Source organism: Populus alba, chromosome 6 (genome assembly GCF_005239225.2).
Source record: "Populus alba chromosome 6, ASM523922v2, whole genome shotgun sequence".
In the NCBI taxonomy this organism is placed as follows: domain Eukaryota; kingdom Viridiplantae; phylum Streptophyta; class Magnoliopsida; order Malpighiales; family Salicaceae; genus Populus; species Populus alba.
Window position 1 is genome coordinate 11268393 of NC_133289.1, and position 131110 is coordinate 11399502.

At 31.9% G+C, this 131110-nt stretch overlaps 11 protein-coding genes across 24 annotated transcripts; 5 read left to right on the forward strand and 6 right to left on the reverse strand.

The window, feature by feature from the left end:
• Positions 1–4856: 4856 nt before the first annotated feature.
• LOC118048545 (L-ascorbate peroxidase, cytosolic) lies at positions 4857–8528 on the reverse strand. The gene is made up of 9 exons (XM_035058297.2): positions 8250–8528; positions 7946–8120; positions 7769–7834; positions 6112–6160; positions 5940–6022; positions 5770–5849; positions 5480–5582; positions 5276–5334; positions 4857–5160 (listed from the first exon to the last, which is right to left on the reverse strand). Exons 1-9 carry the CDS (start codon positions 8366–8368, stop codon positions 5145–5147), a joined length of 750 nt encoding a protein of 249 aa, XP_034914188.1. The 5' UTR covers positions 8369–8528; the 3' UTR covers positions 4857–5144.
• A 3718-nt stretch (positions 8529–12246) lies between these two features.
• LOC118048543 (uncharacterized) lies at positions 12247–20045 on the forward strand. The gene is made up of 14 exons (XM_035058296.2): positions 12247–12449; positions 13131–13230; positions 13345–13472; positions 13572–13725; positions 13866–13975; positions 14122–14205; positions 14276–14324; positions 14419–14510; positions 14657–14795; positions 15046–15128; positions 15251–16533; positions 18499–18606; positions 18690–19638; positions 19766–20045. The coding sequence occupies exons 2-13, from the start codon at positions 13138–13140 to the stop codon at positions 19238–19240; spliced, it is 2874 nt and encodes a 957-aa protein (XP_034914187.1). The 5' UTR covers positions 12247–12449; positions 13131–13137; the 3' UTR covers positions 19241–19638; positions 19766–20045.
• Positions 20046–29193: 9148 nt separating this feature from the next.
• Positions 29194–32707, reverse strand: LOC118048542 (AP2-like ethylene-responsive transcription factor TOE3). 4 transcript variants are annotated; one of them, XM_035058293.2, is made up of 10 exons: positions 31919–32707; positions 31798–31823; positions 31662–31692; positions 31492–31579; positions 31242–31387; positions 30967–31011; positions 30751–30854; positions 30576–30640; positions 30229–30363; positions 29194–29814 (listed from the first exon to the last, which is right to left on the reverse strand). In XM_035058293.2, exons 1-10 carry the CDS (start codon positions 32455–32457, stop codon positions 29560–29562), a joined length of 1434 nt encoding a protein of 477 aa, XP_034914184.1. In that variant the 5' UTR covers positions 32458–32707; the 3' UTR covers positions 29194–29559. The 4 variants fall into 4 exon arrangements, with proteins under 4 accessions (XP_034914184.1, XP_034914182.1, XP_034914185.1 ...); XM_035058291.2 differs by having other exon boundaries at positions 30229–30345; positions 30504–30640; positions 31919–32703; XM_035058294.2 differs by having other exon boundaries at positions 30229–30345; positions 31919–32700.
• An 8619-nt stretch (positions 32708–41326) lies between these two features.
• On the reverse strand, positions 41327–43285 carry LOC118048540 (large ribosomal subunit protein uL4). Its single transcript, XM_035058289.2, has 2 exons — positions 42029–43285; positions 41327–41631 (listed from the first exon to the last, which is right to left on the reverse strand). The coding sequence occupies exons 1-2, from the start codon at positions 43139–43141 to the stop codon at positions 41518–41520; spliced, it is 1227 nt and encodes a 408-aa protein (XP_034914180.1). The 5' UTR covers positions 43142–43285; the 3' UTR covers positions 41327–41517.
• A 6216-nt stretch (positions 43286–49501) lies between these two features.
• On the reverse strand, positions 49502–51412 carry LOC118048541 (large ribosomal subunit protein uL4). The gene is made up of 2 exons (XM_035058290.2): positions 50212–51412; positions 49502–49805 (listed from the first exon to the last, which is right to left on the reverse strand). Exons 1-2 carry the CDS (start codon positions 51322–51324, stop codon positions 49692–49694), a joined length of 1227 nt encoding a protein of 408 aa, XP_034914181.1. The 5' UTR covers positions 51325–51412; the 3' UTR covers positions 49502–49691.
• Positions 51413–59357: 7945 nt separating this feature from the next.
• On the forward strand, positions 59358–60848 carry LOC118048539 (DNA topoisomerase 6 subunit A). The gene has a single exon (XM_035058287.2). The coding sequence runs from the start codon at positions 59425–59427 to the stop codon at positions 60694–60696; it is 1272 nt and encodes a 423-aa protein (XP_034914178.1). The 5' UTR covers positions 59358–59424; the 3' UTR covers positions 60697–60848.
• Positions 60849–61301: 453 nt separating this feature from the next.
• On the reverse strand, positions 61302–67482 carry LOC118048538 (pentatricopeptide repeat-containing protein At5g02830, chloroplastic). Its single transcript, XM_035058286.2, has 12 exons — positions 66834–67482; positions 66607–66694; positions 66246–66453; positions 65448–65555; positions 64760–64924; positions 64014–64595; positions 63441–63506; positions 63228–63308; positions 62826–62923; positions 62279–62489; positions 61970–62030; positions 61302–61819 (listed from the first exon to the last, which is right to left on the reverse strand). The coding sequence occupies exons 1-12, from the start codon at positions 67381–67383 to the stop codon at positions 61482–61484; spliced, it is 2556 nt and encodes an 851-aa protein (XP_034914177.1). The 5' UTR covers positions 67384–67482; the 3' UTR covers positions 61302–61481.
• A 10016-nt stretch (positions 67483–77498) lies between these two features.
• On the forward strand, positions 77499–81129 carry LOC118048536 (zinc finger CCCH domain-containing protein 11). Of its 2 annotated transcripts, none has more exons than XM_035058284.2 (8): positions 77499–77857; positions 78003–78087; positions 78196–78336; positions 78451–78539; positions 79484–79672; positions 79798–79928; positions 80034–80136; positions 80693–81129. In XM_035058284.2, exons 1-8 carry the CDS (start codon positions 77687–77689, stop codon positions 80879–80881), a joined length of 1098 nt encoding a protein of 365 aa, XP_034914175.1. In that variant the 5' UTR covers positions 77499–77686; the 3' UTR covers positions 80882–81129. The 2 variants fall into 2 exon arrangements, with proteins under 2 accessions (XP_034914175.1, XP_034914176.1); XM_035058285.2 differs by having other exon boundaries at positions 77501–77857; positions 80711–81129.
• Positions 81130–98999: 17870 nt separating this feature from the next.
• LOC118048535 (protein REVEILLE 8) lies at positions 99000–103188 on the forward strand. 4 transcript variants are annotated; one of them, XR_012170050.1, is made up of 9 exons: positions 99000–99506; positions 99896–99953; positions 100030–100153; positions 100240–100398; positions 100511–100636; positions 100749–100858; positions 101375–101654; positions 101862–101921; positions 102690–103188. XR_012170050.1 is itself a non-coding variant. In XM_035058280.2 (9 exons), the coding sequence occupies exons 1-8, from the start codon at positions 99235–99237 to the stop codon at positions 102583–102585; spliced, it is 993 nt and encodes a 330-aa protein (XP_034914171.1). In that variant the 5' UTR covers positions 99001–99234; the 3' UTR covers positions 102586–102607; positions 102690–103188. The 4 variants fall into 4 exon arrangements, 2 of the variants coding, with proteins under 2 accessions (XP_034914171.1, XP_034914172.1); XR_004687485.2 differs by lacking the exon at positions 101375–101654 and adding an exon at positions 102480–102607; XM_035058280.2 differs by lacking the exon at positions 101375–101654 and adding an exon at positions 102502–102607 and having other exon boundaries at positions 99001–99506.
• Positions 103189–109013: 5825 nt separating this feature from the next.
• On the reverse strand, positions 109014–112158 carry LOC118048534 (thioredoxin-like protein AAED1, chloroplastic). Its single transcript, XM_035058279.2, has 9 exons — positions 111896–112158; positions 111646–111793; positions 111519–111564; positions 111380–111439; positions 111148–111184; positions 110916–110995; positions 110634–110725; positions 110367–110427; positions 109014–109275 (listed from the first exon to the last, which is right to left on the reverse strand). Exons 1-9 carry the CDS (start codon positions 112095–112097, stop codon positions 109219–109221), a joined length of 783 nt encoding a protein of 260 aa, XP_034914170.1. The 5' UTR covers positions 112098–112158; the 3' UTR covers positions 109014–109218.
• A 13231-nt stretch (positions 112159–125389) lies between these two features.
• LOC118048533 (WRKY transcription factor 44) lies at positions 125390–130081 on the forward strand. Of its 7 annotated transcripts, XM_035058278.2 has the most exons (9): positions 125390–125698; positions 125790–125887; positions 126292–126417; positions 127452–127546; positions 127646–127877; positions 127958–128089; positions 128200–128930; positions 129303–129461; positions 129794–130081. In XM_035058278.2, exons 5-9 carry the CDS (start codon positions 127659–127661, stop codon positions 129978–129980), a joined length of 1428 nt encoding a protein of 475 aa, XP_034914169.1. In that variant the 5' UTR covers positions 125390–125698; positions 125790–125887; positions 126292–126417; positions 127452–127546; positions 127646–127658; the 3' UTR covers positions 129981–130081. The 7 variants fall into 7 exon arrangements, with proteins under 7 accessions (XP_034914169.1, XP_034914168.1, XP_073266078.1 ...); XM_035058277.2 differs by lacking the exon at positions 126292–126417; XM_035058272.2 differs by having other exon boundaries at positions 125391–125698; positions 127452–127877.
• Positions 130082–131110: the final 1029 nt, after the last annotated feature.

The window sequence follows — 131110 nt, forward strand, 5'->3', positions numbered from 1 at the left end:
TGTTGAATATTTTTTTAGGCTAAGTTGATTTGGGTAATTTTGACCAACTCACTTAATCTATGACTTAGGACTTGTTCGGTGTTGACCTCTAAATCGGGTTTATAAATCATTATTGAAAAAATAAGGATTAAATTTAATATGAAAATAAAAAAAATAATGGATGAATCTAAAAAAAATCAATTAAGAAAATAAAAGAAACCGAAAGAAATTATAATGAAAAGAATGGTGACCAAATTATTAAAAAAAATATCAGATATGAAATTGAAAAAGAAAATTAATTAGAAGAAGGGTGAAAAAAAATATCAATTAAAAGAAAGATGACTGAATTTGACATAAAAATAAAATAAAATGATAAAGGATGGAATTGAAAAAAATATATAAATTTTTTTTTAAAGCAAATATAAAACAATAAGAAAAACAAGGACCACAATTGAAATAATACAAAAGATTAGAATATTTTTGAACTTTGGATGGGTGAAGGAAAGAAAAAAAAGGATGGAAAAAAAATAATACAGTCATCGCTTAACTATGAAGACACTGACAATACACACTAGTTAAGAAGAAGCGCCACCCTAAAACTCTTATCATGAGACAACAATTAGGTATTTTTAGAGACCAAAAAAGGTATCACACCTCACCAAAATGATGCGGACATCCTTTACATGTTCATTACGTAGTAGTAATTTTTAAATTTTTTTTTATAAATACCAAAACATCCTCGATTCCACACAAAATTTACAAAAAAATCCAAAGTGCAAAAGATACAAATACTCCTAAAGACAAAAGCATTAGTTTTAAAATATAAGAATATTTTAATAATTTCACTGTACTAAAAAAAACCGAAAAAGCCTCTTTCTCAAAGCAAACTAAAATTCTGCTTCCAAGTATATTTTAGATTTTACATAGTGCAATCAAGAAGAAAAAAAACATACATACCCCTTATCACTTCTACAAAACCAAATATATTTAATGAGAAAGTCCAAAAATACCTCTAAAGCAGGCTTTTATGTTTCTCTCTTCAAAGAACAATTTGGTAAATTTACCACGAGAATCCAAAGTAGTGAATTATGAGGGAACTCTGATTTTTTTTTTCGTTTTTTTTTTTTTTTGTGTGATGAGTTCGTTATTAAAGGCAGGTCCTGAAATGATATTCCATGCAGGAAATTTACTGGTGTTGTTAATGATTTATCATTAACATGACTTTGTGTTTTTACGGAAATGTGATATTTCCAAATTAATTTTCGTAACTAAAATTAAATAACCTCTCCGATCTAATCAAATGCTGGCAATGCTAAGTGACTTGTGACATATTATTAACATTAATAAACTAACATATTAATAAATAAATAAATAAGTTATTTTTACCTGTTTAGGAGTGCGTTTCAAAAGCACTTCTGAAAAAATTTGAAATTTTTTTATTTTTTTTAGTTTTAAATTAATATGTTTTTGATGTTTTCAAATCATTTTGATGTGCTGATCTCAAAAATGATTTTTAAAAAATAAAAAAACATTATTGACATGTTTTTCTAAGTGAAAAGCACTTTGAAAAATAATAGCAACCATACCAAACATCCTTGTCATTTATTTACCGTGTATTTTCTTCCAAAATTTTACATTTTGGTCCATAATTTGTATAGTTTATAGTTTGGTCATTATAATTTGTTTGTTTTTTTAATTTTATCATTTGCAGTTATATTTTCATGGTTCTGTACATTAAAATATGTTTAGAGTTGTTTTTTTTTCTCGTTGCCTTATGTGTTGTTTAGTTGTTATGGAATTAAATTAATGATCAATTCTATGAAATATAGTTTTAGCCTTTTGTTTTTTCTTAAAAAATATTAAGAGCTAAATTTGACATAAAAGAAGAAACAAAGCCCTTTTTCATAATAGAAGTTCAAAAGTTTCATTTAACCCCTTAAGTTTAATTTTTGCATATTTCATCTGTATTCTTTTAACTTATTATGTTTTTATCATATATTTTATTTTTATCACTTTTCAATTTCTAGAGGCTGAGAGACGAGGAGTAGTTGAAAATTTTTAAGAGAAAGAAAGTACATGGGTGGTCGAATTCTTACCACTAAAATTTTTAATTTTGGTGTTTATGAATTTAATTTTTTTTTTTTTTTTAAAAAAAAAAAAAAAAAAAAAAAAAAACCATAGGCAAACGCTTTTTTCCGTGAAGAATCAGCCAGTGAAACCATACTAGACTTGGACTTCTCCCCAAAACATGACTTTCAGGCCCAAGAACGCCAGGGGTTGTATTTTTGGGCCATGCACATGGCCCATTATTTCAACTAGGCAAGTCCAGTCCTTATTTTTATAATGATTCTTTATTTTTTATTTATTTAATTGTTTTTTATAATAAAGCTTATATTTAAATAAATCTATTGAAAGGATATTCAAATAATTATCTCATTATGTCTCTTTTTTTTCAAATAATATTAGCAATTACTTTTTGAATCATTTTTGAATAATTATATATTAAACTTAATATGTATAATTCTCTAAACTATTTTAAAATATTTAATAAGAATAAAAAAAATTAAAAAAAAATATTTGGTAATATCGCGCAGCCAAATCGCCAGTAACCATCTAAATTAACAGGCAAAATTGTTATTCATTAGTCAGGAATTACCTGTTTAAGAGTGTGATTGTGAATACTTTTTAAAATGTTTTTCGTGTTAAAATGATATATTTTTTATTTTTTAAAAATTATTTTTGAGATTAACACAACAAAATGATCAAAATTATTTTTTCTCAAAAAAATTAAAATTTATTAAAAACACAAGTTAACTGTGTTTCCCAACGCAGCCGAAGCAGCTATCTCGATGTGTGATAAAGTGAGAGGCCATTTGTTTACGCGGCTGCGGCTGTGTTTTAATTACAAAGCGGTTTGCAGCCGTTTGATAATTGAAAAAAAGTGATTTTATTGTTCATGGGTCCCACATGTTTTTTGCATTGAAAATGCAGTTAAAGAAAAGCAACGAATTCTTGCTTTTCTTGCACTGTTTATGTTAATTGTACTATTCATTAAACAGTGTACATTGATACACTGTTCACTTAAAAAACAATGAACAGTGCAATTCACTTGCACTGTTCAAGAGGGAATTGCATTGTGTGATTTTTTTTTTAATGTGTTAATTTTTTTAAAAAAATTTATTTAAAAAAAAACTAGTTTAGAGTGAATTAAATTCACTTGCAATGTGACGTGAGCAATATTTTTTTTCCCGAAAAACTAGTATAGAGTGAATTAAATTCACCCGCATTGTAATATCAATTTTATACTTGATAATATTTTATATAATTTTACCACACGCTCAAAAAATTATGGAAACTGTAGTTCTTATTGGATGTATTTTGTACGTAATAGAATTGTAGATGGTTTCATGAAATAATAAAAAATATTTTATATGAAGTATGATTTATTTTATGACGTAATAGCAATAATTAAATCCACAATATTTAAATTAAAAAACATCAATATTAATATATATTTTTTAAAATTATTTTATAACCTCAATTTCAAAAGCATTCTTAACCTAACACATTAAACAATTTTTTCTTCAACCTTAATTCCAACCACAGTTTTAACCAAACACCTATTTTTTCAAACCAACCTCAACTAAAAGTATTCTTTATAAAACAATTTTTTTCAAATCACAACCACAACAATTACCATAATACCGAACACACTTTGTATCTGTACCAGTCTTCTTGAAAATTTGCGAGACATGTCGTTCCTACCAAGCCGTAGAAGAAACAACCTCTAAACTGAGAGAATCTAGCGATCACGAGCTACCAGAATATATGCACGAATTTTTAAAGTTGAGATCATGAATTCTCAGGACAGCAAACAAAAATAATAGATGAAACAACCTATGCATACCACTGACAAGAATCCTTATGATCAGGTAATAAATCCACTAATCACTATGTCTTTTTATTATTTTTTTATTTATCTTCCCTGCCATGGCTAAAAAATTAGGCTTTTCCCGCAAGTGAGCCCGGATGCTCTCTGACCTCCTGTTTGCAAGTGCGGTATAATTATTTTTTTATTTAAAATTATTTTTTTATATTATTTTAATGTTTCAAAGTTAAAAAAAAAAAATATATATATATATATAACTAGATAAAAAATAATTTTAAAAATTATCAGTCACACTCTCGAACAATACTCGGTAAAAAATCTTTTTTATATTTATTTTTTTGTCGAGCAGGAAGGTACCTAACAAGTGATGATATCACGCCAGAGCCAAACCATCCATTCATGCTTATTATTAATATCTTATTTATTTTTTATTTAAAATTTTTTTTTTCTTTATTTCAAATTAATAATATATTTTAATGTTTTCAAATCATTTTAATAAACTAATATTAAAAATAATTTTTAAAAAATAAAAAAATATTATCTTAATATATTTACTTTGAAAAACAACTACAAAATTCATAACCACTCTCAAACAGGTACTAAAACACTCTAACATGAACCCATTTTTAACCTGATTTAATTTTAATCAGAAGAGAACGTAGATGGTAACGTCACAACCACTTTACCAGTTAAAGAAGCTCCAGTACCATATACATACACGGCACGCGCACACACACACACATATATATATATATATATACATACACACACACACACACACACAGAGATATATGTACACACACACAACATATATGTGTATGCTATACACACACACATATATGTTTTAAAAGTTCAGGATGCTAGATGAGGAAGGAAATGGTTTCCGGTGAGCAGAAAAACCAACCCTGCCCATGCCTAGAACCCTATAATTATCATTTCAGCTGCCGAACACCAAGCATAAGTCTGGCTAGTATGAAAACCATCTGTGTAAGCAATTGCAAATTTATAATCCATGGATGGAAACTACCACCATTATTGGCCGCACCATAAGACTGGCTAGTATGACAACCCTTACAATTCCATCTCCAAGCACTACATAAAAGGTAGCTTGCTTACGTTTATATTACAACACACTGAAACATACAAATATGGACCACCATAGCCATTTTCATATATTCTTGTCTTATCAGATCTAAGAACATAACCATGATAACAGACCAGCCTCCGGCAATTAAATAAGCAGCAGCAGCTTCATGAGCCTAGTCCCAGTTCCTCACTAAGAATCAGCATATCTTAAATGCAATTGCAGCAGTGGACAAATTTAGGAGAAGATCAGAGACAACAAAAGTACATGGACAAGGTAACTGGTTAAAGAGAGACAGAATTGAAAGTTTTTTTTTTGCTTACCCAAGCTCCGACAGCTTCAAATGAGCTTCTGAATAATCTGCAAAGAAGGCATCCTCATCCTGAAACAATGCCACCACCGTGTCAAAGCTTGATGATTACACTTTAGGACCAGATTATTGTCAACTTGATAGGATGAAATTTCCATCTAATGCAACTTTTTAAAATTTATGAGCTATTATCTAGAAGAAATAACCAGTCACTCACTTCAGCATATTTTTCAACAAGGGGACGGAAGACTGGATCCTTCAGAAGAGTTTTGTCTGATGGAAGCTGGATAAGACCTTCTTTCTCTCCACTGAGGAGTTCCCTGTTCAACAGAATCAAAACTTGCATTAGTTACTTGATTGCATCCTGTTTTCTGAACGACAGATTTGGTATTAGATTGTGGGAATAACAGCGAGACAATCACATAATGGCAAAATCAAGCATTAAGATCTGAATTCCAGACAGAAATATGTCAAGAAAGAACATCTCTGGAGCTGAATGTGTCTTACTTGAAATAGGAGTTGTCGAAAACAAGTGGGTTGGGGGTCCAGGGTCCCTCGAATCCAGAACGCTCCTTATGGCACCTCCCCTGTAAATATATCCGCAAACACCAACAGTACACATCAACAAAAAGAATAAGAAGAAAGTTCTTTACTTAATTCCATGTTTGTGAACAGACCAGAGTGTGACCACCGGATAGGGCAACAATATCTGTGTCACTGAGACCCATGTGGCCAAACACATCCCTTAAATGGTCTGAACCTGGAGTGACAGAAAAAAGATCATGAAATTCATTTGAAACATAATTACAAAATTATAATGATTTCCTTCGGTTTTCATCTAGGACAAACCTTTGGTTGCATCAGGCAAGCGACATTCTGGAGGTGGATCAGACTTGTCCTGAACAAATGCAAGGTTGATTAGTAATACCATCTAAAAACTGAAGCATGAATTCTGAAAAGGCCGCTAATAACATCAACAAGAGCAAAATACCACAATGGTCGTTAGAGACAGTTGTCAGAATTTGCATTAATATGGTTTGTTTCTGGCATGCCACTTCCTATTTCAACAACTGTAGAATATTCATATCATACTACTCTCAGGACAGAAAAAAAAAACTTGAAAATATACTGCATTTTGCAATCATATCCCAACCAATAATAAGCTCTTTTTCAATCTGAACAGCCCCATCCACATCCCATCAAAGCAACGAAAGCAATGAAGGAAAAGTGCTAAACTAATTCCAGGTATCAGGAACTACAGCCAATGGCGTTTAAATAGTTTGTATCTAATTGTGCCGTGTGACCTTGTTAGAGAATAATATAAATCATAGCCTGGAACCTTACCTAATAGTTTAAGCTATTGGGTTGAGATGGTTTTTCGACATAGTATCAGAGCCTTAATGACCTAGCGGTCACGAATTCAAATCTCACCATCTCTATTTATTTGATAAAATTAAGTACAAGGTAATGTGGGTTTGTGCAAGTTTTAAGCCCAAAGAGCTTTTACTTGAGGGGATGTGTTAGAGAATAATATAAATCATATCTTGGAACCTTACCTAATAGTTTCAGTTATTGGATTGAGATGGTTCTTTGACAGATCTCACAGTTCACTCCAATTCTGAGCAAACATCTTTAATCAATCACAGTATAAGGAATCCATATTATTATTGTCCAACCCCTTCTCTCTAACACATTTGGCCTGTCACCACCTAGCATAATGAACCATGTTCAAGCTAACTAATTCATAAAAGGAGTTGAAGGAAACTCAACTAGGCAGAGCTTGCATTATTTAGTACGAGCTAAACTCAACCTAATCTTTAGTGGGAGCAAACAAGTACAACTAGCAATCTTTACCATATAAGGACTATACCATGCACATCATCTATTTTCAAGTCCACAATCAGCACTGCATGATGTTTCACAAATAAAAATCATTTCACACTACTCACTTTCCCTCCCAAACATTTACGTGTTCAGTAAACTCAGAACCAATCAGTTTACCTTGATAGCAAGGACTGATATAAGTAAGCCACTAAATTATATCTGTCCATTGAATTCAAACTTGGAAATTCATCCAAAAACAAAAGCGCATGCATTGTAGGTTAGTCCTGTAATGCAGCAGTGGGAGCAAAGTTCTTAAATCCAGAGCATTTCCTCCTCCATAGAATTTCCTTTGTGGTGTAGCATACAAAGAACAGACTTCATTAGCTGCATCCTGAATGACCTACAAAGTAATCAAACTCTACCAAACTTATTGCATTACTATGAGCTCAAATATATGATCTTCAGATCAAATTGAAAACCATCAGACCACCAAAAGTTCCTTGTGCGCATATCTAGAGCTTGATCCTATTAAACTGATCAAGATATATGAACTTTGGACAAAGTTTTTTTTTTTTTTTAGATAAAAAGAACATCAATATCAGGCACAAAACAAAGCGGAAAAACACGAATGACAAAGAACAGATGAAGAATAAATTATTAAGCGACGATCTAATCACTTAACTGGTCTCCCAGGGTGAAAAGGAATCTCAGGCCCTCCCGTAACTTCAACAACAACAACACCAGCTAACTGCAAGGAAAATCAAACACACACGTACAAAAACCTCAATCATAAATAAATCAAGAAAAAGAAAACATAATTATTGATTTATAAATCAAATAAAGGCACGACAAACATTACTTGGTAGAAGTCAGCATAAGACAAGATGGGGAATTGTTCTTTGATGGGTTCCAAAAGCCTGACAGCAATATCAAGACCATTGTTAGCTCCATGAGCAAGCTCATCTAGGTATCTGATTGTCCCGAACGGTCCTCCTGTCTTTGTATGGACATCAAACGTACCAACAGAATGCCATCTACATCAACAAAAACAAAAACACACACACATGTATATATAGAACCCCATGCATACTTCAATCACTACCACTCAATCCTCTCAAACTCTCCAAAAAAAATATCAGATAGAAAAACAGAGATATTCGTACGCTAATCTGAGCATGAGAGGAGCGCAATGTTTTTCAGCGATAAGGCCTCTGAGTTTCCTCTTGCATTTCTCCTCTGCTTTCTGATACTCTTCACTGACTGTAGGGTAGCTCTTGCCCATGATGAAAATGGTAGCCTCTTTCTCTCTTTCTACCTTACAAACTGGAAACCAGAGCTGAAGTGAACTAACTAGTTATAATAAGTCTCTGGTCTTCCATCCATCCTTTCTGGTCGTCGGACTTTTCTGTAAGATAATTGGTCGCGTGGTTGCACTTTGGCCGGCTATCTTTGCAAATTGCACGGCTCAGATCATGCAGGAATAAATGACAAGCACATGATTTGAAAATAAATTACCAATCAAATATCGCCACGTGTGGAACTGAATGACGCAAGTGCTCGTCTATCTCCTTTTGAAAAATATTCTTGGGTCATCGTAGTGACTTCGGAACCGTGCCCGCTTTTTTTTTTTAATACATAAATCTGTTTTAAAAATATATTATTTAAAAAAAAATTAATATTAAATACAATATTTTTTCATTTATAAAAGAAAAATTATTTTATCGATTTTTTAAATTTATACTGAAAAACATATTTTAAGAAGTTCTCCATGATTTTCTTTGCAAGTTTTCTAATGTTTTTTAAATGGAAAAAAAAAACATGAACAATATATTTTTTATTTTATATAAAAGCAAATTTTAGCAATGTAAGGTATTAAAATTATTATTTTTTATATTTTTATATTTAGTTAGCGTTATAAATTTAATTTTTATTATAAGTTTAATATAATTTTGTTTGTTAGTAGTATAATTTTTTTATGATAATTTTGAATTAAAATAAAATTAATATTCTATAGTTAGTTTATCCCAGATACAACAAATTGTTCTATAATTAGATTATACCAAATACAAAACAAAAAAAGAATGGTTTTAGTTTTTTTATAAAAAAACACTTGTAATCTTTATGTTTTTTTATGAAAAAAATTATCTTCATTCTTAACAAGTAAACACATTTTCTAATTTGTTATCAAAAAATAAAAAATGAAAATGGAAAAGGAAAAGGAAACTAGAAAAAAAAATGGAAAATACGTTTTAATTAGAAAACATACCCTATTGTTTTTGTTTTGTATGATTATATCCCAATCAGAAAAATATTGTCTTTGTTTTCTATAGTCGGTAAAAGAGGTTTTTCCATGAAGCCAGTAAGTAATGTAGTAGTTTTTATAAATTCTATATTTATAATTAATGGTATTACACTAAAACTATATTAATATTAACAAATAATTAATATTAGTTAAAAAAAACTAAATGAGTTAAGTGTTTCGATATGTTATCACTATTCACCCACACTTTTATTTTTTATTAATATGAGTGTCCAGACCAATTTGCATGTATCTCGACTAATTCTATAAGTTATAAAGTTAATAACCATATAAGTTTCCAGTAATTCAAATGTTATGCACCCACACTTAATCACAATGTAAGTTGCATTATTCATCCATGGTGCAGTCGTTTTTTTACATCCCCTTTTGTTTTTTTGTTTTATTTTGGTATTTTAATTTATTTATTTTTGTTATTTTATCATTTAATTTTAATTTATTTTTAATTTAGTTTAAGAGGGTGTGGTTGTGTAGTTGTTGTGCTTCCTCTCGCATATGTCTTGTGGGGGGATTTACAATTGCATTACATAACAAGTTATAATTACAATTTACAATTATAAATTACAATCACGAAAAAAAAGAAGAAGCAAGGACCAAGATTATAATGTGAGCAAATGAAAAGACGAATTCAAATTTTTTATTGTGACATGGAGATACGGCAGTCCTAATGACCAATAGATGTTCACCAAGTGTTCAACTTTGTTTTCATAATGGTATAGTTTTGAAACCCGGCCCGACCCGGTGGGTGGATCCAGGACCCGATCGACCCGGGCATGGGACCGGTTCGGGTCTAAGTAAAAACCCGCCTAGAAGTTAACCCGGCAAAACCCGGTTGACCCAGCAGGTTGACCCGGAACCCGGCGATCTGGGCAAGCCCGGTCTCTCTCTCTTTTTTTTTTTTACAGAAGCATTAAACTACATCGTTTTGGCCTTTTAAAAGGCCAAAACGATGAAGACGAATAAATGCAGATCTCCAGGAGAGAAACAAGCTACGGAAGATGCATTGAGTTGTGGAGCTAAAGGAAGTGCAGTTATTATGACTACTCGTTTGGGAATTATGGCTGAAAAAATGACCACAAATCCTGTTCAACATATAGAAACATTGTCGGATGAGGATTCCTGGCTTTTATTTAAGCAGCTTGCATTTGGTATGAGAAGGAGAAAGGACAGAGGAGTATGGTCACTTTGAAAACATTGGAGCAGCGATAGTTAACAAGTGTAGCGGAGTTCCGTTGGCCATAAGAGCAGTCGGAAGCCTGATGCGCTCGAAGAAAATTGAAAGGGAGTTGTTGTCCGTCAAAGAAAGTGAGATTTGGGATCTGCCAAATGAAAGAAGCCAGATATTACCTGCCTTAAGTTTGAGTTATATGAATCTAAAGCCAGCTGTGATGCAAACACAACATTTGGGGATGAGATTTTTTTTTCTTCTTTTTTTTTGGTTGACTCGGATCAACTCATCTGACCCGTGACCCGGTCATTAGACCGGGTCGACCACCAGGTCGGGTTTTAAAACTATACATAATGGGATAGTTCTAAAATATTACAATACAACAACATACTGGACATGCGTTTCAGGGCATGCCATAATTGTTGTTTTCTTTTTTAATAAATCAAATATTATTTAAAAAATCTATAGTAATTGGATAATTTTATAAATATCATTACAAATAATTATCTAAATAGAATTTTATTTGAAGATACATAACAAAACAACGAGTGCCAGGGTAAACAAGTGAGTGTAAAGGGCAGCCTCACATGCTTTAGCTTTACAGCCAAAGGAATTTTATATATATATAGATAACGTGCTAGATAGATAGTTCGTGTTATTACATGGATTAAATAATTTTTTTCTGGACATAAAAAGAAACTACACACAAAACTTGGAATTTTTTTAAAAAAAAAACCAAAGAATTGGGTGCCTTGGCTAATCTAATTATACTTTAAAAAAGTAATTATGGCAAATGAATTTAATTATTAAAAAATTGATATCTAAGATATATATAAAAAATGACAATAGAAAAAATCTGAGTTAATCTATCAAATTTGTTATTTGAAACATGAGATCAAGATGATTTTTTAAAATAAAAATAAAATAAAAGTTAATTCATAACGAGCTAAATATTAAAAAATATAATTTAAAAAAATACACTACAAAAGATAGAAATCAACTAAAGCTAACCTTATAAACTTATAACCCCGGTTATGAGGCCAACATCATATTATAGAAGGCAAACTTGAAAACATCACAAAGCAAAATCCTCAATAAACTAAATATTAATAAATAAAACTATTTAAATAGTTATTGTACTATTTAAATTCATAAAGATAATATTTCGTGGTTTGTAGTGAAAAATTAAGCTTCATTATTATTTTTAATAAATTTTTGAATAAAATTTTTGATCACCTTACACGTGCAATGTTTTTAAAATGTTAGACTTGCCAATCTTTAAATAAACTGACTAGAATGTAGTTCAAATAGCTTAAATCCCGATCTTGAAAGAAAAAAACTTAACTTATAAAGCTTTTTTTTTAAAGATAATTTTCAAAATATTTTTTATTTAAAAGTGTATAAAAATTATATATTTTTATTTTTAATATAAATATATTAAAATAATAAAAAATTAAAAAATTAAAAATAAAAATAAAAGTAATTTGTTTTGAAATTTACAAAACTAGGGCTGAACCCAGCGCCAATCAACCCCAAAGTAACGAAGAGGAGCAGCAATTACGTTAATGACAGGTAAGCAAACTCAAAGCACCCAAGCACAAGCGCAAAAACAAGCAATCATCTATCCATCCATCAACAACAAACAGCAGCAATGCCATCCCATCCCACCCCACCCACAACCATCCCATCCGTCCATCCAAAAATCATTATTAATAAAAATAAAAAATAAAACACGGACACACCCACTAGCAAACACGCTTCACTTGTTTGTGGCTTTCACTTTTATCCAGAGGTCGCCTTCTCTTTCTCTCACACACAAGCTCAAAGCTCAGAGATTCCTCCCCCTCCTCTTCTGCTTTTTTTTTTCTCTTCCTCACTGTAAGTCTCTCTCTTCAGGAAGAAAAAGAAATCTCTCTTTTATTCGATTTGTTACTTTGGCTGACCTTAACTAATTTAAGATCGAAACTATTTTTTTTTGGAATAATAATAATAATAATAATAACCTAGATCGTTAAACCTAGAAAGAAAGTGACCATCTAAAAATTGAAAAATCCGTCTCTTGTTTAACACATCTTGATTGGAAATTGAATTCTGATTTTTCGGATCCTGAATCGAGTTTGGATGTACAAATGTATGATTTCTCTTAGATTGGTTAGTTTGGATTTTGTTTTTTCAATTGATTTGTTGATTTTTGTGTATTTCTTGTTGTTGTTGTTGACTTTGTTGGTCAGTGAACAGGAAGTGTTTTTTTTCAATCAGTTGCATGATTAGATTTAATAGAATTTATGAATATTTACTTGATAATACTCTGTTTGGTTGCTGAGAAATTGAAAAAAATTGACATTTTTGACCTTTTGTTTTGTTATGAAACTTGGGCGTGCTGTGTTTATTGTTTGAGTGTAGAAGCTATTTTTAGTTGTTCTAACTAGTCTAAACTGAGATAATTGGTTGAATTGGGTGGATTCTTTTTATGGGTGTTATGAAATCTTGGCATTGGCCGAATTATTTTTAAATTATGTTATATGAAGATATATCTAATGTTGCTTGAATATTCTCCAGGGCAATCATGAGTGACAAAGGAGACAAGACATGCCCATTGTGTGCTGAGGAGATGGATTTGACTGATCAGCAATTGAAACCATGCAAATGTGGTTATGAGGTTTAAGCTATGAGCCTTACTTGTATATTAGTTTCTGTGCAAAAAGACTGTTGGCTTCTCCCCATCTCTATTATATTCTGTTCACATTTGTTTTCTTCTCTCTTATTGTCACAGGTCTGTGTTTGGTGCTGGAACCACATTATGGAAATGGCCGACAAGGATAACTCCGAGGGTCGCTGCCCAGCATGTCGTACACCTTATGACAAAGAAAAAATTGTGGGGATGGCAGCAAACTGTGAAAGGTTATAATCATGCTCACTGTGCGGTTTTTTTCCAGTGTACAAATACTATTTGATGAGTTGTTGATGTCCACCATTCACCATGCACTCTTTGCTATGTAGGCTAGTAGCTGAAATGAATTCAGAGAGAAAACTGAAGTCCCATAAGGTGAAGCCAAAAACATCTGATGGAAGGATGCATCTAAGCAATGTTAGAGTCATTCAAAGGAATCTAGTGTATATAATTGGATTACCTCTTAATCTTGCAGATGAATCTGTGAGTATTCTTGTTTATCTTTGTGCATCTGATCACAGCTTCTATGTAGATGTAATCCTGCTGTAGTAATTCTTGCATCTGCTTACACTTCTTTATATATTTCTGGAGTCTGAGGTGGATTTTTTTTTTGTTTCTATCAGCTTCTTCAGCGAAAAGAGTACTTTGGCCAATATGGAAAGGTTCTGAAGGTGTCTATATCTCGAACCGCAACAGGGGCAATTCAACATGCTGCAAACAACAGTTGTTGTGTGTAAGTTCACTTTCCATTTTTTTGGTCAAATGTTCTCCCCCCCTCCCCACAGTGGGCTGAAACTTGAATCCTAATTAGGGATTCTGTCATACTGTAGTCATTTGATGTTTTATAGTGTTAACATGGTACCTTTTTTCACTTGTTAGGTATATAACATATGCAAAAGAGGATGAAGCAGTTCGTTGTATTCAATCAGTGCACAGTTTTGTCTTAGAAGGTAGATCCTTGAGGTAAGATGATCGTTCCTCTGTATGTTACTTTTTTGTTGACAATCTTTTGATCAATAAGAGTTGTATACAGGGCATGTTTTGGAACAACAAAATACTGCCATGCATGGCTGAAAAATACGGTAAGAACATGCAAACTATTCATCCTTTACAAGTCTACATACCAAGAATGGAGCTTTCTCTGCTACCCCTCTGCTAATACTTCTGTTGTTCCAGCCTTGCAGCATTCCGGACTGTTTATATTTGCATGATTTTGGCTCTGAGGAAGATAGTTTTACAAAAGATGATTTAGTTTCAGCCTTTACAAGGTTATTATCTGGTCTCCACCATTTTCCAGTTTTCATATCTCTTACATTAAATTACTTTGCTTAAGAAGACTTGCCTAATATTCCTGGTCTTTTTGCTATTCATATATACCTGCATTGTTCTTAAATTATCTTTTATTGTTTTAAAGGAGTAGAGTACAACAAATTGTTGGTGCTACAAATAATTTGCATCGGCGTTCAGGAAATGTTTTGCCACCCTCATCAGATGAATCCACCAATAGGAACATATCATCCACGGCCAAACTTGATGCCAATACCTCTTCAAATGTAAGCCTCCATGTTATATTTTGCCTTTTCAGAAAAAAAATTGGTTATTTCTGGTGATGCATTTGGGGACTGTATTCTTGTAGGACTGATCATTAAATTACATAATCTGATGTAATCATTATAAGGTAAAAATATTGAATGATCCCCCGTTCAGTAAAGTTAAAATGAACAAATCTACAAAAGTAGTGTTATTGTTTATTACTCATGCAATGCTCTTACTATTTGAAATACCCTGACTGTTGCTTTCCAGCAAAATATTGTGAACTGGGATAGTGGGTCATGTGCGGATAGTGGTGCTGGAAGATCCAATACACTTCATGGGGCATCTTCATGGTATGAGATCTGCTGTTATATGACATCCTGAATTTCATCTTATGACATGTGGCATGCTGACTTTTATCTTATGGTATGTGGCATTCAGAATTTTATTATATTCTATTCAATGGCTTTTCCAGGGTTACGCGTGTCGCTGGCAGTTTGCCACCAGTTACAAGTTTGTCATCATCAGGTGGAAGTCGCCATCATAAACCTGAGACATCACATGGGGACCATGGTCTTGCGCCAGAAGTTGTGATCACCAAAAGTTCTGGTGATATAAAAAGAACTATACCTGAAGGAAGCTGTGAAGTGCATCCTGCCAATCTAACATCGATTGACCATTTTCCTTGTCCTCCAGCATCTCAGGACAGCGCTAGTGATACTGATGAACAACCAGCTGGAACTAGCCCTTCAAAAATCACTAAACTGTCCTATTTTACTGGTCTGGATGAAGATGAAAATTTTCATGCAGATGGGGACTTGCAGGGACTATGCTCTGGATTATCATCAATTAGCATTGATGATCACCTTAAAGATGAGTACCGTGAACCTGTTACTCCAGATATTTCAATTTCTAATCATAAACTGGCCAAAAGTCAAGGTGCACAACCTTTTGTGAGCGAGCCACCTAGTAATTCTTCATCCTCGCCAACACTGAGAGAATGTGCAATTGTTGAGGATTTACTATGTTTTGATGATCGGGAAGTCCAGGGCTTTGGAAGCATCCATCATGAACCACCCATATCATCTTTACTTTCTCCAAAACAGTATTTGGAGCAGTCAACCTATCATTCCTGGCAGCAAGGCGAGAATGTACATCCAAGCATTGTTCCTGCTAAGCATGATGAGGTTGCTTTTCCATTCAGATCTGGCAACACTGTTTTGTCTAATGGGTTGCATGACAGGCAAGCTAATGGCCTTGTTGAGTGGGATAGGTCTTCTAACTATTCTAGTGTCTTGTCAGAGGTAGGACCAGGGAAGTGCTTGGAAGAACATGGTAGTAATTTAGCTAGTATTGACTATAAACTTGATCTAGATACAGATGAGAGCAGCATTATCTCAAATATTCTATCCATTGATTCTGGTGTATGGGAAGATTCGTTGACATCACCTCAGAGTTTTGTCAAGTTGCTGGCTGATAACGATAAGCAACAAAGTTGTCGCAAAATACCATGCATGCGAAAAGTACAGGAGAGTAGTCAATCAAGGTTCTCATTTGCCAGGCAGGATGGTTTCTCTAATCATTTGTCTAATTTTGAGCATTCACTTGAAAATGCAACAAATAAATCTTCTTCCTCAAATTATATTATTGAAAACAAGGATCCTTGGATGGACAATTATCGTGGCATCTCTTCAAATATTAGTTCCATGGAATCAAATGGTTTCCTCAGCAAGCATCCTTTTACATCTAGTTTTTCTGGTGAGTGCCGTCTATTTTGATACAATGCATGATGCATCTTCCTATTTTCTTCAGAAGCTGTTCTTTTCATGTAACTGGATGTATTATGGTTTGCCATTGTAGTACCATTGCTGTCTTGCTTTGGCCCTCATGCATATTTTTGTTAAATTTAGCCAAACATATTCTTGCCATTGTCTTGTATTACGGGACATCCATTTGTTTTTCCATGTATGATATGATGATGCATGATACATCCTTTATGTATTTGTGAATAATGCTCTGAGTTCAGAAGACTATCTATGATAAAGAAATATGCCAGGGATACTCCCAACTAAATTATGTGCTGTTTTCATTTTGGCAGTTCTTGCTAAAGCAATGGCATAGGGTACTATCAGTAAGGGTATTTTTAAAATTAATATCGTGTCATTCACTCAGGCTACACTATTCAGTAAGAGATTCAGTAAAAAACTCTAGCACCATTCCTATCTTAACAAATGTGTTTTTGATTTATTTCCTTGAATCATGGGGAATGCCATTCCTTTCTTATATCTGAATGATTCATCTCTTGTTTATTGGAGAATGTGTCTTTTTTTTTCCAGGGGGGGTGTTATTCACTAGTTTGGGGAAGGAGGATTTAAACTTGAGCTGTTCTTTTTTGAAAAGGTGTTGCTGCCAGTTAGGCTATAGCTATATCCCTGCGACAGGGACATGTAGAGAACTGGAATGTTTGGTGGGGCCTTGGTACCTCCCAAATGTGTAAGGTGGCTTTAGGTTTCAGAACAACAAACTAACTTTTTATGAAGGGATAGATTGTCCTTTGGAATATTAACTCTTTGAAGTTGGGAGGCAGATATTGCTATCTAGGTATTCTTAGGTGTTGTGGAAAGGGCTGCAGCCTTTATTAGGGATGGTTTCCTTTTTCATTCATACCACTGTGGGAAGCATGCCTGTTATTTAGAATAAACATGAAGATGGTTTCTAGGCTCTGGTCCTAAGGAAGGTCATCTTTCTAAATAACAGATTAAAGTAACTACTGATATTTTAAGCTGCTTTATAGTTATGACTGGATGGTCATTGGGGTCCTAGGGATAAGTGACATAGGGCTAAAGAGAGAGCCAAAAAAGGATCTTTCGTGTATAATCTTGCATAATCTCGAATGTTATCAGTTCCGGTGCATAGACCAAATAATACAATGCAAGCAAAAGTTCCTAGATTCATGGAGATATAGAAGAGCATATAAGTTATCATGCTTGCATATCCACCATTTGAGTCTCCAACAATTATTCCAATAATTACATATCCAATTTGACCTATGGACGGATATGCAAGCATAACATGATACGGTGGCTTCCTGCTCACATGCTGAGGGTATTCTATGAAAGAAAATTCCTTCAAATTTTATTTCTCTATCTTGCTCCCTTATTAATCAAATCTTTTATTTTATGCTTGCTTGGTATCAATCTTGGGAGGGATGGAGTGTGTTAGTTTCTTTTTCAGAATTTGAAATATTGATAAATTTTCAGAATTTAAACCATTGATAAATTTTAGAGATGAGCTATTGAAGGTAAAATCTTGACATGTGATAATGATGCCTTTTAGATAGAGCAAGAAATTCCATTGCTATTTAGAAAGTCAGAGCCAGAGTTGAGAAAGTCACAGGAGTTGTGGTGCTTAGTCATATCATCGGTGCAATTATTTTAGTTTTTGTTCACATGTTGGGTGAAGAGTTATCTAGAAAGATTCTTGTCCAGTTTTTAGTTATATTTGGGAATACTAAAATGCTTGAATCCTCATAGCTTGTACTGTCAGTTATGCAAAGCCTCAACTTACGAAGATTTTGATAAAAAAAGAAACTTTATCACAGGAAGATTTTGAATGTGAATTTCCTTGAATTTTAAATTTGTTCTTTGCCATTCTTATGAAGCTTTGGAACTATTCTCCGTACTTAACTTTTTTATTTATTTTTTGCTGCAATGCCATGAACAGTTTCCAAAACTTCCACTTCTACCCCACCAGGATTCTCAGTGCCAAGTAGAGTTGTACCTCCAGGCTTTCCTACTCATGGGGCAGTGCACTATGATTTTGACCATTCTGGTTTGTGATTTATAATTTATGATGGTTTGCCTTTTTGTTGTCTTTCTCTTCAATGAATTTTAATTTTTTTTTTTATTCTCCAGCAAATCATTTTCTACAAAACTCTGCACCACTATCTCGGAACATTGGCATCTCTGGGGATGTTGAATTCATTGATCCTGCAATAATGGAAGTTGGCAAAGGATTTCTGTCAGCAAGGCTGAATAATCCAGGCTTTGATGCAAAGCCAGCTTTGCCTCCTCATTTTAGTCCTTTTGATCATGATTCAGAGCTTCAGATGCTGATGCGGCAATCAATTTCTGCACAGCAGAACATAAGGTTATCAGATCGCTACAGGAATAGATTCTCTCCCCCAGATGATACGTACTCCATTTCACCTGTGCTTCTTGGTCAATCCCCGCCCAACAAACCTTCATCATTTACACAATTGACGGCTCAACAGCTTAGAAATGTGCACATCTCAAATGGCAGTTTGGGTGGTTGGAATGAGGTAAAAAACGTTAGTGATCCTTGTATGCCAGAATTCCTAGGAAATGGAGGGATGGGATTTAGCAAATTTGTTCCTAGTTATGAGGATTTGAAGTATCAGATGTCTGGTTCCAGCAATCTATACAACAGAGGATTTGCAATGTGATTTCTGCTGGGGATTGGAATTACTCCTTTATGCTTGAATAGGCTGATGAACTTAACATAGTGGTTAATTTGGTGCGTTCTAAGGTGCCCTTGGATGAATATGTTTCAGTTTCTTTGTGTTGGTGCATATTGGATGTTGGCAAACCCTAGTCAGGTGTATTCTTTGCCCCTCTCATGACCAGGAACTTCTATCTTCTAATGGAGCGAGTGAAAAGGCAGTTTATTGTTGTGGCAGAATTCAGTGTGGGCTGCAAGGGATTACTATGCCTCGAGTGACTGGGATTGCTCTTGGCTTCACTCTCTGTGGTACATCTGAGTTGAATGGTTATTCCATTTAATCCAGATGCATGTTCATATCATGCATCATTATTGACATCTTTTTTTCCACATGAAGAGAAGGTGAATGGCAAAAGTCTTCTTGCGTGCTTTTGAATTCAATTTCCTTTGTTGTTTCTTTGTGGATTCAAAAAATCAATATACATTGAATAATTATTTGTTCATGCTCTACTTGTCTTTCTATTTGCAGGTTTGCTGGGAAAAGAACACTGGTTTTAACAATGCACATTTTGGCAGTTTTTTAGACTTGGAGTGAATCTGTGTACTCACGTCTTACATGAATAAAGAAGGTATTTGATAGTTGCACCTAATTCAGATATGTTCATCATCTTAACAAATAGGCCCAAAGCTAGAGTTCAAATGGAAAACTGAGACTTCCTATAGATAATAGAAAAATGAAGGTCTTCGTTTCTTTCTTTCCTTCCTTTTTTTAATGTTGCCTTATATGAATGAAAACAGAGTTTAAACTATTGTTTGTCTCCCGTTTCTGTCTCCTCACATAATGAGTTGTGCCAGTGAATCTATTTGTCCTTGCATTATGGGGTGGGGTGGGGGGGGATACAACACAACATTTTCGAGCTTGTTTCTGGATCTGTAATGAAGCCAGTTGATGTTTTCGTCAATATTGATCTGTAATCGTTTTGGTCAATAGTGCTTGTTAAGCATACATCTGATTTGAAATGGAATAAGAAAATGAAACTATTAGTGTCTTTTTGTTTCTCGGAGACATACAATCTTGAGACAATAAGTTGATAATATCATATCAACTTCTTTACTTGGTTTCAATGTTTGAGTTGCTTCCAAGGGATCTTGTCCTTTGATATACCTTCTCTGCCACAGAAATAGCTTGGTTTTCTTGCAATTATTTTGGTCGATACATGAGAATATCTGAAGAACGAAATACAGAGAACACCGAATAAATATGGTTAGGGTGTAGCTCAATGAGATCCACAACTGTGCCTCCTTTATGTAATATAAATCTGTTACTTGTATCCCAATCTTTGAACTTGGAACTCCATGTTTTTTCAATCTGCCTCCTAACAAAACGAAAGTCCAAGTTTGCTTTTGAAATTGTCCTTCCCAATACAACAGATTATTGATAGATTGTTGACTGTTTGATGTTGGTGGCTGGTTTATTTCAGTGATAGAGGTACTGGGTGGGATATGATAATAATAAATTGTTAATATTTCAGGGACTACCCTTATGTTTAGCCAACAGATAATCTGAACCTTTGATTTTAATGATGTGAAGATAATTGGTTGCATGCATTTTTGCAAAATGCAGAGGTGTCCTTGATCATCTGTTCTTTGTATTAAATTTATTGCTATTTATTTCGTACCTTAAATCTGATGTCATTTAATATATACAATTTGTTTCTATTTTTTTTATCGTTATTTGGTTTATTTTTTTGTTTTCAATTTCATATCTCAATATTTTGCTTTATTTTATTTTTATGTTTGATTTGATTGTTTTTTTTATTGATATTTATTTTGTTTTTAATTTTTTTTGATTGATTTTTTTTAATTTTTTTTGGTTATTTTATCGATTATGATATGGCTTCATGATTTTTTTTAGATTTGTATTTTATAAGGTTAGTTTTCATCTTATGTTCCAAATCACGAGTTCTAAAATTAACTCGAGTTGAATTGTGTGTTTTCATAGGTCTTTTTTGAAAGTCAATTTTTTTGTTGTTTTTTGAAGTTGATTTTTTTTTTGTTTTGCTCTTTAACATTGTGTTGTCTTAAGATTTGAATTTTATTATTTTATTTAATTTGCTTTTTTATGAGGTTATTTAGTTTTATGATCAAGTTGTGTATTTGGTAGATTGATTGAAGTTGGTTTTTTTTTTTTTGGATTTTTTTAATTTGAATTGTTAAGAATTGAGTTTTAATTTTTTTTTCCATTTTTATTTTCATTTAATTTTTATCTTATTATTAAATATTGAGAAGATATTTTTTTCTAAAATATTTTTAAGTTGATAAGAGTCTCTCTCTCTCTCTCTCTCTCTATATATATATATATATATATATATATATATAGAGAGAGAGAGAGAGAGAGAGAGATATATATATATATAATTTGGTTTATTTAATGCTGTTTTTCAATTATATTATTAAATTAATTGTATTTATTGAATCAACTAGAATAAACGACTTGATTATTGAATTTATATTTATTTAAAAACACGAGCGTTTCCTCTAAATGTTTGTTCTTTTTTACAATGAGATAAATTTGGTCCATTCTGTGAAGAACCGTGTGCCACCATAATGGGAATGAAGGCTGGGAATGTGTAGGAGGGGGGGATATTGAACAAAGAAAACATTTATTGGAAGGCATAGAGGCAAGTCGTTTCAACTAGCAGCTCGCTTCTCTTTTCATCCAATGGATTGTCGTTGGCAATGCAATCGTTTCATCCAATGCATGTTGTCACCCATTGGAACTAGGGATGATAATGGGTATTTATGGGTTGGGTTTTGTAAAATTTACACCTAAATCTAAACCTAAAATGCTTACCTGAACTCGACTTGAACCCAATCGGGTATAAATCAAACCTGACTTGATTGAGTTTTGGGTATTCATGGTGTATCTATCATGTTTAAGTGATGGAGAATATTATGAGATTTAATAGATCTGAAATCACTTCAAAGCACAATAATACTTTACCTTTTTTTTGGCTTCAGATGAGAGTTGATAAACTAAGGAAAAAACACAAATGGCATTGAATTATATTTTTATTGAACAATTAAAATTGGCTCCAAAGAATTATAATTACCTAAGAAGATATGGATCTTTGGAAGAACAATCAAGAAGATCTTATGAAAATTAAACATTTTCATATAGAAGATGTAAAACACACACACACATATATTTTGATATTTTATCTTTCATCTTCCTTGTAAAACTCAAATGCAAATGATTGATTTAAGTAGTGTTTGACAATATAATAACAGTTGTTTTTTAAAGTGTTTTTGTTTTGAAATGCTTTAAAATAATATTATGTCTTTTCTTTTAAGTAATATATCTAGAAATGCCTATTGATATCTTATTAACATTGTTTTAAACACAACTAGTACATTCTAAAATAACCTTTATTTGAACATCTTTACCATTAACCATTAACCTTTTTTTGGTTTTTATTCACTCAACTTGTCTATTTTCCTATTCTAAACAAAGAAGAAAAAAAAAAAAAAAAACAAGTTACTAACTCAAAATCAAATTACAAAAGTTCTTGTTGCAACCAATATAGTACTAGTAAAAAGAAGTAATACAATTATTTAAATTCTATTTACATTAGAAGTTTAGATTAGAATAGAAGTATAGTCTTTCTATTTTATTTCAACTTCATGTATGATATTATTGCCCTAAATGCATTTTCACTCTTGTTCTCTTAATTTAATTTAAGTAAATTTATAAGTAAATTTACTTGAAACTTGAACTCAGTTCCATGTTTGGTTATGGTTGAACCCATTTTTATTTTTTTCTCTTTTATAACTTATTCAAATTAGAAAAAAGAAAAAAGAAAAAAGAAAAAAGGTAGTAGTTAGAAATATTTAATTGTGTCTTTATGTGTTTGCTTGCTACACATGATATGTTTACTTACTTACTCTTACACCGTTAATACACCCTTTATCAATCATAAAATTTTTGATTTACTCTTTCCAGGTTGGTTACTTGCTTCTAAATCCCTTTGTAACATGTCCTATATTGTCATGATTTGAACTAGAATTACTAACTCGGAATTAAGGTACACTTTTGACTTGTTAACTGTAGGTACAATTGATATTTATACAAGAAGTATTTTATTGAAAGATTTATGTTATTGCTCAATAAAAAAAAAATCAAATTCCTAAAAGATGAAATCAATTAAAAAGTACTTTATTTTAGTATTATAATAGATAAAATTACATTAGTCAAACTTTAGAATTAGGAGGCATGTGATTGGATTTGGATATCTATCCTATAAATATATTAAGATAAATAATATGATTTAATCCTTAGATTTGTTTATGACCTTCAAGGGGCCATATGAAGTAAAAATCTCATGTATGAATATGTAATAACTTTGGGACAATAATGTCATCATTGGCTATGATTATCTAACAGTTCAAGTACAATTAATGTAGTTATGGCACAATCAAAATATGATTTTTAGGGATGGAATTTGTGGTATCAACTTATAATAATTATCATTTTTCTCATTTCATCCCTAGCAGAATGTGAGAGATTACCTTTTAATTTTTTAGAAATAGAAAAAAGAATTAGTAGTAAGTTATCAAATTGAATATTCAAGTATCAAATCTTATTTATTTTAAGTTGCTTCCTATCTAAACTTATTAATCTCTTTATTATATGTAATAGTTCTTTACTTGGGTGGTTGAAATATCTCTATTTTGTATATATTTGTTTCAAATTTTTTTGATTTTAAAATAAATAAAGTAGGTAGAGTCTTTGAAACAACAATGAGTATCCTAATTACGTTGGTTAAAACTTATGTGTTCTTATTCATTCCTATCACAACAAGATGGACTTTATCTATACTAAGAATGGACCAACAAGTAATCATTTTGGATCAAAATTTCTTTTACATATTTCTCTTGGCAATCTATTATTAACAACCTCTTCCCAACTCGTTTTCACTATAATTGGCATGATATGTTCTTTGTGGTAATTGGGTTCATGAATTACGGTAAAAAAACTATACAGGTATATTCGTGAAAGTTTCATGACTATGTTATCCTAGGTAAATCACTTAATTGTAACTATTCAATATTCTTATGAAAAATTAATCATATCATAGTGTTTCCGTGTTTAAACCCATTTTGAATTTGATAAATGCATTGCTTGTAGTATTTTTTTTTTTTTTTTTGTATGTCATATTACTTGTTGAATGAGAATTGGAAACTAATATTCAAAAGAAATTGATTTCAGAATCTATATATTTTGTGGCAACTTTGTTAAGTATTGTCCAACTAATTGTTTATCGATGACTTTAGAATATAAACTTTCTACCTATAATCATCACGAATTGAATTATAGGAAAAAATGTGAATTTTAAGTCACAAAAGCCAAAACTCTTGAAAAATTGAAATCGGTAGCGATTCTCAAATTTGAATATAAAATTGTATTTCCCTTATGATATAAGAAAATCAAAATGAATATGTAACTATCTAATATTAATTATTTTCAATAAAATAAAATAAAATAAAATAAAAGTCTTCTCCATTTCAATTATACGAAAAATTATTAGCATATGTAAAACCCAAAACATAAATTATTACATGTATATCTCTAATCATATATATGACCTGTTTATGATTCCTATAGAAAATCAATATTTCACTAGAGCAAGACGTGTGTTGTACAAAATTAACTTGTAATAAAAGGGAAGACTTCACATAGAAATTTGTTTTAATCTATTTTTCTATATTAATAGAGCTTGTTGAAGGGCAGAAGAAGGGTTTGTTAAGCATACACGAATATATATATATCAAACCATCATCATTGATACTCGTTGCACCATTAAAAGAAAATATAATGATGCTTTAAACAATACGACAGAAAGATATTTTTGTATACCAAAAGACATGCATTGCTCAAAGAACGCAAATGCCTCACCCGAACCCAATCCATTTTATCTTTTTATGTTTAATTAAATATCAATTATATGAAAAAAAAAAAAAAAAAAACACATTGAGCCCGGTTTTAATTTTTTTTTAGTTTTTGTTAATAAAGCATAACTAAGAGTAACTGGCCTCCTTTTCAACCCTTTCTGCAAGCCTACTGTCCTACCTCAGAACAAAGCCGAGGAATCTGGATATTACTTCCAATGACTAGGTAGCCATTGAAATGAAGTGGCTTCAAATTCAATTAGTGACGATATATATATTTTGGTTTGACTTAATACAATATAATTTACTCTAAACACATTATATGTATATTTTTTAAATTAAAATAATATATTTATATTTTTTTTATTATCATAACCACATTAAAATTATTAAAAAATATATAAATAAACAGTGTTATTAAACCTGGACCGGCCTGGCGGGTCGACCGGGTCTGGGGCCTAGACCGTTCTGAGCAACACAAAAAATCGGTGCAAGGAAAAAACTAGATTGACCCGGGTGACCCAGTCTGACCCGAGTGACCTGGCCTAAACCGGGTGAGACCCGGAATATATATATTAACTCACCTGTTGGGAAATTTGGGAAAGCAAAAGGAAAGCTAAATTTTTACCCTAATTTCTTTCTTTGCAGTTCGAACAATCAAATTTAATTCTTTTGCTGATATCTTCTACTGGTAACTTTGCTGGATTTCTCTTGTTTGTTTCTTTGAATATTCTAGCCCCTTACTTGATCTTGTCATAATCTTGTAGAAGTTTGCAATCTGCACCAGTGATCCGAAAGAGAAGCTCGATTCCACTGCTATAAACTAGGTGCTTCCTCTTTCTGCTTCACAGTGTTTAATTTTGGGTTTAATTGTGCTTGCAATAATCCACCATTTCTACTACTGCAAGTTGATGTTTTATAATTTTATTACCGACTTCATTTTTTTTCAATATTACAGCTGCTAAATTGAGTTAATTTAACATATTCACATCCCATCTCTCTATTTTAATTCTTCTTTTCTACACTGGCATCTAAAGTGAATCGAAAGGAATTGTGGTTATATTTGCATGGATTTCGATTCATGAGAAACATTTGAACAGTCACTTGGATTTGTATTCCTCTCTTGGTTGGAATTCCCTTGTTTCTCATGCTGATTTCCTTTCCGCGTAAGTCTTTTTTTATTTTCCTTTCCTTGCCACTCGCTGTTTGGTTCCTAAGAATTTTCTTTTAATCATTTTTTTGTTAGTGTCTTGCCGATTATCCAATGAAAAAATTAGCTCAAGTTTGTTGATTTTTATTGAAATAAATACTTAAATAATGTCATTTTTCTTGTTGTTGTAATACTTGAAAGTTTTAAGTAGCCAAAAAGAGCATTCAGGGTCTCCTAATCAAATTAATGATGTACAATTATGTGCGGATTCTAGCTTTTATTAGTGAAACTTGATTCAATCTTCGAAATAAGAAAAGAAATGTGTACATCTGTAGAGAACGTTTGGTACTAGAGAGAAATGTTGATTTATAGATTCTAATGCAAACTAGAGTTGAATGTTGTCATCTTTATATCTATTATGTTGAATTATATATCTCTAGAACAACTTGTTATTTTATTATCCTTATCTTTAAATTATGTTAAATGTTTGTTTGTTTTAAAATAAATGCACTTTCTAATCTATTGATGCTAATTAATTATGCTAGTACATATGTTAATGTGATATTTTCTTGTTAATTATGCTAGCATATATATTAATGTGATATTTTATGTCAAAAAAATCATATTAATGTGTGTTTTTGTTCTTGACCAGGGCTGACCTGGATTGACTCGGGACAACCCACAAGACCTGTGACCCAATTATTTTACCAGGTCAACTACCAGGTCAAGTCTGATAACTATGTAAATAAGGCAGAATATCAACATCAGCTGCGAGAGCATTTGTTTTATTATTTTATTTTAAATTAATATTTTTTGTGTTTTTAAATTATTTTGATATATTACTATTAAAAATAAATTTTCAATAATAAAAAAATTATTTAAATATATTTCTATAATAATTTTGTTTAAAAAAAAAAGGGGGGTGGAAACTTAAATCTGAGCTCTACCGTAGAGGCAGGCATGGGAGTAGGGTGCCGATAAACGGGGGTTAGGCTAGGCTAGCCTGTCCTAGGGGTTGGATATCATAGATTAGGGTAGAAGCTCCATCTAATTCATGCTAATCAATTCTATGAAAGCTACCTACCTAATTTTAGCAAAGTAATCACCGTAGTTAGCAGGAACCCAAAGCCCATGATGAAAATTACAGAAATGCCTTGATTTATTGAATTTATTATTTTGCCTTTCTATATAATTAAAAAAAATTGAACTGTCTCTAAAAGATAATAGTCTTTTTATATAGTCATTGGTTATTATAAAGTTGATGGAACAATTTGATTTTTTTATATTTTCTTGTACAATATAATTACTTAATTATCTTTAAAAATAAAAAAATATATATTTAACTTTGAGCTATGGGTTTTTTAAAAAATTTTGTTTTTTAACGTGACTTTATTGCTTTTAAATTTAAAATTTCATTAGCTTGTCGCCATAGGCTTATTTGAACTTTCATTTTTTTTTTTTGTAATAATTACATGGTTTAAGTGCGATCTAGTATTTTAATAAATATATAAAAGAAATAGTTACACGTCAACCGTCTTAAAACAATGTGCCACGGTAAAAGGCTTGCCTTGATGTTTTCTAAATCATCATTGTGGAGCCTACCTCCCTAGGCAACGTGTGTAACATACTTCTCTCTAATTGGGCATCAATTGACTTTTTCTTCTTTAACTCTTTTCACTCTTTCTTGGTTTTCATGTTTAACTTCTCAAAGTTTCAAGGCAATCATTTAATTTATTTTTTCTTCTTAATCCTTATTTTTTTAATTAATATTTTTTACTTAAATGAATTTATATAATTAAAAATTATTTTCAATTTCATCCTTTATTTTTTTTTATTTGTTAGATTTAATACTCATTATTTTTATTACTATTTATTTTATCTGAGATTATTTTAAAATTGATTTTTTTTATAATCTCATCCTCTTTATTTTTACTGCTATTTTTGTTTACTTTGATAAATTTTTGTAATTGATATTATTTTTTTAATTTTATCATTCAATATTATATTGAGTTTCTCGATTGGGTCTACGTCTAAAATTTAAAAGGTTGTAATTTTGAAAAATTAACCCAATTTAGGAGATTCACTTGGATTTTTTCTTAAGCTCATGTTTTTTCAGTTTTATTTTTTAGCATTTAATTTAATTAAAAATTAAGCTCAATTATTTTTCTATTTGTTTTCTATAGACTTTTCACTAATTTTAAAAATAACTCGAGTTATCTTGAGTTTTTTTATTTGTTATTTTTTATTAAATTTAGGTTTTTGAAGATATTTTGGTTTTGAATTAAATTAAATAAATTGCTTTAAATATAAGTATAATATGCTCACTTTATAATATTTTTGTTTATTTAAATATAGCTTTTTCTAGTTTTTTTAATTAAATGTTTTTTTTAACCTTCAATGATTAGAATTGAACTCCCTATTTTATTTTGATTTGGATTTTATAGATTATTACAATCTCATACCCTATATTATTGACTTAGATCAAGCCTGTGTTACTATCTCTATTTTAAAAAATATATTATTTGATATATCATCTCAATATTTCAAAAATAATTTATCTAACATGCATTAATTTAGGTTAGAAAAAAACAATCTAACTCACTCCGTAGGTGGCCAAGAATCTAGTCAACACTATACCATGTGAAGCTTTCACTAATTTGGGAATTGAAAAATACAGAGGTTAATACAATTAACCCAGCTGATAGATGCGGAAAAACGAGGGAAGAAAATAGATGCTATGGTACACGAGGAACTTTGCTTGTACATGCATTATATAATTTTGGCATGGGCATATTGATTTAGGTTTATACATTCAAATATAGAAGTGTTGTTTTACTGTATCTTAAAGCATCTGTAGATACAAAATCAAATTTCCCGGAGTTCTGCAGAAAAATAGTCTTTCATTCTCCTGTTTTCCATCTCAGAAGGCTATGGCATTAAGCACGTTCATGATGAGGAAAACAAAAGTATAGGCACGGCATGCTGATGGGACTGCACTCGTCAAAGAGGCAATAACAATGAGATTTACTCGTACCATCAATGCCACAAATCTCCAGTTCAATAAGCTTTACAAGACAGATGAATGCAGAATATAATGATCCTGGTATGGAATTGAAGTTAACACGTGAATGTGACTTAGCACTTTTGGCTTTCTGTTTGTTTGCCTACCCATTTCTTTCCTTTGTACAAAGAAAAGGTTCTGGATTATGGCTGTGCTATACCATTCAGCTTCTACAGTAGAATTGCGAGATGTTGCTGGGGTTGGTAAATGGAGGAAAACGGTGGAGGATTGTGGAACTTGGAAACTGAAGTTGACCGGCAGCTGCTGAAGGTGCCATAATTGCTGAAGAAGCGAATCCTGATGATGCTGCAGTAGAGAAGAGAGGCAGTGGATTTGCTCCGCCACCATAAGGGCCTTGAATTTGCCGGGTCCAATTTGGGAAGGAATCTACTTCCATTCTCTTCTCTATTGCTCTTTCCTGCAAACATCATACATAAAGGCCTTGTAAATTATCAATACAGTGAGATTTCTCCTTTTAATTTGCTATTGAGTAGAAAAAAATCCATTAATTTTTCAATTCCAGCAATGGTATCGTGCAAATTTATATGACATCAAATTGGTATTATTCTGAACTCTAGCAGAACATGCAAACCTTTTTAGGGAAAAATAAAGAACAGACATAAATACTTGCATTGTATAATAATTCAGTATTCAGAAGGATGAATGAGCCCTACAAGATTAATCGCCATGATATTGTATCCTTGTGACAACTACTAGCAAGGAGGTGCGATTTGTGTGTGCACTAGGTGTTTGCATGCATTTGTGTGCCCTAACTAAAGAACTTGGAAAAACTAAAGGTGTTACACGAAATAAACTAGATAACTGAAATTACCTCATAGATGGGAAAGATGTGATGATTTACACCATCCCACGTAGGAGGGTGTACAGATGTCATTCCAGGGCCATTAGGTTGTTGATTTTTCATTGTTGCAGAAGCAGAGTTCAGAATCTGCCAAACAGAGATTTCCTTTACAGTATAAAATAGTAAACCTCGCTGAGTATCAACTCATCAAGTGAGTCATAGATAAAAATCAAGAAAGCTTTCTAGAACAAACACACACAGGACTACTGTGGCCTGAGAAAAACCAACATTGATTTCACTGTTACCTTTGGTGCCCTATCAATAGACAAGCCATCCCAGTCACTCTGGAAATAAAAACCACCCATGTTGCTGTTTACCTTTAGGCCATCAGATGTATCAGGGGGAGCAATTCCCAAGTTCAGGTCAAGATTTTGGTTGCCGTCTGCGTGAAAAGTAATTGTTGTAGATTGGTACATTAAAGGCCCACTCTGCAATTAAGCATTTTTCTTTACAAAGATATAAAAAAGGTGAGATTTTAGCAGTGAAAAGTACCTCCATTGTTATGCTCAGAAAGTATCTCTCCTTCATACGTGCTTGGCTCAAAGTTGGTAACTGCTTCCCTTCCATTGCATTTAATGGCAGCCTTGTCATAAGCCCTGGTTACCAGAGAAAACGAACATCTCAAGTAAATTGAAACAGATTTGGTTGAGAGTCGAAGTTGAACTAAGAAACTTAGTTAAGAAAGATCCAATTCATGATCATTAGGACCTTGCAGCTTCTGTCTCGCTATCGAATAGCCCAAGATAAATGTACCTGCAGGCAAGCAATGAATACTGCCCAATAAAAAACTCAAGTTCCCAACTCTTACCACAAGCCTAAACATTCCAAGTTCTTAGTTCATTTCTCACTTCAATGAAAGAGCATATGCGTTGAGCAAGCATTTCATGCAAGTTATAAGTTTGGCCCAGTATGAATAGTAACAGTATCTATAAGAACTCTGAAACAAATCAGCTAGATAAAAGTCAAGAGAAACGGTTTCTTACTTCTTCCCCAGGAACTGCCCCATACGAGCCTCCCATCGCCCACATTTGTGCAGCGTTACTCCTCTATATTTTGAGCTGCCCCTTGAGAATCCAGTGCTCTGACGACGTAGGATATGCACAAATTCTTCCTTTGTGAAATTACGCATCTAAATGACAAATAAAAACTCAATCAACAACTAATCAATCAAAGAGTAAAAAAACTAAAATGTTTAGAACCCAATCAGTTAGTCACATCTACAACAATGCTCACCTGCTTAATATCCTCATCATAATCAGTAACGTTAAAGTTGATATCAGCGTCAACTCCACGGAACTTAATTGCGGCTCGATCATACACCCTGAAATCAGAAACCCGGAATTCAACCCAGAATCTCAATTATTTACATAATCACAATCTAATTTCGCTATTATCATTATTACCTAGCTGCAGCATGTGCAGTATCAAATCCCCCTACAAGAAACCAAACGCCCAGATTCACAAAATAAATAGTACCGCACATCACAAACGTATCAAAATTAACTCAAAAAAAATAAAATGATCTTATCTCAAAATTACCCAAGTAAACTTGCTTTCCACAATCCCTGCAAAACAACACAAACCCAACTCACATTCAAAATCCCCGAATATATCAACCACCTAATAAAAATAATTAAGCAACTAATTATTCCAAACTAACCAGATATGAGATTCCCATCTTCCAGTTCTCCGATAAAACGTGACTCCTCTATACTGGGAGCTTCTCGACCTGGGCCCACGCCGACTCTTCTTCACTGGCTTTTGTTGAGCCACGATCCCGTGCTCTGAAGGGGAACCTTGATCCCTGCACTCACCGACACCGGACCACTGCATCTGCATCGTGGAAGAAGACTGAGACTCTCCTCCCACATTCTTGATCCCACACGCCACTGGAAAAAGCTGGATCGTTCGATCTCCACTGTTATCACCATCATCATTATTATCATCACAATCAACGGTCTTCTTGACGCTGATTTCATTTGACAAGATACTGAAATTGTAGGCAAGAAGGTCTCCGTTGGAGCAAGAGTCCTCATCACCACAGCCATCAGCATTGACTATGGAAGAAGAATCGAAGCTGCCAGAACTTTCCATTGGAGAGTTGGAAAGCTCTAGAATCTTCTTCTGTTTGTGCTTATTATTCTTCCCTGTCGTTGACGAATCACCAGAAACCGCACTCAAGTTAAGATCTAACATCATTGACTCCTTTTCAACTCCACTCCGACGCCGTTTTAGCAGCGAGCACTAGGGTGAGAAAGAAACAGGAATATTTAAAAGAGGAGCATGGAAAGCGATTGAGTGACCGACAGTGTAAACAAGTGAGGGGGAGAGGGAGAGGGAAGGGGTGTTCTTATTTATGTATTTATTCGCCGGATAAGAGGTGATTTTCATGTTTTGGAGAGAGAGGGAGGGGGGGGGGGTTGGTTACAAGGGAATGGAATAATATGGTTAATTTGTTATGGTTATAATTGTGTGTTCGGGTCGGGTCGGGTCGGAAAGGAAGGGAAATGAGAGGAGGAGGTAAAAAGGAGGATAGGGACAGAGGGAGTGTGTCCAAGAAGAAGTAGATTGAATGGGACGTGCGAGACGAAGAAAGGCTATGATATATAGCTTAGCTATTTGCCATTTCGGATCAAAACATTAAACAAAGTTGCCCAACTTTTTTCTATATATTTTTTTATTAATATGTATCTTATATTAATTTGTATTCATTTGATTAATTTTAAAATTAAAAATTATATAAATTTTTAATGACCATCTTGTAAATAATCACGTAGCTCAAAACTGAAAACAGAAAAACTTTTTTCATTCTTCCTTTTATATATATATATATATATATATATATATATATATATATATATATATATATATATATATATATATTCCTCTGTATCATGGTTTTTTTCATGAGAGAAGATGGGGTTGTGGTGGACGAGGGTTTAGGTGTGAAAATTATTGAGAGTAGCATGTCACTAGCTAGCTAGTAGCTAGTGAGAAATGTCAAATGTGAATTGTGAAATGTGTTAATGCGTGAGTGTGAAAGGATGAGGTCCCTGCTGGTTACGTGTAAGGATTTTTTTTGTTAGGTTTGGGTTTTTTAAAAATAAAACAATCAAATTAGTTTTTAAAAAAATTTAAAATCAAAACTGAAACTAGTTCAAACTTTTTGGTTCAGTTAATTAATGTGAAAAAAAAGGACAAAAACCTATGTAAATTTATATAGACTTCTGTGCTTATTTTTTTGGGGTTTTTTGTGTGTTTTTAAAGGTTTTATGGTCCTCCTTGTTTCATTCGCAAATCAACACTATTACACGTTCTTAAAGACTAGCCTAAAGGCAAGCCAACTCAATTATTTTTCAAAAGTTAAGGTGTAGATCATGTAGAATTTCAATCTAGGTTTCAGATAATTAAGTTCAAAATGCTAATGGATAATAGCTATTGAAGTTTATTTGTTTGTTGTCCAAAAACTTGATGTCTAGAATAAAAAAAATTGAATCAAACCCAAACCTAAAAAAACAATAAAAAAATATATTAGATGATTCACGCTAATATATCACTGTTTCAAGAATAAATCCTTTAAAAAAAAAGAAAAAAAATAACATGTTTACGAAGGAATCCCTAAAAAAAGAATAAATCATAAAATAATCAACTTCATTTCACCATCATGGGTACATCAATGTGAATCTCAACTTAAAAATGCCATCAACATTTGTAAGAGATTGTCCACAATTTAAAACATAGAAAAATATACAATAATAAAATATGATATAGAAAATAGTTTTAGACATTAGGTAAAGAATCAATTCAAGTACGAGAAAGTATTAATTAAGAGAACCCAAAATAAACAATAGGAATAACAATGTTGATGCTCAATAGAATAATTTATTGTTTATAACATTGTCAGAAAGTATAGTAATAAGCAAAACTATCTCGATTGTATGAAAAGAATCCCGTGTCAAAGTGTCATTGGACAAACTTGCAACTTTAAATTCAAGACTAACCTCCTCATGAATGTTGTGGAATTATAAATCCCAAACTAGTGCAAGAGCATGAAGATCATCGTGAGAACATTAGATGCCATTAGTGTTTATTATCTTTACCCATTCAAGTTGATACCCTTACAAATTAATTTTACACTTTTAAAATCAAAACAGAATCGAAATTTTTTGGGTTTTTCTAATTGGTTCATTCAATTTTTTTTCTTGATTTATTTTTTTTTAATTATTTTTTTATCGGTTTTCTCAGTTTAATCGATCAGTCGATTTTTTTCATGCCTCCAACCCTGGGTTAAAACTTAAAAACTGCTTACCTGGCTGGCACTTGTGAATGCATGTTTTTGTGTGATGGACGATACCCTTACAAATTCATATCTCTTTTATATCTTGTCATTATGAATCACACTATTCTAATAGAAAAAACACTATAGAAAGAAAGATTGCATATTCTCCTTCTTTCTAAGGTATAATTACAAGTATGGTAGAAGTTGTTTTTCAAAATATTTTTATATATTGTATTAAAATAATATAATTTTTTATTTTTAAAAATTTATTTTCAACACCAACACATCAAACGATCCAAGAACACAATAATAATAATAATAATAATAATTTAAAACCAAGAAAAATAAAATAAAAAATTCAAAAACACAATTAGACAAGAATTCCAAAAACCATTCCTTATTTTACTACATCTTTACGTCCTTTCATGTGTCCAATTAGTAACTGTTTTAACAAAAACAATGAGAAAATGGCCATGGGACCTCCAAATCTCTCAACTCTCCAACCAGCAAATGGTCCGCTCCTTTACTTTATAAATACTGTTAAAGATGAGTGAGTGGATTTCATTTATTTGACTGAAAGTTCTTGATGGAAGGCTACAAGACAATTCATCTTTTAGGTTATTTTAAAATAAAGGGCGGAATGGGTTCCTTTTTCTTTGCCTAAAGTAAAAATAAATATAAAGTGAGTGCGAGTCGGCTCAACATAGGATCCAATCTATACTTCATAAACTTTGCAATTTGCATGTGGTGTCTGAGGTTTGAGAGGGCAACATCCGTACACGTCGTTACTGCCACAGATGCCAGTTGTCATTAACTTTGTGGGCCACCCACTTAACAGGCCCCCTCCTCTGACCCCCTCATTGGTTGTCGCTTCTGTTGATTTCTTCTTTTCATTCTTTCATTAGATACTGTTACAAAGTTGGTTAGGGTTATTTTTAAAATGTATTTTATTTAAAAATATATTCAAATAATTTTATTTTATTTTTCAAAAATTATTTTTAATATCAGTGTATCAAAATAATATTAAAATATTAAATTCTATTAATTAAAAATAAAAAAAATTCAAAATTTTTTTAAAAATATTTTTTTAAATCCAAAAACAAATAGGGCTAGCATGGTTTTTAAAATCAGTTCTATAATTGATTTGATCCAAAACTTAGATCAAAGATTTTAATAGGATTATTGAGTCATTTCATATTAATTTTTAATTTTTTATATAAAATAAAATAATGTTATTTTTGTTAAAATAAGGAATTAATTATTAACGTGTAAATAACTTTTTTTATTGTATTTTTTCATATTATTCTAAAGTTTTTTCTTTTATTTTTATACTCAATCTAGTTTTGATTTGTTAAACCGAGCTACATCTAATTTTGACTTATTAATTTATTAAACTGAACTAATTTTAAATTTGACCTGTTAAACCGAATTGAATTTTAATCCAGTAGCAAACAAATAACAAATGTAAATGTAAAAAATGACGATGATCCAGAGAAAAAAAAAACAAAAATACTACAGCTAAATTCACTAAATAGAATCATGCCTTTTAACCCCGCTCTGTTCACGAAATCGAATACTAATTCCTACTTGTCTCCATATTTTATTTGTGGAAAAAACAACTAAAAATATAGCGTAAGTATCTCTCTATCTATCTATAGTATATTATATTATATTATTGATACGAAAGTATACGCATTGAACACCTCGCCTTTTCTTTTGTTGCTGCCAAGTAGCATTTGTTTTTTCCTTGTAATATATAGCTTGATTACAAAGATATTAACCTACAGCATTAAATAAAGGTTAATCTAAACAATAAAAAAAAGATTAATATATTTATTAAATCTGTTTTTAATAAATTTTTGTCATAACTGAGGTGGCTGCAACATGCAGGGGACAGCTGAGGTCACAAGTTTAAGAGTTGTAATTAAAAATAAACAATAAACAATAAACAATATATCATCCATCTCTTTAATAATGACAATATATATATATATATATATATATATATATATATATATATATATATATATATATTTTTTTTAAAAAAGATAGGATCAAGGACTTGGCCTCAAAGCCTGTGCTCTGGGCCATGCGTTGGCCTAGTAGCCCTTTAATGTTTTTTTCTTTTTTTTAGACACTTGGAAAAGCATTACTATATTCTCTTACTCTTTAATTTTTTACATGGTTCTTAAATATTATTATAATTTACTATTTGAATTTTAACAATCCTTCTCAGTTATTATTATCTTATTTGAAAATAATAAAACTAATAACAAAATTTTCATGAAAATTCAATTGAAATTAGTGTTTTATTATCAAGATTTTTCAATTGATTTTTATCATATTTATGAATTGTTTGTTATTTTTCAATTGCACAAAATATGGACATGTTATATTATTTTTTTCTAGCTTTTTTTAGCAATTATATAATATTTTTTTAACAAAAATAATGTTTCTAGTCAGAAACATTGTGTTTGTTATGATAAATAAAAGATACGTTAATTAAAAAAATTATCTTGATGAAAAAAACTTAAACCAATAGTATTTTTAAATTTAATAACAATTTAAAAAAAAATTCATGAATCCTGAAAATCATTTTTACATTTAAGAAAATCTAGGTTTACTACGCTGTAGCATTAACATACAAAGTTACAAACTAGTAATTAACTAGTTTTTGTGCGCATGATGTCATGGAACAATTTTTAAAATTAGTTTTTATTTAGTTATGTTATAATAAAAATAGATATTTTTGAGAAAAGAAACGATTTAAATTTTAAAACAAAATATTTTATTTGATGAATATTTATTTTTTTAATTAATATATTTTTTGTTTTTACAAAAACATGTCTTTTTTATTTGCAGCATGTTTTTTTGAATAAAAAACTCAAGGTTATTAAAATAAATATATATTAAATATCAATCATTTGAATTAAAGAAAGAGAGAATAATATATCTCATCAATCAAAACTCTTTTTACTTGTTCATTTACTTCATTTTTGTTTTGAAAAAAAAAATATAAGAATCATTGCTTTTAAGCAAACAATTATCATGATTTGAACTACAAGATTTAATAAAAAAAATATAAAAAATCATGCCTGATAATTTATACATGATCAAAAAAAATTAATTTAAAAAAATCATGTAAACAATTGACAAAAAAATAGATATTTTATTTTCAATTAATATTCTCGAGTATAATGTTTTATAAATTTTGCATATTGCGTTTATATATAATAATTCACAAAGTAATTGCTAATACCATTATAAAAAAAATTTTTAAGCTATGGAAAAATTGGATAATATTTTACATATAATTTTAATTATTTTATTTATGTTGAATATTATTCAAAAAAACAATTGAAGCGTAATATGAAAAGAGGTCAGGTGTTACACCTATGAGGATTGGGGCGTGCACCAAACCCAAAAAAGAAGCCCAAAAGCACCTAAGCTTGTAATTCTAGGCCGCACGTCTATCCCTTTTTTCTAATGACATAGGACATGTCGGTAATTCAGTTTTTTTTTTTTAATTAAATAGAAAATTTGTCATCACCTAATTCAATTCTCGATCACATTTAATGGCCAGAGAGTAAAGTTTTGGGGTCTTGGACTAAAAAAATCTATTTTTAACTTGTTTGCACCTAGAAACATTCCAGAGACCTAAAATGATATTTTTAAACTATTTTTAAATTCTTTCCTTCTTATTTTTCAACAACTTTTTATCTTCTCTCTCAACAAGATCCAAACATAAACAAAATAAAATTTAGAATCTAAATATAAAAATCTCAAATAATATACATCAAATAACAAAAGTAAAAAACTACAGGGACTAAACTATAGTTTTTTATGCCACTTATATAGTAAAAATAAAATGCTTATTTTTAAAAAGTTTGGTCCTTTTTTTTTTAAAAAAAAAAAAATCCTATAAACAAATTAAAATTATCTTTAATAAAATCTACGCCTAATTCACACAAGGAAAATTCTCCTAGATCTCAAGCATGCAATAAACTACAAATAAAAACAAATTACGGCATATAAATTGATGCAAACAACAAATAAAAGATGAAATCATAGTTTTAAGACTAGACCCGGTTCAAGATCCGAGTTCCAAGTCTTGATTGGGTTATCGGGTTGGTCGGGTCAATTTTTTTTTTTTAAAATTAAAACGACGTTGTTTTAGCAAAAAAACAAAAACAAATCAACGGGTTTGCGGCTAGGTCTTAACCGGGACTTGCCGGGACAATCGGGTCGTCGGGTCAACCCGCCCCAGTTTCAGCTCCGGGATGCTCGGGTCGACCCGCCAGCCCGGGCTGAATTTCAAAACTATAGATGAAATTGTAAAAAGAAAATTCAGGATAAACAAACAAATATAGAATGAACAATCTCATTCACAGTGATCATATATAAAACTCACAATAAAAGTAGGTTTTGTTTTAGTTTTTTTTAAAAAAATTTTAATAATGAAATTACATATTAAACGTGGATATATTACATATTATGATTACAAATTTAAGAGGGGGTTATATACTTGGTATTTAATATAGTTATGTCACTTGTATTAATTGCATTAAAGGGCAAAAGAAACAAATATATAATATAAAAAATTAATGTTTTTGCCATAAGTGATTTTGAAAAATAATATTTTCTCGGTCATGTTTGCAGTTCCCAACTAGCTTTAATGACCATGTTTCGCTACAAGATCAGATCAAAATGTTATATTCAATTGCTATAATTGTATTTTAAAAAATAAATGTAATTTAGATTATAAATCCAACTAAGTTAAATAAACTAATTTTATTTCATTTTAGATAAACTTCATTTTTATTCCTATTGATTCAGCATTGTTTCACATCCACTCCTATAAATTTTTTTAATCCTAACTTGAAGAGAAGAATTGGTTTCTCCTCCCACCAAATAACCAAAGTATAAAACTTTGTGGCAGCTGGGTTCAGGTTTGGAGGTATTTAAAAGTATAGTAATGATTATCTTTTAAAATATATCAAAATAATATATATATATATATATATATTAAAAAATATTTTTAATATTAACATATTAAAAAGTTCAGGCTTGGCATAATAATTAGATACCAAGATTGCGGGGACTATTTTTGTGTTTTAGTTTCTATTTGGATTAGCCTTACAGGGAAAAGGCCCATTAATATCAATGGTTCTCTCATCTCTGTAACATGTGGCTCACATTTTTGTTTGACAGGGATAAAGACGCACATGACACGTTGGTTGCCTGAACATATTTGGCTATCTTAAATGGTTGAAAGTCGAGCTCTAAGTAAATTGACTTGTAAAAATCATTTTCAATTTTTTTTTTATTTAAAAACGTTTAAAAATCACTCTAAATACCGCAATAAACTCATTTCTAATTTAAATCAATATTTAATCAATCAAAAAACAAAAAATAAACCTAAAAAAAATAATTAAAACTCAATATACTTTTTCTGATAAGATAAAAGGCCAATCCATATAAAATTCTTTTTATTAAAGGAACTTGATAATAGTTTTTTTTAATGCCAAAACATGGGCAATTGGCAACTCTCTCTATTCTAGTGTTTTCTAGCAATTTTCTTATCTTTCAAACACACATGTTTACTACAATGTAAATAAAATAAAATCTGGATAAAAAAAATTTTCAAACTAAAAAGAACCAAAAAGGAAAGAGAGAAAATCATGGAGGCTAAACTCAATAAAGAGCTCTTCATGAACAGAGTACCCAAAAGCATCTAGCATTCATTTTTTATAGTCAAATTTGGTCCTTGCAGTTTTAATTTTCTATACTAAGTAAGATCGATATTTATTTTGCAAAAACAATTATCATTTCATTGGTATGTTTTTTTTTTTTCTTTCACATCACAATAATATCATAGAAGTCAAATCCAAACCCCGACAAACACAATATGCAAGGATCAAATTGAAAGAAAAGGAAAATCAGTGAGCAAAGTAAAAAACTTTCGAAGGAAGAAAAAAAAAGAGAGCTAATACAATTGAAATAGACAGTGATTTCCCTCATAATGCACTACGCTTCACACAGAAATCTCCACCGGAATTAGTTTTTTTCTTAATGATATATGAAAAATGTGTAGAAAAGATGGAAACTTGGAATATTATTTTTGCACATTAAAAATTGGCGATGGTTTAAGAATGTCCTCACATAGGCGTGATAAGGGGGCGCAATCCACTGCGGAGGAACTATAATAATTATTGAAAGCTCTGATCAACTTTGATAGTTATATCCAGGTTTTTATTGACGACTAACATCCTTCCAGAAGGAGAACCCTTTGCTGCCTCTCTTAGGTAGTTCTCGGTGCTGTGTAATTTAGTGAACTGTGAGGAAGGGTATAGACTGTTTCTCGCACCACATCGCAGGGGTTTCTTCTTGTCTGAAGGCATTCTCTTAGCAGAAAAAAACCTAATTTCCAAATTCCATGTGTATTCGTCGCTCAATTCGTTTACTATTCTTTCCCGGAGCAGTTTTCAACTTGCAATGCTCCCGGCGCCCTAGGAAGCTGCATGCTCTTCCCTCAAGCTAGTCCCCTTTACCTTTCGTTGCTTTATGCCAAAAACCTTCACCCCCTGCTCCAAACAAGGACCTCCCGGCCTCCCTCTGTGCCCGCTCTCAAGCAGAGCCATCTTTTCTGTAGAAGGTCTTCTAGAGTGCTTGCCAGGCACTTTTGAAGCTAAATCATAATAGCATGACATTGACATCTCTGCAAATTCACCGTGCAAGAATAGAAAACATACGGTACATTAAAGCAAGCAATTCGAATAAAAACACATGTGAGGTAATAAATTGTTCCATTTCATTTCTGATTGTAATAGAAATTCTTTGACCTAGCAAAATAGAAGAAAGGGATTGCAAGAAAGGCTACAAAATACCTAACATCCCCTCCTACATGTACAATAGCAAAACAAAAGTTGACAACATAATCAAGTGAATAAGCAAAACTCCTCTCTAAAAACAGAAATAAATCACTGGGAGACACCAAGCCACTTGGTGAAATTCTCGAACTCGGTGTAATCGCTGTCAGAAATCATGGTCTTGTACCAAGCCTTTCCTGCAGCCTTAGCAGCAGCTAGCTCCTCCTATTGGTTTCATAAGAAAAGAAACATTGTTAATAAAGAAGTAGACAAGTGCAAGGCACTCCAACAAAACAAAGAACTATTTGCTGTCAGTGGCAAAACCTATAGTATAATAGAGATTAGATTTGGTATAGCGTAATAATTGATTAACACAGCAATGCTCTGAAAGCTTAGCGGTGTACAAAACCCCACCAAATTGTTCTGACAGTAGTCTATACCACTACACCACATTATTCTGACATTCTTAATACACACACAAAAAAAAATCACATTCAACAGCTTCCATCCACAATACCAAAGCATACAAAAGCAACCACCTAATCATTTCACAATCGCAACATATAGCTATTAACAATATATCACTCTCAAGCCGAAAAAAACAGATAGATAGCCGATATACCTTCGACACAGGTTTCCTCTTCCTGTCGAGCTTCTCCTTCTTGGCCTTCACGCGCTCTGCTTCAGCCAGAAGGGCCATCCTCCTAGCAGTCTTAGCATACGGATTCAATTTCAGCATCACGTTCAAGTTCTTCAATGGGTTCTTCTTCAAAGGCGCCCTCTTCGCCTCCTTCTTGATTGGATTCACAACGCTCTGAACCTCGTCAGAGTTGATGATCCTAGCCAAATCAGCATTCACCATCTTGGTCCTAGGCAGCACATAACCCTTCTTCTTCTCGGAAGACTTATCGAAAGTCCCATATATTGAATCAAGCTTCTCGATAGCTGATTTTGTCCAGATCACAAACCTTCCAAGATGACCGCCGGGAGCCAGCCTCAACAAGTTCAGCCTCTCAACGTTAGCCACCTCCACTCCCGGAATATTACGGAAGGCCTTCACCAACTTGGCACCTTCAGTTCCATACACAATCAGGGGTCCCTTGCGGGAAATGTACCTCCTGTTCCTCATTTTTCCCTTTCCAGCCCTGATCGCTTGAGAATCCTTGGCCTTCTCGGCATCTGGATAAGCACCGATTTCCTTCAGCACCTTAATAGCAGTGGATGTTTTTTCAATGCTCTCGGCCGAATCAGAGATAACCAGAGGCATCTCAGGGACTGACTCCACCCGGTGACCGCGTGCCATTACCAAAGAAGGAACAGCAGAGGCAGCAATCGCTGAAACGACAGCGTATCGCTTTTGGTTGACGTTAATCTTCCTGTGCCAGCGGCGCCAGGTCTTGGTAGGAGCAAACATGCGTCCACCACGGCACATGTTTCCAAAAGCTCCCTGACCAGCACGGTGAGTTCCACCACCAGAAACACGGGGGATACGAGAAACGGCACGACCGGTACCCCAAGATTCGGCTGAGGTCTGGTGGCCGGCCTTCTTTGAGACCGCGTAAGGTTGACGGCTGTTCTTGGAAATGTTGGAGTGGACAAAATTGACGATGTCTGGTCTGATTGAGGCCTTCATGACATCGGGGAGAGCCACGGTTGTGACAGAATCAGTGGCCATGTCATTGAGGGACGCGGGTAGAGGCTGTACGGATACAAGGGGGCGGGCGGCGGCGGCCATTTGACGGTGTGGGGGTGTGTGTTCGTGAGAGAGATGGGGGGAGGGATAGTTTGTGCTCTAGGGTTTTGAAGTGAGAGGAGGGTTGAGTGAAATATATATGTGGGCTCTTTTAGGGTTCATCAGAGCTTATTCTGTGTGTTTTGTTTCTCGAATAAGGGTATTCTAGTACGCTGATAAGGGATGTTTGGGTTTTTTCTTTTTTCTTTTTTAAAAAAGGAAAATCTGAATTATTATCAAGCATCATGTGCAAGTTGATTAAAAACAAATCCAGAAGAACAACTCTAAAAAAACATAATTCATAAAATTAAAAAACTTTGGACTGTTTTTCTATATAAAAATTATGAACAATGCTGCGAGTTTAGGCAGAACACCTAAAACACTTAATGGAAATCAGTTTTTTTTTTTTTTAGTATGGTTAAAGGACAATACTTGATTGATTTTTTTTTAATTTTTTTTATTTTTCAATAATTTTTTAATTCATTTCTCGTTACTAATGGACAAAAATATGAAAAAGGGATTTTAGTATCAAATATAAAATTCTAAAACTTCAGGGACCAAACTTCAGGTTTTTCAAGAAACAATGGAGGCAGACTCGGTTCCTAGTAACTTCAATCCTTTCACTCATCAACTGCTTTATACCTGCTTAAATCAATCGACAAACCATTAACAAGAACTCACATAAAGACTGCAAAAGATTCAATCTTTTGTAAGAATAAGACATGAGAATCCATCAATCGCAAGCCAAAAAAACTAAGGTAATGTTTGGTATTGTAACTGTGGATAAGATTCATTCACAATTATAATTATTATTGTTTAATCAAATACAAAAATCACTTTTTTATTGGTGGGACCCTCAATCAACCATGGCATAACCACCGGTTTGCAAGAAGTGGCTCCTTGCTGCTTCTTGTGCCGAATAAACTTATAAACAATAAAGCATTCATAAGTTTACTTTCATGAATAGTGGAGCATGCTTGATTGTTCATGGGTTTTATTCCTTGAATAGTGGAGCATGGGCATGGCTCCATTGTTCTGATTGGACCGGTCTGGTTCAAAGCTATGTATTGAATCGGGTTTGATCCAACAAAATAAAAAAATTATTTTTAATTGTATTTTATTCAAAAATTAGTGTTAAATATTATTCAATGACATTATATAAATTAGATAAAGATCACTTGACATAACATTTGTAGAATTTGATCGCAATCCCAATTTTGTTCTTGATTATATTTTACCTGATGTTGTTGCGCTCTTAAAAAATTTATGAAAACTGTAGTTCTTGTTGGATATATTTCATACGTGATGTAATTGTAGAAAGTTTAATGGAATAATAAAAAATATTTTATATAAAGTATTATTTATTCCATGATGTAATAGCAATAGTTAAATGTACAATATTTAAATTAAAAACCATCAATATTAATATATATTTTTTAAAATTATTTTATAACCTTAATTTCAAAAACATTTTTAACCAAACATATTAAACTATTTTTTAACCAATTTCAATTTCAACCACAGTTTTAATCAAATATATATTTTTCCAAACCAATCTCAATTAAAAATACTTTTTATAAAATATATTTTTTTCAAACTACAACCACCGTAATATCAAACATACCCGCAAACAAATAGAAAAAGAATATTCTAAATAGGATTCTAATCACGAAAGAAAAGAGCCTGGATTCATACACTGTCTATGAAGCTCCTCTGCCAAGGCTCTCATTGTACTGCAAGAACAAAACGAAACCCCAAAATCAAGCTTACAATTGAAAAAGAGACGCATACCCACACACACAGAGAGAAGAGAAGAGAAGATAAGTACTCTGGCATATATAATCAGGAAGTTTCAAGATGTGAGAGAACACTAATTCTCCAAAACTGCCAAGAGCTTATTTTCATTCTCTCTTTTTCTTTGTCAGGGAATCTTCAATAAAAAAATACTATATTAAAAAGTTAAATTAATAAAATAATTTTTTAAATAATATAAATATAATTTTTTTTGTTTATAAGCCTTTCAATAGTAAAAAGCTATTTAAAAGAGCCAACTACATTTTAATATATTTTATGTTAAATTAATTTTAATATAATTATATAACTAATTTAGATTTTTTATATATAATATAATTATGATGTTATTAATTATATAACTAATATGAGTAATTAATAAAAGTAAATATAAAATCAATGAAGTAATATGAAAGTTAAAAGATATAATTTTAAGTTAAATTTAAAACTTTTAGATTTAAAATTTATTTATATAAATATTTTTAATTTTCACTTTTATATTTTACTGTTAAAATTTTAATTTTTTAAAAGTAAATTCAAATTCAAACTTTTAAAAAAACCACCAACATTTTAAATTTTGATTTTCAAATTCAATTTTTTATGTTTTTTTTTTTCATTATGGTTGTTATCTTTTAAGTTAATTAATCATATTTATTATTGTTAAGTGTTAGAGGAACTTCAAAAAAGTATTATGAATTGATATCAATTTTATAACAATATATTTAAAATAACCAAGAATTTTCTACATATTTAATTAAAAATATATTACATTACAATAAATCAATCAAGTTAATTAAAAATTTAAACTCCTTTTTTGCATAATTTCTAACTTTCTAATTTGAAAATACATTACAGAAATTAGATCCAAATTAGAAATATTCATTTTCATAATTTGTTCTTCTTTCTCAATCGTGTCCAATTATTGTTTCTCTGGACTTTGTTGAACCATCATGGATTATTGCTCTAACATAATTTTCCTGTTTTGTTTCTTCTAATTCTCAATTTCAACTAGAGTATCCCTGAATTGTTGTAAGAGATTTGTTACAGTCACCTCCCTACCTTTATCTTTTTCTTGTCTACGTTTAAGTCGTTTCTTTGCAGCCTTTTGACCGATCGGTCTATCTTGATAAATCAATGGTTCACTATCTTCTCCTAAACTAACAGAATCAGGGGTAGATGAATTTGATGAAGCCGGACTTGCATTGACATGACTTTTTTTGTTTCTTGCTTGATATTTGATATTGACTTGCACGCTCAAATTGCCATTTTGATTCTTTTCTTATGATAACCCAACAATGTTCTAGTTCAAATCGTTTGCCAACGCAAGAAGTATACATTTGTTGAGCATCATTAATTTGGTAAAAAATTAAAGAAATTCAATAATGAATGTTAAAATATGTGTTAAATAATTTAACATGGAAATGAATATTAAAATTACTCTTGATTCTTCGGTCATTCCACTTTACTGATGATTTTCAATTTGAGTAACAAATCCAACAAATTTACCGACTTCTTTATTTATTTCTTGCCATCTACTTGAGATGCTTATTTGAGAACGATTATTCAAGTTTCCTCCATTCTCTAAAATTAGCATGTACCCGAGCCCATAATTATTTTGTTTGTTGTTCAACTCCTGTAATTGGATCCTTACTTGTATTTAATCATGCCGAGACAAGTAAACAATCTTCATCTGGTGAGAAGTTTTTACTTCTTTGTGATTTTTTTTTATTATATGGACATTTAAATTCGAGTATGTTAAGTTATTAATTAATTGATTAGAATTACTTGGTTGAGAGAATATATTTTGACTCGTTCATAAGAAAGTTGGTAAAAGAGCTTAGAAAATTTGAATCCATCTACATTAAAAAAAACCTTAAGTTAAAACCTTATAAGAGGGTGTAGAGGAAGCTCACATTCAATGTCTAACAATTTTATAGTTTCCATACATGTGAATTAATAATAAGAATTGCCTTATACTTATTCTAACATTAATCTAATCATACAACAATTACAATTTGACCATTTTTGAAAACTAAAAGAGGATTGATATACTGGTTTAATTGCATTTTGAACAAGACAAAATATAATTGACCTTAAATTAAAACAAGCAATCAAAAATAAATTTAAGATATGTCACTCCATGTTTTTATCAATTTCAGCTACCATCATTACTTCCTTTCAATTTTGTCAAAGATAATAATATAAATAAAAATTATTTTCCTTAACCCATATAAAAAACATAAAATAACAAAGAAATAAAAATCATCAGTAAATTAACAACAAAAGGTCTCAAGAATCAAGAGATGCAAAAGAAAAAAATAGAAAAAGTCTTTCAAACAAACATATCTTTTGATTTTAACTAATTAACACAATTGATATTATTAATTGACCAGGGGACAATTGATTCTTGTTTTTCTAAATTAGAGAGAAGGGTGAGGCATAATGCAAGGTTTTGAAATCTGCATATAAGTTTTCTTCCTTTTGTTCTGCTTTTAAAAGAAAAAAAAATTAAATATTGTTTTCTTTCTTCTGTTTATTCTGTTTTTAAAAGAAAAAAACAAATGTTGGCTGACGAATACAAAATAAAAACGTTGACCAACGGATATAAACCAAATGAAAAAAATAATAACCAGTATTGTTATTTACTTTTACCTTTTACTGTAGAAAAACATAGAAATGACACTTTCTATATTGAACAGCTATTTTAACTGCTCATTTGGCTCATCGATTGGAGTGTTTAAAAAGAAACATAAAAGTTACATTTTTTTTCTTTTACTTATTCTTTTAATTGCTCGGTTGGAGATGCTTTTATGATTCAGATTTTCCCTCATTGTATTTTCTCTCTTCTCGTAACTAAAAGGACTGAAGAGTTGGATAAATGAGAGAAAAAAAGGACATTCCAATAATGAGGTTATGCCAGCATAACACAAAATAGAGATTATCCTAATTTACTTGAAACTTTTAAATCAATCATAAGAGCACAGGGTCACTTCCTTTCATGAAACCAAATAGGCTAGAAACCCTATTATTATCTTCTCTCAAAGGGGCCAGCTACCAAAATATTATTCCAAGGAAAATGTTATTTTCCATATCTTCCGAGTTTTGAGTAGAACTCGGTTAGCAAAGATAGATCACTCCTATTTTAACATCTTGCAATCAACAAAAAATTAGCGAGTGATATGCAATTCAGATATCTGCATGTCAAAAGAAACAGCTTAGACGCACTTGGTGTCGCTATTAGTTTGCAAGAACAGTAAGATTTTGCAGACTCCATAGCTGTATTTTCAGCAACTGGTTTACGTTTTTTGGAGGCATTGCTTGCTTTTCCATTGCCAATGGCACTTTCCTCATCGTCATTGTCTCCATAGACAGGAAGCTTGAACTTTTCAACTGCTTCAACAACTCCTAGCCTGTGGACCGTAAATGTGAAAATTTGTGAAGTAGACGTGTTAAGATCCACATGAAGGGCGGATAATGAAAGAATGGTGGATGCAGCAAAACATATGAAGTTAAAATTTGTCCTTACCTAGCCATGGCCTCTTCATCAGGAAGGGTTTCTTCATTGATTTCTGGCATGTCATCTTCATCCAGACCTAGAGCCTACAAAACTGCGTAGTGTCTCTGCAAACATGTAATAAACTATTTTAGATATCACCGAGGAACAGGATCCAGCAAAAATCAAAATCAATTATTCCAAGCAGGGAAGGATTCAAAGTCTTTGTTGAATGCATAGATATGATCCACCAGAAAAGTGATGCAGGTTGAGTTAAATTCAAAGAAGACAACCCCAGTTGAAAATTTGAATCAAGTATGACATTTAACTGTCGAAAAATCAGCTAACTTCCAAATCCAAAATCATTCAATAGCACAAAAACAAAAATCTAATCAAGCCTCCAGCTTCTTTGTTTGTCAGTGCAGTGCCACATCAAGAAAGGCTGGATCTTTATCCATTTTTAATGACATCAATGGAGGATGAAAAAAAGTTGAAGTTTGAAATGAGGTGGGCACTTGTTATAAACAACGATTTTACCAAATAAAAGCTACAGACTTGGTGACTGTCAAGGAATTCATAGACTTCTTCGAATCCAGATCTCATTGAAATGATTACATGTGCTTATGGGAATATTTAGGAAGTTCATGAGCTAAGCTTCCATTCAACTTTTTTTTTTTAAAAAAGAGAACCTGTAAACTTGGTCATTGTAAAGAAATCAAGAGATTCGACGAATATGACTTCTGAAAAAATGGTGAAATAACATAATAGCAGAAGGTGGAGTTATAACTTATACGTATCGCTAAAAGTTGCAACAACTACACTTCAACCCCTCTATATCTCTTTTTTATTCGAATTGCTTGCTTTTAATAAAAGCAACGATAATCTTACCATCAAACCCTTTTCATTTGCTCGATCACCAAAATAATTAATGTCCAATTTCTCTGTTTCCAATAACTATATATCAAATTGATTAAACTACAAATTCATAATACATGACATTAAGCTCTCTGCAAATTCACCGAGCAGGAATAGAAAGCATACGGTACATTAAAGCAAGCAATTCAAATAAAACACACAAGTGAGGTAATAAATTGTTCCATTCATTTCTGATTGGAATAGAAATTCTTTGACCTAGCAAAATAGAAGAATGGGATTGGAAGAGAGGCTACACAATACCCAACATCCCCTCCTACATGTACAATAGCAAAACAAAAGTTGACAACATAATCAAGTGAATAAGCAAAACTCCTCTCTAAAAACAGAAATAAATCACTGGGAGACACCAAGCCACTTGGTGAAATTCTCGAACTCGGTGTAATCGCTGTCAGAAATCATGGTCTTGTACCAAGCCTTTCCTGCAGCTTTAGCAGCAGCTAGCTCCTCCTATTGGTTTCATAAGAAAAGAAACATTGTTAATAAAGAAGTAGACAAGTGCAAGACACTCCAACAAAACAAAGAACTATTTGCTGTCAGTGGCAAAACCTATAGTATAATAGAGATTAGATTTGGTATAGCGTAATAATTGATGAACATAGCAATGCTCTGAAAGCTTAGCGGTGTACAAAACTCCACCAAATTGTTCTGACAGTAGTCTATACTCTATACGACTACACCACATTATTCTGACATTCTTAATACACAAAAAAAAAAAAAAATCACATTCAACAGCTTCCATCCACAATACCAAAGCATACAAAAGCAACCACCTAATCATTTCACAATCGCAACATATAGCTATTAACAATATATCACTCTCAAGCAGAAAAAAACAGATAGATAGCCGATATACCTTCGACACAGGTTTCCTCTTCCTGTCGAGCTTCTCCTTCTTGGCCTTCACGCGCTCTGCTTCAGCCAGAAGGGCCATCCTCCTAGCAGTCTTAGCATACGGATTCAATTTCAGCATCACGTTCAAGTTCTTCAATGGGTTCTTCTTCAAAGGCGCCCTCTTCACCTCCTTCTTGATTGGATTCACAACGCTCTGAACCTCGTCAGAGTTGATGATCCTAGCCAAATCAGCATTCACCATCTTGGTCCTAGGCAGCACATAACCCTTCTTCTTCTCGGAAGACTTATCGAAAGTCCCATATATTGAATCAAGCTTCTCGATAGCTGATTTTGTCCAGATCACAAACCTTCCAAGATGACCTCCGGGAGCCAGCCTCAACAAGTTCAGCCTCTCAACGTTAGCCACCTCCACTCCCGGAATATTACGGAAGGCCTTCACCAACTTGGCACCTTCAGTTCCATACACAATCAGGGGTCCCTTGCGGGAAATGTACCTCCTGTTCCTCATTTTTCCCTTTCCTGCCCGGATCGCTTGAGAATCCTTGGCCTTCTCGGCATCTGGATAAGCACCGATTTCCTTCAGCACCTTAATAGCAGTGGATGTTTTTTCAATGCTCTCGGCCGAATCAGAGATAACCAGAGGCATCTCAGGGACTGACTCCACCCGGTGACCGCGTGCCATTACCAAAGAAGGAACAGCAGAGGCAGCAATAGCTGATACGACAGCGTATCGCTTTTGGTTGACGTTAATCTTCCTGTGCCAGCGGCGCCAGGTCTTGGTAGGAGCAAACATGCGTCCACCACGGCACATGTTTCCAAAAGCTCCCTGACCAGCACGGTGAGTTCCACCACCAGAAACACGGGGGATACGAGAAACGGCACGACCGGTACCCCAAGATTCGGCTGAGGTCTGGTGGCCGGCCTTCTTTGAGACCGCGTAAGGTTGACGGCTGTTCTTGGAGATGTTGGAGTGGACAAAATTGACGATGTCTGGTCTGATTGAGGCCTTCATGACATCGGGGAGAGCCACGGTTGTGACAGAATCAGTGGCCATGTCATTGAGGGACGCGGGTAGAGGCTGTACGGAGACAAGGGGGCGGGCGGCGGCGGCCATTTGGCGGTGTGGGGGTGTGTGTTCGTGAGAGAAATGGGGGGAGGGATAGTTTGTGCTCTAGGGTTTTGAAGTGAGAGGAGGGTTGAGTGAAATATATATTTATATCCGATCTCTTATGATGTTTGGAGCCAAATATATGATTTGTTTTTAATTTTTTACGTGATTTGAATTAAATTAATAACTTTATTATAATTTTATATTTAGAATAAAATATTAAATTGTAGAATTGAATTTAATCATGTTATTTAAAATATTTTTAGATTAGTAATCTTTATTATCTTAGAAATTTTTTTCTTATTTATATTTTATGTAACAAGAGCAGGAAATGCTAAATGAAAAGCTAAAAATAAAAAAATATATATTACTTTGGCTTTTTAATATTTGTTTTACAAAGTTAAAGGGAGTGCTGCGTAAATATTATTATATCATTTGTCTTACAAAAATATTATTTTTATATATTTTTAAAAATATTAAATACTATTCATTACAATAACTTTTTTACTATTTTTTTTCTTTAATGTTTTTTTTTAAAAAATACATTATTTTTTAGATTATTTTTTACGAAATTATTTTGGTCTTGTAACCGTGTTATGGGTTTGATGAGTTTACTTGGATTGACTCGAGTCAATTTTTTAATCTTTTTTAATTGATTTTTTTTAAATTTTATTTTTTAATATTAGATTAAATAAGAATTGTTCAGGTTTCTTATAGATCTGTCAAATCAATCGAGTCATATCGGGTTGTTATAATAGTTGTGTATCAAATACATTAAAATACATTTAGGCCCTGTTTGTTTTTGCGTTTCAAAAGCATTTTTGAAAAAATTAAAAAAAAAAATTTTGCTTTAAAATAATATATTTTTAGTGTTTTCAGATCATTTTAATATGCTGATGTCAAAAATAATTTTTAAAAAATAAAAAAAATATTTTGATGCATTTTCGAATGAAAAACAACTGTTAACACACTTCTAAACACCTCATTAGCTCTTCTAAATAGCTCTTTATTATTAAAATACACATAAAAATAATTATATTTACATTTTAAAAAAATTATATTACTAATTTAGCTCTTCTAAATAACATATCGGAGATACTTTGATCCCTCATTCTCTAGAGTTTAAAAATGGGATCACAAGTTTCTTCCAAGATCATGGATGAATGATACCCTTACCATTATATCATGAGCCTATTAGTAGTTCTTGGAATTTTAAATAGATTGATATTTTTGGCATTTCAAAAGCTAAATATCACTAACATCTAACATGGAGAAGCTTGTTTCTGTGATTACAAATAATTTTTATTATTAATATGGGTGTCCGGGTTAGCTTGCGTGCACCTCAACTAATCTCACCGACTTTAAAGTTAACAACCATGTAATCCTTTAGTGGTACTGAGGTTTGTGAGATTCGAACTGGTGATCTTTATGGAGCAAACTTAGGGTCTGACCAGTTAAGCTACGCCCATGAGAGTTGATTACAAATATTATTTATTTGCATCACTACGTGAAATCTTTCAAGGCACCTTATATGATATGGCTTGCATTGCTGATCTCTTTGATATTACAAAACCTGGATATCCAATCATGCACGCATGTAAGTATAGAAAGTTTGTAAAAATACACTCAATACATGGTGAAAAATGGTTATAGCAAATTAAGGGTGTGTTAAATGGAAAGTTTTTTTTAAAAAAAATTTGGCTTTTCAATGCTTGTTTTAAATGCTCCAAGGAAGTGTTGAACAAAATACTAAAATGTATTTTTTCTTTCAAAAATGCTATTCCTACCAAAACCAACAAAGTAAAGCTAATAAAAAAATAAATCAATTAAATGCAGTCATGTGAAAAAAAATTTACATCAAACTCCTTGAAGAGAAAATAAAATCCTTATATCTCTCACTCAAATACAATTAATATTTTTTTTTTGTATGGTTAAAGAAAAACACTCTTTATTGAACTCCTCTAGCAAAAACAAATTATTAACATCAACATCAATCTATTTCCTGGTTGGGATGTGCTTGAACAACCTCTTTTTTTCTTTTCTTATTTTTCTATGACTTTCTCTCTCATATTTCAACATGAATAGACAAAAACATGAAAAAAAAAATTAGTATCAAAATACAAAAACCTAAAACTTCAAGGACCAAACTAAAGTTTTTCATGCCTCTTCAACAACATGCTTTGTTTTTTTAGTCCTTGTTCTTTCAATTTATTTTTAGAAAAGTTACCCTGACCTTCCTTTGTTTAGTCATTTTATCCTTGTTTGTAAGTTTTTATCCCTGATAATGATATTATCTTGCACATAAGAATTTGAAAATCTAAATTCTATTTAAATATTTATCAAAATCCAATTTATCTATGGATCGAGGAAATATGTTTACGAGGATTGAAATGTTTACTGCTAAACCTAAATTTCTTAGATAAGGAGTAAATTTAAGTATGTTGTTTCTTTCCCTGGCTTATGTTACCCCCCAGCACGAACATAAACACACACACTTAATTAAAAATTTCATTCACTTATAATAGAAGGCCAAAGCAATTCAACAAGAAAGATGCGGGGTGTTGTCATACTTCTTAGGGACCTTGAGTGTCTAAATACCTTTTCGTCACTTAACTATCTTTCAAGCTAAGAACATGAAGAGAACATCATTTCTCTTCTAACACCAAAGTCAACTGATACTGACCAACATTATTTGAAATAGGGTGTGCAAAGTTACTAATATAGTTGATACTTGATTCTCGTTGTTCATGGAGAAGAACAAAATTTTTGTTTGAACTTGTTTATAATAGTTAGGTAACCTTTGTTGTTTAATAGAGAAAGAAAATGCATTGTTGTCTAGTAGGCAAGGTTTTTGCAATTTTTAAGATGTAAAGTTGGCAGGATTGAAATGAAAATCTAGTAGTTTTAGATGTTTTGTTAATGCACACCACATGTTTGATAAAAAATCAAAACAAAAGGGGCAGTCTTATAATTGTGATAGTTTTGTAATTTGACACCAAAAATAATAAAAAGAAAATTTTTAACTGTATAGAAATTTTATAATTTTAACACTACTAGGATTTTTTGTTCATTAATTGAAACATAATAGTAATCTTGTAAATAATTTAATCTTTTTTTTTTAACTTTTTTTTCGCACAAATGTAAATTGTTATGAAATTATGAACCATAGGATATAAACTATAATTTTTAAAAGAATAGAAGCGAGGTAAAAAAATAACTAAACTATAGAAAAGTCAGCATAATTTTCCTTTTTTTTTTCTTTTAACTATAACTAAAAATTCTATTTTTCAAAATTGATTTTTAATTTAACAATATTTGACACTTCACTTTTGCAAAAGTATGCAAAACAAAAAAAAAAAATGGACACATAAAACATGCTAATATAACTTAAATGGATGAAATTGTATACAAAAAAAGGTTCAATAACTATAATATGTAGGCGCAAGAGTTGCGTATTGTGTGATCAGATAGGTAAACAATGTTGGAATCTTGATACAACAGGTGATTACAAAATTAAATCTGGATGTATAACCATTGACAGGATAATATTCCTAGGTGGTCTCTAACTGCTTTTTTGTTGTGAAAAAGTTTAGTATCTTTTAAGATTGAAGTCTTTCTTTGGAAATTGATGCATGACAACTTAAGTACCAGGGGTTTTTTAGCCTATAAATATATAATATCCCATCAACAAGCGACTTGTTTGTCTTGTGACTATGAAACAAAATCTTCAAGTCATATGTTCCTCAATAGTCATACCACAACCTCAACAATCCACTTGAGATTTCATTGCTCAAATAAAAGACATAAATCCTGAGTTTTTTAAAATAAAAAAAAATATTATTTCAATGTATTTTTAAGTGAAAAACATTTTAAAAAATAATTTATATTACAATATCAAACATGATCTTAGACCCCTAGAGATGGACATGATTTTGAATAGTAATGCCAATCTAATTTAACAAGCATGAACTACTACTTTCATTGACCAGTATGTTGTCAAATTAAAAACGTGAGAGTATAGTAGCGGTTACTTTTAAAAATATTTTTTGCTTAGGAATACAAGAAAATAATATATATATATATATATATATATATATTTATTTTTAAAAAATAATTTTTGATATCAGCACATGAAAACAATGTAAAAACATAAAAAAATAATTTCAAGCAAAAAAAATAAAATAAAAATAATCATGAAATTCACTTTCAATCACAAAAACAAACAACCCTGAAAATATGTTGGGATAATTTCAAAGAGCCATGCAAGCTCATCAAACTCACAAGTAAGACCATCATGAACCATTTCTAGGATCAATCATATAGGCCATAAAAAATGTTACCATTTTATAATAAATTTGTATGTTGGCCAGCTGGAGAGAACTTCCCCTAGCCTTCATTCATTATACCCAGATACAACTTAGCATATTTATTGAGAATTTTCATAGAAGAATATGATGAGACTAATTCTTTCTCAATTAAGTTTTGAGAATTGTCATAGAACGAGAACTTCTATCTAATATTTGTGTATATTATTTATTTATTTAGTTTACCTATTATCACTATATTATATTATTAGAAAAATATCTCAAGCAGAAAGATTTCTTAATTTACCCTCAATTGATTTTACAAATTAGAAAAAGTAGAACCATTTACATTCCTTTAAAGCAACTATTATGAATAGTTTAACCAATAGATTATAATTTTGTCATCAATAAAATAAAAAATCAGCCTAGTCTAAGGCCACACTTTGTTTCCTTTTCTTCCTTCTTAATTAAACCTCCCTTGAACTCTAAACTAATCATAAAAATGGAACATTGATGATAAATATTATGAACAAAATTACATGTCAAATTATTGATATGATAGTATCATCCCACTTAAAAACTTGCATGGATTTGATGGAGACATTATCTTGCTATTTTTTTTTAATCTTTATTAAGCATATAAGATGTTAGTAAAAATAAAAAGGCAAGCGTGAGCAAAACAGAATTCCAGTTATTCAATAAGTAATAAGTTGAATGAAAATTGTGGAAATGCCACTAAACTAATTTTATTTGAGATTGGTCTTATTGGTTTATTTTGATAAACTTGATGTAGGGTTCTTGCTGATTTAAAAAAAATCTTACCATTGAGTTGTTGCTCAATTTCATAAGAACCTTGTTCTAATTTTTCATTTTTTAAACGATTAGAACTATAAGGGCTATAATTGAAGATTAGCAAAAAAAAACCCAACCCTTTTTCATCCATGAAGGAAAGGAGAAGAAATTTCATATGCGGAAAATGAGGGAAGGGTGGAGATAAAAAAGAAGAGAAAAAGAGAAGAAGAAATACTTATTGAAGCCACACCGAAACTCCATCTCAAACTTGTGTCTCCTTATAAAAATAGCAACGATGAGATGATTCCAGCAACATCATGAAAAATCACCTTTAGAGGTCGGAGAAAGTCGTAAAGGCCACCCTAAGTGTAGTGACACCTTTAACATGTTGGCATGTGTAATACACGTGCCAGCTTATTTTTATCTCTTTAGTTCAATTTTGTCCTTGATTTTATAACAACTTTTCAATTGAGTCCTGAAATTTATCCCATGTGATCCAATCCTTTTATTCTAATGTAGTCCATGATTCTCTAATTACTTTTCAATTAAGTTCTTAATGTCACCTCATTCATGCCCAAATAAAAGCCAAACAGGGGAAAAAAAAAAGGAAAGGAAAAGAAAGAGACAACTCGTCAATTAGATTAGTGCATTGTAGTCATCTTCATGACTTGGTTGTTAATTTTGCAATTAACCTAGGTTGACTAAGGCAATATCATATGCCACAATTGCAACATTAAAAAGAAATAATGTCATCCTGAAATTTTTTTTAAAGAAAAAAAATGCATTTTCACTAGTTGTTTAGTCACCTCTGCACTTGTTAAAGAGTCATCATGGTAATTTTCACATGATTTAATTTGATACTTAGGCTAGGTAAAGAGTCAGGGAATGAATTTCAATGTTAACTTATTTGTCCAAGTTTAGTGACATTGTCAAAGAGTTTAACATAACATGCCTATTTTTTTACATTTAATAAAACATCAATGATTTTTTTTTTAAAAAAAGTTTGGCCAATATCGATTTATGAAATATTTTTAGTTAATTCAAGTTTTGATCAATTCAATTTTGTATTTTGTGAATTTGCACTTGTTGCTAAAAAATGCTCATAATAATGTTACTAGCACCTTAAATCCATACATGCAGCAGAGTGCGGGAAACATGACTGGTATTACCTAAAACAAATGGCATTGTTTATATTTGAATAGTGCAATTTTTTTTTTAATTTCGATAATTAAGCTTTTTTAATTATAATTTCACCTTTCTATTTTCTAAGTTACATTCACATGGTTTTATATATTGCTATTTCTTCTAATTTTCCTTCTCTTGCATAAATAAAATATCAAGGAGTATTATAGAGATGAACTAAAGATTAATCTTGCAAAATAAACTTTATTTATAGTTAAAAAAACAACAAAAATTTAACAACAAAATGCAAAATAGGATCCATTTGGATGGTGGCATGGAAAACTTAAAATTGCTCCATGAAGTTTCAGTTTAGCTATTGTTTGGTAGCTCATATTTTCATTTTAAACTTTATTTTTTTTTTACATTTTAGTCCCTAAATGTTAAGGGGAGAGAGAAAATCATTGGAAAATAACGAGGAAAGAGAAAATGGTAGGATGTTGACTTTCAAATCACCAAAAAGACTGATTTTATTCTTGAACATTTGATTCTTTTAATTTTAGCTAAATTGACCCTAATTGCATATTCTTTTAATCAATTGGACCTTTAATTAAATTAACTAGGATCCTAAACTTTTCTACCTTCTACATTTAAGTCATTAGCTTTTCACTTGTGTTTGTTGCCCAAGTTTTCCATTTTCTTTTTCAATTAAACCCTTAATTAATTGAATTAGGTTTTAAAACTTCTCTCTTTTCTTAAATTTGGTTCTTGGTCCTATTTTATTCAATTGTGATCAATGTCGACCTTTTTTCCCTTAATTATTTTTTATAAAACCTCAAATTGCATGCCCACATGAATTTCCAACTAACTGCAAATTAAATTCATTCATGCCTTCTTGTGACCCAAAAATATTTTTTTTTTTTAAAAATTGATTTTTTATCTAAAAGCAACACTTTTTTTTTTAGAAATTCAAAAAGTTTATAAGCGTCTAAAATTAGTGTATGACACCTTTCACGGTTTATTTTAAAATCTAAATTAGACAAGAACTCAAATTAAAAAATTTTAAGGTTGATCAGTTAAACCATATTTAATGACATTTTTAAAAAGCCTTGCAATAACACACCATCGTTGTTTTATTTTCTATATTTGCATTAAAATTTTTAGAATGCTATTCTTTTAGAATTAAAAATGGATGTTGGAGTAACGATAGAATGTTACATAAGAAACAAATATTGTGGTAGAAATTTTCCAAAAAAAATTAAGGGTATTATTGAGATAAAGAAGTTTAAGTTAAAGAAATATCTATTTTCTCTTTATTAATCGTTTAGATTTTTGTTTGTATATCTTCGGAATGTTTTTAGTTTCTATTAAATAAATAATATATAAAAAATGTTTGATTTGTTTTTTTTAATAAGAAAATAAAGATTTTTACTAGTAAAATATTTTGTTTCAGGAGAACTTAAGCCTTACTCTTTCTGTAAGAAATATATTAGTGCCATGCAATTAAATTACAAAATATTAAGAAAACACTCTTCTTTCATGTCTATTTTTCAACTTTATAACTTAATTTTTATTTATTGTTAGAATGTGACGAATATAATCCTTGATTTATCTTATTAAATATAGATATTAAATTTTTATTTAATGCTTAAAATTTTTCTTGTTTCTAGATGTTAGTAATGGCTCAACTTTTTTTATCTTTTTGTTTAGAAATTTTTTTATTTGAATCGCAGCCGGGCCAATTATCTGGAATGTATCATGAATAAGCAACAAAACGGTGTCGTTCAAACTGCATCCACTTCGCTTTTTTGTCTGCTTTCTTACATTTCGCAAGCCCTAATAAGTTAGAGAGACAATCAGGGAAAAACCCATTTCCCGCCTCCCCACCAAAATGGCCGACAGCACCTCCACCAAATCCAGAAAACGCCGCCAACCCGACCCAGACTCCACCACCGAACTCCTCTTCAAAAACCTCCTAAAACCCGACTCTGTAATCCTCCAAACTCTACAATCCCTCGTAATCTCCACTGCATCCGCCTCCTCTTCAAAACCCCTCACTCTCTCCGACCTATCACTCTCTTCTAGCTGTCGAGAAGTCACCGACCTTTCCCTTACCTCTGTCCAATCTGAGATCGAAGCCTTAACCATCTCCATCGTCCAATCAATTCTCTCCGGTAAGGGCTTCTCCTTCAATGTCCCCTCACGGGCTGCCACTAACCAACTCTATGTCCCGGAACTCGACCGCATTGTCTTAAAAGACAAAAATACCCTCCGCCCTTTCGCTAACATTTCATCAGTCCGCAAATGCACAATAACTGCAAGGATCCTTTCCTTAATCCACCAGCTTTCTCTAAAAGGCATTCATGTTACAAAGCGAGATTTGTTTTACACTGATGTGAAGTTGTTTCAGGATCAGACACAGTCTGACGCAGTTCTTGATGATGTTTCGTGTATGCTTGGGTGTACTAGGTCTTCTCTTAACGTGATTGCGGCGGAGAAGGGGGTGGTTGTTGGGAGATTGATTTTTAGTGATAACGGGGATATGATTGATTGCACTAAAATGGGAATGGGAGGGAAAGCGATTCCACCGAATATTGATAGAGTTGGGGATATGCAGAGTGATGCATTATTTATTTTGTTAGTTGAGAAGGATGCTGCATATATGAGGTTAGCTGAGGATAGGTTTTACAATCGTTTTCCATGTATTATTGTGACTGCGAAAGGGCAGCCGGATGTGGCTACAAGGCTTTTTTTAAGGAAAATGAAGACCGAATTGAAGCTGCCGGTTTTGGCATTAGTTGATAGTGATCCATATGGGTTGAAGATTTTATCTGTTTATGGTTGTGGGTCGAAGAATATGTCTTATGATAGTGCGAATTTGACCACACCGGATATTAAATGGCTGGGGATTAGGCCTAGTGATTTGGACAAGTATAAGATACCTGAGCAATGTAGGTTGCCGATGACTGAGCAGGATATCAAGACTGGGAAGGATTTGTTGGAGGAGGATTTCGTGAAGAAGAATCCAGGGTGGGTTGAGGAGTTGAGTTTGATGGTGAAGACTAAACAGAAAGCTGAGATTCAGGCTCTGAGTTCGTTTGGGTTTCAGTATTTATCTGAGGTTTATTTGCCTTTGAAGTTGCAGCAGCAGGATTGGCTTTGAGGGCCATTTGGGAGCTGAGGAAACACCATTGTACGTATTTTCTTGTTTGCAGCTGTAATGAGAACTGGGATGATTTTATGTATTTGCTTAAATGTCGATGTAGTCTTTCACTTCATCAATGATAATAATATGTGGTTCTGCTACTTGATACATTTATGAATCTTTTTAGGAGTTATCTGATTTTTTGTTTTGTGGCTTTGGTTTAATGGGCATATGCGCGTCTGACTATAAATTATGAACTACGTGCCTGCCTGATCCGACATCTGGGAGTTTTTATCTGTTTGCAAGCGCTAACTAATCTTCAGGGGATTTTAAGGTGTTCTACATTCCTCTTAAGCTATCCATGTCTATGCAACTCTCCAGGCGACTTCACGTAAATACGGGGCAAGAAATTGCAAGAGGGGGCTGAGATTCCGTAAGTAACCGTGCTAGAGGGGAAAATGGAATAGGAACAGCCGTGCTATTGGTAAGAAAGTAATTGTTGTTTTTTGCAAGTAGATAATGAAGTTACTAGCCAGGTTTGCGCTAAACTGCAGGCTTTCAGCCATTATAAGTGGAGAGCAGAATTAAAAACTACAGCTAATTTTAGGGAAGAAAACGGAACATAGTAGAAATCACATAATCTTTTATCCGATATTTTATAGTGTATTCCATGGTACAACTGGAAAATGGCATCACTAGTCAGTGTTCAAATGCATTGACTTGTTCTGCGTTATTAGAAGAAGAAAAAAGAAGAAAACTTGGTTATATACAAAATTTGTCATTTGTACGTACATAAAGAATAATCACCTTCTGATGGCACCTACTCTTCTCTGCAGCCATTCATGCAGTGATTTCCGTCTAACCTTCAACCTCTGTGTAACTACTATGGGGCGCCTTGTGGAAGATGCCATTTTCTTGTTCCTTGCTAACCTGACTACCAAGTCCGGACCTAGATCTAGAGAGTTTTTCGAATCTGTCTTTATGTCATCTAAATGTCCTGGGACTGCAACCAGAACCTCAAGCCCTAACTCATTACGCAGAAGTTCAATTATTACATTTTTCACCTCTGAATCTCGTTTGGATGCTGGATCTACTTTACTGACATCCAAGGTGATCCACAGGTCTTCTTTTACTGAATAACCTGCAACAAGAAATTAGCATAACGTCAGAATGCTCAAGGTTATGTGCATTCAGCCGCCTCATGTACTAATCACTCCCCCTTTTTGTTCGGGTAGATTTCAAATATGTAAATATGCTCAATGATCCATGCAGGGCACTGTTGCTACCATACCTAAAGTATAGTTCTCTTTGATCATTCGAAGAACTGCAAGAACTACAATCCGAGCTTCAACCTGTAAATTCACGGTAAAGAAACTGAGAACAGAAATTGAGCAAGAATTCTTATTCTTGATTTTAGTGGTAATGCAAATTATCTACTATCAGAGCAACCAACTCCAAACCATGATCTGCTCTCAAAGACAACGAGAGAGAGTAAACAGGATCAGAATGGGAGTCTCATAACCTGACCTGACTTCCTGCAACCAATATCTAACAAAAACAAAACAATGTTTCAACATTCACTTGATAATGTTTACTGTACCTTTGTCAGGCCCTGGAGGTCAATTGCTAGGTTTTCAGCAATATTGTTCTGCAAGTGTGCTGCAACTTTCTCAAGAAGTAGACTACGAGGTCTTCCTAAGTCAGTTCTTTTACAAGAAGCAAACCCACCCTGGATCTGATTATTATCTTGTATTACTCCTTCACACCATTCTTCAATTAGCTGTTTGAGATAGTAGTCATTTGATTTATACCTGCAATGTCAGCATGCTCTCGTAAGGAGAAAACGCATCCAACTGGTTTTACATCAAATTGCCTCAAGATAAGGGGCAGTGACAGGAATAACCCTGTCAACCAATCCTTTTTACGCAAATGTATTTAGAATGAAATGGAAAAAATATGGGCGTATCTACGTCGCATGCTTGAGATTGAGAAATCAACAAAAAGCAAGGTAAAATTTGCAGTTCCTAACAATAGATTTTAACGAGCACAATGTCCTCCAGGGAAAAAGAAAGCAGCACATTTCTAACATGATAGATCAGTTTCCAGAAAGACACAGTTTACAAACATCATAGGACTTGCTAGCATACCCTGCTTTCCTCATATCCTGGTATATAGCAAGGCATTGTTGTACTTCTTGCAAGGAACCATATCTAGTGCGAGCTCTTAGAAGTGTATTATATGTCACCTGGGAGGGGAAAAGGAAGTTTAAATTATTTTTTCAAGCTGGTATGTTTTGAGAATGCACATTTTTTTTCAGTTCAGAAAATGATCTGCAATTGCTTCAATGTGAACATGGAAAAATGCAAAACAAAATTCTCATGATTTCTTTTACATTCTGTAACACGTAGAACTGCTTTCACTGAACAAATCAAGATCCATTTAAAGTTTTAGGTGTCCTGAACAAATTTTTGCTCAGGCATACTTCTTTTCTTTAGCAACATGGATCATTACAATTGAAGAAAACAAGCATAAAAGCTCTCAGCACTTACCAAATTAGGATTTATCTGACATCTTTTCATTTCTGCAAATAACGAAAATGCCAGCTTCAAATTTTTAGTTTCTACACAAACCTATGAACAAAAGCGCATGATGAATCAGCACATAAAGCCAAGTTTTCATAATGCAACAGTGACCATATATTCAAGTGCAAATGTTATCGACATTCATCAAAATCAATTTTATTGGAATAGAAAGCCTCAAACCTTGATAGCTGTTGTATATGCAACAACATCAGGTTCAACTCCAGCCATGCGCATGTTCTTCAAAATCTGCACTGAAAAGATAAGTGTTAGAGAGCTTATTTTCCTTCAAGTTCAACAAAGTAGAAACAAAAGAAGAGAGAGATAGAGAGAGATAAAGCAGTGGCCAGGAAAAGCAAAAGACTTGTTAGAGAAAGAAACGGTCATAGAAATTATGAAAAGGCATTGAGAAAGAAAAGAAAATCAAGCCTGCTCCAACTTTTGTTTTCGCTTTAAAGAATGTATGTAGACAGTTCTTTTGAATGGAAGTTTAATCAGCGTAGCCAATATCATAAAATTATTCAATTTATGGAATACCAGAAGGAAGGAGCAGCAGGCAAGATATGACAAGACATTGAGAACTTTTTCTTGTTAGTTTCCTTTTGTTTTGCTGGTACAATGACAAGTTGGTTCAACACCCAAATTCAATTAGATGTGACTATTATTTTAAAGAAATATTCACAATAACAGATATAAGAAATTCAACTCCAAAGTAAAAAGCAAAGATCTTGTAAATTCCAATAGAAAATGTGTTACCTGTACAGCACCAGATACATTGCCTGAGCCTCCACATATGTCAATCAAGATTGACCAGCTTATATGATTAGGCGAAATTCCTACTGTCTTCATCTCATCCATTAAGGCTTTTGCACGGTGGTAATCACTACCACATGCTTTCATTAACATATGATATGTTGCGGGAGTGGGAGTGAAGGGAAATTTCTTAATAAAGTTTAAATGATGTGAATTTGGAACAATGTTCGTCATGTTAGGGCAGAGTTTCTGTGCATGCTCAATCTCATCTGCATTGCCACTGTGATCTCCATGAAAAACCTCCTGGGCTTCACTTCCCTTCCAGCACTGGAAAAGACGAAAAGCTCTGTCATATTGACAAGCCTGAACACATGCATGTAAAAGGATGTTGCAACACTGAGAATTTGGCTCGCATCCAGATAGGAGCATCTCTTCAAATAACTGTATTGCCTGCTCTACAAGACCTGCATTGGCGCATGCACTGATCAATGATGACCATATATGCCTGTTAGGGGTGACTCCGGATGATAGCATATCTTCTTTAATTTTCAGTGCCATCTGCCACATTTTTGCATCTGCGAAGATCTGGAGAATTCAGAGTAGACAAGTTCTGAGGAACCATAGCCAGTGCGTGAAAATAAAATAAACTAAACAGGGAAACAAGATTTTTCATGGAACAGATTAAGAGATTGACACTGCATTCTTTTCTATCAGTGAGATCGACATTCATATCCTGTACAGAGATATACCTTTACGATCATGCAGTATGTAAAGACATCCAGCTTCAACACCTCTGCTGATTCCAACTGCTTTACTTCCCTATAAATGTCTTTGGCTAAGTCCACTCTTCCAGCAATACAGCATGCCTTCAACAGGATGTTATAAGATGCCACATCTGCTGTGACACCAAGATTCTGGATTTATAGCAAAAGGGTATTAAAATATTTTATAGATAAAATGACTGCACACATATTTTGGCATTAAGCAGTCTTTAGGATTCTAAAGAAAAAAGGAAAGATGATAACAGTTTACTAGAACTGATTTTCACATGGATGCCTTGTGTATTCATAGAAGTTTCAACTGGAAAGGTGGGGGGGGGGGGTTGGGATTTTATTACATTTTGCAAATAATTATATATAAGATAATAAAAGGTGAGGAGAAACTAGAAATGAAGAATATCATCTAAAAGTTTGATTGTTTTGTTTGTCTGTCGACAAATAATGAAAGAGCTTCAAGTCAAAAGCTTAATGATGATAAAAAGGTAAAAGGCTTTGAAAAATTTGCAAATACAATGGAACTCGCCTGTAAATGATGTGTTCTTTGAGTGTGAGTTTGTGCTTGTGTTGCTTTTTGTATGTGTGGGTATGCACGCATGCATTGTGTGTGTGGCTGTGTTTGAGAGAGAGAAGGGGGGGAGGGCGAGTGGCTGAGAGTTACTTGCATATTCTTGAATACACTGAATGTGTAGCCCAAATCATGGGCATTGACATTCATGAGACTGTTGAAAACATAAACATTTGGGATGACCTTCCGATTGATCAAGTCCTGCAGCAAGATTCATTTGTCAATTTCATATCCTTGCCAGCAAAACAAATTGCTAAATGTTGCAAAACAAGTGACAAGTGCATGTTCAAAGCCATTTAGAAGTTGAATCGAAGAGTAATAAGTATCAACATGACAAGCAATTATGAATTTACAAGACTAGAAAAATGCTATCTCCTGTATCTGTAAGATAAACACAAAACTCAGTTCCAGCATGCCCAAAAATTATGGCTTGTTAGCTCAGAAGATCTGATACAGGAAACCCATGCTCAGGATGGACCTGGGGGTTGAGGGGGGCTAAACGGGAAAGATAAACCCACCCTTCCATGTAGAAGGAATAAGCACATCTATGCCAACAAATAATAAGGAACCCCTTATTTGTTGACAATTTAAATAGTTTGATAATAATTCTTCCAGTAAAATGGGCCAAATTTCACCAACTCCATTTTTTCTTTGTTTTCTTGCAACCCTAACTAAATAATCTAAGAGCACTCAGCAATCAATTTGATTGAAAGCAAGAAATGGATGCAAACAAGGTGGCTAGGTATTGCCACAAAACAAAATTGATCATGGAAAAGATGGACTATTTAAAGTCAATATGCAAACTAAACCAGAAGCGAGACATTTAAACTAAATGAAGCTCATAAACAAATCCAAAGAACATTAGCAGATGAAGGCAGTCATGTCAATTACCTCATAAATATACCTAGATTTCATGTAGTCACCACAAAGACCACAGACGTCAATTATAGTACGATGTAAATACATGTTAGGAACACTCAGTTTATGCTTAGCTTCATCATAGGCAACCAAAGCAGAATCCAGGTGCCCTTTTCTTCCAAATTCACTTATAATGTTGCAAAATAATATGCGTCCTTCACCTGGAAATATAGCTGCAAACCTGCATCATGCAACACTTGTACTTGTAGCATCCATCATATACTATGGAATATAAAAAAAATGTAGACACAGATTCAGTGCAACAAATATGTTTCACTGATTTTTAATAAAAATTCAAACCAATAAAAAATTTCAAAGAGTGATGTGATCATACCGCACAGCCATCTTTGGATTAAGCTTGTCAACACAGATTTTTATGATGTAAGATGGGTCCACTAGTTCTTTGAAGGAGAAGCAAAACCCTGATCAGCCACGAAACATCAGTTACGTATACAATGCAAAGCTTCTCAATTATAACATTGTAACTACTGACTAAAGCTAAATTCTGAATCATAGAAAATTTAAATTTTCTTGTAGATATTGGTGATTGAAGAAAATTACCTGCAAGAGTCTCCATTATGTACACAACTTGCTCCACATCACCACAATTCACAATCCTGATACACTCTTTTTTAAGCAAATCAGTAGCAACCCCATCAAGAAACTTCAAAGTGGAAACTCCCAGTTCCTCAGTTTTTTTCAAAAACCGAACAACACAGTCTACATTTCCATGTTGAAGATTCTTTGAAATACCCTTTGCCACAGGACCCACACTTAATGCAGCAACAAAACTTGAAGGCTCGACACCTGAAGCAATCACTGACTCTGCAATCATCACAAAGTCTTGGAGGCGGCCATCCTCGGCTAGCTTTGAAGCCAGGTTGGCATGGTAATCGAGGAGGGAGGAGGAGTTAAGGTTTTGGCGAAATGGGATGGTGGAGAGGAGAGGAGGAGAGCGGGAATGGACGGCAGGGATTGGTTTGGAGGGAGTGTGGAGAGCGTGGAGCGATGGGGTTTTGGGTTTCGGAGAGTGGTGGTGGTGGTGAGGAGTGGAGGAGGGGTTTGTCGGAGGAGAAACAGTGGAAGAGCCGAGGATGAGGAGTTGTTTCATTCTTGTCCTCCCGTTGAATGCATTTTTTTTTTTTTTTTGGGTTTTGGTTGCAGGGTTTTATGGGTTTGGCATTTGGGAGTGGATTGAATTTGAAAGGCAGGTATTTTTGGTTAAGATACGGAGCCAAAAAAAAAAACTAACGAATGCTTGAAAAGAAGAAGAAGATAATAATCTTTATGAAAACAAATATTATAATCATTGCCATTTTAAAATATTGTCAGATATATTTAACACTTAAAAAAACTGAATAATTTAATTTGTCAATTTAAATTGAGAAATATTATCTGATAAGTAGACAATAATATAATTTCTTTAACATAATTTTAAGAAACAAAATATTAAAATAATATTTTACTGATAAATAATATTTTAATATCAAGATCTTATAATATTAATATATACTTGGTAAAAGGTTTGCTACTACTTAGATTTTTTTTATTTTAAAAAATGTGTATACATTACTAATATGTTTTATATTTATAAATAAAATTTTGAATATAAACTCAAAATATAATAAAAGTCTTAAATGAACTGGAAAAAATATTATAAATAAAGCTGGAAAGATAATAAAAAATATCTAAATCAAGTATGAAAAGAATTATAAACCAACTAAACTAAATGAATAATAAAACAACTAAAAAAATATAGCAAAACTTGAATAGTAACTTCTAAGCAATATTAGAAAACCTTTTTTATATTTGATTGCTATGAAATTTTAACTCTAAAGAAAAAAAGATCTTTAGAATCTTTTACAAAAATGTCATCTTGATACAACTGTTGAATAGAAATTTATGCCTATTAATATAAAACAACATATTAGAAAAAAATATCATATATCATTATCTCTACCTTTTTCCAATTTCAAAACTACTTTTTATCTTTTTAATAATGTACTCCACAATGCATTTCTCTCTCTCTCTCTCTCTCTCTCTTTCTCTCTAAGTTGGAAAATCCATTTTGTTTTAATTTCTTTATTAATATCATTCCCAACATCTTCTTTTTATATGTAATATTTTTCTATTTTTTTCATAGTTAGAAGAGATAAAATGAAAAAGAGCGCTTGAGAGATTAAGCACAACTTTAATTGGTTCATGTCTAACTAAGGTTCCAATACTTGATGGTCTTTCTTCCTAATTTTTTTTTATCCCATTTCATCTCTAATGTATTTGAATTTTTTCATAAATGTTTTTTTTTTCCTGCATAGATAATGCAAGAATGAGAAAATCTAAAAGCAAAAATAGTATACTCTATTTTTTATTTTTTATAAAAAGAAATAAGACAAAAAAAAAAGCAACTGAGAGATTAAAAAAAACTTTATCTAGTCCAAATCTAATGCCTCTTTTTCGCTCTCTTTCCTTTCAAGTTTTATAGCTGCAAAATACAAACCAAAAAATCAGGTTTTTAAGTTGTTGTAGATATAGAAGAATTTTCGGCGGTAGTTAAAGAAAACATTGTGGTCATGAGGAATTCAAGGGGGAAATACACACGCACGCACACACGCATAACATCTTCAATATTTATGCATAAATTTCATATAATAAATCCAAAAATAGTGTTATTTTTTTTTTTATCATAATTTAAAAATCTACCAAATTTTCAACAGAGTCTTTCTTATATAAGGAGATTGTAAGTTATTGACCAAAAAAAAAAACCTGCTACATTTCAATATTCATTCAATCTGCATTCCATTCATTGTCCAATCATCCTAGACTCATCACATCACTACTCAACACATCATATTCATCACATTTCATTATGGTTCAATTGAATCATTCATACAATAATTAAAACAAGATAACAGATAAATTAAACTTAATATAATTTATCTACTATGTTAAAAATTTAATACAAACATTATCAAAATAAAATCTACATCAGATAGTTATGGATTTAGTTAACATTTAAGACATTTAAGTCCAACATATCGTAAAACCCTATAATAGTAATTATAATAAGTAATTAATATTCATGTTATCATCCCTCAAAATTACACATAATATGTAACATCATTAATATTGTTATCATAAAAAAAAAACTATACATGATATGCTACTTTATTAATATTCTTATAAATACAAAATGCAAGGGTTGCATCATGAATTAGACCTAATGAAATTGCAAGGATCCTGAAATTATTTTATACCATTAATCAATTAATATGACATAAAGTTTTCAATGCAATATAATAAATTTATTGAATAACCTAAAGTATACACTTTCATTGAGATATCGTTTCTTTATATTAATTAAAACAATTCATTGACTTGAACCCGAGTAAAAGACCCTTATTTAGAGTAACTTCTATACTATTTAGAAACAGGGTAACAGGGTATTAGTCATATTCAGGATATTTAGTTTCATAATCCAAAATTAGGACACCAGCTAGTCCTTAAACCAAGAACTAGTTATCATGAGAAACGTCTAAACCGTTTTGACTACTAAAAAAATAGATATTTTCAGCTATAAACTCTTCTTGTTTTTATATCCTTAACTTTTTTCTTTTCATTTTCTTATTTCATTGTATTACACTTTAATTTTATTATATTATTATTTTTAATTTATCTTGAGATTTACAACACACACCAATACCTATTTGTTTTCCCTTCTTGATTTTTACATGCATAGAGAATATGTTTTGGCTGATATGGGACAATTATGAGCATAGTTTGCATCTTCGTGTTAACCTAACAAGGTCAACTTTATTACTCAAAAGTTTCTTTTTATTTTTTTTAAAGTTTTTTTATCAAAATAATTTTGAAATGTTAGTGTAAATATTTTTGTTATGTTTATTTAGGTATGATTATAAGAAAAACCGTTCTAGAAAATAAGAAGAGTCTCAATCTCATTCTAGGGAAGACCTTGATATTGAAGAGAAAGTTTAGGCTTCTGTTAAGGAAGTAGTTAGAATTTGCATTTAGTTTTAATAAGTTCCAATCTATAAGATTGTTAGTTTATATTCTTCATGATTTTCTCTGCTTGAATATCTCCTTTGTTAAGATTATATAAGGCTGTATGTAAAGCCAACCTCTATTTGAATAATACATTGATTCTGATTTTGCAATATAATTAACTAACATTATGGTATCAGAGCCTCTCTATTTAACTCAAAGCAATAGTCTTTAAGTTTTTCTTGCAACAACAAAAAAGAATGGATCTAGAAGGAAACTTTGTGCAGCCAGTCATTCCTTATTTTGATGGTCATTATGACCACTAGAGCATATTGATGGAGAATTTATTGCGCTCTAAGGAATATTGGGGGTTGATAGAAAATGGCTATATTGAGGTTGAAAGTGGCATAGAACAGACTTAAATGTAACAAAAGAGGATCCATGAGTTAAAGCTAAAAGACATGAAAGTGAAAAAGTATCTCTTTCAAGCCATAGATTAGACGATATCGGAGACCATCCCTATAAAGGATACTTAAAAAAAAATATGGGAATCAATGAAAAAGAAGTTTGAAGGAAGTGCTAGAGTCGCTCTCTGTAGAAAGTTTGAAACCTTAAAGATGAAAGCTGGTGAAGGTGTCTGAGTATTTCTCAAGAGTATGGACAGTTGCCAACAAAATGAGAACATATAGAGATTAGATGAATGATGTTATAGTGGTGGAGAAGATTCTCAGATCATTGAGTAAGAATTTTAATTATATCGTTTGTTCAATTGAAGAATCTGAAGATATTGATCAATTCTCAATTGATGAACTCTAAAGTTCCTTGATTATCCATGAGTATAAATTCCAGTGCCACACATAAGAAGAACAAGCACTCAATATCACCAATTCTGAAGACAGATTCAATGCCAGAAAACGAGGGTGAGGTGTGTATAGAGGCAAAGGTAGAAGGAGAAGCAGTCAGTTCTACAACAACAAAGCAACAATGAAGTGTTTTAAGTTCATTAAGCTTGGACACTTTCAATATGAGTGTCCAAGTTGGGATAAGAAAGCTAACTACACTGAACTAGGAGAAGAAGAAAAGATGTTATCATGTCATATGTGGATATGAGTGATGCTTGAAGGGAAGATGTCTGGTTTTTAGACTTTGGGTGAAGTAACCACAAGTGTGGTGACAAGAGCTTATTCAATGAGATAGAAATTCAAACAAAAGGTGAAGCTGGGAAATAACACAAGAATGGATGTGTTTGGAAAAGGCAACGTGAAATTGAAAATGAATGGTCTTACACATGTTGTTCGTGACGTATTCTTTGTTCCTGATTTAAAGACTAATCTTCTCAGCATTGGTCAACTTTAAGACAAATGGTTGACAATCCTCATTCAACATGGATATATGAACATTTATCATTCGGAGAAAGGCCTTATTATACAAACCGAAATGACAGCAAATAGGATGTGTGTGCTATTAACAAATTCACTACATCAGAAACCAACTCGCCTTTATGACTCAACACCAGATTTGGCATATTTGTGGGATTGTCGATATGGATATTTGAGCTAGAAAGGATTGAGGACTCTTCAAGCCAAGAACATGGTGCACAAGATACCTCAGTTTAAGATTCCATTTACAATATGTGTTACTTACATGATTGGGAAGCAACACAAAGATTCCATTCTAAAGCAAAATAATTGGAGAGCCGCAGAGAAGCTTCAGCTTATCCATGCAGATCTCTGCAGACTTATATCTCCTATTTCTAATCTCAAAAAGAGGCAGTCAATTAAACAATATATGTTCTCAATCGAAGTCCTACTTTGGCAGTTTAAAATCACACACCAGAGAAAGCTTGGAGTGGCATCAAACCTTCAATTGAACACTTCAGGATCTTCAGATGCATGGCTCATGTACATATTCCTAATGTACAAAGGACAAAGCTCGATGTAAAAAGTATTCCTTGCGTGCTACTAGGACTCGGTAAAGAATCTAAGGCTTACAGACTCTTTGATCCAGTTGAGAAGAAAATTATAATGAGGATGGATGTATTGTTTGATGAAGAAAAATCTTGGGACTGGGATCAAAGCTATGATGAACATATAATGGCTGATATAGAATGTGGGGATGAAGGTGATACTAGAGCATCCATGAGTGAGGAAGTAGAAGACATTCCTGAAGAATTAGATGCTGAAGTTACTAAATAATTAACTACCAGTCCTCAACCTGGTGAGAATGGAAGAGAATCACCAAATCCTCTTGGCAGTCCTCAACCTGGTGAGAATAGAAGAGCATCACCAAGTTATTATGGTGGCAGTTCTCAAACTGGTGAGAATTGGGGAGAATCACCAAGTTTTCATGAACAAAGAGTTAGAGGACCTCTAAGATGGATAAGAGATTATGTAGCTTGGGAACTTTAAGAGGAAGAAGATGCAAATGTTAACTTAATTCTATTTACTTCAACAGATTTAGTATAGTTTGAGGATGTAGTAAAGTATGAACATTGAAAGACAACAATGGGCATTGAAATCAAGGTTATAGAGAGGAACAACACACGGGAACTTACTGATCTGCCCGTTAGTGCAAAAAAAATTTACAATAAAATGGGTTTATAAGACCAAACTAAAGGAGAATGGAGAAGTAGACAAGTTCAAGGCGCGTTTGGTGGCCAAAGGGTATGAGCAACAATAAGGGATAGATTACACAAAAGTATTTGCACCGGTTGCAAGAATGAATATGGTGAGAATGATTGTGGCCCTAGCAGCTAAAAAAGGATGGTTACTAATTGGTACTTAAAAGTGCATTTTATCAAGATTTTATATCATTATTTTGCACTTGAAGTGTCAATAACTCCTTAACTAAAACATATTTTATAATAACATATTTAATAATATAAGATACCTTTGATTTATGGTAAATATTCATCTTAAATGTAGGCCTATCACATAAATGAAATGATTGATTGATGAGTTTAAATACTGAAATTGAAAGCACAAAGAGAGGGCCAAACTTAGAAAATAGATGCCGGTTCAGTTTAAACTGGAACACTATTTGGTAATTGGGTCATATCTGGAGTTGTAGATCTCAGATTTAGGTTTGCTTTATATGGATGGAAATGTAAGACGTAGGCCTACAACTTTCATATGGAGTCCAAGATTTAAAAAGGCCGTTTTCAAGTCCAAATTATAACAACAACAAAGAAATCCGAATATGTCCTGCAGCCCAGACACTGTTCAGTGTTCAACCCATATCTCGAGTTTTAGAATCCAAATGACCTGAATTTTTTTTTTTCCTGGAAAGATAAGACAATTTTCTAGAACTTTCATGATTATAGGTGGTTCAAATTCAGACGTTATCAATGACGTTTTGTTTAGACAAGAAGATAAGGATTGTTATCAAGTCAAGATGTGGCCACCCACTCAACAATTAGTCATCAAATCAATAGTTCCAAATTTTAGCTTATAAAAGGAAGCATTTACCATGCATTTAGGCATTTTAGTTGTTGAGATCAAGATCATGTTCATTATTTCTTTCTTTATTTTTTTGTAATGTTTAAGTTTTATTTCATGTTATATTTTTCTTAATCTCTTGTTTATGCTTTTCATTTCCTTTACCATAATTATGTTCTTATGTTGTTTATTTATGTTTCTCTTCTTTATTATGTTTAGCTAAGTTTATTATGTCAAAGTGAAAAGGTTTCACTAATGGTGTTAAAATAGGTATAATATAAATTCAATATGGTCTTCAATGTTTATATCCAAGAAAGTTTGTTATTAACATGTCTTATCTTTTTATTTTACTAATTCTTAATACCTTGCTTGTTAAATGATTAATCTAGATTTGTGTTATATAACACTTGGTACAGCAAATGCTTGGCACTTTCATAGCCAACTGTATGGTTAACAACACTTGTGCTATGAAAGGAACTTGATTTATTGTTAATATAAGTTAGTATCATGAATTCCTGACAATATATTAAAGTTTGGTGTTACTTAAATAAGATAATTAATATAATCATGTTAAAAAATTTATATTGAACTATTAAGGATAAATCATTCGATTGGAACCTCTTTTGTGTGTGGTTTCCAGTTGATTAATAAAAAGAGTTTATACTATACTTATTTCTAATACTGTTAGTGGATTCTCTAACCTTGACATTTGTTTTTTTTTTTTTTTTTTTTATCATTGTTGAATTCTCACATTAATCTTACATCTCAAAGTTCTCTTATTATTATTATTATTATTATTATATTATTATTATTATTCATAATTTATTTAGTTAACCTCCTTGTGGTTCGATCCTGGTCTTGCCGAGTTATTTATTACTTCGACACTTCTGCACTTGGGAGAAGACATCAATCTTTTGGTCGTGTCATATACTATATCAACTTGATGTCAAATCTACTTTTCTGTATGGAGAACTTAATGAAGAGGTGTACGTAGAACAACAAAAAAGGTATGAGAAGAAGCAGAATTCTCAACAAGTATTCAAACTGAAGAAAGCTCTTTATGGATTGAAACAAGCTCCACAAGCTTGGTTTAGTCGTATTGAAGCACATTTTATAAATAAAGGGTTTGAGAAGAGTTATAGTGAGCATACTTTGTTCATTAAAACTGACAAAGAAGGTATCATTCTTATTGTCAGTTTATAAGTAGATGATTTAATATTTACTGGCAATAATGAATTGATGTTTGCTGAGTTTAAAACATCCATGTTGAGGGAGTTTGACATGACCAATCTAGGAAGAATGCATTTTTTTCTTGGCATTAAAGTTCTACAAAGACTAGATGGAATTTACATTTTTCAAAGAAGGTATGCTTCAGAGGTATTGAAGAGATTCAAGATGGAAAACAGCAACTCAATTCATAATCCTATTGCCCAAAGATGTAAACTTTATAATGATGAGAATGGAGCTTGCATTGATGAAACCTTTTTTAAACAAATAGTGAGTTGTCTTATGTATTTAATAGCTACAAGGCCAAACTTGATGTTTGCAGTTTGTTTGATTAGCAGATACATGGCTAAATCGACTAAGTTACATTTATTGGTGGCCAAGAGGATTCTGCGATACTTGAAAGGAACTACTAAACTTGGGATCTTCTACAAGAAGGGAGGGCATGAAGGATTAATTGGATACACTGACAGTGACTATGCAAGTGATCTAGAAAACAGGAAAAGAACATATGGGTATGCCTTCATGATGAGATTTGGAGCTGTTGCCTGATCTTCAAGAAAACAGCTGAAGTTACGCTCTCAACCACTGGAGTAGAGTTTGTGGCAGCAGCTGTTTGAATGCAAAGAATACTTGAGAAACTAAGTCTGAAGGAAAGTAAGGGTACTACAGTTTTCTATGACAACAGTTTCACAATTAAGCTGTCAAAAAATCCTGTGTTACATGGTTGCAGCAAGCACATTAATGTGTGATTCCATTTTCTTCGTGATTTTACAAGAGAAGGAGCAGTTAAATTAGTTTATTGTGGAACATAAGAATAACTGGCAGATGCAATGACAAAGCCTCTCACATTAACTGCATTCCAAATGTTTAGAAATCAATTGGGAGTCTTCCAAATTCCTGAATAAACTAGTAACAGTTGGGAACTAGTTTAATGAAGGGAATGAAGACAAAGTTTAGGCTTCTGTTAAGGAAGTAGTTAGGATTTGCATTCAATTTTAATAAGTCCTAGTCCATAGGATTGTTAGTTTACATTTTGCATGATTTTCTTTGCTTGAATATCTCCTTTGTTAAGATTATGTAAGGTTGTTTATAAAGCCAGTCTCTACTTTAATAATACATTAATTCTGATTCTGCAATATAATTACTTTCTCACTAACATATATTGTTGTCATTTAATCCATTCGCAACTAACATGCAAATGTATGCAGCTTGATAAATTTATAAAGTTACTTTTCTAATGTTACAAAAAATAATGGGTTATATATATATAGTCTGATAAATAATTTTTTATTTTATTTTTTATTTTAGCAAATCAAAATTATTGAAAAATACTAAAAATTATTAATTTAATATTTTTCAAGACAAATGCATTTTAAAAATTATTTAGAAACAAAAGCTACTACATTCCCAAACATGTAATTATATAATCTTAAATTTTCAATCTAGTGATGGTATAATTTGGGTCCAAAATCAACTTTAAGTGTGTTTTTTGTATTGGGATGCACATGCTTTTTAAGAATAGTTTTTTAAAATATATATATTAAAATAATTTTTTATATTTTATATTTTTAATATTAGCCTATGGAACCATAAAAATATTAATTTTATAATTTTTTAAGTAAAATATATTTTAAAACACGCTAAAAAATAGCCCAATTTTATATAAAAAAAATTGATTTTATATACAAAATTGTTGTTCTATATGGTGTTAGATGCATAAAGTTGATAGCAATTGAGTTAATAATGGAGTTGCACTTTTCCTATTCTCCTTTTCAACATATCCTTACTTCCATGTTGATTACACTAAAAGTTATGCTTTGTCAAATTGCTATCATTTTTCTTTTTTCATTATGAAATATAAGATATCATTCTAGTGGCTATGAATGCTTTGTTGGAATTTTCTACATGAGAAAAAGACAAACATTACAATAATCTTTTTAATGAAGAATATTAAAAAACATATTTTATTAACTTGATATGTAAATGAAATATTTAATATTCCAATAATTTTGATATATTTATTTTTTAAAAAAATATTAAGAAGTATAGTAACAGTTGCTTTTCATTTCAAAACACTTTAAAATAATATATTGTTTATTTTTTAAAAAATTATTTTTGATATTAATATATCAAAAATGATCTGAAAACATAAAAAATATATTAATTAAAAATAAAAAATAAAAAAATAAAAAATAAAATAAAATATTTTTTAAATATATTTTTGAACGACAATATCAAATACTTAAATCATTTAAAGAAAAAAAAAACACTCAAATCATATCAAAATTTCATTATAGTTGCCTTTGATTAAAAAAAATGTAAAACTACATTCAATATTGTGTTCTTTTTCTCTAATTTAAGGAATACTCATTGCATTTCACTAGGACAAAAACAAGAAAAAAGGTAAAGAGAATTTAAAAAAATAGAAGAAAAAGAAAAGACGACTGAATGGAGTCTTACGTGGCACGGAAGAAGATTGCACCATTCCAACCATAATGCGCCACGCATGAGAAAGCCCAAGGACAGATCGGTCAATCCATAACCATACGTACCTTCTGGAATCCCCACCTCCAGTTGGTAGCGTCTCCGTCCAAAACACCAAACAAAACCGCACGCACCCCCCCTCTCCTTCTTCATCAACAAATACTTGCTACACCGCCGGTGTCATCACTCTCTCCGCCGCCTGCATAATCGAAAGCGCTTTCGGTTGCGAGTGAGTGTGTATTGTATCGATTTGGATGCAAATAAGAGATGCCGCCGAAGCAGCAATCAAAAGTAGATTTAGCAAAGAAGCAGAAGATCGTAGAAGACAAGACCTTCGGGCTCAAAAACAAAAACAAGAGTAAAAATGTTCAAAAATATGTACAATCCCTCAAGCAAAACGTACAACCCCAACCTGACCCCTCTAAACTCGCCGCCAAGGTAATTTACAATTCCAATCCCCCAAAATATCGTTTCTTTGCTTTGATTAACCGATGCTGTGAAAAATCCTTTAATTTTGAGAGTTCTGAGTCTTCTGACATTTTATGTGTTTTTGAATTTCAATTAAAAAAAAAAAAAAAAACAGAAAAAGAAAGAGGAAGAGAAGGCAAAAGAGAAGGAGCTAAATGAATTGTTTAAAGTTGCTGTTAGCCAGCCCAAAGTTCCTGTTGGTAATTAACCATTTTCTTCTTCTTTTTTATTTTTTTATTTGAATTTTAGCTTTTGTTTTATTGAAACTTTTGGTCCTTGGGAGTTATACTGATAGCTCAACTGATCAGGTGTTGATCCAAAGTCGATATTGTGCGAGTTCTTCAAAGTGGGGCAGTGCGCGAAAGGCTTCAAATGCAAGTTCTCGCACGATTTGAATGTTCAGCGAAAAGGAGAAAAGATTGATATTTATAGTGACAAGCGCGACCAAGGTTGTTCAGTTAGAAGATTGTTTTATTTTGGTTATTTTTCTATGCTTTTGTTGGTTTTTGCCAGTGTTTATGTCAGGTTTGGTTCTTACATATAATTTATGTTTTGATTTTAAGAAACAATGGAGGATTGGGACCAAGAGACATTGGAGAAGGTCGTGGAGTCAAAGGGAAAAGAGTATCAGCAGAATAAACCTACTGATATTGTAAGTTTGCTTTCTTAATAAGTGGATTTTTTTTAACGAGTATTCAGAAGTTCAGCTTCAATTTACCGTGTGTAATTTTATTATCGAGTCACGAACTTCATATTTGTTGGTTGAAGTTTTCCTTTCCTTTTGTTTGGGCCTTGCTTAATTTGAACCATGTCTTCCACCTATAATACTGAGAAATGTGATTTTAATCTGATATACTATTGGTAGACATGAATTGAGAGATCAACTTAGAAATTGGATCTGCAGGGGAGGGACCAAGTGGGTTAAACAGCTACCTCTCTGTTTTAGATCCATCTCTGTAACTTATGGACTCTTTCTTTATGGTTTAGAGGATTCTGACACATGGAAGAGTAAAAAAGTACACTTTTAGTAATGTTCCCCTATAGGAAGTAAGAAATAAACAGTAACTGTAAATGTCCAAAAGTTTTATTGCTGAAGTATCATTACCAGAATGAAGGTGGTGTTGAGAATTGTTTCCTTGCTAGTTCAATACAAAGGATCAGGGAATTTTAAATGTCTGTACTATATTTGTTGCAGTACTTTGGAAAGATGATCTTGAGTTTGTTTATGAAGGTTAGTAAAAGTGCCTCAGCCCATGTGTGATTTATTGTATTTGATCAAGGGTGGAGGGTAGAAATTGGAACATGGGTCTCTAGAAAAGGTAGTGGTCAGGAAATTATATCTTAATTTTGATATAATAGTATAATATGCACATTAGGTGTGGTCACACACACAGACACAAAAATGCCCAGGTGATTCAATGAAGCATATGCCCCCAAGTAATTTTGTTGGCATAAAAAAAAAGACTTGAAATATAATTTAACTCCAAATTATGTCCTTAATTTGGGCCAATTGAATGAGATGATTTATCTCTAGCTGAGCAATTAGTCCAGTGTTTGTCTATGGGATTTACAATGAGTGTGGATATATATATGCAGGTTTGCAAATATTTTCTTGAAGCAGTGGAGAAGAAACAATATGGTTGGTTCTGGGTCTGCCCAAATGGTGGTAAAGATTGCCATTATCGGCATTCTCTTCCTCAAGGGTATGTTTTGAAATCTCAGATGAAGGCTCTATTAGATGAAGAGGCAGAAAAGATCTCCATCGAAGAGGAGATTGAAAATCAGGTGATGACAAATTTGCTAAGTTAGCCATGCTAGACATTTGGTGCAGTGTAATTTTTCTCATTTGCATTACTCTTATATTCTTATTATCCTTTAGTTTTTAACTAAACACCCATTTTTGGTTTTAGCGTGCTAAAACAACAAGTTCAACCCCTATGACTCCTGAGCTGTTCCTGCAATGGAAGAAGAAAAGGATGGAAGAAAGAGATGCTGGTTTGGCTGCTCAGAGGGCAGAGAGGGCTAAGAATGATCGTATGAGGTATCTTCCCTCACACATATGCAGGCACATTTGCATATGGATATATACGTCATAGCTTACTGGATATTATTTGCTAAATCTGCTATACTTTCCAATCCATTTCAGTGGTCGGGAGCTATTTCTATCAGATGCCAGCGTGTTTGTGGATGATGCTGAGGCATATGAGAAATATCAAAGAGAGGAAGAACCTGATGGTACTGAACAGAAGGTAAACTCTTTTGCCTTTTTTCCTGTGATTTCATACCAGGGTCAAATAAAGAATGATCAATGACGCTTCAGCATGCCCAATAAAATGAGGTTCATACACAAAACTAGACAGGGTTGATGATGTACAAAATTAGATTATATGATCTATATGGAGATTATTGACATCATACAGCAAAAGTGATAGTTTCTTCATTGTTGAGTTTTTTTTTATCAAGTTCTGCATGAAATTTTAAAACTTACTAGTCCTTTGACCTTCTCTGTGTAAGGCATGATGATTCTTTCACTTTGTTCAGGATCAAAAGGTAGCCTAGGTTATGGATGGCATGATGTTCTGTTTTCTTAGTTCTTTGTGCTTGACTAATATGAAACCTGTGCTTTGTATTGATAAATACAGATACAAATGTTGGTTCTATTGTCATTTCCTTTGTCTTCCATTAATTCAAATTAATTGAACTCCTGTGAATCTTTTCAATCTCTTGCATCTTAAATGTCTGGAATCCATAAACTGAAATTGATGTTTGCCTATTTAAAGTTATCTACCCTAACATGAAATGTAGTTTGCTTCTGGAATTCAGGTAAATGATAAATCCACTGCTGATGGACCGAGTACCTCAGCAGCAGCTGCTGGTGATGCTGAAGATCTTACTGATGACGACGATGAACTTGACATGGACGAGTTAAATGAGTTGGAGGCAAGTTTATCAAAAACTTCAATCCAAATTCCAGGGCGCAGTGGCAGTCATTAGTTTTGAGAGGCAGAGTCTATGGTCTACATGCCTTTTAAAATGTTGACTCAATGATCCTGCTGCGAAGGGATTTGCATTGCTGTTGCATCGCTTGCAACCATCTCACTAGTTGCCAATGATATTTTCTGAGATTAATTGTAAGTTATGATCTCCCCTAATCTGGGCTGGTACTTTTTAACATGATGTCCTTTATTGTCGATGTTAAATCTTGCTTTTAGATTCGTCCGCAAGTTTGTGCTTTTTGGCCATTTCATTTGCAGCTACGTTTTGATGCTATATTTAAAGTGTGGTTGTTATCTTTTAAATGCTTTTCATTTAAAAAAACATGTTAATAATATTTTTTTTTATTTTTTAAAAATTATTTTTGAAATCAGTATATAAAAATAAATTTAAAAATATATTAATTTAAAAAAAAAATTCAAATTTTTTCAAAAATACTTTGATAATGAAGTTTGGAAAAGTCGTTTCATTGTTGTAACCTTATGATAATTAGCCAGATCTACCACGGCTTTTTGTTGCTTAATTTACGTGACGGAGTACTGTAGTTTTTGCCATCATGATGAAGGGCACTCTACTAGCAAGTGCCATCAAACTTGACCCTGCTGGTCATTCGTCAAATCTTTTGACCTGAATTCATACCTAGACCATCATGAGGGGCTATAACCTGCTAAGATCTGGTTTCCTTGTAGGGAAGATAGATAAAAAAAAGCATGGCTTGAATAAAAATTTCTTAAGATATTTTTGTTTGCATGCATCAAGATGATGACATATTGATGTTTAATATTAAATTTAAAATATAATGCATATTGGATGTTATATATTTCAAATATTAAAAAAATAATATATTAGATTATTAATTAATTAAACTTGCAACAGAGTTAAATATATTTTTATGATGTCAAATTTCTAATTATCTTAATGTTTGAGGAAAAAATAAAAAAATAAAAAAATATTTCATTAAAAGAAGCAAAAACAAGATTTAAGTGAATTTAAATTAACATGTTTAATAACTTTTCATCTCTAAAATTATTCTTTGTTTAATCATAGGACAATAAGGGGTGAGACTTTCTATCAAATAACAATATTTTTTTAAAGAGAAAAAATAGAATAAATACATTCGGACTAAAAAAAAAAAAACAAAGAACTTCAATGGTATTCATATAAAAAAAACAGGTGTCATTTCAAGCTAAATAAAAAAGACTATGATTTCATATAAAAAAGAACTTCAATGGTATTCAATAATAATAATAAAAAAATTTAGTCAATTTATTTGAATTGTTCAAAGTGTAAAATGCATGGTAAAAAAAAAGAAAAAAAAAGATAAAGAGCTTGTTGGTCTGTGTGTTTAGCCCATTAATTAAGGCTTGGGCCGCATGCCGGGCCTATTAATATGTTTCTTATATTAAAGTGCATGTGACATATTACACACTTGTTATTATTTTAAAGTGTTTCAAACAACACATTGCCTATTGTTCTAATTTCTAACATTTGGAGGGTCGATGAAAAATTAAACCATGAGCATTTTATGCTAAAAAAAATGATTTTCAACCAATTTTAACCTAAAACACTTTAGAAATCCTAATAAACCTATTTATATTCTTGAATAACTCTAAAATCAGTCCAAAATCAACCTATAATAAAAAAAAAATTCGGGATCAAATTTATCATCTCAAGTGATGAGAATGCCAAAAAAATATCTCAATACAAATCTCATTATTAAATGAAACTTTTAAACATCTTAGTGACATCAATAATGAACTTTTTATGGTTAGAATCAATATCAATGATGACTTTCCTTCTCTACCATAAAAATCTAGTGACTTCTTCTCTCTTCTATCAAACTAGGAACTAAAAAATAAAGAAGATAAAGTTTCAGATTGAAATAAAAAATTTAAAAACAAAAGGGACCAAAATTGATCGTATGGAAAGTATGAGGACCAAAGAAAACCTTGTGTGCCAATTTTGAAACTACTACCTATTTTTCCTATTTTTTATTTTACTTTAGTCTCATGTCTTTTAATTTTTCTATTTATTAATAAATTATAAGTAATAGGCTGCAAAAAGACTCAATCAAAGAAAAAAAATCGATAACTAAAACAAAAAAAAAGGACTTTTGAAGTCCATAGTGAATCAAGGTATCTTGATGCTTTTTCGTGTTTTCTTAATGCAAACCAAAAAAAAAAAAAACTTTCATTAATTCTAAGAGTCTTGACACTCCAGACAAAAAAAAAAAAAGATTTAACTTCATTTTAAGATCTAGGTTTTTTTACATTTAGTAACGTGATCCATATTCTTATTCATAAAGTAGTTACAAACTCCAAGAGCTTTTAAAAAGAATACCACAACTATTTTAACAATAAAAATTTCAAAGAATTAATGTTGTATTATCGATCAAAATAGAGTAATGTAGTAATGTTTAATAAATTACCTAAATTTTGTGAGGTAAATAGCAAAGGCATATAATGTAATCAATATTCTTTCTTTGTCCTATCTTTTGTTTTTGTGCAAGCCACAAAAACATAATTAGAAAATTGAGTATTACAAACCCAACCACAAAGCCTACTTATGACCACACTACTAGTGTTTAAACTATTTGGACCAGTGAATGCTATATTTACAGAGACATCAGTTCCATTAATTAATCTTATAGTTGGTTTCTCTATTAAGATATATAGGAAGGTTGAGGTATGATTTCTAATAAGAAAAAAAAGATAAATATCCAATTGTTTACCATTCTTATAGGTATAATTATTTTAAATAATTTCAGTGAATAATTTATTTTGTTAGTATTAATTCTTTTTTAAGTACTAACTTAAAATTATCAATGTAAATATTATTGAGAAATGGGTTGTGAGAATAATATATTTGACACTGTAATGAAAAGGCAACTCATTATAGGAACTCGATAATAATAATTTTTTTTTTTTTAATAATTTGAATAACACTCACATATAAATGTATTGATAGGTTATATGAACTTCTAATACCGAGACTTTGATATTGGCACCTTCACCAATATATTAGAAGCGAGATGATTTATAGATAGCATATTTCCTGAAGTACTGCTTTGTTATCATTGAGACACATTATTGTAATCGGGTAATGTGGCAGTTTGGTTGATACAAGTGACGAGTTGAATAGTATCAATCATAAAATTAAAATGAAAAGCAATTTTATTGGTGACTCATTCAACTTATCTAGATCTTTTGCATGCTAGGAGAGATCATAAATTAGTAGAGCGATATATGACAATTGATCTAGAGAGCTTTATGAAATGGTATTTTAGTATAACACGTCATTTCATTACATCTAAATGGATACGTTTTCCGAGACATCCATATAATCAAATGCATTATCATCCTTGTTGGTATGCATTAGTTTTTTTCTTTTTATAACACTTATTAGATATCTTGTTTATATATTATAGATTATGAGTGCTATTTTTGTGTATATATATGTTAGATGTAATATTTAATACAAGATGTTTAAAGATTAGTAGTTACACTCTGTAAAGGATTCAATAAGATGGGACATGTTGTGGCTAACATTGTTAATGTTTATATCTGTAGTCAATCACTTGGCTACATGTGGCATTAATTTTGTTCATGTAAAAATATTTAATTTTAATAAAATATTTATATATCTATAATATTAATCAAATATTTAATTAATAAATTTAATACTTGATTAATGAATCTAGAGTAGAGATAAAATTATTAGAATAAAAATGCTTTGCAAAATAAATTATAAAGCTGTTATAAATATAAGATTCATAATGTATCAAAGCATTGTTCCTATATATTCCTGGTCAATGCTCTATTATGACTTGACATTAATTAAAGCTGTTAAGATTGATATATATATATATATATATATATATATATATATATATATAAAGAAATAATTATTTTCATAAGCTGAGGTATAACAGAACTTAAAACTAATATGTAGATGTTTGTCGTATGACATACACAATGAATTAACTCGCATGAGAATTCTATATGGAGAGATCACTTGTATCTATGAAAAGACTCACATATTGGTTTTGTAAGTAATCTTTAGACTTAATAACATTAGGTTATCTTATATAAGGAATGTCATGTTTTAATTCTGATTACACTTTGTCCTAATTAAAAGTAACAAATAGGCAGATATTGAATATTATATGAACTATGTAAGATATTTAAGTAATCAAGCGGTTATTCATCACCCTAGATGAATTAAGAAAAATATTTCATTTGTTCTTAAATAGTATTAATTGTAAATCCTTGTATACAATGAGATGAAATTTGAAAAAAAATTTAAATCTTATTCAAATAATCATTGACTATGATGTTGAGAACAAAAATAATTTGATAAAGTAAACACACTTCATGCTATAATGTCTAAATCATACTATTGTTGATAAATAGATAACAATTACACTGAGAAATTGGTTACTGAAATGTTAAGTCAAATCACTTATGACTATCTTAATATTTGGAGGATCATGAAAGGTTGTTTAAAAATTGTACTTCATCCTAAAATATAAATCAATTAACCGTTGAATTAATAATTAATTAATTAATTAATTATATTTTATTTAGAATTATAATTTTTTCATCCAATCAACTTGAGCTCAACATCACAAACATCCACCTCTCTAACCCTAGCCCTAATCTTGACCAATCCAAAATTGGATTCTTCCTCTACATTCATGATTCCTAACTTCATCCTATTAACCAACTTAAATATGGTGAAATCACGTGCACTCTCTAACCAGATCTTATCAAGCATGTTTTCTCTTTTAATGACCTTAAGAAAGACCAAAAAAGCCTTTCCAAAATGGAAACTCAAAATGACGCTGATCAGTACATGCTTATGTTCATTAATTACTTGATGTCGTTGAAAGTATCCATGGACATCAAATCGACCATGCATAATCTCGATAGAGACGGTAAAGTTCATGACTATTTGTCGGTAGGAAAAACTATTTTGCCGCAAGTTTATTACTTATTATCACTGATTTGTTTTGGTTTATTTGGTGTTTGATTTATGTTTTATATAGGAAATGACTTACCATTTATCGAATTCATTTCTTCATGCTATAATATTTAGATCAGAACATTATTGATAAATAAATAATAATTACACTGAGAAATTGGTTATTAATAGGTTTAGTCAAATCACTTATGACTTTTCTAATATTTGAAGAATCATGACAGGTTGTTATACATTGTGTTTAATCTTCAAATATAAATCAACCAATTATTGAATTGATAATAAATTAATTTATTTAATTATATTTTATTTGTGATTGTGATTTATATTTGAGTCAATTTATTAGAAAACTTAATGAGCTATACACATAAGAACCATTGATCATAAATTAAAATTGGATGATTAATCAAGCGTGACTTGATTGTCAATAAGTTTTAGAAATTAAAAACTAAAATGTAATTTATATAGGGAATTACAATTATTGGTCTAGAGAAATCAAGTAGACTTGATTGAATAAATTTTTAATTTTTTTTCCAAAATAATATATGTGATATTTTTCATAGGGCAAATTGATATTTTACTATTTATAGGGCTTTTAGATTGATCTATAAATAGAATGTCATGATTTTTATTTTTTGTGTAATAAATAGTGCAATATAAAACACTTGAAAAAAAAAAAGAGTTGGCACTCAAAGATATAGCAATGCCTCTTAAAAGAATTTAAGAGATTTTTTACTGGTGGTTCATGCGGATTACCGTTAAAGATCAGAAAATTGAACGACTTGTGTCTTACAACAATCCAATCTTGAAATAATTATTCAAAGCCAAAAAGAACATCTAATCTTTAGGTAATCTTTGTATAAACCCTAAACAACCCAAAATCTATCTAACAAGATCATTGAGACTCCAAAAAAAAAAATATTATCGTTTTCGTTGTATATAAGTGTTTCAGGAAAACACAACAAATACTACATTCTCTTTGTGTCGTGGTGGACTTTATGAAGTTGGAGATGCTAAGCATTTCAAAGCGACATTAGTTAATGGTTAATCGTTTTTCATGAATAAAGACATTTAATTGGGTAGGCACACCCGTTCACGAGCGATCCAGTCTCATCACGAGTGTTCCAAACCTATTCACAAGCGTTTTGAGCCTATCCATATGCCAGGATGGTTTTGGTGTTGTCCCCTCAACGAGCACTCAAGCCCCATCCATGAGTTGAAGCGATTTTTAGATGTGGTTAAATGATATACTTCGATGTTAAGAGAATTAATTTTGTTTAATTGTGAATTTAGTTAAAATTAAATTAAAGTAAAAGGTTATGTTAATTGTAAATTGTGTTGAGTGTTGAATAATGAATTATTGGATTGATTGTTTGTTGTGGCAAGGAATTTAGAGGATGGAGAAACAACCTAGCCTAAAATAAGTAGTATGCAATGCGCGAGTCACCAATAATGCATATTTGCGCCTCGCTAAACTATGCTATTTTTTAAAATAAATTTTAAATTTTGTTATTTTCTCTAAAAAAAGTTTTTATTGTGCTACTTTGGAAAAAAAAAAAAAAACCTCATGGATTATGCCTGCTATTATCCAATGAGAATTGCAATCGTAGTTTTTATGCCTTTATAATTTTGGGTTTAGGTCGCTTCAACTGCATCCAATAAAATTAAATTTAGGGTTTAAGATTTATAATATAATTGCTATCCGAAAAGAGGCAATGAATATAAGATTTGGGTGTGAAAAGACTTTTTCTTGATCATCCTCGAATTCAGGATCATTTAGTACACTTTTCTCATATTAGCAAATCCACTTCAAACATATCCTTTTAAAAAATTTCTTCCCCACAATGATTAATTCTTACAGCTGAGCATTTTCAAAACAGAACCCAACAAGGATAATTATCATCCAGGTCAATTAGCAGTTTTGTATAATACCCAAGTTGTTTTTGTATTTTAAAAATATTAAAAAAATATATTTTTATTTTTAATTAATATATTTTTAATATTTTTAAATCTATTAGTATATCAAAAATAATTTTGACCGCGGACTCTGTATGCCCTATACCTAACTCGACCCATTTATCCTTGACTCGATTTTTAGAAGGAAAAAAAAAAATGACAAACCATGTAGGAGGAGGACAAGACAAGGAAAGCAGACCAATGACATGGTGGTCGGCGAAATATTTGAGTACAAGGACAATGGGGACCCCATGGCCACCGTGCGCACGGGGGCACTTCCATGATTCAACAAATCCATCCTCGATTCGCTAGCTTGGACTTTATGATGATGATTTATTGAGAGAGTAATTGCTGACAAAAAGTACTGCTCTGGGTTACAAGTGCTTCTTTTGATATCCCTATCCAGCACAAGACATGGAGCAATTGCATTGAAGGAGAAGGCTGTCTCTCCTTTATATTGCCAATTTTTCTGTTTTAACACAGTGATGTCTCCAAGCTCCCCATTTATTTTGGATGAATTAATGAACCCAGGATTGATTCTTTGGTCCTGCAATATTCTCTCAGATAAAGCACCAGAGAGGATGAGGGCTTGGGTTTGAATTGTCTGTTTCCCTTCACCACTCTTTAGATCCTCTAATTTTGTTTTTCAACGAACAACGAATATCCCACAGCACAAGTTTACAGAGTCAGAAGTGGGAACCAGAGACTTTGACTGGTAGGGATTTAAATAAAATAGATGGAGAGATTGTTGAGCTTTTTGGATCATCCACCAAATCAAAACGTAAAGCGAAGACTCCAAGGATCAATCATTAAAAAGCATAACATGTTATGAACTCGGATGCCATGAAAGCAGAGTGTAGACTTGAGTTCCAATATGATCCAGAGTCTTATCATTTAGCATTGTTGTTGGATTGATATTATGGGAAACTCTAAAATTAGGAGATAAATTCTTTCTTATGAATTAGTATTCCCAAACTCCAGTGCCTAAACCATCCCAGAAATAGGAAGAGACAAAGTTCTTATCAATTAGGCAAAATAAAGCATCAAACCAAAGCATTGACCCACGCGCTTGTTTTCCTTCTTTAAGGGGGGAAGCAAATGGACATTTGTTGTCCCACTTGTAGCCAACGAATGTTCTATACAACCTGAAGAAAGCAAATGGATATTTTTCGTTTTCCTTTTTTTATTCTGTACATTTCTTTTGCGTCAATACACTCTTGTTTCTTTACATCACTGGATTTCATGTTAGAAAACTGGCCTTGAATTGCCTTATCCATGCAGCAGAAACAGAGAATTGTAAATCACTTTTGCTGGAAAACTAGAAATTAGTATTTTTCCTGAGTTTTGACTATCTGCAACACCTGTTCATTTATGGCAATTAAGCTATAGATAGTAAGGATTTCTCTCTTGTTTGTTTCCCAGATTCTTAGAGAGATGGAGTTTTGAGGCTTAGAGTTTTCTTCTTCTTGGGTGTTAATAGTATTTTTGACTTTTGATCCACATAAATGCATTTTTCTGACCTTGCACCGAGATCAGCCTCCTTCAAGGAAAACACTGCTTTGAAAAACCAAGGCACTGGGTAGACTTGAGTTCCAAAATGATTTATGACATTATCATCCGGCATGGTTGTTGGATCACCGATACGGAAAACTCCAGACTTACAGATAAATTATTGTTGTGAATTCCCGAGCTACAGTGCCTGTCTGAACCATCCCAGGAATAGTCGGACAAGAGTTCCCATCAGTTAAGCAATCAAACAAATGCATTGAACCGCATGTCTGGTTTGTCTTCTTTTACAGGAGAAAAAAAGGATATTTTCTACCCCACTTGTATTTGTCAGATTTTCCGTACAATATAAAGAAAAAGCTAAAGGGTCCGAGGGGAAGCACTTTTTTTTTTTCTTTGCTGTTTCTGTACATTATTGGATTCAATGTTAGAGAACTGGTTCGAACTGCCTTATCCATTTAGCAGAAGCAGAGATGTTAATATGTTTCTTCATGTTCAATGCAACAAATTAAGCAATAATAAGAAATTGAGAACGAAAGACCTTACAGCAAACCTTTTTTTTTCCTCAGGAAATGCATTTTTATTTTTATTTTAATGCCTTGCTTCCAGCTATATGAAGTGACAAATGGAGAGGGGAGAGAGGGAGAGAGAAAGAGTACAGGGCTAGTTATATAAACCTTAGGTACATGGCTTAATGAAAGCCACCCTGCTAAGTGCTACCTACTGATATCCTGCAGTACAGAAGATTCAATGAACAAGCTCCAACCAACCAATGCCAGTGAAATGTTGCTTGTTAAAACAAAAGGGAATTCCCATGCAATTATATGAGCATTAGGCCATTTGGCTGTTTAGCCTGCGCTCCACCTCCTTCCTTTCTTGCCAGTGCTCTTACCACATTGGCAACCACCTTGAAAAACTTTGATATTATGCTCTTTTTTATTTGACCTCTCCTTGGAGGAAGCATACCTCTCTTCTTTTGTGGGCTTCTTGCTGGTTCATGTGTAATGGCCATGGCTGCTTCGTGGTTTTGGAGGAAGAAATCAGCAAGCAATTTGGAACAGAAAGAACAGAGCTTTGACTCTTGTAGAAAACAAACAAATAAAGAAGGAAAGAAACTTTAGAGATACTTGTAGCAGAGGAGGGATTGATGATGGGGGTATATATGCACATATTCTTGTGGCGGTTAGCATTGGGTGGAATGTCAATCTTTGATAATTTTGTCTAGCTTTTACATCAGATAGCAATTCGAAGCGACTTTTGGACACTAGGCTTTTGGGGTCTGCACGATTGCTGATATTTAATGCTTCAACCTAATTTGCAAGAAATCCTATTTTTAATCCCTGATGGAAACACTTTCAGATGATTAAGATACCGATTGCAAAATACTCCGATCCATCTTAATTTTTCTGTCGGGTATCTTGTGGATCCGCCACTGTTGTTGATAATGTGGCCGGGAAGGAGTCTATGGATCAACAACGGAGACGCTATTCTGATGGCTGGCTTAAGTAAAACAAAGCCAAGAAGTCAAGGTCTTTGCTCTATGTGATCAGACATGGTGCCAAGGTTTTTATTTTTTATTTTTTACCATTTCTATGTTAAGAGTCTAATTTCGTAGCTAACAAGTTCTCCAGTGTTTTTGGTCCCCGTTGAAAAGGACTCCACACGTCCTTGTACATGGAAGAGCAGACACGCCTAACAGGTGTTGTCTTGTGAAAAGGGAACAAAGAAAAGTGGGTGTAGAGTAGGACGTAGCCTTGCATGCGTGCAAAGAACAAGTCTCACTGGGTTTCATTGACTGCAATATTAGTAGTGGCAAACTTATTGATGGATGTTGTTTTTATTTGATTCTCCCACAAACTGAAGCCCTCAGAGGCTCAGACAATATAGTGGACGAAGTGAAATTCATGCTAACCATCAGGTGAACATATAGAAGAGCTCTGTCATCATCCCTGAATTCATCATCTCTGACATCACATCAGTGCTGCTCCAATGGCCTCCTACATGCCCAGAATAGGATCAAAGATCCACAATGCTACAGATATGCTGCCCATTTTTCATTTCTAATCTCATCCAATTAATAACTGCAATTATCTTAATTTCAACACACACGAAAGCATTGAGATGGTGGCATTTACTTGCAAGTTATGATTTTCAATCCATCCGTTACACCAATTTCCCTGCATGCACCATCCCCTGCATCATTAAAGCACAGCGCCTGCGAGAGTAGCAGAATCTAAGTAGAACCACTAACCTGAGGTTCGGCCTCTCTGTTCTCTTGATGGGATCTACTTCTTCAGACAGTGGGTAGTTGCCTGGCGAGAACTGAGAGAAGAATGGTTTTTCCCTTTCTTCCTGAAGTCTTACCATGCCTTGTCCCAGTCTGTTGAGAATTTATCTCCTGCGGGGAGTTCATTCAATAATGTCGGTTTGAGATCTTGTTTTTGGCAGCAGTGGAGAAGCATGATTTTCTCAAAGTTTATGTTTACAAAGATGGAGTACGCAAAATAGGTCAAAATAAAGACGATACAAGAACACACAGATATACACAGGTTAGATGTATCCTTGCTGAGAGAATTTTTCTGATTTGGTGGGACATTAGGTTTGCATCACATAAAAAACCGTATAATATTCAAGGATGAGTTGGTTTTGCCGCTGTTTAGGCATGCCTGATTTAACTCTCATTCGCTCCATACATTTCCATCAATGACTACCCAAAGTGAAAAGAAAGCCACGATTCGACCTTGCATTTATCCTCCTACGGATTATGGAGCCTAACAATCCAAAAGAACCACACCCAAGAAGAAAAGTTCATCAATTTGTAGGTTTTGCTTTGCTAGGATTTTACTGTCTTTCCCTCATGCGAGCTTGCTTTCTTATCTCTCCTTCCCTTGCCTATACATTGCTCTTATTCACATTGCTAACCGATTGATGACGGGATAAGTAACTTTAAGGTATGTCACTAGACCAAGTGCTCATTATCAAGGCTACAGACCTTACAAAAAGCTAGAGCTCTGTATGAATTGATTCTAATCTAGCTAGTTAAGACTATCTTCATGACTCTCCAAGTAAATGATGCGCTAAGCTTTGTTGGAGTAAACTCCAACCGAGGTGGTTTAAGGGTTTCACAGTTGAAATGTTTGGTGATAAAACCTGAAAAGAACAGAGCATATCAGCTGTATACTCCCAGTCAGCAAGGGCTGGTGAACAAATTAGTGCAATCGTCATATAGAGAAGCCACTCTCTCATGTCAACTTTAGCAGTGTCAATCCTGGGCGAAGCCATATGTTTGATGGATAGAAGGATATAGGAAAGATAAGCGAGCGACTAAGACAATAAGTAGAGGTCGAATGTTATCGTCAGCAGCAAGCAATAAATCTTTCCTTATTTTGGGGAAAGTAGGCAATTCCTACTTCCTTTTTTTCCTGTATTCTGCTTCACGATCAGAGCGAATGAACCCAGCAGCCTGTGGTGATGTTCGATTTTCATTTCCACATGGGACCTCTAAAGAGTGAAATCATCATACAGTGTAATTAAGATGACGAGGACATTGCCTCAGCTGCATGTTTTGAAAGCTGGCTGGCATGTAAAAAACATAGAAATTATGCATCTACTTGGAGGTCGTCAACCCCTCCCCAGTCCCCCATCCTACAGCGTCATCATCCTGGGTTCATAAATTAAGGTGGATTTCTGAATGTAGCCTTATCAAGATAAGCATCGAGTCCTCGAAGTAAGTAATACAAAATCGTTACCCAGCGTGGAAAAGCATTTATGTTATTGAAGGTCTAATCTCAAGCTCAAAAACCCAGATTCATGATTTTGAAAAACGTCCAACCGTACCAGTCAAGCAGAGCACAGACATCAAAAGCTGCAGTGCTGTCATTCGAAGACCAGATTTATTCGACAAAGAAGAAAGAAATTGGTCATAGAAACAAAACAAGGGAAACATACTTTATGCGACAATGCCTTCCCTTTTGTGTTCTGTATCTAATTTGGTACATGATGTCCATTATCTCTGAACCACAGGTTAGCTACAAAAACATAAAACGAGAGCTTCAGTTGAATTACTATGACTTGTACTTAATTGGACGTACCATTTGTGTCACCATTTTGTTTGGGTTCTTGAGACTTTCTACTGGAGTGGTTTTCGAGATGGTGGTGGTGGTGGTGGTGGTGCCTTTTGTTGAATTCTTGTTATGTTACTGATGCTACTAACTTGAGTATTCATTCTGCATCTCAACAAGAAGATTCTTCCGGCTAGTTCTTTTGGGAAAATTGAAAAAAAGTCATCCGAAAACAGCATCAACCAACCAATAGATTCAGTCCTCTCTTATCTGAATTGCTCGGCAATACTGAGCCACGAATTATTGCTCCGTCGCCTGAGAGCTCGGCATTTGGTAATTTCGGGACCCTATGCCCAATGGCAGCTGATTTCTCTCCGACCAGATCCGGGTAGCCCATAAGCAAAGCTCAAACAAAAGGTTTTCATCCATGCTAGAAAATATAGGCCCATATGATGATACTATAAAGAAACCCAAATCGAATCCACCAAGAGACGGAATTTGTTTTTCTTTCTCGATAATTATATACATATACTAAATTTTATTATTTTTTTTTAGAGAGAAATGGTATAGTTATAAATTTTATTTTTTTTATTATAGCGGTGATAAAATTATAATTTTTAATTTTTTTTTAAAATAATATTTTATATTATTTTTCTCTGTATACATTTTTATCATTTTATATTTGGTATATTTATCACCTTTTTATCTTTATTTTTTTTAATATTTTTCTAGTTCTTCCTTCTTTTTTCTTTACGCTTCTTTAATGAAAAAAAATATATTTTTAAAATTTTTCAATTTAAATATTTATCGCTCGACTATTTATACAATTCTTTTTATTTTTTTATAATTTTTTTTCCTTGCACCTTTTTTTTAATTATTATACAAAAAACTAAGAAAATGATATTTTACTATAGCAATTGCAACATTATTATGTTTTTCTACTATGTTAAAAATTAGTTTGAGATATTACATATTTTTATTTATATATTTGATATTTACTGTATTTTATTATATATAAATATCAATTTTTTGATTTATGATTATATTTTTTTTACTTGATGCTATAAAACACATTAATAACTCTATATATTAATTTTTTCGTGTTTGAAATTTATTTGACTTGTAGTGAGATGAGTTAAATAAACATGTTAACATTTTGTTTTTTGTATTTATCAGTATATATGATTTTTAATGTATTTAATTAAATGTGTGCATGAATTTTTTAACTTTATAATTAGAATTTTTTAAAAAAATAAATCTTGAATATTTATTTTTTATAAAAAATAATTATTCAACCCGTGAAAAACCAGAAAGAAACTAATATACATCTCTTTGTTTTTGGCAGTTTTCAATAATAAGTGCATCTTGGAAGACAAAACTCATTTGATTTAATGACTTGGAAAGTCAAGGTTTCTTTACTTGACAATTTCGATCGATTTAACTAAATCTGATGTTGTGTAAGGTGTTTTTATATTATAGATTGAATTAACTAATTTATTAATTAATTAGAATGGATATAAACATATGATTATAGATTTAATTTCTTGTTTTCTTCACTTGATTTAACAAAATCTCACATCCTCTCTCCAACGGCAAGGCAAAAAACGTGTCCTTGGCAATTATAGCACCTGATCATATTAGAAATACTTTAATATTTCTTGCCAAGTTTTTTCTTACAGATTGATGTCTCTTATCTTATTCATGTTTGTTTGTTTTATATATTTATATAATTGCTAGTTCATATTTTTAAATTATTTTAATATGTTAATATTATAAATAATATTTTAAAAATAACTGCTCCACAAAATCCACGCGCAAAAGTCGCGCGCAAACGGGGGACCATAACTAAACGTGTGACCGTACGGCTGAGCTGAAGTGTAATAAGCACGTGTGAGGGAGCAACACGCAATTAGGAGGGCCGAACATCAAGACTGGCTAAACAACACGCCGAGTCTGTGCCGCGCACAAATTTTCTCGTGTCCCCATCGATGTTTTATCATGGTCGGCAGGTTAAGCCAAGAACACCAAGCGTAGAAAAGTCTCTGCTCTTCCAGTGGAGGTCAAGAAACCACGTGTCACCTGATCCTTGGTTTTGAAAAAGTTTAGCGAGGAAACATTAGGGTTGGTTAGGGCCTTAGGGGTGACGTTTGTCCCACAGGAGAGGAAAGGAGAGATCAATCCTTCGCAGGTGGATCTTGCATGGGGTCACGTGGCTCAACATGGCTATTTATGGGTAAATCTTAGGAGGCAAGCTGCCCTAAAATTCTTTGCAGGGCAATTCTACTTTAAAGGCAATGAGTAATATCTCCTGCAGTAACTTCTTTGTTGTCTTGTATTTTATTTGGAATTCTATAATTTTATGGTATTGTTTTAAAATTCGGTCCAGAATGGTGGGTTGATCTGGGATTCAGTTAATTTGAGACTGAAATTAAATTAGATTGAAGAAAAAATATAGAAAAAAAAATTCAGGTATGATCCGGCAAGATCCAGTTAAAAACCTAGTTGCAACCTGTTAATTTTTGTTTTTTTTACTAAAACAACATTGTTTTGATTTTTTTTATAAAATTGATCCAGTGACCCAATCAAAACCTAAAATTCGAACCTTGAACCGGGTTAGGTCTAAAAACTATAATTCTACAAGTAAAATACTTTATGTATTTATATCTGTTTACTAAATAACTCCCAACAAATTATCCTCCATGTTTAAGCATAAAGTTTTTTTTTTTTTCAATATTAAAAAATAACAATGGATCTAGTTTGAGATGGTCTATATAAAGGAGTCATAATCATAACAGTAATCATATAATTAAAAGCAAGACAACTTTTACGAGGTAGTTTAATTATCACATATGTCAGCTTCTCCATTCTTGTCACTTCACTAGAGATTTTTTTTTTTTATCTTAGCATATATTTTTTTTAATGACACCATTCTAAAAATATTTTGGAAATAGCTTGGTATATGTCACCTGTGAGTCATGGATTACATCTACAACTCTTTTGAATTGTTAAATAGTCTGAAAAAAATAAATTGAGACAAGATATAGACCTTAAAAGCATATCGAAGTTACAATAATGATACTATTGGTAACATTAAAAAGATCTCAACAAGATAAATCCAATAATCTTTATGTTTTTTTCTTCGCTTTTCTTTTTATGAGGTTATCCAAATCTTATGTCTATGGTCATAAAGTTAATAGGCTAACTTGGGTTGACACATATATTTTTTTCATTGCTTTTTTAAAAAAAAAATTATTTTTTTTTAGTTTTTCCCTTGAATATTAGGTTGTTTTATAATTGAGTTTCATGGTTTTTTTTTTTTTTTATGAGATTATCCTGGTATTACGAACAAGTTGTAGATTTGGTATGCTAACCAGGATAGACCAAATTGTGAAGGATCAAATTGGAAATAAAAACCAATAAAAAAATAAAATAAAAGAAATAAAGGCTTAGGCGCTTAAGCCTAGGGCAACCCACACTTCGGGGCTTGTTTAATTTATTTTTTTTTTGTGTTTTTTTATAGGATGAATAACATGTCATTGCTCCTATTTTTTTTTTAAATAAAAGTAAGAAACATGTCACCTACTCTACCTAGACTTTGGCAACTCCTAGTCGCTAAAACTTCGAGATAAAGGTGTTTTAAACCCTAAAACTATATTTTCAAGTATTTTTTTGACCTAAAAACACCTAAATTACACCTAAGAGACCCAAACAAACTTGTTCATACCTTTAAATAACTCGGAAAAAATCCAAAAACAACAAATCAATAAAAAACTTTCAAGGTTAGATTTGATTTCTCAAGCAATTTAAAGGTGAAACAACACCTTAGTGGAATTTTTCTCATCAAATAAAATCTGTGAACACCAAAATTGATCATTTTGATGGTTGAAATTATTATCAATTGATATTTTCTCTCTCTACAATCAGAATTCAATTACTTTCTCTCTTCTATCTCAAATTAAAGAATAAAAGGTAAGAAAAATGAAGTTTTGGATAAAAAATGAACTTCGAAAAAAATCAAAGGAATGGAAAATAAATATGTTGCAAACTAAGAGGATTGAAGTAAATTTTTTAGTCAATTTCAAAACGACCATCTATTTCTTCTGAGTTCTTTTATATTGGTAATCTATTTTTTTGTTCTATAATTCCTTAACAAAATAGAAGCAAATGGCCTTTAATCTGGCCATAGAATAATACAATTAATGAAAAGAAAATTGGATTATTTACTAATTATTGAAAAACATTTAAAAATATATTAATTTAATACTTTTTTCTCAAGACATAAAACAATTTAAAAAGTCTTTCCAACAACAAAAAGAATTACTCCATTAGTAGTAATGTTTTAAGAGGTTAAGGCCTTGTTTGTTTTCCGGAAAGTAGTTTTCGGGAAACCATTTTCCAAACTTTCCTGTGTTTGTTTGTCATTAGGAAAGTTGGTCAACGGAAAACAATTTCCGGTCAGCGGAAAACACTTTCTAGTCAACGGAAAACACTTTCCGGTCAACGGAAAACACTTTCCAGTCAATTTTAGTAAAAAAAAAAAAATTGACTTGGTTTTCAGGAAAGTGTTTTCCTTTTAGCTGTGTTTGTTTTCCGGAAAGTGGTTTCCGGGAAAGCACTTTCCAAACTTTCTTGTGTTTGTTTGCCAGTAGGAAAGTTGGTCAATGGAAAACACTTTCCAGTAAAAGGAAAATTTGGCTTGGTTTTCAGGAAAGTGTTTTCCTGAAAAATTTGAGGGGAAAACACTTTCCAGAAGTTGTGAAAAATTTAGAAATGTCATTATTTGCTGATTATATCAAATTTGATCCTCAAACTTTTGATTGCTATATATATTTTGTTTTGAATATTTATTTTTCAATTTCATCTCTTAAAATTTTATTTTTATATTAACTTTGGTCCTTATTTTTATAATTGCTATTTGCTTTTTTCTTATCATTTTTTTATTGAAATTTTTTATTTATCAAATTTGATCCTCATTCTTTTGATTGTTACTTATTTTATTTGAAATAATTTATGAAATGTTGATTATTATTATTTTAATTTCTTTATTTTTCATTTTTTTTTAATTTTTTAGATTTGATCCCTATTATTTTGATTATTATTTGTTTTATTTGAGATAATTTATGAAATTATATTTTTTTTTTTTCAATTTCATTCTCATTCAACTTTTTAATTTGTAAGATTTGTTCCTCATTATTTTAATAAACTTGAGAAAAATAAAATATTAATAAGTTATTTTCCAGCTCATTTTCCATGACATAACCAAACACTGGAAAGTGTTTTCCAGTTCATTTTTCATAACACTACCAAACATCGGAAAATACTTTCCCGGAATTCACTTTCCAGGAATTCACTTTCCCTGAAATTCACTTTCTAAAAGAAATTCATTTTCCTGCAAACAAACGGAGCCTAAGGTGTTTGAGTAGAGTGTATTAAAAAAAAAACGTGTTGTAATGATTTAATAGAATCCCAAAAGAATAAAGTATCACTAATCCCAAAAAAGAAAAAAAAAAGTTAACAAAAAAGGGTACGTAGCAGAAGAAACGAAAGGAGCAGAGCAGCATCGTCATACGAGCCAAAAGATCGTCACACAAGATTAGATCCGACGTCAAAGGATGGGTAGGTGAGGCCGTTAGACGGTTAGAGACGACAATTAAAAAAAATCGGCGTAGACAAGGAGGTTAAATAGACGATTAATTGAAAGGTCTAAAATGCAAACTCACTGTTACAGACACACAGCCCATCCAGAGAGAGAGTTCGCCATTTTGTGTCCTCTGCCCTCACGCACCTGCACAGTGACCGTTCTTTTCTGTCTTTCCTACCTCCACAGAGCTGGAAACGGAGTAACTGTTCATGATTATGAACGCCAACTCCTCCTCTTCAACTTCAACTTCGACAGCAGGAGCAGGAGCAGAAACAGGTGCGAATCCTGCTGGTCCTTCTCAATCAATGGCTACACCTACATCATCATCAACACCACCAGCTACAGGTACAGGTATAGTTACAACAGCAGAAGCTAGCAGCGATGGGTCAGGCAAGAAAGTTAGAAAACCTTATACAATCACCAAGTCTCGTGAGAGTTGGACTGAAGAAGAGCATGACAAGTTCCTTGAAGCCCTTCAATTGTAAGTTTCCTTTTAGCTCTTGTTTGTATAACTACTCTCTCTCCCCTCGTTTCTTTAGTTCTCTCTCTTGAAATTCAAAATAAGAAAGAAAAGGAAAAAAAGTACTAATTGCTTGTTATTATTATTATTATTATTATTATTATTATTATTAATCTTGTTTTAACAATTGACTTTGATTTGATGCCTTTGCTTCTTAGTTTTTGACAATTTGATGGTGTTAGAAGTACCTTTGAATCAATAGAAATTCTGTTTGTTAAAAGCAAAATATAATTTGACACCGTACCACGTTTTGAACTTTCAATTTTCAAATTGCTAATCAAATGCTTCTTGATTCTGTGCCATGCTTATCTAATTTTTTTTTTTTTTTTTATCTGGTCTTCTTCATTCAGGTTTGATCGTGACTGGAAAAAGATTGAAGATTTTGTGGGTTCAAAGACGGTGATCCAGGTCTGAATCATGCAGTGTTTTCGCTTTGCAGGTTAACGTATCTATCACGCTCTATACTGATCATATACATTTGCAGATTCGGAGTCATGCCCAGAAATACTTTATGAAGGTCCAAAAGAATGGTACAACTGCGCATGTTCCTCCTCCTCGCCCTAAACGCAAAGCCTCTCATCCTTACCCACAGAAGGCGTCGAAAAATGGTTTGACCTTTTTCATGGAGTATGATGATAAATGCGGTTGTACTTTAAAGTTGCTTTCTTGACATGCTGTTTCTTAATTATTGCAGTTTTAGTGCCGCTCCCAGCATCCATGGCTTACCCTTCATCGATGAATACCTTAGCACCTGGATATGCTCTATGGGATGAAACTTCAGTGTTAATAAACTCCGCAACAAGCAAAATCATGCCATCACAAGATGAACTTCCAAATCTTCACGGAGCTGAAGGTGTGCATACTTCTTCATTTCTTATCTTCCTGTTATCATATTAGTACGTAGATCATTTCTACTAGAGGGAACTTTCCAGCACTTCTTATGGCTTGCAACCTTGCTGATTCAGCTGATATTGGACCAAAGTGTGTATCAAGGGTTAGTAACAATACTGTCAGTGGCCTTGGGACCTCAAGTAGAACATTGCCAAGTGCTGAGATGCCAAAACAAGGGAAGCAAGCGCCTGTGCTTCATGGTAACCCGTGATCCACAAGACTAAAGTTGTTAATTTTCCACTTATACTGACCCCAAACTCAGGAAAAAAAAGAAAAAAAAGTTCTCTCTTACTTTTTACCTATTGTCTGCAGGTATACCAGATTTTGCTGAAGTATATAGCTTCATTGGAAGTGTCTTTGATCCAGACACGAAAGGGCATGTGAAAAAGCTACAGGAAATGGACCCTATAAATTTTGAAACTGTAAGTTGAATTGAATTGAATTGAGATGGCTCCTTTTCCAATTATACTATGCAAAGATAAGTAGGTGTATAATCATAGAGAAAATTAGATATGCAGTTTAGCGGTGAGAAGTGGTTCATTATGATAGTGGAAGTCTATACTACAGTACCATAAATGAACCTCTGATTCTTATCTTTCTACTCGATCATTGTATATTATGCAAGGGGACTAAAGAAGCTAATAATATCGTTGGAGCACTAATAAGATTTGGTAGAAATTTGGTTGTGAGCCACGTATTGCTGGTAAATTGGTAATAAGAACCAGTGTTCTGTGTATGGGAACTTAAACCAAGGATCTGAAAAGAACACTCAAGAATGAGGATTGCCACGTGTATTGGATTGAATATTTTAGTCTCACCTGTTATTTACAACACAATCAGGTTTTAAAGGGTTACACTGCCATCCTTCTTTAGATAGACATCAATTTAATACATAAAGAGAAAAGATCTATGTTGATTTTTCTGGTTTAACTTGACAGAAGTGGTTTTCATTTGGAGCTATCACAGCAAGTTACTTTTGGATATAGTGAGCCAATGTCAGGGGAAAGTCCTCTCCATCACTACATATAATTTTCATCCCATATAGCAACATTATGATTTTCTACTCCATAAAATTAAGTGCTGACCTGGTTCGTGTTCGTCTCTCTTGCGAGTTTGATGGGTTGTTTGGCTCTTCAAAATCAGCTCTTCATCTTCTCAACTTGCTTAAGATGGCAGTGATTCAAGTAAAATATTTGAGAGAGAGAAAGAGAGGCATTGGTATTTTGCACAATCATATCTATATCTCTAAAGTTTCCATGTGCTTTGATGCAAGTATCAGTGTGTTAGTGGAGTTCTCAAAATAGTACAAGATTGCATCTTTTTTCCCATCATGGTGTTAGTTAAAATAACTTTGGTGTGTACACTTTCTAATTTTCCTGATTATTCCGATGTGCTCTGTATATAATTCCTTTTGGTGTCTTGCAGGTTTTGTTATTGATGCGGAACCTTACTGTTAACTTGTCTAGCCCTGATTTTGAGCCATATGTAAGTGTTAATGTTTTGTAAGTATGTTCATAGCAGCTCTTACCAGCATGCATGTATATTGCCACTTATTTTGGCTCATTGAAAGAATTCGTAAATGTGATGATATATTGCAACCATAATCTGAGTATTATGGAAAAGCTGAGGTTTCATTCAATGCTGAAGTTTTAACCTGTTAGATTTCTTTGTTTTTTCCATGATGCTGAGAACTTGCCCTAACAGTTTTTACAGAGAAAACATTTGCTGTGTTGTAGCATGGAAGTTTCATCTGTGTAAAACTTTTGGTGGTCATTTCTCTCTGAGAAAGATCTGTGTAGAAGCTTTGTCTAAGTTTCATCTGTGTAGAGATAAGCATCAGCGTTTGCATCTATCTCTTCGTAATTTTTCATTCCTGAATGTGCATGTAGTTTGGTGTGTACTACTACAAGATTCTGAATAGAAAAAAAGGCCCAGGAAAAATTTTCCTATGAAATATCTTCGAACAAGTTCTTTAATTTATTTGCTAGTTTACATATTTTATTTTTATAGATTCTTCAATGATTGTTCTGTAACCTTGGCTAGTTTACCTCCTTGGTTGATTCAGAGGAAGGTCATGTCATCATATGATGTCAATACCAAAGCAGTGGGAGTTTCTGCCCTGAATCAGACCAATGATATAGCATGTTGAACTACTTACATTTTGCTGACCTGTACGTTTTTCGTAATCTTCATTTATTTTTCATTTCCTAGCTTCTCTAGGCTCTAACTTCATCTTCACATCTTTCTTCGCAGTAACGTGGTGATGCTGGCTGGAATTCTTGCTGCATCACTAAAATCAAATAAATGTGTCTGCTTTATCTTTCTGCACATGCCTGGAAGTTCATTCTGAGACAGGCTGTGGCAGCCACACCGAGGGAGAGTTTATGATGGTAGAACAAAGTTTTCTACTGATTTTCAAGATCCATGAAAGGTGAACCTTGACGTCTACTGACCTGAACAGCAATGGCTGATTCTATTCTATTGACGATTTGGCCTTCAACCAAACAAGTGTGTATATCTTGGGAGACCTGTCCGGCTGAGATTAATATATAGTTTTGCATATAGCGGGGTACATTTTGCCAAGGCCTTGTAACTAAAAGAACTTGAACACACGAGGAAAAAGTACTTCCCTTCCCTTCAGACTTGTGAAGTAGGTTACTCCGTGTATTAGAATGACCTCCATTTGTTGACAATATACTGTGTTTTTGCTTCTGTAATTTTTCAGCTAAGAAATTGGATTTCTTTCTCGGGATTGTACTGTGCGCATCCAGCACTAGCTGGATGTTTACAAAAGGGTGGACACTAGTAAGTAAAAAAATTGAAAAAGAGATTAAATCAAGAAAACAAAAAAAAAAAATAACCGAAAAAACCGAACAGTGAAAAAAAACCGATTAAAGCAATTAAAATTTTGAAAAAACTGACTGGTTCGATTTGGTTCGGTTTCGGTTTTATTAGCCTAAAACTGAAAAAACCGAGTCAAACTGGTTTGAACAGTTTTTTGTCCTAAAAAACCAAACCAAAACCGGCTAGTTCGAACCGATTTAGTTTTTTTTGAAAAAAAAATTCAGTTTAGTTATTTTGTTTGATAAAAACCGAACTGAACCGAAAATAATCACCCCTAATAGACAGACTTTATCAAGAAACAAATAATTGTCTTTACATTCCTAAAATTGTAGGTCTTACCTTTAACTCAGGTCTCTGTTGGTATGGTATCGCCTTAAAAAATTATTTTGTTTTGGCTGTTTGGTATCGAGTTTCAAATAGGAATTGAATAAATTTTATTTTAGTTTTTAGTTAAAATTATTTTTTTATTTTTAGATTTGATATCAAAAATAATTTTTAAAAAATAAAAAAATATTAATTTAATACATTTTTAAGAAAAAAAACATTTTAACAAGTAATTATTACCATACTTCCAAACATTTCATAATAGTTTTTTGTTTTTTTATTATTAGTAATTTTGGCATTCATGATGGTTGCTTGTGTATTAAAATTTTTTTGATTTTAAGAAAATAAAAACATGAATAAAACTATACTAACATAAAAATATTTAAGGTACAAAAATGAACAAAGATTGTATTTTATGCTTTACTATATTTTAACATGATTATACAAATCATTTTATTTTAAAGAATTACTTACTTTATAATAAATGTTAAAGTTATAGATATGAATAAAAATCTTATTCTAAACTTTGACTAATGAATTTTTTTTAATATTAGTAATGTCAAAAGGTATAAATACTTTCTGTCAAAGATAACATGACAAAAAAAACCAAGGACCCGTATAAAAATTAACAAAGGTCAAATTTAATAATTTGTTTAATTTTAATGTAATTTAAGTATGAATCTCTCTCTTTTAGAGAAAAAAGGGCTTTATTTTTTTTTACTTTTAATTACTATATGTTGTATAGATAGAAACTTAAAATATAGGCATAAACAAATATTTCACGATTGCTTTTATTTAAAGTTCTTTTAATATTAGTATCAATGGTAAAAAAGGCATAATAAAAAATCATATGAATCTTTCGTCTAAAAAAATAAAAATAAAATAATATAAAAAATAACTCAATAATTTAATAATTACTAAAAGAAAATAAAATCAATCATCTAATTTAATAAAATTATGAATTGTATCTATTATTTTCAGATTTTAATACATAGCTTTTGCTAATCTATTTTAGTCAACATAAAGTATTAATTATAATTATAAAGTATTAATTATTATTATAACAATGACTAAAAGTGGAGGTGAATTCACTATTCACTTTCTCACAAAGCATTGTTAATGGGAGCAGTGAACTTTTTATGGTTTTTTTTTATCTTTTATATTTTTTATTAATTTTTTTTCAATTTTATTATTTAAATTGTCCTAGTTCGAAATTGAGTTTCATAATTTTATTTTAATTTACTTTCTATAGAGTTATCGCGGTTTCAAATAAATGTCTTAATATTGAGTTAATGTTTAATTTTGCAAACAATTATTTTTATTATCATATAATTAAATAAAAAATAGTTAAAAAATAAAGTCATTAAACCTCAGTAGAGTCCATAACTGAGTTACAAGTTTAAAGGGTTAACCGATGTTATTAAAACTAGTAGAGTTCATAACCCGGGATGCAAGTTTGACAATTTAACTTAGATTGATTGGGATTGAGTTTCATAATTTGTTTCACTTTGCTTTTATAATGTTATCATGGTCTCAAACAAACGTCTTGATATTGAGTTATTACTTGATTTTGCAAATGTTTATTTTTGTTATCATATAATTAAATACAAAATAGTTTTATAAAATAAAGTTATTAAAGCTAGTGAAGTCCATGACTTGTGTTATGGGTTTGGCGAGTTAACCAAAGTTATCAAATTCAATGGAGCTCATGACCTATATTGCGGGCTTGATAGGTTAACCTAGGTTAGTCTGCCAACCCCGGTTTGATCCAATATGTCGTCGTCTTAATATTTTTTTTAAAATAATGTCATCTTGAATTTTTTAAATCAAACCATGTTTTTATTGGTCGTTCAAGTTGTCTCTGGATCTAGCAAATCGACCAGATCACGTTGGGACAAACCTCACACGATTTAATTTGTTACCTGGGCTAGGCAAAGAGTTGGGTTGAAAAACTTTAAGATTGACACATTAGGTCGGGTTTAATGACACTATCAAAAAGTTTCCCATAACCTAGATATTATTTTTTACATTATTTTTTTTAATTTTATTTATAGCATAGCACACACCAATTATCAAGTTAGGTACTAATCCATATATGGATTAGGTGTGACTTAAAAAAGATTATTTTATAATATTTAAGATTTAATGTGATGTATAAATAGATATTTAATGAAAAAAATGAGATTAACTTCTTTTTTTAAAGAATTATATTAATATTTACCCTATTTTTTATTAATTAGATATAGAGTTTAATTTATAGTATTAACATATATTTTGTATTTACATGTTCATATACAACTCCACTTCCTAAAAAGAACCAGCTAAATTGATGTGCAAGAGAGAAAACAAGAATATTATCACACTACTACCATGCCAAGAAGTAGATCTCACCACCATGAAGAGATAAGATCCTCCTCCAGATGTGATCTTTATAAATCAAGAGGCAAGGCCACAATGAGTCATAGCCATCATCATTATTCCTTTTAGTGGCCCATAATAACATAATATAATGGGCTATGATGAGGCAATGGTAAAAGCCTTACACACCAAATATAAAATTCTTTATTATGCCAAAATATGTTGAATATTCACTTGTCTAAATACCTTGTAGCCATAAAGATGAATATAAACAACCATGATAGTTTGTCTAACCCTAGAAAACATGTGTAAAACATGAGAAACAATCTTGAGTTGGTGATACAGGTTATCAATGCAATGTGCAAAATTCTTCCAACCATATTTCATGGATCTTCATGAGTTTGGTACCATAATTTAGAGCATGGTTCCATACTTATTTTCTTATATTTATATAGTAAGTTGATTGCTAATTTTAGTACAAATAATTCAACAAAAAAGAGTTCAAATAAACACTTGGTCATTACTCAAAGAGTGAGAAATAAAATATTCAACAAATAGATGTTCAAATCAAAAGGTTTGTTGGAATCAGTAGGAACAAAAGCCCTAATAAGTAAGGGTACATAACTACTCCTTATAGGAATGACTTTATGCACTATTAGATGAAAGTCTTTTTAATATAAAAAGAATCCATAAAAAGTCATATATGATTGAAATGAGCAAATATAGCAAGACATAAGCACCCACGTTTTCATAGACGCATGAAAGAGTCTCCAAAACACAGGCGAACCTATCAGGCAACTCTTAAACATTCATAAATAACCCTAGAGGTCCAATACATAACAGGCTTGTATACCCATAACTCATTACTACTTCTTTGAACTACTATAGCTAAAGTACAAATAGTCATAAGAGGGAAAGATTTCATGTAGTATTCATCACTCATAAAGAAAGACCCTGATTAGAGAAACTTAAAGAAATACTACATTTTCCATAAAGATAGGAGCACAATACAAATGAATGTTGTGCTCTTAAAAAAATATATAAAAAGACTCTTTAGAAGGGGGTATCTCTAACATTTTATAAAGAAGAAAGTAAAACATAAGAAACAAGACAATACAAATGAATGTTGCGCTCTTAAAAAAATATATAAAAGGACTCTTTAGCAGGGGGTATCTCTAACATTTTGTAAAGAAGATAGTAGATTATGAGAAACAAGAAGAAGTTGATTATCTCATATGTCATTAATTAAAATCAATATGATCATGAGAGGAATCTTAGCAGATGAAGGAAAGCTTATGGAAAACAAGTATTCTTATCAAGAATCCAGAGTCCTTGTTATAAGCCAAAAATGTTTGCTTAAGAATCCAACATTGCTTCCATACTTATTTTCTTCGAGGCAAGTTTTGCACCTTTTCATAATTTAACTCACATCACGAATTAGTTTAGGTCATTAAAAGTGTTTTTGCACAAACTATATTTTCTTCCTTTCAAAATACCCAGTAAGACAACCATTATGTTTCTCATGAATTATAGCTTCTCGAACATAACTTTATGGCACATAAAACATCTTTTCTTTGTATGAAAAGTCATCTTGCAAGAATTACTAATTCTTTGGTCCACTTAAACAATCTTTCCAAATAAAGTTAAAATCTGGATCATCTTTATACAATTTTTTATATATTTCAAAGTCCACTACCATATCTTGAATTGTATTTATAAGAGCATATATTAGTTTAGAGCATCTTTAAATTGGTTTAATTTTCTAGGTTTTTATTTCAAAATAAATTGAAAGAACTGAAGAAACTCTACCCATTTTGCATGTCAAGCATTGAGCTTTTGTTGGCTACTCAAATACTTAAGTGCTTCATGATGAGAATAAATAACGAATTCTTTAGATAACAAGTAATGACTCTAATGGTTAAGTGCTCGAATGATGGCATAGAACTCCTTATCACATGTTTAACACTTCTTCCTTGTAAGTTTTTTTTGCTAAATTAAGCAATCACCCTCCCTTCTTGAATTAGAATAGCTTCAATTCTCATTCCAAAAGTATCGTAATCAACTTAAAAGATTGTTATAAAATTTAAAAGAGTTAGGATGGGAGCTTCGGTCATCTTAATCTTAATAAGATCAAAATTAGCTTGAGCAATGTCATTCCACTTTAAAACCCCTTATTTTGAACACTTGGTAATAAGAGAAATTAGTCTGCTAAAGTTTTTTTTTATATATATAAATCATGTATAGAATAAGACCAAGCTATGAAAGCTTTGGATATTAAAAATGGTTTTTGAAGTTGGCTAGCTCAAAATTGCCTCTACCTTACACGAGCAAGCTTTGATTTCTATGTTGGAAATAATATAACCAATAAAAGGAATGTTATTAGAAAAGAAATAACACTTTTTGAGGTCAATCCTACCATTAAATTTTTGTATATCAAACTCCATAATCGATGTTACTTTTTTCACCTTCATGAAAGTTAATTGATAACCAAGTAGGCTCTGATGTCAGTTTATAATGGAAACAATCTAAAATATCAAACTAATTGGCAAATAGATCAATATAAAGACAAGCACAATCAATTACATATGAGTACACATGTAATGTGTCATGGCACATGGCATGCTCTTGCCTAGAACTTAGCCCACCTAACCATATCATCTCACAATCAACTAAATAATCATTTATCATTAGTGGATATTGTCTTACATAATTATGCTTAAAATAGATTACATAGTCTATTCACACATTTTTCCTCTACCTCATGCAAGTTCGCATGATTCATAGGTATATTAACGCTCATGAATCACTAGGTTAAGAATTCTATTCATTAAATCACTAAAAAAAAACCATTTTAAGAACCACATTCCATGCATTTATCATCTTCAACTCCCATCCTTGCAATATACAACACGCAGCTTTTAATTCAACATTCTCTTACATTCTTACTAAATTAAGTGTCGAAGGGTCCTAATACTACATAAAGGACTTGTTTTGTAGGAGTTTGTAGACTATCAGCCAAACTCTTTTTTTCTAACCTTCAAACCCTTATAATAGTTGTGAAAAGACCCCGATTCCATTGAAGTTTGCTTTATACTTTGTCACAACTCAAGCGAAGTACTATCATGTTAATAATCAACTATTTAATTATTGATAATACAATAACTAATTATTTAGTTTTGATAATCAAACGATATTATGTTATAATTAAGTATGTGTTCTTTCATGAAAAAAAAAACAAAAACAAAAAGTGTTCTCCCTAGCAACATGCTTTGATTATATCTTCAATATCTGGATCATCCCCTGCTTCTTTATCCTGCCCAATCAAAAAAACTTTTATTATATTACAAAATAAATAAATAAATCAAGGATCCATTGCATTTTAACATTAATACTTTAAAATGATTTAGTTTATAAAAGGTGCATAAGGCATTAATTTGGCCTTTTATATAGCTCAATTTACAATAAAGAATGTAAAAAGGCTTTTCATGATATCTTAAAATCCAAGATATGTAAATAAAATGTTATTTAGTGTTTGGGATAGTGATTAATCTATATATTCAAGTTATTGGATTTCTTCTTCTTAATATAAGGAATATTTAGGCTTATGATAGAAGCTTGAGTACCTACAAAAACAGTCTCAATAGCCTTTAAGACCCTTCGATGATAAAGTCAATATATTTATGAGAAATGTATTAAATAACTTAAAAGAACTTTAAATTCAAGGAACAAAGATATTTGTTTTTGAGTTTTAAGTTGGTTAATGCTCTGAAATCGATATTTTTATCTTAAGATGAAAAGTTCTAACATTTTACCTAGATGGTTCAGGGGTATTTATACCCACTGAACCTTGTCGTTTTCAGATAAAATTTTTTTTGAAAAGTCTTCTACTTTCAGTGACATTAATGAGAGACAAATATCTCTTATATATCATTAATGAGATGGTAAGTATGGTAGGTCCCTTAATACACCTGTGAGTATAGAAATGACAATTTATCATGTCTTTAATATTTTTATTGTAAAAGATTGTCCAGGATTAAGCATATAGCCTTAGAATTTAGTAATGTCCAAGTTTTTTGGATCTGACATGCTTATCAGACTCATGTTACCTTAAACTTGGATTACTGTCAAGCCCAAGTACTTTAGATCTAATATATTCGTCGGATCCACATTAAATTTTTATTTATAAAAATCTTAATTAAAAAGTTAACTCAACAGTTTTCAAATTAAGGCCCCACCGAGTTTTAGTTATATATAACGCCATGCCCCATGGAGACTCCATGGTGATTTGGACTTTCAAACTTCCCTCCATCAAGATGACTTCAAACTTGAAACAACACAGTTCCCATTCCCTACTAACTAGCTAAATCAGAATGAGAGAGGACAAGGAAAAGTATAGGCACTAACCTTGTGGATGTATGAGATATTCGTTTTACCAGGACCTGCGACTATAATTCCACCTTGCTGCCTGAGAATCAATCAAGTTGACATTTGTTAACAAAATTTTCCGGATTATTTAAAGACCACCTAAAAGTTCTGAATGAGACCAAATGTATATTAGACATGATAGCAATTCTCCATGTGGCAAGTGTAAAATTTCGTTCTTGCAGTTTCAGGTAACTTCTTGTGAATCTCATAATGGCGACTATGATTGCGATAAGGTGGATCACATACCAGCCGCCTTTAGCCACAGTGTCCCCTTCAAACGAAAGTTTCCAGTCTTGTCGATACCCTTCCATGTATGACTGTATTATCTTAAGGCCTGCCTGCAGATTTGAGAAAGCCTCTTTACAATAAAGAAATGCTAAAATTTTGGACATCTCTTCTCCAGGTTACTAGTTCTTTATAATTTTGGGATATCCCAATTACTACAAGTCAGCAGAGCACATACACTTGAAATTAAGAAGGCACTACTAAATAACTCATGGAAGATTTCAATGGATTGTGCATACATACTTTAGGAGTAAATGTGGTTGAGACACCAGAAACAAATTGTAATGCCTTGTATGATGAGTGGCTAGGATCTGCATAAACTTCTGCGAAGGAAAACAATAAAAGAAGAAAAGGTTTTGCCATTAAGTTGCAATTAGAAGAAGACCAACCATATCAATAACCGTGTGGCATATGGAGAATTTGCATCGGATTGCTACATGGTTATCAAGGCTATGCTATCTGAAAGGTAACATACCTCCTTTGAATTTCGTTTGCTCAGAGAATGTTTTTGCCTACACCAAGTTACCAGTGATGGTCAAAACAACAAATAGCTGGCCAACATAAGCGACACCATGGAAATGCAGTTTATAGTCAATACCACATTCTTTTAACTCTTGTTCTTGATGAATTATACAAGCATGCTATCACTACATTCTTAGCTCCTGAAAACTGAAACAATTATGCAAAGAAATTGAGAAAAAATATACCTGATCAACACTTCCAGGACCGATTAAAACAAGTGCCACCCCAGATGCATCCATTATATCCTATTGACATATTTGATATGCATAATATCACTTGCCGTGAATACTTAAGAAACAAAGATAATCAATAAACAACAATTACCTTCTTGGCTGCAAGGTAATCAGCCCGTCTCCGGCAAAGTACACATCTGAAATCGAACTGAATTTACATAAGAAACAAAGCGAAAAATTAAGGAGGGGTGATGAGATGAGGCAAAGCTTTTAGTTACCCAAAGTGCCGAGCAAATGCAACAACAGCTTTCCTATCTTTCCACAAACCAGAAATTGGAATTGCGTTTCCATTCAAATCAAACACTTCCACGGTATCCAAGATATTAGTTGTGTCTTCACTAACTAAACCAGAAGCAGCTTCGATTCCTATTGATCGCATCAAAAACATTCAAACTTATATTGATCAACTCAAAAAGAAAAGAAAAAAATATAATTGAATACACGCAACAAGAAACAGATGCTAATTGCCTGGAGATCCAGAGATTGCAGAGGCTTTAGTGTTGCTTAGCTGTGGAGAACAAATGCTAATAATTTTGTTGGACTCAAGCTTTGCTGTAGATTTATTGAGGAATATAGGAGTTTGGTGATTGGTGGTGATTTTTGGCTGGAGGGTTTTCGTTAACAGCGATGCAGAGGGAGATAAAACTGCCATAGCTTCGAAGACAGGCATATTTTGCTTTCTATGGGGTGGAGCTGTAGAGGTGAAGGGGCTTTAGTGGTGGTGAGTAGTTGCTCTTTATTTTAAAAGACGGTTTTTATTCAGTGGCAGGCGGGATTTACACGTGGCACTGTCCCAATCGAGATGCAACACCGATGCTAAAAATCTTCATATATGATTTTTCTTTGGCTATATTATCAAAATCTAATCAAAAGATGAAAGAAAAAAACATTTACAGTGTAAAAAATTAAAAACACTTTCCATAAAAAAAATCTAAAAACTAAATTAATACAATATTTTATTATGCATAAAAAAATAATATATTAATAAAATATCTTAAATATAATACTATTATAAAATAATAAACTGCTAATATATTTATATAGAGAATAATATATTAGAGTATATTATAGTATAAAAGTATATTTATTTTTATATATTAGTATATATAATATTTTAATTTAGATAATATTTCTAGAAAATATATTCAATACAAAACAAGTTTTATTAATCATGCATAAAAGTGTGGTAATTTTTTCTAAAAAAAAAAAGATATTCATACAAATTATTTTTTATCAAGCTTCTTTACATGGGAATACAATATTAAAAAAAAATTAAAAACACTTGCTCCAACAAGAAATCGCCCGGTGTATTATTAATTTTGTTAGCAGGAAAGCAAATTTAAGTGTGATAGCTCTGTTTTTTAAATTGTTTTTTTTTTTTTTTTGAAAAAATATCAAAAGTATTTTTTTAATTTTTTTATATATTAATATTAAAAATAAAAAAAATATCTAAAAATTATTATTTTAATTTATTTTTAATTAAAAATTATCATGCAGTATACTATCAAACATAAATTTAATTGTAATTTATAGATTGGGTTGCCAAAACGTGCGAGGAACTGCTCTTGGACACCAAACTCGTCGATTTCCCCTTCCATGGGTTTTTGTTTCGGCACATGGTCTGAATGGGCCCAAGTTTGTTTTTGTTCGGCAATTGGTTTGCAAAGGCCCAAGTTTGTTCTTTACATGAAATTGGGAAAATAACATATTTGTCTCCAAACTATAACGTTCAATTTTCCTTTCAATTATAACTCTAAATTTTATTTCGAAAAACTAATCTTCAAAATAAGTTTCTGAATTATTGCAAGGTCTTTGAAGCCATGATAGCATAGAAAGCAAGGGAAATCCAAACACATGAAGGGTAGATTAACATAACATTTAAAGATGAAGTCAAAATGAAATAAAATTAGATGATGAAAATACAAAAGAGAGAGTGAGAGAGAGAACTTTTCAAGGAATAATAACGCCTAGCAAAAGTGAAATCCTAAACCAACATAATATTTAAAGATAAAATTATGATAAAATTGAATTAAATGATGGAAATGTGAGAGAGGGGGGGTTTAGATTCTTTTTTTTTTTTCTATTATATAAAATTTATCTTCAATTAAGTTTTAAAATTTTCACAAAGTTTTTAAAGCCAGTGCAAAGCAAAGGAAATTCAAACACAGAAATGGTAGATTAATAGCAATTTCTTTTTTAAGGATCCAATATATCTTTATAATCCATTGTTTTTACCCTTTAATGGAAAGAAGAACTAAAATGTCATCTTCCTCTCATAACATTAAAACCTCTTATGTACAAAAGAGAAGAAATATCCTTGACTCATCAAAATATTGTGATTCAAAATGGAGCTTGACAAGATTGCTAGAGCCATATATATTTGAACTCAACTCATAGTTGAGCTTAAAGATAATGAGTTTGACAGCTCGTCGGATCCATTTGTAAATGGGATCAGTGCTTGCTTGAGTCCACGAATATTGAGTCTAGAAGTTCACTAGACTCGTATATGCTTGGGCTTATCGCTTGGTTGAGCCCAAGTATTGTTATGTTTAGCAACTTGCCAGATATGCATATGTTGGGTCTAGCAACTCGCCAAACTTATATATGCTTGGGCTCAATGCTTGGTCAAGCCTAAGAATGCTGGGTCTAGCAATTCGCTAGACCTATATATGCTTGGGCTAGGCATTTAGCCAAGCCTAAGGATGTTAGGTCTCACAGTTCATCAGACTTGTATATGTTTGGGCTCAATGTTTGGCCGAATACAAGGATTTTGGGTTATCACCCTACCTCTAATTTCCTTAAATAAGAATCCAGGTAAAAAAAGAAACATGTTAATACGTAAAAACAAACATGTTTGAAAAAATATTTGAAAGCTTGGACTATTGTACTTTAGAGTGGGATAAAAATTACAAATAGTTCATGTAGCTTTTTAATCCGTATGGGTATGGTATTGAAGATGTGATTAAGCATGGATATGAGATATCCTATAAGGCTGAATATCTAATAAAATTATACCTATAAATAATTTTAAAGTAAATTGCAAAATATAATTTCTCACAAGAAACGTGATAGTTTTCAACACAAATCAATTACTTCTCATTTGGTTGCAGATGAATTTATGAGTTATGAGTTTACACACCATGCATTAATCACTTGGTTGTTTTAATAAATATTTATATTTAACTTATTTTATTTATTAAGGGTAGAATAGTATTTTTAGTTTAGCCTATATAAATCTCTTTGTATTTAGGTTAAAGCAATACTTCAAAACATTGTGATTAATGAAAACCTTAGCTTTCTTTTCTCTTATGTTCGTATTTGTTTTGTGTTAAGTTGAATTACTTTAACATGGTATTAGAGTTGGTTTCATGAAACAAGACTTAATCTCAAACATAGTTTTTGCATATTTGTGAGTTGGTTGTAGGTTTGCAGGAGGCAGTACGCCCCTGTTAGGGTTCGAGGCAAAACCTTGGAATATTTTTGATGTTATATTTGTTCAATTTCTACAAATTTGGTATTTCATCTTCCTTTCACCTTCTATAATTTATTATTTTGTTCAATTTCTGCAAATCTTGTATTTCACCTTCCCTTCAACTTCTGCAAATTTGGTATTTCATCTTCCCTTCACCCTTTGCAATTTGTTATTTCGTTCAAAAATAAAAATTAGTTGTTTTGGAGTAATCGTATAACTTTGAGAAGATATTTTTTTAGTTTCTGCGATATCTGTTTAGTTTTTGCAATTTGGTATTTTATCTTTTATTGCTTTTGCATTCTGGTTTTCTTTGTTTGTTTATTATGGTTGCTGAAAGAGATAATTCACTTCAGTCTGTAAGTGTGAGGTTGGATATAAAGAATTATTCATACCGAGGCTATGTAATGAGAATTTTCTCAAGGTAAAAAGATGTGGGGATATGTTAGTAGAACTTAGCTATGTGATACCTAAGAATAATAAAGAGGGGGATGCTGCTTTGATAGATACATGTGAAGCAAACAATGCAAAGATTATCACTTATATCAACAATTCTGTTGAGCATTCCATAGATACGTAGTGGTGAAGTATGAGACAACAAAGAAGGTTTGGGATCATCTATAAAGGTTATTCAAGTAGTCAAATTTTGTAAAGCAATATGAACTAAAGAATAACATGCAAGCTCTTTATCAGAAAAATATGAGTATTCATGAGTTTTAATCTATTATGATAGATCTTTGGGATCAATTGGCTTTTACAGACTCGGTAGAATTAAAGGCATGTGGTGTCTATATTAATCATAGAGAGCAATAACGATTAGTACAGTTTTTAACAGTACTTCACAGTGATTTTGAAAGACGTAAAGATTCAATTCTGCAGCGTTCTCCATTGTCTTTTGTTGACTCTATTGTTAGTGAGCTATTGATTGAAGAAATATGTCTTCAATCTTATTATGAAAAGGGAATTCTATCTACTTCGAATCTCTTTATACTAGCAATACCATCTAAGTCATTCTCTAATCATTAAAATAAGCCTTACACAAGGGTTGCCTTCGACGAGTGCAATTTATGTAAGTAGAAAGGTTATTGGAAGGCTCGGTGTCCTAAGTTGAGACAGTAGAATCAAGCTTGAAATTCTGGCAGTTAGTCATAGAGAGATTCAATCTCATCGTAGAGATTCAATTCTGCAGCGTTCTCCACTGTCTTCTGTTGACTCTATTGTCAGTGAGCTATTAACTGAAGAAATACATTTTCAATCTTATTCTGAAAAGGGAATTCTATCTACTTTGAATCTCTTTGTACTAGCAATACCATCTAAGTCATTCTCTAATCATCAAAATAAACATTACATAAGGGTTGCCTTCGACGAGTGCAATTTATGTAAGTAGAAAAGTCATTGGAAGGCTCGGTGTCCCAAGTTGAGACAGTAGAATCAAGCTTGAAAATCTGGCAGTTAGTCATAATCTAATGCTTATAGACCATCTCAGAGTTATAAACCACCACACCACAATACTACAGTAGTAGCTTCACCAGGCTCTATCGCCAATTCTAGTACTTTGGTTAAGCAATTTTAGAAGTTTATCTCCTTACAACTACAAGCAATGTATGCTTCTCCTTCCATATGTCATTTATCTCATTGTTCCTCAAGTATGTCATATTTTGAATGAGTTTTGGATTCTGGTACTTCATATCATATGTCTTCAGATTCTTAATCATTTACTTATGTGTCCCCCTCACCTTTTATTCCTATTATGACTATTGATGGCACTCCTACTCCCTTAACAGGTATTGGTTCTGTTGTCACACCTCACTGGTCTCTCCCTAATGTTTATCTTATTCTGAAACTCAGATTGAATCTTGTTTCTGTTGGTCAATTATGTGATTTTGGTGATTATTTAGTTATTTTTTCCTTTTTTTTGTTGTGTACAGGATTTGCAGTCTCAAAAGCTGATTGTGACAGGCCATAGGACAAATAGACTATATATTTTGATTGAGTTAAAAGTGTCAGTTGTCGTTGTTGTTGTTACTACTGTTGATTAATCTTTTTCTCTTGTATTTGTATTTGTTTTGTGTTAATTTGGATTACTTTAACAGGTTGCGCCTTATTTTATCTTAAATTAATAGTATGGATAAAACCTCTTATTAGAAACATAAGATATGATGGGAATATACAAAAAATTAAGAGTTGGTCCTCTTGTCAATTAGCCCGTAACTTCACTTCAAAAAAGGAAAAAAAGTTAAACAAGAAAAAGGAGAAGAAAAGGAAGCAAAACATGTATAAAAAAGTGGTCTGTTACTATTCTAACACATTTTGATAAAAATTTTGAAAAAATGATATAGGTTAGAAAAGTAATAGGGAAATAATATAATTTGAACATAAATGTTATTGTGAATAATGGTTATACAGAACTGTTATTGCCTAAAATTTTATGAAGATTAAAAAACTAAGAAATGAGATTCAAGATCTAATTGTCAAGAAAAAAAAAAGGAGATAAAGTGATGTGGCATAGAAAGAAAGATTAAAGAAAAGAATGAAAGGAAAGAATGAGTCGCTGAGGCTCCATTTTCAAAACATCCAGTATTATTTAAAAAATCTTAACGAGATGATTTTAATTACACGTTGAAAAACTACTAAACAAGGTCATAATTGATTAAGAATTTTTTTTCGAGGTTAATATAGAGTTATTTACGACCTTGTTAGATGATATTTCAAGATGTAATTATAATTGTATCGTTGAGATCTTTCTAATAATATAAGATATGTCAAAAATAGAGTCTAAGTATATCCCTGACAGCTCATTCTTTCTTCTTTTTTTTCTCTTCCATCATTTCTCTCTCCTAACATATCATGCTATCTCCTCTCTTTTTCTTAGCTATTGAATCTTGAATCTCAATTCTAAAAATTTAAACTGAATTTTGTTTAGGTTAATTAATTTGCATAAAACATATATTTTAAAACATGACTAAACAAATAATATTCAGAAATATAATTATATATAAAAAAACTCTTCTTAATTATGTAAATTGGAGTAGTAATTGACGAATTAAAACTAAAATGATGTGTGGGTCTGGGAATGGGTGAGAGGACTGTATGTTGATTGGCACGTGCTGCACATGATTCAACTACCAGTCTAGACCTTAGAATTTCAGTTTGGAAGCCCGCGTGTGCGTATTCACCCCAGCTAACTTTCCAGATTCTCTGCATACCTTTGGCTAAACTACTTCCTCCACGCGATATCCAAAATTTTCTAAATAATAAAATTTGATTCATAAATAAACTATAATAAATAAATAAAAGGACGGTTTTTTATTGTAGCTTTTCTATTTAACTTCTCACAAATAAATATTCATAAATAAGCACTGTACACGATGCGAATTTCTGTTCTTGATCAAACAAGTTTTTTTTTTTACTTTGGTGATCAAGCTATAGTTTTTTTTCAATTTTGTACTCAGAAATTCTTTTGTTGTTGTCCTAGATCTCTTCATTCTCTTCATATTATATATTTGCACATGCTCAAGTTATCGATAATTATTTCAAGATTAAATGACATGTAAATTTTATATTGAAAGGTTTTTTAATAATTATAAAAAATACAACTAAAAAAATAATAATCAAAATTAAAATTGATAACCCTTCTCTCAATTTATTTTTCAAGAAGTGCGTAAATCTAAGCTTTAATCCCTCAACTTTAACTTTTATTATATTTGGTCCCTTTTAATTTTTTTATTTTGACCCCAAACTTTATTTTTTTACGTTTCAATCCCTGGATCTTGACAAAGAAGAAAGAAAATTGCTGGAAAAACTTTCCGATGACCAAAAATTATTTTTAGATTGCATATTTACACGTGCCTAGGGTGTTGGAAATTGTTTGGGGATCAAATGACATGCTGATTTTACATGGAAAAGTTTTTAACGATGGTATAAGATAAAATTCAAAGAATAAGGATTAAAATTGACATTAACAATAATTGAAAGCTTTTTTTTTTAAATTCTTCTGCCTGAAATGTGTGCAAATCTACACTTTGGTCCTTTAATTTTAACTTTTGTTAACATTTGGTCATCATTTTTTATTCTAAATTTTATTTGTTTTGGCTTTTAGATCTTGGATTTTAAGAGAGAATAGAAAAGGTTATCGAAAAATTTAAGTAGAGAAAAAGCTCTTGAGTGGTCGGGTTACAACTACCACTAATTTTAATTTTCATGTTTATGAATTTATTTTAGAGAGAGGAACTCAATTAAGGTGTTTTCATCTTCATTGATGTCAAATAAAGAAAATTAGATCTTTTTTTTTTTTTTCATTTGATGTTGAGTTTTTAGGTCACATTATAATGTGTTTTTAGTGTTTGAAATGAAGTTATATATGTTGATGCTAATTTGTTTATGTTTTTGGATGAAAAAGTAGTTGGAATATGGTTTCTGAGGTTCAAAAACTTGGACTCTAAATTTTCAATCACGTAAAATGACAAACAAATGATAAGTTGTCTATTCAAGAAAGTGATGTGTTATCCACCAAGTTTTTTTTTAAAAAAAAAAAATATTAGGGTGGAAAACACGAAGAAAACTAGCTGCACTTGGCCCTTCAAATTTTTTATCTCATTATTTTTTTCTTATATCTTTTGCTATTTTAGAATTGAATTATTTTTAAATAAATTTATTTAGATAGTGTTTAAATGATTATCCAATTATGTCATTAGTTTTAAATAATATTAGCATCTTCCATGTTAATAGTAACAATTGTTTTCTGAATAATTATATATGGATCTAATATTCATAATTTTCTAAATGCAAAAAAATATATTTTTTTTATAATGCTTAAAGTAAAATGTTTATATAATTTCTATCAAGTTTATTATTGTTATATTAAAAAAAAAAACATTCATGTCAAAATTATCAATTTATTATTATTATTTTTATATTAAAACTTCCAGTAGTTAATGCTTGTGCAATGTAATCCGATGAAAAATTAATTATAGATTGATTATTTATCACCATTCTGAATCTAATAATTATTTTATTCTTCAGAAAAACAATAACGACTATAAAAAGATTTACTTTTGCTAAAAACATATATATAACTTGTCTAATTGCAAAATTAAATATACAAAGCGTATATATATCATATACAAGCTATTTTAATAGTAAACACAATTTTAAATCATTAATTCTAAATCATACTTTTATTTGTGCATTAAAACCTTCATATTCTTACAAAAAAGCATAAATTCTCACTCACTACACTTAAACATTTTCATACACTCTAAGTGTTATTGAGTGAGTTATAAAGATATAAGTTTCAATTGTATTACATATTATTTGAGAGAGTGTTGTTACGTTTCAAACAATTATAATCCTTCAAAAGTTCAAGTTAAAAACTATTCGTCATTAGTGAAGCATATCATCAATGTAAACAATCCTGAAAATTGTGTTTCTTCAAGTAGTGAAATGCGTTTGGTAAGGGTTTATCAAGGACATTGTAATCTTTTGCATGGATTAGTAATTTGATTAGCTGAGTTGAGTGTAATGATACTTTTATAAAATCCTACCTAGCATCTTGTAAGTGTTTTAGTATTCTTATGCTTTTTAATACACTTATAACAAAACTTAGTAAAAAGTTTTCTTTCTTTCTTTTTTAATTGAGAGTTGCTTTTAGAATAATGATATGATGTTGTTTATGAAAGAAATATTTTGTGAAACATTTCTAAAAAAATAAAAATAAAAATTAAGCACATTAAGGTTTAAAGTTTTGGTTAGAGAGATTTTTTTTAAAAAAATTATACATATTTTCTGGGTATATTTTCTAAATGCTTTTGTTTTTTATTAAATAAATGACATATAATAAAATGTTAGATTTGTTTGGTCGAAATTAAAAATATTAATAATAAAAGGATGAGTTTTACTAGCACATTATTTTATTTCAATAAGAATCAAATTATTATTCTTCACATACTAAAAAATATTAGTGTTTAATTAAGTTTGAAAAAAAATTAAAGGGTTCCTCACATCACATGACTGAATAATTTTATATGTATTTATTTATCAGCTTCTCAACTTAATTTTTAATTAAAATTGATTTTTTTAATATTTATTGACGTATATAATCTTCATTTTATTTTACTAAATTTATACAACTATTAAAAAATATGTTAATAACATTTCAATATTTTTTTTTATATTTAAAACAATTTAGTTGTACCCCCGCAGCAATTATCCAGTCTTATGCTATTGTGTGTATTATGAGAGGGCATTTGTTTTTTAGTGATTAGAACTAATTGCCATCAAATTCTAATGAAACTACAACTGTGCCACAAACCTGTTATGATGAGTTGAAAGTGTAAAATTTGAAAAAGTGAGTCATGCATGTATCTACTGCTGGCTGTGTGTGTGTGTGTGTGTGTGTGTGTGTGTGTGTGTGTGTGTGTGTGTGTGTGTGTATATAACAGTGGTTAAAAGTCATGACGAGTAGGGTACCATATTTATGAAGATATTGATGTGTTACCTTTAATGCTAGTATTGACTTGCTTATGCCTCTAGGTCAAGACTTTTCATGTTTCAAAAGTCTGATGATGAGGCGGCTGTTGTTACTTTGTATTGTTTTAAAAATATTGTTGATTTAAAATTAATTTTTTAATGTTTTTAAATTATTTTGATAGGTTAATATAAAAAAATAAATTAATAAAAAATATATAATTTTGATATTTTTATAAGTAAAAAAAACTTTAAAATACAATCTTTATTACATTCTCAAATATGCACTTAACATTTATACCTCTAGGTAATAATTATGGTTTTTTTTTTATTCAAACTAGCATACCAAACTTAAAATTTTAGGAGGAATGACAGTATTTGAAAAACTTTGATGAAATGATATAATTTGACCTTATCGTTCTTATAGAGCGTGACTTCAATTAAAATTTAAATGTCGTCCCAGATAGAAGAACACATTCTAAACGCGGTTTTTTTTTAAACGGAATAAAATTTTTAGTATAGTTTTTATATAGAAAAACTTTGTCCAAATTTTATTAAAATTGTAAAAAATTTAACTTTTAAAAGTCATAAAGTAAATTAAATTTTAGATTAATAAAAATAACTATAATTTTATAATTTTTTTTTAATTTTTTCAAGCTTAAAATACAAAAATCTTCCAAAACAGCACAATAATCAAAACGATTAGATCGTGTATATCAAAATAGTCTACTAATTGATATCACGGTGACACATATAACAGCAACATTTTCAAACTATACTATCTTAAACTTTTTTGTCCTATGCCATTTAATAATATATCCGTATTTTTTTTGTGTTAATTGCGCAATTTTACCCCGCAGTCATCCTATCACTGATCAAAGCAAAGGATCATAAAAGGGATTGAAGACATGACTAGCTTGCTAGTAGCCCACCGATTTAAATGAAGTCTCTTCAAATATAATTGGTTGGTAAACATATCCGATCCATCAAAATCCAATTTTACTTGGGAATTTAATGAGCTTCTTAATTTCTACATGAAGCTGGTATGTATGTATTTCACAATACATATTCGCATAAATCATCTAATATTTAAATTTTATTTATTTTTGTATTTTAAAAATATTTTTGAAAAAAATTAAATTTTTTTATATTTTTTTCTTTACTTCAAATTAATATTTGTTTAATGATTTTAAATCATTTTGATTTACTAATTTTAAAATTAATTTTTTAAAAATAAAAATAATATTATTTTGATATATTTTTAAATAAAAAATACTTTAAAAAATAACCGTAATTACATTTCTAAACAGGTTTTTAATTTGGTCAGTGATCATAAAGGTTTCCAAATTTGCTTGGTAATCTTCAACACAATTTTTGTTTTTTAGCACTCAGCGTTTTATATTGAATATTTTGCATACAAATTGTAGCTTTGTGCCAACTCCTTAAAGTCTAATTTGTAATTAGTCGTTAGACCCAACAAAACGATGCATGATTGGAGGAAGCGTAAGCTGCGTCCCAGGGAGTATGCAGGAGCGGCCGTTGCTGCATCCAAGCCTAGGATTCCTAACTAATATTATAGACGAAGTTTTTCAAAATATTTATAAAATATATTTTTATTATTTTTTATATATATCTAACAAATAAGATCTTGGGTAATTTTTATATTGTATTTAAAACTCTTTTGTTAAATAAAGATATTAGATGATTATCATCCAAGTTACCCATATGCTCTGGACACGATGTCGATATTATTTACAAGAAAAAGAAAAATTGATGATTTAAAAAATAATAAAAAAATAAAATTTTAAACAAACACTCACCAACCTTGCTGGCAAAAAAGTTCAAAATTATTGATAGCCTGCTCATTGACTATTTTATCCTTTCATGACATAAAATGATGGGGAAGGAGTCCTTTTCAACCCTTAAAATAGGATCATTAAGAAGGTGGGGCCCATTGCTAGGGTACGGGGTGTCAAAATATAACTAGTTCGGCAGTGCCACATCTGGCGATGATAAGATTTTGAGTGGTTTGGAGTTTAGACAAGTGCCCTCCTGATAACTGACCAGATCAGCAAGAAGTGAGGTACACGCTCCAGATATGGAAGTGGGTCTTGCAAATTTTAGTCGGAGGTATGAAACGAACACGTCAAAGCAGAATGTAGACAGTTAGTTGGCCGTACCATCCCTTGTATATATGGAGAGCCTCTCTCTAACTTTACAAAGCCCTCCTAATTTTAAAATAACCCACAAACAAATAACCAATCAAATCCCCACGAGACAAATTCATAATGCTAAGAGTGTTTCGTGGGAGATATTGTTTTTATTTATTTTTATTTAAAAAGAATTAAAATAGTATTTTTTATTTTTTAAAATTTATTTTTATTATCAACACATTAAAACAATTTAAAATATCAAAAAATTAATTTAATTTTTTTAAAAAAATTTAAAAAACATAATTAGACTGTAAAAACAAACACCACTTAAATCTAGAATAGAAAAATATTAGATTGGTTGCCTCGTGATGCAGTGTGATAAGAAAATTTTCAACTAGAAAAAAAAAATTGAGGAGACAGTTGTGTGTTTTTAAAAAAATGAAAAAAACTTGATAATCAAGTAAAATCTTGATTAGTTTGATAATATGATAAAAAATTAGACACCAATAATAAATAATCTTTTTTTTTTTTAAATGTGTCCATTAAAGTTAGGTTAACATGCAAAACTCATGACTAGACTTACAAGATCATGATAATCCTATAAAATGATGGTGTTAGCAAAATCATTTGTAAACAAGAACTTGAAAGGAAAAAAAAAAATTTAAGTCAACTAGATTTAATATTTCAAACCTGTGAACCAAAAAGTTAACAAAATCTTGATCAATAAAATGTTGAAAGATGAGATCGGGAAAGAAAGTTTTAATTTAAAAGATTAAAAGCAAAACAAATAGCAATAAAAAAAATATAAAGACTAAATCTAGCATAAAATAAAATAAACTAAAATATTGAGGGATGCAATTGAAAAAATTATCTAATTAAGAGAATGATATAAAATACCGAAGGATGCAATTGAAAAGATAATAATTTAAAAAAAATCAAAATAAAAAAAAATGAGGACCAAATCTAAAAGGTGAAAAAACTAAAGGAAGATTAAATTGAAAGAAAATTTCAATTCTATAAATAATCTAAAATAAAATAAATAGCAATAAAAAAATAAAAAAATATATAAAAATATTAATTGAAGAATTGCTTTGAAAATATACTAGGGTTGGCCTTGGAAACGAAGGAGGAGAGAGGAAAAAAAACTACCATCAATGCAAAACTTGACATATTTATTTCCACACATGATGCCCAAAAATGGAGGCGACTTAATGAGGATTAAAATGTAATTGTAAAAGTTAAAGTATAGTCATCAAATAGATTCGTACGCGCCATCCAAAAGCCACAATAAAACTCATATGCATTCATGCTAGCGCCACATGCAATCACTTTTTAAAAAATAAATTATATTTTATTTATGTTAAAAAAAGGATAAAAATACTAAAATATCTCCTTTAAAACTCCATAATTAAAAAAAATAAAATGATAAAAACACCTTTACCATGATAAAAACAATTCTAATTCAAAAACATTGAGGAAATTTTATTGTGTAATTAACATGAAAAAGTCAAAAGGAGCCGTGCCTTTCCATGCTTAAATTTCTGCTTCCAAGAGCATATTAATACTTTCATCGTGCAAATAACAAAAAAGAAAATATATACTATTCCCCGCTTTCAATGTCAATTATATTAATTATATTTGATAAAATTACATTTAATTGTTGCAATTAAAAATAAAAATAAATCCATGTATACAATAATAAATGCTTTACTAGGAATCCTTTTAGTTTCTTTTTAATTAATGCAGTATTATAATAAATAATAATAATAATAATACTAAATGCTGTATAAAAAAACTATACTCACGTAAAATAAATAAATAATAAAAAGAGTTAGTTGAGATTTTCCCTCACTCTGCTTCCTGCAACCTTTTCTTATTATGCCCAATGAGCAAATATTGCCTCCCAGTTCACTTGCAGAGCCATTTAAGACAACGCAAACCCTCTCTCTCTCTCTCCCCCATGGCTTTTTAACAAGGGAACTGTTCATTGTGTCCAACTACCTTATTACTCATTCAAAAACTAGAGAATGATTATTTTTTTTGTAGGTTTGTTTTTAGCTGGAAAAAAAAAAGCAGTAGTTTAAAAAGACAAGCTGGTGATTATGTTATACATCTCTAGAAATACAAGTCTGAGAGAATCACTTGTCATCTGTTGAATTGAGTCAAGGATTTCTCGTCTCCAAGGTCAAGTTCTCTCATTCTGTGTCACGTTTTTCAGTTTCCTTATTGAAAGTTTGGTGATTTTCTCACGAACTTCTTGGTTCTGCAAATGCAGGTTATAGATTGATTAGTTTTGTAAACTGAGATAGTAGTAAATGAGATCTTACGGAAGCATTGAAACTCCTTACTAGTTTCTTACTTATAGCCATTCTGGTTAGTTTCCATTACCTCTTGCTCTTTTCTGCCTTCTTTTAGCTAGAATCTGTCTATGGTTTGTGTTCGTGTTCTCTCTCTTCTTAAGATTTCCGGTCTTTGAACCTTTTCTACAGCCCTTTGTTCTTCTTTCAGATTACGGAGAGTGTTTTATTTAATGTTAAAAACTATACTTGTTTTCATGGTAGTTCCGCTAACTTTCAAAGATAAACACTTTCATTACACTACTTGAATTTTGCTGTAATTTTTGGGAGTTAGTGCTTGTAAAAAAGATCCTATCTTTCTGGGTTTTTTTTTTTTCCTTTTCTGTTGAATAATTTTTTTCCTTAAAAAACAATAATAAAAATTGGTTATAGATTTGGCTAATTCGAGAGCCTAGAGATTAAAAGTGCACCCATGTCCAGATGAATGTATTTTGCAAGCTGGGGAGCTTAAAGGCTTATGAGAGATGTTGATGGTTTCGAGGAGAAGATCCCAAGTTTTCTTATGCTTCGTCAGCCTATATCCCAGATTTTTATTGCTTTAGGAAGGTAATTATGAAGATTCATGGTCACTAGCGGAATATCAGAAGTAACCAAATGATACAGCCTGAGTTTCTCGCGGATATTAGGTAACCGTAAGTAGTGATTGCAAGGGGAAATCGCAATAGTAGATGTGTGATGTGATTTTTTGCCCAACTGTAGTGAGTGAGTGAATTTGCAGCAATAATTGGGCAGTCAAAGCAAAATTCTAAGTTTTTCTTCATGATGATGGAAAGCATTGCTTACAAGTTCTGAGATTGTGGAGACTGAAATAAGTTTTTCTATGCAACCAGAGACCAAAGATTCATTCAAGTCCTTATCATTTAGAGGGTTTTTTTAGGGATTCTTTTACTTTCAACAAATGTGGTTATTGGCCCATCCACTCACGGTTGTTTTGTTTGTTTCTGTTTTGTGAGTATTCCTTGGATTTTTGCCAATGTTTTACTTGCTGAGGTCCTCTTCAAATTGTATTTTCTATCAAATTAGGTACATCGGGAACAGCTTAAAGCGCTCATATTTTTAATTGGACTGGTGTTCTTGGAAATGTTTCCATGGTTGCACCTGCTATTCATGTTTTAATTGGAAAGGTTTAACTTTTTCTAGAAGACGATTTCTATATTCCCCAAATTGGAAGAAGATGAATCATTCATGATGGAGTTGTTTGGGAAATTAGTCCTATGTTTTACCTCACTTTCCACTCGCATAAAACATCAGTAATAGAAATGAATAGCTGAGAGTTGCAGAGAGATGTTCCTAGGACTAGTTTGTACTTTACTTGGCAGCTTTTAGCATGTTTTCTCCTTTCGTAAAGAATAAGCAAGACAAATTATAGAATACTCCATTGATATATGAAATGAGAGCTAGTGTCTTCGGTTCAATGCTATTATATATTGAGATAGTGCACAATGAGTCATGGATGATGATTTTTTTTGTTATTGTTGTGCTATTTATGGCAGAGGTCTATTCTACCTACTTGTAAATTTAGTCATCAAATTGTATTTGCCATCAATATAATTTCCGTACCTATTTATTTCATAATGCAGGTCTCAAACAAACAGAAGTAGTGCTTTCCTGAGCGTCTCCAAATCATGTTTCCATCTCTGCGGCCTTATTACGTTCTGCTGGCATTGAGTTGAATGTGAGTTGAGGTTTAAGAAGACAGGACTTCCAAGTTTCCCTCGATGCTGAAATGGCTGTCGCTTACACGTTTGCCTGTAAATTATAATTGACATTCCAGACATTTATTGAAAATGGAGATCAAGGAATCAGAGAGGGTGGTTATAGCGAAACCAGTAGCTTCCAGGCCTACTTACTCAAATTTTACATCTTTCTCAGAGTTGCTTGCGGGTGCCATCAATACCACACCCTCTAATGTTTGTTCTGGAACAACAGTTGCTGCCATTAGACCAAAAACAGTGAGGTTCAGGCCAATGGTGAATCGTGCTCCAGGTGCACTGGTTTCTTCACAGGTGATCACGTAGCTCCTCTGAATGCCCTTTTCCATTATGAATTCTTGCCTTCTGAACTTGATGTTCTTGGACACTTTCAGGCTGGACTCTCTGGAACAGCAGTTAGCAATTCGTTTAATAAAGTTTCAAGTACTGGTAGCAAAGCCACTATCATATATAAACCACAGGCAAAGCTTGTGTCAAAGGCAACTGTTTCTCTACTGGCGAATATGGTCAGTAGCAAAATTCTACCCATTTTTAACTTCTTCTGCTATGGTAGCCTAGCAACTGCTGTTTGTATTTTTTTTTTTCAGACACTAATGCAAGAGTTTCTTTTGACCAGGGAAACTTCAATACTAATTCACAACAAATGTTACAACCAGTTGAGACTCGTCCTCGGCTTTCAAAACAAGATAAACACAATTTCTCATCCCAGCTTACCTCAAATCTTCATCAAAATATTCCATCCCCTGCAGAAGCAGACCACACAACTGAACCCTTAAGGTTAACATCTCTGAACCAGGAGGAGGATCCAAAAACTTTATCTCATGCATCTAATGGGGACCGACCTTCATATGATGGTTATAATTGGAGGAAATATGGACAAAAGCAAGTAAAAGGAAGTGAATATCCACGGAGCTACTACAAGTGCACCTATCCAAACTGTCCAGTGAAAAAGAAGGTTGAAAGATCATTTGACGGGCAGATTGCAGAAATTGTCTACAAAGGGGAACACAACCATTCAAAGCCTCAGCCTCCAAAGCGCAACTCATCAGGAACACAAGGATTATCTGATGGCAATGCTCCAGATAGGAACAGCATCCCATTATGGAGTAATCAACTCAATGAAAGAAATGAAGGCTCTGAAGGTAGAGAAGAAAATCAGAATGAAATTGGATTACCAGTGCATTCAATTTATCAGGGTAAAGCTCCACCATCTTATGATCCTGCTGGAACCGGCACAATTAATGCTGGTACGGGAACTTCTGAGAACTCATGTGGTGTCAGCGGGGAATGTGATGATGGAAGCAAGGGATTGGAGGGAGCCAATGATGAACCTAAAAGTAAAAGAAGGTAAGAGATAAGCTACTCGTGAATAGATTTGAAAATCAGCTACTATAGGCGTTCACTTCACCATTAAAAATAAAATATTTCACTTTCACTGTGTTGTTTTCTGCTAAATTGGATCATCAAAAGAAATAATCCAAGTTAGTTTTATGCCATCTTGCCTTTGCTTCTTCCTCCCACCCTTCACATTCTTACCTCACTACTTTTTATGCCATCTTGCCTTTGCTTCTTCCTCCCACCCTTCACACCCTTACCTCACTACAATAAATTCAATAAGCTTTTGCCATGACCTGATGCCTGTTTAATTTTACTACATTTATCACCCTTGAAATTATTCTCTTCATTCTTATGTAATGGAAATACTCTCTCTTCTTATAGGAAAACTGAGATACAATCCACTGAAGGTGGCATGTCAGGGGAGGGAGTACAAGAGCCCCGTGTAGTGGTGCAAAGTTCCACAGATTCTGAGATTCTGGGGGATGGTTTTCGATGGAGAAAATATGGGCAGAAGATTGTGAAGGGGAATCCATATCCCAGGTTGAGACCTAATGACTTGTTTGAGATGTATATTGCAAGCTCTTCTTCATCTCTGATTCTAATATGGCCTTCAAAAACCTCTGGAAGACGAACGTTTTTGGTTGTTTTCATAATATTTGATCAATCCCACACATATTTGCATTAGGATATAGGGACATCATACCACTGCTACAGTTAGGTTGTTTCTGAATGATTAGTCACCTCCTAATCTCTTTGATTGAGGTTAACAGACCCTCCTTATGTTTTCTAGTATATCCATGGACTTGCTGCATTTTTCCAGTGTGATACTTTCCTCGAAATTTGCTCACAGCACATTAAAAACCATCTTGCAGGAGTTACTATAGATGTACCAGTATCAAATGCAATGTTCGCAAGCATGTGGAAAGAGTATCAGATGATCCAAGAGCTTTTATTACAACATATGAAGGAAAACATAACCATGAGATGCCTCTGAAGAGCACAAACCTAGCAGCCTTTGAACCTGATTCACAGGCACCTACTACTAGAGTCAAGCAGTGATCTCAGCCATGGAAGGATATGATATCGAACCTGATGCTTTCTCTGGCCCAGATATCAGAAGAGTACGAGGGCTCCGGAAAAGCTAAATAACATGACAATCAGTTACGGAGGCTTCTTATTGCCTTGGCTAATACTTTGTGTACAACTTTCCGGCAAGAAGTTTATAACAATTTTCAGGCACATAAATATTTCGATACTTGAAGAAATAAATAGTACTTTCTCAGTATGTTCAACTACACAAACAGATGATCACTACTCGCACATTCTGATTTCATTATGGTGACATTGCATGTAATTAAGCATTGAAGCTCCTGCTAAATGTCTTTCCAATCATCTTCAGCATCAATCACTACGTTAACTGTCCTAAGTCTTGCGGTCCTATTATGTCTGCAAACTGCAATTAATCATTATATGCAGGCCTCTGCGTTGAACCTGCAAGGTCGTGTCTGCGAGCTAGATGGTGAGCTAGACTCGTACTTTGAACAGGGTTTAATTTTATATAATATGTTGGAGTTAAGAAAGAAGACGAAATGATTTTGCTAACAAGACCTCAAAGATCATTTTTTTTTAAACAAACTTTGGAGATGAAAATGAATTTATTAAAAAAAGACTGCTTTAATCCACAGCAATTTCACAGTTGTTTTTAATATTTTGTTATCGAAATATCAAAGATCTCTATCGTGGTCCCAGAGGAACAGTGTAGAGAGAGAGAGAGAGGGACGGGAGGATTTAGCTGGATCATGTTTTGGGGCAAAACCAAGTCAAGGATTGGTAATATTAAAAACATGTGAACTGGGTGGTGGTCTAATGATAAGAGTTTGAAACTAAAAGATTTGTTTTTTTTTGTAGTTCGGGTTCGAGTCTTAAGTCCTGAAGTTGCTATATATGATGGCTATTGAAGACTTATATGGATCGTTAACTTCAGAGTCCTGTAGGATTAGTCGAGGTTGCGCGCAAGCTGGCCGAACAACTATGTTAAACTAAAAAAAAACCTGTGAAGTGTCCGTGATTTTGACACTGCCCGCCGGCCTGGTCCTGTTCTTAGAAAAAAGTGTTTTCGTTGGGTGTCACGTATTTTAGGACGTGCCTGTCTTACACTTTGAATCCACCCATTTGGCACACAAAAAGGT

Excerpts from the sequence above, each read along its gene's own strand:
- LOC118048539 (XM_035058287.2), top strand. The coding sequence starts at position 59,425 with ATGGCCGACAGCACCTCCACCAAATCCAGAAAACGCCGCCAACCCGAC.
- LOC118048541 (XM_035058290.2), bottom strand. The coding sequence starts at position 51,324 with ATGGCCGCCGCCGCCCGCCCCCTTGTCTCCGTACAGCCTCTACCCGCG. Across the intron at positions 49,806-50,211 it reads AGAGGAAACCTGTGTCGAAG|GAGGAGCTAGCTGCTGCTAA; the intron begins GTATATCGGCTA and ends TGAAACCAATAG.
- LOC118048536 (XM_035058284.2), top strand. The coding sequence starts at position 77,687 with ATGCCGCCGAAGCAGCAATCAAAAGTAGATTTAGCAAAGAAGCAGAAG. Across the intron at positions 79,929-80,033 it reads GCTAAGAATGATCGTATGAG|TGGTCGGGAGCTATTTCTAT; the intron begins GTATCTTCCCTC and ends AATCCATTTCAG. Across the intron at positions 80,137-80,692 it reads CTGATGGTACTGAACAGAAG|TTTGCTTCTGGAATTCAGGT; the intron begins GTAAACTCTTTT and ends CATGAAATGTAG.
- LOC118048538 (XM_035058286.2), bottom strand. The coding sequence starts at position 67,383 with ATGAAACAACTCCTCATCCTCGGCTCTTCCACTGTTTCTCCTCCGACA. Across the intron at positions 66,454-66,606 it reads AATCCAAAGATGGCTGTGCG|GTTTGCAGCTATATTTCCAG; the intron begins GTATGATCACAT and ends TGCATGATGCAG. Across the intron at positions 62,031-62,278 it reads ACCTCCAGGGCCTGACAAAG|GTTGAAGCTCGGATTGTAGT; the intron begins GTACAGTAAACA and ends GTGAATTTACAG.
- LOC118048533 (XM_035058278.2), top strand. The coding sequence starts at position 127,659 with ATGGAGATCAAGGAATCAGAGAGGGTGGTTATAGCGAAACCAGTAGCT. Across the intron at positions 128,090-128,199 it reads TTTCTCTACTGGCGAATATG|GGAAACTTCAATACTAATTC; the intron begins GTCAGTAGCAAA and ends TCTTTTGACCAG. Across the intron at positions 128,931-129,302 it reads GAACCTAAAAGTAAAAGAAG|GAAAACTGAGATACAATCCA; the intron begins GTAAGAGATAAG and ends CTCTTCTTATAG.
- LOC118048545 (XM_035058297.2), bottom strand. The coding sequence starts at position 8,368 with ATGGGCAAGAGCTACCCTACAGTCAGTGAAGAGTATCAGAAAGCAGAG. Across the intron at positions 8,121-8,249 it reads CCTCTCATGCTCAGATTAGC|ATGGCATTCTGTTGGTACGT; the intron begins GTACGAATATCT and ends TTGTTGATGTAG. Across the intron at positions 5,850-5,939 it reads TATCCGGTGGTCACACTCTG|GGGAGGTGCCATAAGGAGCG; the intron begins GTCTGTTCACAA and ends ATATATTTACAG.
- LOC118048540 (XM_035058289.2), bottom strand. The coding sequence starts at position 43,141 with ATGGCCGCCGCCGCCCGCCCCCTTGTATCCGTACAGCCTCTACCCGCG. Across the intron at positions 41,632-42,028 it reads AGAGGAAACCTGTGTCGAAG|GAGGAGCTAGCTGCTGCTAA; the intron begins GTATATCGGCTA and ends TGAAACCAATAG.
- LOC118048535 (XM_035058280.2), top strand. The coding sequence starts at position 99,235 with ATGATTATGAACGCCAACTCCTCCTCTTCAACTTCAACTTCGACAGCA. Across the intron at positions 99,507-99,895 it reads TTCCTTGAAGCCCTTCAATT|GTTTGATCGTGACTGGAAAA; the intron begins GTAAGTTTCCTT and ends TTCTTCATTCAG. Across the intron at positions 100,859-101,861 it reads ACCCTATAAATTTTGAAACT|GTTTTGTTATTGATGCGGAA; the intron begins GTAAGTTGAATT and ends GGTGTCTTGCAG.
- LOC118048542 (XM_035058291.2), bottom strand. The coding sequence starts at position 32,457 with ATGATGTTAGATCTTAACTTGAGTGCGGTTTCTGGTGATTCGTCAACG. Across the intron at positions 31,580-31,661 it reads ACTGCACATGCTGCAGCTAG|GGTGTATGATCGAGCCGCAA; the intron begins GTAATAATGATA and ends TTCTGATTTCAG. Across the intron at positions 29,815-30,228 it reads ACATCTTTCCCATCTATGAG|GAAAGAGCAATAGAGAAGAG; the intron begins GTAATTTCAGTT and ends TGATGTTTGCAG.
- LOC118048543 (XM_035058296.2), top strand. The coding sequence starts at position 13,138 with ATGAGTGACAAAGGAGACAAGACATGCCCATTGTGTGCTGAGGAGATG. Across the intron at positions 16,534-18,498 it reads TTTTACATCTAGTTTTTCTG|TTTCCAAAACTTCCACTTCT; the intron begins GTGAGTGCCGTC and ends TGCCATGAACAG. Across the intron at positions 18,607-18,689 it reads CTATGATTTTGACCATTCTG|CAAATCATTTTCTACAAAAC; the intron begins GTTTGTGATTTA and ends TTTATTCTCCAG.
- LOC118048534 (XM_035058279.2), bottom strand. The coding sequence starts at position 112,097 with ATGCCTGTCTTCGAAGCTATGGCAGTTTTATCTCCCTCTGCATCGCTG. Across the intron at positions 111,440-111,518 it reads ATTACCTTGCAGCCAAGAAG|GATATAATGGATGCATCTGG; the intron begins GTAATTGTTGTT and ends ATATGTCAATAG. Across the intron at positions 111,185-111,379 it reads GTCCTGGAAGTGTTGATCAG|GCAAAAACATTCTCTGAGCA; the intron begins GTATATTTTTTC and ends AACTTGGTGTAG.